Consider the following 144,179-nt stretch of genomic DNA (forward strand, 5'->3'; position numbering starts at 1 on the left):
TTATCTACATTGAGCGATTTTCATAAGTCACTATACCTGGCAGTCGCTGACTTTCTCATTGCGAGGACATTACCCACGCCAGCAATCTTATGTATTTCTCTCACTAATCAACAGGCACTTTTAAGTGGATTCTATAACTTCGGTACTACCTCTGGACTACCTGTTCTTTTCATGGCATAACAACATTGGTGAACAGTAGAGATGAGCCACCCCCCTAGAGTTCGAGTTCGGTTCGGTTCATCGAACGGTGCCCCGTTAGATGAGCCGTTCGACGAACCTCTTGAACCCCATTGAAAATAATGGGAGGCAATCACAAACACCTAAAAACACCTGGGAAACACCCTCAACGTTGTCCAAAAGGTGCCAAACAACTCCCAAGACAACACAAACACATGGGAAAGTGACAAGGACAAATACCCATGCAAAAACTAAACAGCTGGACGAGGAAAAGAGGAGGAGACACAGATATATGAGTATATGCAAGGGAACATCGATGCCATTACTGTGCAACTTGAGCCTTGCTCATTTTAGGCTTCCAATCTGGATAAATTGCCTGAGCTCGCCACGTACGCCTTGGGGATCTTGTCATGTCCCGCAGCCAGCATTCTCTCGAAACGTGTTTTCAGTGCTGCTGGGGGTCTGCTGACAGATAAGCACACGTGTCTTTCCACTGACAATGTGGACATGGATCACAGAGGACTTTTCTTCCCCTGGGTCATCCAGGGGAGGTGAAAGGCACGTGTATTTTTGAGAGTGCTTCATCACAGCATCTTTTTCATTTTGAAAATGAGGGTCAACTGATGCCAGTCAAGTGGGGTGTGTGTGGCCCAATTAATGGAAACGAGGGAGACTGTGCTTGGAGTCCCCTCGCTTTTGAAAAAAGAACCAAGATGAACAAGTCATGGATCACAGAGGACTTTTCTTCCCCTGGGTCATCCAGGGGACGCGAAAGGCACAAGTATTTTTGAGAGTGCTTCATGCAAAGCATCTTATTCAACTTGAAAATGGGGGTCAACTGATGCCAGTCAAGTGAGGGGTGTGTGTGGCCCAATTAGTGGAAACGAGGGAGACTGTGGTTGGAGTCCTTTCATGTTTGAAAAAAGAACCAAGATGAACAAGTCATGGCTCACAGAGGACTTTTCTTCCCCTGGGTCATCCAGGGGAGGCAAAAGGCACAAGTATTTTTAAGAGTGCTTCATGCAAAGCATCTTTTTCATTTTGAAAATGGGGGTCAACTGATGCCAGTCAAGTGGGGTTTGTGTGGTTTAATTAGTGGAAACGAGGGAGACTGTGGTTGGAGTCTCATCGCTGTGTTTTACATGATTTTCGAAGGGCATGACATGCCTAAGAGTTTGAGTTTCAGCATCTGCAACTTGTTGTCTTCAGAAAGGCTGCCTTTACACCCTTTTGAGACCGAGGATTTTTTAGACCTTATGCCCATCGCAGTGCCCCAAGAGCTGATGCCCAGTCACCACTCCTTCTCCAAGAAAGGCGTGCACGCGCTACCACAGCAGGTCACACACAACATCACCACTTCCTTGAGAAACTCTGTGTGTGACAGGGTTCATTTCACCACAGATACTTGGACCAGTAAGCATGGACAAGGGAGTTACATGTCGCTGACTGGGCACTGGGTATCTATGGTGAGAGATGGAGAAGGGTTTGCTGTACAAGTCTTGCCGTCCCCACGAGTTGTGTGTCAATCCTCCCTCTGTATGTAGAAGTTCCTCCACTGCTTCTGCCTCCTCAACTTCATGTGGGTCCTCCACCTCGGCCAAAACCCTGTGTAATCAGGCCACCCACGTTGTAACTGCGCACAAGATATCCAACACACCTCCTTACTATGCTGGCAGCAGAGCTCAACAGCATGAGGCGGTCGACTCTTTTCTTTGAAATGTCTATGAATTGTGAGTTACACCGCTGAGGAGTTGTGGACGGTAAGCTCTGGAGAGTGAGACCGAGTTTCATCAATGGTTGTCTCCACTCAACCAGCAGCCAGGGAAGGCCGGGTGCGACAATGATGCAAACCTGGGTGCGGCCCTTCGCCGTGACAATGTGACACACGTGCCTTGTGTGGCTCACGTGTTGAACCTGGTTGTCCAGCAATTTTTAAAGCACTATTCTGGCCTACATGGCCTTCTACAGAGAGCACGGTGTAATGCTTTCGTTGATCCACACACTCAGACTGGCTGTAAAGGATAGGCTAGAGGGAAGCCACTCACCAAGCAGGACCTCCAGAACCCTGAAACCCTTTAACCCCTATACAGGGATTTGGAATTACACAGGGCCCAAGGTGATCAATACCTGTGGAAGGCTGCAGTTCCAGAGAATAGGAAAAAACAAAAAAAGAAAAGGCGATCAAACAGTCCAATAATTGTGCAAAATTTTATTGATCAAGTGAAAGTAAAAACACCATAAAACATCATAAGTATCCGGACACATTACTGACTATAGTAGATCATACTTGTGGTATATAAATTAGAGGAAGAACTGCCATATACAGCGACCATATTGACAAAATAACATATATCAAGTATTTGCCATGTGATATGATAGGTCAAGGGTGGAGTCACAGATCACCAATCAAAATTATATATATATATATATATGTAGTCAGCAGGGTTTATGGAGATATTCAGAAATTCAAGTGATAATATGCCATTTATTACATCCGATATCTCCACAAACCCAAACAATTGACCATTAAGATCAATAGTGATAATAGGGCTCCAAACCCATGATTGTCACAACCTGCCAGTATTAATTGATGACAATAGAATCACCGCCGAGGAAACCAATCAACGTCCAATCAAAATTGGGCTGCAAGACCCAATAGGGTCATATATAGATAGATTATATTATTTGCCATTATTATGTGCAGTCACCATTTGATTGGACAACCAGCCGATAACGCAGCGGTATATGATGTTATCATTAAGGCAATCAATAAAAAGGCGGTCTACTATACCTATTGCATAAACAGGCCAGACAATATGAGATTTAATACAGCATAAGGATATGCATTATATAAGAATGGTAATTGCCATTAGATCGACCAGATCACCAGCAATTGGTGTACTAATCATACTACAAATGTGACAATATAATGCCTAAAATATAGCTTATCACAAGAACATAGAGCAAGCTAGTGGGTCGCCATACAGAGGCAGGATACCAACATTACCTGAGTAGGCTTTGCAGATAAACAAAACTCAGAGTGTGTCCGGATACACAGGACGCCCTACACGTGTTTCGGCACACGCCTTCGTCCAAGTTCCAGAGAATAGTATTCAGGCAGGGTCAAAACATTAATTGGGGAAGAGGAACAGATTGGGACGGCCAGAACTTAATCAGAAAACAAGCAGAGGTGAAATGCGGATCGGCCAAAGAGGTACATAACAGCAAGCAGGAAAAGTAGTCAGGAAACAAGCACACAAAATCACAAAACAGAACTGGGGGTAACAGTAATCAGAGGTTCATAGCTATGTCTGGCAGTGGTCAGCAGACAGGAGGGGCCTAAAAAAGGGTATGGTGTCTTTTCATTGGTTGTAGCTGAATGATGGTACTTCATCTGTGAGACACCCACCACCTACATTCAGCCAGAGATTCTGCATCTGTCAAGGTAATGCAGCCCATTGGGTGAGCATAACCTGCGTCCACCTGCACCGCTGGCATCGACTCCTCTCCCATCATCAGCACTATGCACGAAAGGAACACGTTGTCACTTGGCGAACGGAGTACAAATTGATGGAGCGGACTCCGGTGGTGACTTCACAGCCGTGTGCGGCAATGATGCTGTCGCGGGCGGCGGGGCACTGCGCTCGCTAACGCTCGGGTCCGGCGCTGCTGCTCTGTGGCTCGAGCGGTGAGCCGGATCTGGGGACTCGAGTGGCGCTCCTCGCCCGTGAGTGAAAAGGGAGTGGTTTGTTTGGGGATTTAGTCCGTGACGCCACCCACGAGTTGTGGTGAAGATGGGCACCACCGCTGCTGGTGATGGGGATCCCGGGAGCGATGGTAGGGAGCAGCTGGGAGGTTGTTCTCCCCCTCCGTGGGTAGGGGTTGGTGGTCCCGGGGCACGTTGGTGTGACGGGGAGGCAGGGTTGGTGAGTTGCAGGGTTGCAGGGACAGTGCGGCGCTGAATGGCACTGGGGTACTCACTCAGCAACAAACGCACAAAGTCTCTGGTAAACCAAACAGCTGGATGGATGGGTCCCGCATCCGGCTGCAGTGTCTCTCCCCGGACAGGTGATGGTGGCTGTCTTTCCCAGTACCTTTGTGTACTGTGTTGACTCCGATGGCTTCCCAACGGTAGTCCGCTCCTCGGCGTATAGGTGCCGGAGGAGCCCATTTTGCCCGCAGGCGCTGGCCCTTGGATCTCTAGCCTGTCGCGGTGGCTGTATATCCTCATGGTGCAGACGGTTGCCTTCTGACGGGACTTGGGTTGTTAGGAAACACCTGGGGTTCCTGTCACACTTGGATTTGACTATTGTCGGCGGCTCCAAGCCTGGTCGGGGTCCGATGGCATTGCCTGTGTGCTTAGTTTCACTCCGTTCCCCATCCCCGGTCCGGTACCGGCGGGCTGATGCCCAACCCCGGTCCTTACGGCTCTGCGGAGTTCCACCAACCCCTGCAGATGGACACCACCGTCTGCCAACTTTGCTGTCAGTGCCTGGGCTCCAACCCAGACACTTGCAGTTCGTGACCTCCCACTTTCACCTCCTAAACTGAACTCCTGCTTTTCCCGCCTCCAGGCCTGTGAACTTCTCGGTGGGTGGGGCCAACCGCATGACTCCGCCCCACCTGGTGTGGACATCAGACCCTGGAGGGAGGCAACAAGGGTTTTTGTCTGACTAATGTAACTGTCTGGGGTGTGTGTGTGTGTGTGTGTGTGTTTTGTCTGTGGCTACCTGGCTAGTCCAGGGCGCCACAATGAATACCTGGCTGTGGGCCTTCGTCAGGGCAATGTGACACACGTGGCTTGTATGGCTCACATGTTGAATCTGATTCTCCAGCAATTTTTAAACCACTATCCCGGCCTACATGGCCTTGTACAGCGGGCACGCTCGCTATGTGCTCACTTCCCTCATTCGAACCCAGCAGCTCAACAACTTTCATCGCTACAGAAGTCTTTAGGTCTGGTGGTTAAACGCATGAAATGCGATGTGCCGACATGCAGGAATTTGAATCTGCACATGTTGCAGCGTCTGTGACCGAGCCCTGCTGAAATACGTTATAACGTATACCCTGGGCTAACTTGATCCAGAGGTGGTGCAGATCACGCTGCTGGAGTGGTGTCAGATCAAGAACCTATGCACCCTTCTACACAGTTTACAAATGTCGACGAAGATGTTTAACACTGGCGATGCCATTCTCAGCGTGACAATTTTGGTCATCTACATGATGTAGCACACTGTAAGCATTATTCAGAGTCAGGTGTTGGGACAAGAGGAAGGGAGGAAGTACAGGAGGAGTCATATGCGGAAGGGATAACAAGATCTCCAAGGTCCAGATGGTCAGTGGCACCTAGGCGGCAGTCATGGGAAGGTGGGGGAGAGGGATTATCAAGGGCACATAGTATCAGCAAAACTGTTGAGGAAGGTGCAGGAGCCCAGGAAGAAATTGAGGACGAACTGGCGATGGGCATGGAAGACTCGGCAGATGAGTGAGAGCTTGCTCACATTTTGGTTATGCGAGGTTGTGGGGAGAGGGCAGAGGAAGGAGGCACGATTCTCACCTCTCCGCCACCAACACACCAAGGACTTGGTCCTCCTGGATGCACAAGACACATGAGCGCCTTCTTGCTGCACTACCTACAACATGTCCTTCGTATTGTACGAATTAGAAGTAATGCTGACTACTGGGTTGCCACACTGTTAGATCCCCGGTACAAGACAAAATTTGGCAAAATAATTCCTGCCATAGAAAGGGACGCACGTATGCAGGAGTATCAGCAGGAGGTGGTACGCAATCTTATATCTGCTTTTCCAATAAACACCAGTGGTGCACAGAGTGAATCTCAATGCTTTGTCATGGATAGGAGGAAATGGTCTTTTACTTGTCCACATCTGAGGGACCGAGGGCTGGCTGCTGTGCTGAGACGGCGTTGAGTACGGTGTCCCTGCAGAGTTGTGTGACGCCCTGGGCAAGCCAGGGGTCACAGGTAACAACATCACAACACACCGCACATTCCCTGCAGGCACACCAAGGTCAGAACACAAACCCTTGTTGCCCTCCTCCAGGGGCTGATGTTCACACCAGGGGGTGGAGCCAGGTGGTTGGTCTCCACCCACCGAGGAGTTCACAGTCCTGGAGGCGGGAAAACCAGCAGATAGAGTTTGGAAGGGAAAGAGAGGAGTTGAGGAGTGGAAGTGAGAGTAGTGAAGTGGCAGTAGAGCAAACAAAACTGACTGAGAGCGTCCGGGTGTGTGCCCCGGACGAGACGGCAAGGTTGACAGACGGCGGTGACCGTCTGTAGGAGTTGCTAATTGGAGTTGCCGAAAGGACCGTGGACAGGTGGTGGCCCAGCGGTACCGGACCGGTATGCAAAGAGAGGCCAGTACCATTGGCAGGGGCCTTTCGGATCCCGGCAAGGCTTGGAGTCGCCATACAATTTGCCAAATCCGTCAGTGAAAGGGACCTCCTGGGTTTCCAAACAGCTAAGTCCCGATTGAAGGCAAAGGTCCAACAGTGAGAGAGGGACACCGCCACCGCCAAGGCACCAGTTCCTCAGGGCCAGCGCCTGCGGGCAAGAGGGGCTCCTCCGGCCCATATCCAAGCCGGGGAGCGGGTTACCGGTGGGAACCCATCGCTACCAACAACCGTATCTAGGTGCAGGGAAGAGACAGTCACCGCTAACTTGCAGGGAACATCAGCACCGCAGCCGTCCGAGGGACCCGTCCAACCAGCCGCTTGTTTACCGTGAACTGTGTCATCATCCTTGGGCTGAGTGAGTACCTCTGTGCCGTGCGGCACAGCGCTGCCCCTGCACCTCAACAGGCCCCATAACCCGCCTGACACCCTCACCTACTACCTCACCGGGCCCCGGGACCACCAACCCCCTACCCATGGAGGGGAGGACTAACAACTTAGCTGCTCCTGTCACCGCTCCCGGGATCCCCGTCTAGAGCAGCAGTGGTGTCAACCCTATCACCACAACCGTGGGTGGCGTCACGGACAATCACCAAATCCCCCACCAACAACAAACACCCCTTTTCACTCACGGGCGAGGAGTGCCGCTTGAGTCCCCGGGATCCGGCCCATCGCTCGAGGCACCGAGCAGCAGCAGCCGCAGAGCAGCGGTGGCCGGACCCGAGCAGTGGGAGAGCGCAGCGTTGCCACCCTCCTCCCCGCCCGCGACAACTTGGCGTCACGAACAGGACCCTACCACTCTGCGGTCTGGTAGAGGTGCGCCTTGTTACCGCCGGAGGTGTCCGGCCGGAAAATTTGGAAAGCCGCCATTTTGGGCACGAAAAAGTGCCGCTCGAGCGTCTTCTCCAGTAGTAGAGGCGCGAAGGCCAAAACCCCGCCCCGATAGAGGAGGAGCCGGAAAGAGGCTAAGGGGGACGGAAACAAGATGTCTGTGCCCGACGGAGCCGCTGGAGGAGCGGCGGTCGCAGCCGCCGGGGCACCCGTGGATGGGAACGGGCCTTCACAGGTCCCTGCCGCGCTGGCGGGGGGCACCGCGGCCCCAGCTCTCGCTCAGGTGATTCCGTTCTCCTTGCCCTATGTGCCCAGAGCTACCTGGCTGCCGAAGTACAATGGGAAACCTGATGCATTACAGGTCTTCCGGAAGAAGCTTAGCCCGCTCTTAGAATTATACCCCCTGACGGATAAGCAACGTGCAGCGGTAGTGCTGGGGCAGCTAACCGGCACGGCTGAGCAGGAGGCGGAGACCTGGGCTGAGGGGGACTGGTCCTCTGTAGCCACCATCTTTGAAAAACTACACACTGCCTTTGAGACCCGTACTGAGGCCGAGCTGAGGATGCAGTTTTACCAATGCCGGCAACGACCTGCGGACAGTGTTCGGGACTACGCTTTACGTCTGCAAACCGCCCTCCGCACACTAAAGCGGGTAGACACCATCAATGAGGCGGACAGCAACAACATGTTGGTAGAGCAGTTTGTGCAGGGGATGAGATCCCGCGAGGATCGCAAACAGCTTCGGCTGTGGGCCCTAGAGCACCCTGATGTGGACTTTGCTGTATTAAAGGAAAGGGCCATTAGAGCTCTGCAACCCCCAGCTTCAGAAGTCTTGGAATCCGCCCCCTGGCCAGTTGAGACAGCCCCCGTTGTGGTGGCCCCTGCCCTACCAGCATCTCCAGTACCCGCAGCTCCAAGCAGCACAGTAGAAGAACTGGCTGCCCAGGTCCGCCGCATGGATGGAGACCTTGCCAAGATCCTCGCCGCACTCCAGCCTCTGACCAGATCCCAGCCTCCGGCAAAGATCCAGCTCGCCGACAGCCCTGAGGATGTTCCCTGGATGCAGCGGAGAAGGGCTAATGATCTACGGAGCAGACCCCCAATCTGTTACAAGTGCAGCAAACCTGGCCATTACTTCCGACAGTGCCCGTTAAACGAGCAACCCCTGGGGCCACGGGCCAATCCTCAGGAGTAGAACCCCATGGCCCCCCGGACTGGCGGAACCGGTATATCGGAGCCTGACCCATCATCCCCGTGGCTGTGGACGGCATACCGGTGATGGCTCTCCTGGACACTGGATCACAGGTAACCACCATACCATACACATTGTATCAACGGTATTGGGGGACAGACGAGCTCGCTCCCCCAGATACTAGTATCACGCTGAATGCTGCTGATGGACTCCCATTGACCAAGGTGGGATACAAACAAGTGGCCATGACCGTGGGACAAGCTGAACTGCAACACCAGGGTATGATTGTGATAATGAATGAACCCAGCGATCATAACCCTAAGATAGTACTAGGGACCAATGTGATGGAGCACTGTATGAGTGATGTGTTGGCCCTACTGCAGCCGCTGGCCGCCATGGCGGCAGGGAGCCGACAGAGAGATATGCAGCATGAGATCCGAGCATTAATGTACCGCCAACATGTGAACTCAACAGGAGGAGAGATTGGTGGGGTAAGAGTGATGGATGTTGCCCCGTTGATTGTGCCTCCCAGGAGTGAGATGATGATTTGGTGTAGGGCAGCAGTAGGACCCCAGGGGCGTGACTACCCCGCTATGATAGAACCCATGCCCTCCGAGCACTGGCCCACAGTAATGGCCGCCCAAGGGGTGGTAGATGTAAAGAAGGGGAGAGTGCCTGTGAGGGTGCTGAACTGCGGGGAGGAAGAAGTCAGGCTTCCCCGATATGCTACACTTGCCAAGTTGCTCACTCTGGATCCCCACACCATCCACGAGACAGTTCCCCCCACCTCACCACCGACTGCCAGCACTCACCCGCCCCAAAGCGAGCTAGACGAGTGGTGTCAACAACTACATGTAGGCACTGACGATACCCCTACACATCACAAAGAAGGGGTATACCGGGTGGTACGGGAGTATGAGCAAGTTTTTAGCAAACATCCCCTTGACTTTGGGCAGATTAAAGGGGTCCAACACCATATCCTCACCGGTGAACACCCCCCTATCAAAGAGAGGTACAGGCCTATTCCCCCTGCACACTACCAATGTGCCAAGGACATGTTGAGGAACATGAAAGAGGCAGGGGTTATCAGGGACAGCTGTAGTCCCTGGGCCGCCCCGTTGGTGCTGGTTAAGAAGAAGGATGGCACCATGCGGATGTGTGTGGATTACCGGAAGATTAACCAAATAACGCATAAAGATGCTTACCCACTGCCCCGTATTGAAGAGTCCTTGGCCGCACTGAGAACCGCAAACTACTTCTCTACCCTCGACCTCACCAGCGGGTACTGGCAAGTAGCCGTAGCACCCGAAGACCGGGAGAAAACTGCCTTCACCACTCCAATGGGACAATGTGAGTTCAATAGTATGCCGTTTGGGCTGTGCAACGCCCCTGGAACCTTCCAACGGCTGATGGAATGCTGTCTAGGGCATCTGAATTTCGAGACCGTCCTGTTATACCTAGATGATGTGATTGTGTACTCCCAGACGTATGAGGCCCACCTGAGGCACCTGGCTGAGGTGTTTGCGTCTCTTGCCAAGTACGGGATGAAGTTGAAGCCTTCCAAGTGTCATCTGCTGAAACCCAGAGTGCAGTACCTGGGCCATGTGGTAGTTGCAGATGGTGTCGGCTCTGACCCCGAGAAGATCACTGCCATCCAAGACTGGCCGAGGCCAACCACAGTGAGGGAGGTAAGGCAGTTTCTGGGTCTGGTGGGGTACTACCGTCGCTTCATCAAAGGGTACACGAAGATGGCTGCCCCCATGCAAGACCTCCTCGTGGGACAGACCAAAGGTGGTAAACCTCTTGGAGCCCCGCTGGTGTGGGAAGAGAGGCATGAGGAATCCTTCCACCAGCTGAAGGCGGCCTTGACCGGGGAGGAGATCCTAGCGTATCCTGATTACAGTCGCCCGTTCATCCTCTACACCGATGCCAGCAATGTGGGCTTGGGGGCCCTGAGAATTACAGCTCTTTCAAGCTCGAGCTCCTGGCGCTGGTGTGGGCTATCACCGAGCGGTTCCGCCATTATCTGGCCGCAGCAAAATTCACCGCTTTCACGGATGACAACCCGCTGACCCACCTGGACACGGCCAAACTGGGTGCGTTAGAACAGCGGTGGGTGGCCAGACTAGCCAACTACAACTTCACCATCAAATACAGGGCCGGTCGTGCCAACGTTAATGCTGATGCACTCTCTCGGATGCCTCACTTGTCAGAAGAAGGGTGCGAGGATGACGACCTCGAAGAGATCGAGTTGCCTGCATTTCATCAGCCACCAACTGAGAAGGTGCATGCTCACCAACAACGAGTGAATCTGGACCCGCTGCCCGGACAGGAGTGGCAGGAAGCTCAAAACCAGGCGCCTGCTGTCCGCCTAGTCAAGATCCTGGTGGAGCAAGGCGCTGTTGGAATAGACCCTGCCGCCCCAGCTGAAGCCCAACGCCTGTAAAAAGAGCGGACTCGGCTGTATCTACACCAAGGGAAGTTGTACCGTGAGCTAATTAACCCAAAGACTCATGAGAAAATCCGCCAGTTGGTGATTCCCCAAGTTAGTGTGCCCACCGTTCTACAGGCATACCATGACGGTGCTGGACACTTCGGATGGAAGAAACTGGAGATGCTGTTGAGACAGCGGTTCTATTGGAGTGGGACGCGGGAGTCTGTAGAGGCCTGGTGCCGAGAGTGCGGCCCGTGCACCTTGAGGAGGAAAGACGAGGCCAGCCAGAAGGCGCCCCTACACCTGATCATCACACATCAACCGCTGGAGCTGGTCGCCCTGGACCATGTGAAGCTAACCCCCAGCCGAAGTGGCTACACCTACGCTCTCACCATAGTGGATCACTATTCAAGGTTCATGGTGGTTGTTCCAGTCAAAGACCTGACAGGCCGTACCACCGCTAGAGCATTCCAAGCTTATTTCTGTCGGCCACATGGATACCCTGAGAAGGTGCTCACTGACCAAGGCCCAGCCTTTGAAGCGGAGGTGTTCCAGGAGTTTTGCAAGAAGATCCAGACCACACCTTACCATGCCCAAACCAACGGCATGTGTGAAAAGATGAACCATTTGGTCCTTGGCCTCCTCAAGATTTTGCCGCTAGAAGAGCGGAACATGTGGCCAGAAAAGCTACCTGATTTGGTCGACATGTACAACAACATCCCTTCCAGCTCAACAAAGTGCACCCCAGCATACCTGATGAGGGCTCGCCCCGGCCGACTGCCGGTGGACCTGGAGATGGGATTGGAAGCCCCAGAAGCACTCCCTTCGACAGCTGAATGGGACACCCGGCGGAGGGCACAGTACCGACAGATTCAAAACTTTGTTGAGAAAAACTTGAGTTGGAGTCGGGAGCAGCAGGAGCGACGCTTCAACCAGAGGGCGGCTGCTGGCCCTTTCCAGCCCGGAGATGTAGTATTGAAGCGGAAGAGGAGAACCCACAAGCTGTATGATCAATGGGAGCAAACCCCATATGTCATACAGCCCACAGAATGGGGAGATGGGAAGGCCTACCAAATCAGTCGAAACCAAGAGGGCACGTCGACCACGGTTTCCCGGGACCATCTGAAGAAGTGCCCACCAGCATTAAGGGCAGTGGCTGAAGTTCCAGTTCCTAGACCGGCGGAGAAGGCAAAAGAGGTAATCCACACTGTGATGAGTGACTTCCCAGCCGACTGGCCTACGCAGAACGGCGCGGTTATTCTTCCAGTGATACTGTTCCCACAACTCGTGGATGAAGAAGTGATGGAAGCGGTCAACCGTGAGCCAGTGCCAGTGCCCAGGGATGAACCTGTGCCCAAATCCCCTATGCCTCTGTCTACCCCACACAATGACAGGGAAGAGGAACTGATTGTTCCTTCTTCCCCGCTGCCTGTCACCACTGACACCGGACCCCGGAGGTCCACTCGTCCCAACCTAGGTAGACCCCCACTTAGGTACAGGGAAACTGTCCTTTAGAAGAGGGGGAGTGAAAAAGTGTGTGTTGAAAAGTTTAAAAAGTTTAAAAGTTTGAAAAATGAATGACGACAAATGAAACCGTGAAAGTCACCTGATTTGCTACTGATTTGCAACCAGCCGTTGCCGGCACCGTTGTCCCCGTGGGGACCGTTTAAAGTTTTTGCATAGGAACTCCTATGGACAAGCCTGAGAACTTGCAGGACAACCACAAACTTAGTGGAATGTAAATAAGTTCACGTTACCGCTTCTGCAGTTGCCGCCTCCGGAGAGGCAGATTGGAGGAAGGGCCCGCAGTAGAGCAGGCTGGGGCCCAGCCACCACAGGAACCGGTGGCATTCCTCTAGGGGTTCCAGGGGCTCCCCATGGACGTGGGTCCCCTGGAAAGGACAGATCCCGCTCGGGTGACTTGGTGTATGACTAGGGTCAAGGGGTGCTGCCTGTTTCTTAGGGGCAGCATCAGGGCCAGGTTACTTGGGTGGGAGAGAGTGGAAGCCATAACCGTTTTGAAACCGTTAGTAACGTTTAAGAAAAGTGCCTCCCGATGCGGGATAAAGTTAATATAATTGTAAGTGTTACCGTTTTTTATCTTTTTCAGAAAAATAAAACCGGTGTTGGACGGGCAGCCCGAGGACGGTCTGCGTTTTGCTAAGGGGGAATGTGACGCCCTGGGCAAGCCAGGGGTCACAGGTAACAACATCACAACACACCCCACATTCCCTGCAGGCACACCAAGGTCAGAACACAAACCCTTGTTGCCCTCCTCCAGGGGCTGATGTTCACACCAGGGGGTTGAGCCAGGCGGTTGGTCTCCACCCACCGAGGAGTTCACAGTCCTGGAGGCGGGAAAACCAGCAGATAGAGTTTGGAAGGGAAAGAGAGGAGTTGAGGAGTGGAAGTGAGAGTAGTGAAGTGGCAGTAGAGCAAACAAAACTGACTGAGAGTGTCCGGGTGTGTGCCCCGAACGAAACGGCAAGGTTGACAGACGGCAGTGACCGTCTGTAGGAGTTGCTAATTGGAGTTGCCGAAAGGACCGTGGATGGGTGGTGGCCCGGCGGTACCGGACCGGTATGCAAAGAGAGGCCAGCACCATTGGCAGGGGCCTTTCGGATCCCGGCAAGGCTTGGAGTCGCCATACAATTTGCCAAATCCGTCAGTGAAAGGGACCTCCTGGGTTTCCAAACAGCTAAGTCCCGATTGAAGGCAAAGGTCCAACAGTGATAGAGGGACACCGCCACCGCCAAGGCACCAGTTCCTCAGGGCCAGCGTCTGCGGGCAAGAGGGGCTCCTCCGGCCCATATCCAAGCCGGGGAGCGGGTTACCGGTGGGAACCCATCGCTACCAACAACCGTATCTAGGTGCAGGGAAGAGACAGTCATCGCTAACTTGCAGGGAACATCAGCACCGCAGCCGTCCGAGGGACCCGTCCAACCAGCCGCTTGTTTACCGTGAACTGTGTCATCATCCTTGGGCTGAGTGAGTACCTCTGTGCCGTGCGGCACAGCGCTGCCCCTGCGCCCCTGCACCTCAACAGGCCCCAAAACCCGCCTGACACCCTCACCTACTACCTCACTGGGCCCCGGGACCACCAACCCCCTACCCACGGAGGGGAGGACTAACAACTTTGCTGCTCCTGTCACCGCTCCCGGGATCCCCGTCTAGAGCAGCGGTGGTGTCAACCCTATCACCACAACCGTGGGTGGCGTCACGGACAATCACCAAATCCCCCACCAACAACAAACACCCCTTTTCACTCACGGGCGAGGAGTGCCGCTTGAGTCCCCGGGATCCAGTCCATCGCTCGAGCCACCAAGCAGCAGCAGCCGCAGAGCAGCGGCGGCCGGACCCGAGCAGTGGGAGAGCGCAGCGTTGCCACCCTCCTCCCCGCCCGCGACAGTTGCACTTTTGGTCATATACAAAATGAGTTGAAAAAGGACTGATGCTGGTGAAAAGGGGAACAGGTGTGTGGGAAAGGGGAAACAAGTTTGTGTCCGTGGGTTTGGTGGTTAAGCAACAGTAACATTTGCTGAAGAAACAACATCTTTTATGGTGGGACTGGCAGATTTGGATAAGGTGGTATATGCTATGTTACTGCTATATAAAAAAAATTAAGAAGAAAAGAAAGAGAAAGGTATATATCCCAATCGCCAGTCGGTGTCCACCGTGCTCTCAAATGGAAAAGGAGAGGTGTTCAACTGGAAGGTTAGGTGGAGGATACAGAGCTGGGTGACTCTGAAACTAATAGTAGCCTGAACCGAGTTAGACGCCACTCAGATCTTGAGACTGGGAGCCCTGTTAGCATCACAGGGTCCACACGCCCACCCAGCCCAGGAACTCCCTGTTAACAACACAGGGGCCATTGGGTACGCTGACCGTGTGCATTGGGGCCACACCTGTGGACAGCAGGCGCATCAGCAGCAGCAGGCCTGTTAATGCCACTGGGCTGCAATAGCAGGACTGGTAGGACAGGAGCTGGTCTTAACTGTTCTGCGTTACCAATTGTGGTGATGGCCTGCATCGACGCCCTATCCCTGCCTACCTCTGGCCTAAAGCCGCAATGGGTTCAACACATGGAGGTGTGCTCTTTCGGAGCATAATAGAAGACTGCGCACCTCCTTGTTGTCTCCAGCCCCTTTTATAACCTGGGTCCGCCCCAAACCAGGGTGAACCACAATGCACCTCCTGGAGACAAAAGCAGAGTGACACATCATGAGTGAAAAACGAAGAAACAGGTTTGGGCTAAGAAATGCACTCCACTCACTAATATACTTAAATTTTCATACAAGTTTATTTAGACAAAAAGATAAAAACATATTAAAAACAAAGTGCCATCCATCATAAATACAGCATAAATAGAATAAGGTTGTCATGAGCAAAGTCTGTATGCAGCAATAAATAAACAGTGGATACAATATCTACACCAGGCATAAACAGTCATGAAGATTATCCACATATAAAAGCCCTCAAAAAAGACATCAAGGCTGGAAATAATCTATGTCACTGGGATCCGATAGGTAATTATAATTCATAGCAAATATCACCCAAAAGTATTCAGTATGCAACCTGTATCAGATACCCATGCTGCCACAACCAGACGGACAAAGACATCTCATCATAATGCAAAGAAAAGTGCTGACATGATGTGGAAGTAAGTAAATCCCCACCCAACGCGTGTCGCTTGTAAAGACAAGCTTCATCAGGGAAATAAGGAGAACACTGAGGTGTGACACACAAACATATACTTCTATACATTTAAAACAATGTCTAAATAGGATACCGGTGTGCTGTAGTCAGAATGGAGCCTTCAGGCGTCCAGAAGTTGTAATTGCGCAGGTGCTAGAACTTTAATCTTAGTATTGAAACTGAAAACCCAGTGCAGGTGCGTTAATTAGCATATCAGTGCTTAACACAGCAGGCGCCGTGATTACAATGCCCGTTCACATGGCTAAAGGCCCAGTCACACTAAACAACTTACCAGCGATCCCAACAATGATCCAACCTGATAGGGATTGCTGGTAAGTTGCTAGGAGGTTGCTGGTGAGATGTCACACTGCGACGCTCCAGCGATCCCATCAGCAACCTGACCTGGCAGGGATCGCTGGAGCGTGGCTACACGAGTTGCTGGTGAGCTCACCAGCAACCAGTGACCAGCCCCCAGCGCCGCGCGGAAGCGATGCTGCGCTTGGTAACTAAAGGGGGCTTTACACGCTGCGACATCGCTAATGCGGAGTCGTTGGGGTCACGGAATTTGTGACGCACATCCGGCCGCATTAGCGATGTTGCTGCATGTGACACTGATGAGCGATTTTGCATCATTGCAAAAACGTGCAAAATCGCTCATCGGTGACATGGGGGTCCATTCTCGATTATCGTTTTTGCAGCAGTAACGATGTAGTTCGTCGCTCCTGCGGCAGCAGACATCGCTATGTGTGACGCCGCAGGAACGAGGAACCTCTCCTTACCTGCCTCCCGGCCGCTATGAGGAAGGAAGGAGGTGGGTGGGATGTCACGTCCCGCTCATCTCCGCCCCTCCGCTTCTATTGGGCGGCCGCTCAGTGATGTCGCTGTGACGCCGCACGGACCGCCCCCCTTAGAAAGGAGGCGGTTCGCCGGTCACAGCGACGTCGCCGGGCAGGTAAGTATGTGTGACGGGTCTGCGCGATGTTGTGCGGCACGGGCAGCGATTTGCCCGTGTCGCACAACAGATGGGGGCGGGTACCCACGCTAGAGATATCGGGACAGATATCGCAGCGTGTAAAGTAGCCTTAAGGTAAATATCGGGTAACCAACCCGATATTTACCTTGGTTACCAGTGCACACTGCTTAGCGCTGGCTCCCTGCTCTCCTAGCTGCAGCACATATGGGGTTAATTACCCAATGTGTACTGCAGCTACATGTGCACAGAGCAGGAGCCGGCACTGACAGCTGAGAGCGGCGGAGGCTGGTAACGAAGGTAAATATCGGGTAACCAAGGTAAGGGCTCCTTGGTTACCCAATGTTTACTGTGGTTACCAGAGTCCGCAGAAGCCGGCTCCCTGCACATTTAGTTGTTGCTCTGTCGCTGTCACACACAGCGATGTGTACTTCACAGTGGGAGAGCAACAACTAGAAAATGGCCCAGGACATTCAGCAACAACCAACGACCTCACAGCAGGGGCCAGGTTGTTGCTGGATGTCACACACAGCAACATCACTAGCAACGTCACAAAAGTTGTTCATTAGCAGCGATGTTGCTAGCGATGTTGCTAGCGATGTTGTTTAGTGTGACTTTGCCTTAATGCGCTTGTTTTAGTGCTTTGTTTGTATACAGTCACATATGCGCTGTGAACACATCGCTAATGCGCATATTTAAGTGTTTCCCTGTACATCAATCACAAGCATTGCTGATGCGCTTTTATTCCAATTCTATCTTATTAAAAGGGGAAAATAAGCACTGAATGCAAAGCGTCCATTCACAAAACTGATGTAGGTGTCTGCTGAATGTAACTTTGTTATTTAAAAAAAATATAATAAACTGTACAATGCTCAGCATTATCAATAAGCATGCAGTATATCCATAGTTTTAGGATAGGGAGAAGTATACATATATAGATCCTTTTTTTTTTACTCCAATCAATTTTTATTGTAGGACGTTACATTACAAAAAGGAGAAATTCAGGTATCATTGGCAATAATACACAAAGAGGACAACGCTATAACATGTGGTAGTATCACCTTTGATTATGATTCACCTTTCCTGTCACACCACCAACAATCATGTCTGATGCAAGTTGCAACTTTTTTAGGTTAATCAATACCCAATACGTATAGAGTCAACCTACCAATTTACTCTTTAATCCTCAAAACGAGGGTTCCAAACAACCAGAACCAGAGAGTAAGAAAGGAAGATAAGAAAGGGGAGGGGAGAGAGAGGTGGGGGAGAGGGGGAGAACCATGGATGGCTGCAAGGAGGCAACCAGGGAGGGGGAGGGGGGAGGGAGGGAATTGGATGGCGTTTCGGGGTAGCCCGAGCAGTAACAACAACAGAGATTTAAACACCTTGACTATTGACATGTGGTATGGGTGAACTCCCTGCGTAACACTCTCTTTGACCCTATTTGACCCATTTTTAATTATCAACAGTTTGCCCTGGAAACAGATGCCTAACAGGGGATGCATATACAGAGTTTAACCACGTGTCCCAAATCTGAAGTATTTTGTTTTTGGCGCGGATGGAGTGAGCCAGACAGAACTCGTATTGGCATTGGAGATTAATTCGGTTATATAGTTCAACTAATGTAGGCATCTTTGGGGATTTCCAGTGCAAACTTATGCAGTATCTGGCAGCTACTAGAATGTGAACTAATAAGCCCCTGGATTCCCAGGAGAACTCCTCTATACCCACGTTTAGCACTGCCAGACCTGGATTCGGATTAATAGGATTGCCTGTCAGCTCACCCATCAGGCCAAACACCTCCAACCAGAACGAGAAAACCTTGGGACAAGCCCACCAGCAGTGACCAAGAGTACCCCTTTGGAGGCAGCCCTTCCAACAATGTGGCGAATAATTTGGGAGGAACTGTGCTAAGTTGGCTGGGGACCGATACCATTGCAGGTGTACTTTTTTCAGTTGCTCCAGATGATTTATACACTTGGAATATTTTTGGATATTTGCTGATGCCGAGTGCCAGTTTGAAGGAGAGGTAGAGACACTCAACTCCACGTCCCATTTATTCATATAAGGAGATTTTTGCTCTTCGGGGGGGTTATTGAGCCATTTGTATGTCAAGGATATACCTTTGGATTTAATTATCTTTTTAAATACCAAAGCCTTTGTTGTAGGTAACAGAGGATTCGACTTTGGAGGAAATTTAGAGGCCAGAAAATGACTAATTTGGATGTGTTGATAGAAACAGCCCTTTAAAGAGGGGTGTTCCCGTACTATTTCATTAAAGGGGTTGACACCCAAATCAGAGTATAGATCCGCCAGAACTGTAATGCCCGATCCCTCCCACCTGGCCAGATTCAAAAAGGGGATTTGAGATTCCAACGACTTGAGGAAAATCTCTGAAAGAGGAATCTGAATCTTATGAATTAAGTCATTTCGCCAGACCTCTAGGGAGGCTGACATGGTGGGAACACACGGGGAGAACCGTGAATGGCTCAAATATTCTGCTTCCATCATTCTTCTGACCGAGCCCTGGCGGGACAGGAAATTTCCAATCTGAGCCCATCTATGTGAATTACCTGGACGCCACCATTCCTTTAGTGATTCCATTATGAAGGCTTTATAATATGCCGATATGTTTGGGATGCCCAATCCCCTTAAGTCATATGGGGGGTATAACACTTTACCTGCGACCCTATCCCTTTTATTACCCCAGACAAATTTGTTAGTCAACGATTGAAGTTTCATCAGGGTTTTGTGAGAAATTTTGATGGGAAGGCATCTGAGCACATACAATATTTTGGGTAAGAAAACCATTTTAAAGGACTGTATCCTGGCCATCCAGGACAATGATATTTTTTCATACCTTCCCAATTCCTTTTCTAAATTTTGGATCAGAGGTTCCAAATTTTCTTTAATTAACATCTGCGATGGTGTCAGCTTAATACCCAAATAAGGTATCCCCCTATCGCACCATTTGAATTGAAAGGCCCCCTCCAGTGCACTCCTGGCCTCCGCCGGTACATTAAACGGCAGTATCAAAGACTTTGCCGCATTAAGCTTATAATACGACACTTTAGAAAAGTTCGATAATGTGTTCACTACTGCTGGAATCGACACTACAAGGTTAGAACAGGAAATTATCACATCGTCTGCGTATAAACCAAGTTTATGTTCAAATTCCCCAACTCTTATACCAGAAATGGCTATGTTTTTTCGTATAGCTTCCGCCGGAGGTTCTACCACTAAAGCAAAAATAGCGGGAGACAATGGACACCCCTGGCGGGTGCCATTACTTATTTGAAATTTAGATGACAGAAACCCCGATGCCAACACTGATGCATTTGGGTAAGAGTAGAGGGCTAGAATGGATGACTTGATTTTCCCCAAGAACCCGAATTTTTGTTAGAACTCTCTCCAGGTATCCCCAGTGCACCCTGTCAAAGGCTTTTTCAGCATCAAGAGACAGGAATGCACTGGGTTCACCCGAAATCTCCACCAGTCCAATCAAGTCAAGCATCCGTCTGGTGCCATCCTTAGATTGCCTGCCTGTCACAAACCCAACTTGGTCTGGAGCCACTAAGGTCGGGATCACTTTATGAAGTCTATCTGCCACTAGTTTGGCATAAATTTTAACATCACAATTTAGGAGTGAAATGGGCCTAAAATTACCCGGGGTGTCTGCAGGTTTCCCTGGATTGGGTAGCGTAATAATAATCGCTTCTAAGTTATCTGGGGAAATTGACCCTTTATTTTGCCAAAAATGGAAGGTTTTTGACATAAAGGGGGACAGAGTGGATGTAAATTGTTTGTAATATTCGTATGGCAGCCCATCGGGGCCCGGGGCGGAGTTAGACTTAGACATTTTGATGGCACCTAGGATTTCATGTGTAGTAAAGGGAAGATTAAGTTCCTCTAATTGCTCATCTGAGACCCGGGGAAGATCCAGGGTGTCTAGGAAACACTGTATATCCACTTGAGTCGGCTGTGACGTATTGGAATCATATTTTAGATTATACAGGGCCTCATAGTATTTCGCAAATGCTTCTGCTATTTCAATGGGATGTCTAGTGATTTTTCCATTTGGGTCCCTCAGGAATTCTATTTTAGATTGAATCTCACGTTTTTTCGTCCTTCTTGCCAATAAGGACCCCGCTCTATCCCCCATAGCATAAAATGTCGATCTATTTTTTTTAAGATTATGTTCGTATTTTTGCAAGAGTAGGGATCTTAGTTGGAATCTATGGGTTACAATTTCTTTAGTCAAGTTAGGGGTTGCTTTGGCTTTATTCAGGGATTCAAGGTGATGAATACGGGTTAATATATATTTAATATCTGCGTCTTTTTGCCTTTTTTGGATGGAGGCTATTTTTATGAGCAGCACTCTGACTACGGCTTTATGAGCAGCCCACAGGGTCTCGTCAGAAATTTCCCCATTATTATTAAGTTTAAAATATTCTGTTAACACTGACTCTACTTCATCATGTACCTTCTGCCTACCAAGCAAGCTGGTATTCAGTCTCCACCTAGGGAAATTTTGAACATTAAAGCTACCCTGAACAGACAAAGAGATCGGCGCATGATCTGTCCAAGTAATTAAACCAATATCAGCTGCCACACAATTACTTATAGATTTGCTGTCAACCAAAAAAAAATCAATTCTACTGTATGAGCGATGCCTGGAAGAGAAGAATGTATAGTCTCTTTCTGATGCGTGCAAATATCTCCAGATGTCATGAAAATGGAATTCATTGATGAGATGCTTAAGTTCCTTAGCATGTGGGAGGCTGATGTTGGAGCAATCCATGGAGCATATTACAGGTATATTAAAGTCTGCACAGATGATTTCCGCCCCTGTGGCAGTATCTTTGAATGCTTGGAAAAATTTCCTAGCAAAGGTCAATTGTGATGAATTTGGGGAGTAGACCGTTGCCAAGGTATAAGGGACGCTGTTGATATAACAAGACAAAATAATATATCTTCCATCCGCTCCATAACTGACATTTAGCAATTTAAAGGCCACTGAGTTCTTTATTAAAATGGCCACTCCTCCTCTTTTTTTTGAGTCATTAGCAAAAAAGGTGTGTTGGAACCTTGGATGAAGTAGCCGTTTATTTTCTGTGGAAAGAAGGTGGGTCTCCTGAATGCACGCTATATCACAGTTAGATGCCTTCACCTCTATCCACATCATTGACCTTTTTGCTGGGGAGTTGAGTCCGTTCACATTAATAGGCAATATCTTAATTCTCATATTGAATCCGCAGGGGGGTTTGAATTCCTAGGAACGCCATCAGGGATGAGAGGGGCTAGACCAGCAAGGAATTGAGAGAAATTTCCAAAAAAAATTAAGGAACATTTGTGAGAAGAGGAACAAAAACAAAAAAATTCCAACAACACCGGTTTGCCCCGAGTAGGGTGCCCGGTGTATAACCCCTCGCCATAGGCAGGAAGGAGTCCCAGCTAAGCTACTGACCATTCAGGGTTAATCCTGTCTGGAGGGCCTCTTTGATTCTCCCGCTCACCAGGGTTTGGTGGGTGGGCTATTCCCCAGTCATCCAGCAATTTGCCCAGCTGAGAAGGAGTATGACATATGTGAGTGCCTCCATCTTTGAAAATTATCATCTTCACCGGAAAACCCCACTTGTACTTGATGTCTTGATCTCTAAGGAGTTTAGAAAGGTGGGCAAATTCTCTTCTTTTATTAAGAGTTGCAGCAGAAAGATCTGGGAAGATTTTTAGTCCCATGAAAGTGTCTGGCAGGGCTGGACTTCCCCTCAGTGTGTGCAGCACAGCTTCTTTTGTTTTATAGAAATGAAGTCTAGCCAGGACATCTTTAGGCAGAGCTGGATCTATGCCTTTGGATTTAGGGACTCTATGAATCCTGTCCACTATCAGGTCTCTGGTGTCCCATCCAGGGAGTATAAGCTGCAGAAACTTATGGAAGTATTCCTGGAGGTCTTTATCTGCTACTGATGAGGGAATCCCTCTGATTTTTAGGTTATTTCTTCGGGATCTGTCCTCTATATCACTGATTTTAAGTTTTAGTGCCTCCACCTCCTTTTCCAAAGCTGTGTTAGCATCTATCAGATTGTTATGTGATGTTGCAAATTCAGCCATTTTAGTTTCTACATGCTCTGTGCGATCACCTAGAGACCTGATCTCTTCCTTCAGCTCTCTTACTATTTCTCTGAGATCAGCCTGCAGGGAAGCCCTCAGCGTTTTCAGCAGAGATTGCATTGTTTCCTCTGTCAGAGGAATGCCTGTGCAGCCTCTCAAGCAGCCTGCATCTCCTTGTGAGGAGTGGGAAGAAGCTGAGTGGGAAGCCAGAGACATCTTGCTTGATGAGGAAAGATCCCTATCCCGGGGGTAGAAGTCTGTCAGTTTGGCTGGAGTGCCAGTTTTTTTAGGTCTCCCCTTAGGCATCCCTGGGGGCTGGGGTTACTCACACCTCCTGTAGCTGGTAATCCTGTTATCTGTGAGCTGATAAGAGCCGGTTTATCCTGCTTCAGCACAGAGCTCTCCTTTCAAGCAGCCATCGCCATCAGCGTGCAGGCCACGCCCCACATATATAGATCCTGATAATAGAAACACCATAAACATACATCATATGCCATATATATATTAATTACATAGTGATACAGAAAAAAAAATCATTAGAAAGACACGTCCACACATATCTCCACATAAATTAAATATATAACCTGATTAAGATGTAAATATATAACCTGAATAAGGATATCAGCAAATATCCAAAGATCCCTGAAACAAATATAAGCATAGTTTTTTCATTCATATCAAATAATATATATTTTATTTATTTTGCTATACTTTAGGATCCCAGTGATATCAATTAGATTATTATCATCCATATATAATGTATACAGTAATATTTTTCAATATTTTTCAATAACAATTAGTATACATAAAAAATGTGTATTTTATATAAGATGGAATGCATTAAACACATTAATATAAATATATAGCCTGAATAAGGATATTAGCAAACATCCCAGGATCCCAGAAATATAATTTTTCCATTCAAAAAACACATATATATCCAACTGTGACCTTCCAAACAAAATTCATTCTACTGGACACGGCCTTGGAGATGTGCATAATTACCAAAAAGAAAAGAGAATTTCTTTGGATACCAAAACCAACAGTAGCGACGTTTTATCTTCTGCCGAAGATACATAAAGATCAACAAAGACCACCAGGACGCCCGATCGTCTCAGGTATGGGAAGCCTTTGCGAAAAGGCGGGTCCATATATCGACTACTTTCTACAATCATTCGTACAGAGACTCCCATCACACATCAGGGATACTACCCATTTCATTCAAAACACCAGGAATTTACATCTTCCAGAGGGTACCCTGATTGTCACCTGCGATGTGGAGTCTCTGTATTCTAACATCTCGCACCAGGATGCCATCAAGGCGGTTGGTTACTTTTTGGAACAACAAAGTAATTCGGACAGATTACATGATTCTTTTCTACTTGTTTTTTTACAATTTGTACTCCATCATAACTATTTTGTTTTTGATGGAGTCTTTTACCGGCAGTCATCAGGCGTGGCTATGGGGGCACGTTGTGCACCTTCCGTGGCAAATTTTGTTTCTCGGCTGGTGGGAGGCCACGGACGTCTATACTTCTGTCCAATACTCCAACAATATCTTGGGGTGGTACAGATTTATAGACGACGTGGCCTTCCTCTGGCGTGGGTCAGAACTAGATTGTAGGAATTTCTTGACCACATTAAATCATAATTCATGCAACATTTTCTTGACCTCCACAATCTCGCCAACAGGAGGGACCTTTCTGGATCTGACACTGGGGATCCAGGATGGACGGTTGCACACTAATCTCTTCCGGAAACCAACGGCGACTAATGGGCTACTCCATTTCAACAGCTTTCATCCACATCATCTGAGGACCGGGATCCCTGTTGGTCAGTTCCTGAGAGTCAGGCGGAACTGTACAACAGAGGAAGACTTTCGGATACAAGCCCGTGGACTCACTAATCGTTTCATTCAGCGTGGGTATCCCAAGAAGACTCTTTCTAATGCATTCACAAGGGCTAAAACAGAATCACAAAGCTCTCTTCTTTCTTCCAGAATGCGTATTGAGGATCCACGACCTAGACTAACCACTAATTATCATAATCAATGGAAGAGATTATTTCGGACCATTGGAGAATTTTAAGAACAGATCCAAGAACACAGGATATTGTGAGTGAACGTCCCCTGATTTCTGCTAAAAGAGCTCCTAACCTTAGTGATCGCCTGGTCAAAAGTCACTTTACTAGGCCTACACAGAGATTGGGACGTGGCAGTAATATCATAGGCAGCTTCCCCTGTGGCGATTGTAACGTGTGTCCCTATGTGCTACCCGTCCAGGATGTTTTTTATCATCCGATTGAGGGGAGTGGCCATCGTTTAAAATCTTACATTAATTGCAAGACTGCTTGCGTTATCTATGCAATAATCTGTCCCTGTCCTAAGATCTATGTGGGGGAAACTACTCAAGAGCTGAGAAAACGAGTGCAGAAGCACATATCCACCATCAACCTGGCCTCGGGTGATCTAACGAAAGGAAAGAAGCTTACTTCTATCGCTTCACATTTTTTATCCCATCACCGGGGTAGACCCAATGGGTTGAGGGTGGTGGGGTTGGAGCAGCTTAAGACCAATATCAGAGGCGGGGATATCACCAAACGTCTGCTTCAATTAGAATCACGCTGGATATGGTGTTTGGATAGTGTTGCGCCGAGTGGTCTGAATGAAGAACTCCAGTTTACTGGTTTCTTGGGCTAGACCACTCGGTGCCTCTGCTCTTTTTGTCCTAAAATATTTTGCTTTTGCTTATTTGCAGGATTAAAATTCGAGCTCTGATACAGCATCTTGTGAATTATTGTTGGATTAATGAAGTTCCCTCTACTTTTTGAAGATCTATTTGATATATGAAAAGTTCCTACTCGCTTGCTATAACTACTTTTGGGCTCTTGATCATGCACAGAATGATATTGCTATCCATCATTAATGAATTATTGTAATTGCTTACCTATATACAAAGTACTCAACATACAACACACTTTGGGTACACACAAGAAAGTATCTGGATGGGGTATTGATTGCCATCTGATATAAAATACATATTTCCTGTATATGCAAATTATCATTGAAAGACATTACTGTATATATTTTCATATATGGATAATATTTGGTGCCATTGGCATCCTAATGTATAGCAAGATGAAACTTGATATATATGTGTTTTTTGAATGGAAAAATTATATTTCTGGGATCCTGGGATATTTGCTAATATCCTTATTCAGGCTATATATTTATATTAATATGTTTAATGCATTCCATCTTATATAAAAAACACATTTTTTATGTATACTAATTGTTATTGAAAAATATTGAAAAATATTACTGTATACATTATATATGGATGATAATAATCTAATTGATATCACTGAGATCCTAAAGTATAGTAAAAAAAATAAAATATATATTCTTTGATATGAATGAAAAAACTATGCTTATATTTGTTTCAGGGATCTTTGGATATTTGCTGATATCCTTATTCAGATTATATATTTACATCTATGGGTCTAATTTATGTGGAGATATGTGTGGATGTGTCTTTCTAATGATTTTTTTCTGTGTCACTATGTCATTAATATATATATGGCATATGATGTATGGTTATGGTGTTTCTATTATCAGGATCTATATATGTATACTTCTCCCTATCCTAAAACTATGGATATACTGCATGCTTATTGATAATGCTGAGCATTGTACAGTTTATTATATTTTTGTAAAATAACAAAGTTACATTCAGCAGACACCTACATCAGTTTTGTGAATGGACGCTTTGCATTCAGCGCTTATTTTCCCCTTTTAATAAGATAGAATTGGAATAAAAGCGCATCAGCAATGCTTGTGATTGATGTACAGGGAAACACTTAAATATGCGCATTAGCGATGTGTTCACAGTGCATATGTGACTATATACAAACAAAGCACTAAGGGTACCTTCACATTTTAGCGATGCAGCAGCGATCCGACCAGCGATCTGACCTGGTCAGGATCGCTGCTGCATCGCTACATGGTCGCTGGTGAGCTGTCAAACAGGCAGATCTCACCAGCGACCAGTGACCAGCCCCCAGCCAGCAGCGACGTGCAAGCGACGCTGCGCTTGCACGGAGCTGGCGCCTGGAAGCTGCGGACACTGGTAACTAAGGTAAACATCGGGTATGGTTACCCGATGTTTACATTAGTTAACAGCGCACACCGCTTAGCTTAGCGCTGGCTCCTTGCTCTCCTAGCTACAGTACACATCGGGTTAATTAACCCGATGTGTAATGCAGCTACATGTGCAGAGAGCAGGGAGCCGCGCACACTGCTTAGCGCTGGCTCCTTGCTCTCCTAGCTACAGTACACATCGGGTTAATTAACCCGATGTGTACAGCAGCTACATGTGCAGAGAGCCGGAGCCGGCAGCACAGGCAGCGTGAGAGCTGCGGAGGCTGGTAACTAAGGTAAATATTGGGTAACCACCTTGGTTACCCGATGTTTATCTTGGTTACAGCTTACCGCAGCTGCCAGATGCCGGCTCCTGCTCCCTGCTCGCTTCATTTCGTCGCTCTCTCGCTGTCACACACAGCGATCTGTGTGTCACAGTGGGAGAGCGCCTTTGAAGAAAACGAACCAGGGCTGTGTGTAACGAGCAGCGATCTCGCAGCAGGGGTCAGATCGCTGCTCAGTGTCGCACACCGCGAGATCGCTAATGAGGTCACTGCTGCGTCACAAAAAGCGTGACTCAGCAGCGATCTCGGCAGTGAGCTCGCTGTGTGTGAAGCACCCCTAAAAAAAGCGCTTTAGCGATGTGAACGGGCATTGTAATCACGGTGCCTGCTGTGTTAAGCACTGATATGCTAATTAACGCACTGGGTTTTCAGTTTCAATACTAAGATTAAAGTTCTAGCACCTGCGCAATTACAACTTCTGGACGCCTGAAGGCTCCATGCTGACTACAGCACACCGGTATCCTATTTAGACATTGTTTTAAATGTATAGAAGTATATGTTTGTGTGTCACACCTCAGTGTTCTCCTTATTTCCCTGATGAAGCTTGTCTTTACAAGCGACACGCGTTGGGTGGGGATTTACTTACTTCCACATCATGTCAGCACTTTTCTTTGCATTATGATGAGATGTCTTTGTCCGTCTGGTTGTGGCAGCATGGGTATCTGATACAGGTTGTATACTGAATACTTTTGGGTGATATTTGCTATGAATTATAATTACCTATCGGATCCCAGTGACATAGATTATTTCCAGCCTTGATGTCTTTTTTGAGGGCTTTTATATGTGGATAATCTTCATGACTGTTTATGCCTGGTGTAGATATTGTATCCACTGTTTATTTATTGCTGCATACAGACTTTGCTCATGACAACCTTATTCTATTTATGCTGAATTTATGATGGATGGCACTTTGTTTTTAATCTGTTTTTATCTTTTTGTCGAAATAAACTTGTATGAAAATTTAAGTATATTAGTGAGTGGAGTGCATTTCTTAGCCCAAACCTGTTTCTTCGTTTTTCATTAATCCCCTTTTGGGCTCATGCACCCTCACATTATTAATCAAACATTATTTATTGCTGTGCATCCCCAACCTTGTTATTTGACATGTCATGAGTGGCATAACTAGCGTCCTATTTGGAACCGCCCCTTCAATGATCACCTCATGGCAGCCACGACCCAAACACCTCAACAGTCATCGTCTGACCAACAATAATGAGGTGACAAGTTATAGGGACGGGCCTCTGCAAGCCAGTTGAGAGTTGCCTGGCCACATCGTCAGGACACCTGATGCCCTGTGGTCTATATGTGCCCCCCACATCAGGGGCACGGCCAAAGAGTTCATTACCGGACCTAGCCTTTGATGCAGTAAGTTCCTGAGCATGCTCATTAGCATGAAATACAGTCTCCGAAAAAAGACTATCAGCTTCAGCATGCTGTCTAGGCACAACACAGGACTTAGACCCGGCCAGAAGTCCAAGTACCTGTGCAAAGAGGCTTTTCGCACTAAGTGTGGGAGCATACGCTGTAGCCCGATATGAAGACTTAGCCTCAGGAATGACACAGTCAGGCAGAGCATACTCACTAGGCGAAACACTGGAGTTAGGCTGTGGCTGGGGAAAATCGGCACACGCATGCGCACAAGCCGCCTCTCCACACTTAGACGTGGAGGAGAAAGCATCCAGCTGGACAACCCGAGGCACAGCCCTAAATGACAGCTAACGCCTGGGCACAACTGGAATCACAGAAGGTTGCTTGCGTTTACGGCGGCACCAATTCATAACAACAAATAACAGACAAACTAACAGGTGTACTTCTTCCCGAGGATAATCTGATATGATCCTTTTTCATGGACACAACCATCGTTAACAAATGTAGATGAGGCACCAAAACAGCAGCTGCTGCAATGGATCTCAAGTGCTCCATAAAGTGGCCTCTCCTCCACCCCACGTTTAATATCACAAATACGCCATTCCACTGTGGTGTCAACCCAATCGCACTTGCTTCCTAACAGCTCTCAAGTTTCCACCAGCCCTGCTGAGTATGGGGTAACAGAGATGATTGAGTCTGCAGAGCTGTTCAGTCACACTATTGCCTGGGAATCAGAGGCCTGCTCCAAAGCTGTAGTGAGTACAGACAAAGAAGTTATTATTATTATTATTTATTTATAGAGCACCATTGATTCCATGGTGCTGTACATGAGAAGGGGGTTACATACAGAATACATATACAAGTAACAATAGACAGACTGATACAGAGGGAAGATGGCCCAGCCCTTGCGGGATTACATTGTAAAGTATTTTGGGGAGGAGACAGTAGGTGTGGTGTAGGTTGGGCGGCAGCTACGCATCGTGGTGTGGTGTCATTGAAGGTTATAGTCATTTCTGAACAGATGATTTTTCAGGTTCCATTTGAAGCTTGCGGGTGTAGCAGACAATCTGATGTGTTGAGGCAGCGAGTTCCAGGAGACAGGGGAAATGATCTGCACAGATGGCCAGAAGCTTTGTGAGTCAGATCCAAGCCCCGATGAAGAAGGTGCTGAGCATAATGTACACCCTTATTTCCAAACCGTACATCATCCTGATGGAGACAATGGGGAACATGATGAGGAGACTCAGATACCTGATTGTAACGACACCTTTGCTATTCGGTCAGGGCAGAAAAAGGTTGTCACGGATGACTTATGACGAGGGGAATGAAAACACACAGGGTGATGATGAGGTTGGAGACCCCACTTACAGTCAAACCAAAGTCAGCCAGTCGATGATGTCAGCAGAGGAGGTGGAGGAGGATGCTACTGACGATGAGTTTGCATTGTGTCTTCCTGGCCAGAGATAAAGTACTGGAAGCACGTCAACAACTAAATCCTCGGCCACAACTCTGCCTCTGAGCATAAGTCATGTTGGCTATGCAGGTCGCATGGGCTTTAAGCTTTGCCTAGCCTGGGACTTTTTGGACATCAGAAAGGATCACCCAAGGCATGTAATCTGTAAGATTTGTCAACAATCTCTAAGTAGAAGACAAAAACTCACAACTTTGAGTACTTCCTCCATGCAGTGTCACATGGATATGAATTGATAGCGTGAGGGTGTATTGCTCAGCTTTAGCCACTGTCAATGCAACATGCTTATTTGCCGTTCATTGCATGCATTGTTGCAGACTACACACAAGGGGCTGCTGTTTTTTTGCATCTTCCTTTGTCTGTTTGGTCACTATAGCAATAGCAAATTGGTCTTTGGCTGTGGACTTGGAGATGCTGTCTATAGAAGTAAAAGCTAAAGGTGTGTGTTACAGCAAGGAGCCATGGCAGAAACACTTTGTTCAATTGTGAGTGGAGTCGTGTTGGAGTTTGGTGAAAAGCACCATAATGACAGTGAGCAGCATCCTGTGCCAAAGACCAACATTCTTCCTGTGCTGTCTATGCTGTTTACCATGAGAGGAGCGTAAAGTCTGTATTTCTGGCAACTGGACATCACAGTACCCGGGTACGGTAGGCTGTGCCCAGACAGTAATGCGTGCATGCAACACTTTGTTTTATTAGCAAAACACATATCTGTTCTGGGTAGGCCGACTATATAGACAATAAGACTTGCTGCTTCTGCACTGTCAAATTGTCACGTACAGTTTAAATCATAGAGGGACAGCGACACATGTTTGCATTGACTGTTGCTTTTCAAGATTTCCATGACTGTGTTGCAGAGCTGTGTGGTTTGCATTCACACTGTTATCATCTGCCTTATCTGTGAGGCTTCAGCTAACACGGGTATTAAGGGGGGTAATGTGTTTTGTCTATGTTTAGGAAGATAACTTGGAAGCTCTTGTAATGCACCACTGGTAAGTCGTGTTCGCGCACACACACACACACATGCACAAACACACAATTACTGCTGCTACACAGAGGGATTAGCAGGTAGTAAGCAACTGAATAGATTGTTCTATTATTTCAATTTAATGCATGGTTCTTATTGTTTGTTTTGGGAAAGGTAAACAATCATTTATCAACCCAAGTGCCTAGAGTGCTTTTCCTGTTGCGTGGTTTTGCTGCATACTGGGGAGCCCACCCTGTACACGCCTTAAAATGAAGCATAAGTCGCAATGGGAATTTCTCTGTGCTACAATGCGGCCTAGCCGGGCTGTGCAACCAGTATTTGCCCCATCAAGTACATCTGCATGCTCTTCATCCTCTGTGACTGTGGGGACAGCAGTCACACATGCTTTTTCATACTGAACTTCCACTCCTTTACCTGTAAGCGGGAGTGTGATTGGCAGGCAGGTTGTCACTTGTTTTGGAAGTGGAAACAGATGGTATTGTTGAGCTGTCAGACATCGAGAGAACCACCATTGGATGAAGGCAACATTATATCTACGCCTGCACCTTCGTCACAGATTGGCTGGACTACCTGCAGTTAATAATTGCGTTCCAGAAATGGAAAGGAGTGTAGAATGAACATGTGTTGTACCTTGCTTGGCAGCAAAGGAACACTAACTTAGTATTCCAGACAATTTCAGGATGGCAGAAAAAATGTCAGCTCTTTGGGCAAATTAAATAGCGTGGCAAAAGTGGACAGGTGGGTACAGTGGCCGTGTTCTGTGGGTACCAGGACAGTAAAGGAAGCCTCACTTTCTATCCCTCCGAATGATAAAATGCAGCAAGGAATTCCCAGAGTTTGCTATAAAAATAGCATAGCAAAATGTGCAGGAGGGTAGAATGCAGAGGTAGTGGGACTTGCTTGACACAAGTGGGACACTAAATTAGTATAGCAGACACTTTGTGGATGCCACTAATTTTCAGCACTGTTTGCTATAAAAATAGCGTAGCAAAATGTGCATGAGGGTTGAATACAGAGGTGCTGGAAATTGCTTGGCACCAGTGGGACAACAATGGAGTATAACAGCCACTTTTTGGATGCCACTAAGTTTCAGCACTGTTTGCTATAATAATAGCGTGGCAAAAGTGGGCAGGTGGGTACAGTGGCCGGGTTCTATTGGTCAGTGGACATGAAAGGAAGCCTCACTTTCTATCCCTCCTAATGGTGAAATGCAGCAAGGAATTCCCTGAGCTGAGGTACACAGACTCTCTTATCTGAAGCTGTATACAGCGTTTCCACAGACCTGACTGTCACCTATGGCTTTGAGCCCGAGGAAATGAGCACTGAAAAGGTCTGAAATAAACTTCTGTCCCTAATCTGTAGAGCGTTGTGTATATAGCGTACACAGCCGGAGCGGCAACAGGAGCTGCGTGAGTGGTGACTGTCACCTACACGCAGAAAGCAGATAATGGGGCCGTGAGGGAAACTGGCCGTATTTATAATGCAAGGACATGTGACATGGACAGCCTATGACACATGCCCTTGCTTGTCTGGCAAAAAAGGCCACTTAGCTGTGTGTGTGTCTGGGATTGGCTGACATGCTGGCCCGCCCCACTGCACGCGCGCTTAGGGAAAAAAAAAAAAAAATGGCGATCGCCATTATTCCAGCAGCACTGATCTAAACGCGCTGCCCCCGCACACTATACGCTGAAATTAGATAATAATAATAATTAGATAATAATGTGAATCACAGACTCACACTATTACAGTGAAAAGCCAGCTAGTAACTAGCTAGGTTTTTTGCTGATCAAAACGTTCTCGAACGTAACTCAAGCTATCGAGCTTTTAGCAAAAAGCTCGCGTTCGACTTCGATCTCGAGCAACCCCCAAAATCACTCGAACATGAAATTGGCGAACCTCGAACATCGCTCAACTCTAGAGAACAGCAAAGGCAATCATTATCCTTCTCTTTGGATTTCCCATACATGTGAATACATATTTATTCCTTTCACGACCATATAGAGTATCTCTGACGAAGGCCTGTATGTTAAGGACAAAAGTTTAGAACTGTTCTTTTTGACCTTTGCACCAATAAAAACAAGCAAACTGAATTTCAAGCATTATCTTGACTCCGACCCTTATTTTTTTCTGTATGCTTGAGTTAACCTTTTTCTATGTTTCCTTCAGAGACTGATCTTAGGGGTGCTTCACACACAGCGAGCTCGCTGCCGAGATCGCTGCTGAGTCACGCTTTTTGTGACGCAGCAGTGACCTCATTAGCGATCTCGCTGTGTGTGACACTGAGCAGCGATCTGGCCCCTGCTGCGAGATCGCTGCTCGTTACACACAGCCCTGGTTCGTTTTCTTCAAAGGCGCTCTCCCACTGTGACACACAGATCGCTGTGTGTGACAGCGAGAGAGCGACAAATGAAGCGAGCAGGGAGCAGGAGCCGGCGTCTGACAGCTGAGGTAAGCTGTATCCAAGATAAACATCGGGTAACCAAGGTGGTTACCCGATATTTACCTTAGTTACCAGCCTCCGCAGCTCTCAGGCTGCCTGTGCTGCCGGCTCCGGCTCTCTGCACATGTAGCTGCTGTACACATCGGGTTAATTAACCCGATGTGTACAGCAGCTAGGAGAGCAAGGAGCCAGCGCTAAGCAGTGTGCGCGGCTCCTTGCTCTCTGCACATGTAGCTGCATTACACATCGGGTTAATTAACCCGATGTGTACTGTAGCTAGGAGAGCAAGGGGCCAGCGCTCAGTGTGCGCGGCTCCCTGCTCCCTGCACACACAGCTAAGCGGTGTGCGCTGGTAACTAATGTAAACATCGGGTAACCATACCCGATGTTTACCTTAGTTACCAGTCTCCGCAGCTTCCAGTCGGCGGCTCCGTGCAAGCGCAGCGTCGCTTGCACGTCGCTGCTGGCTGGGGGCTGTTCAGTGGTCGCTGGTGAGTTCTGCCTGTTTGACAGCTCACCAGCGACCATGTAGCGATGCAGCAGCGATCCTGACCAGGTCAGATCGCTGGTCGGATCGCTGCTGCATCGCTAAGTGTGAAGGTACCCTTAGACCCGGTGGTTTTGCATATACAATGAATAAAGATAAGTAAGTCCTAATCACGTTTGTAAAAACGAGGACATTCTGAACCATTGTGGGGTTTTTACATATCATCTACGGATGGAAAAGTTCTTTAAATGTTTTTTAAATAAAATTACCTTTTCATGGAGCTTGGATGCCGGATTATTCACTCCCTTTGCTAAAATTCTTAATTGCATGCACAATTTTAATGAATTTGTTGCTAAAAACGGCAACTAGCTGGTGGCCTATGCTGTCTAGGACATTTTTTTCTTCCCACATGCGTCTCTAAAATATGTGAAACACTCGAAGAAAGACATTTACAAAAAGAAATTATATATAAATATATATATATATATATATTATATATATATATATATATATACAGTATCTCTGTCACTTTAACCTCTTCCCCTGAGTGATTTTTAATTTTTAATTTCATTGTTTTTTGCTCCCCTTCTTTCGAAAGCCCTAATTTTTTTTTATTTTTTTCATAAATTTTGCCATATGAGGGCTCGATTTTTTGCAGGACAAGTTATACTTTTGAAATAAATTATTAGTTTTACAATTTAGTGTACTGGAAAACGGGAAAAAAAATTTCAAGTGCGGTGAAATTGTGAAAATGAAATTGTACAATTCTTTTTGGGTTATTTTATTCACCGTGTTCAATATGTGGTAAAACTGATGTGTCCTTATGATGCCTTATGTCGATACGAGTTCGTGAATACCAAACATGTATACTTTTATCTAAGGGGTTAAAAAACAATATAGAAGTTAATCCAAAATAAGTCCCACTTTTGGCGCCATTTACTGAAACCTGGAGCGTTCTCATTTTTCAGGATCTAGGGCTCAGTGATGGCTTTTTTTTACATCTTCAGCTGGCGTTTTTAATTAAACTACTTTTGAGCAGATGCTACATTTTCATATCCCTCGGCTCACTATACTTTCCTTACAATGGGGGTGGTATGTGAATCCCCAATATTGTGGCATACCACAAAGCAGCTATCTTGGAAGCTGCCCGGGGCTGATGGAGGAACAACTCAGATCACAGATGGTTACAAATCGAGGCTACCCTTCCCAACTGTAGCACCCCAAAAAGTTTAATTGACTTCCTAATCCTAGCCCCCACCACCCCTACAGGCCTCTCCCCATGTTGGCGGCTATAAAAGGCCTATGGCCAACCTGGGGTGAGTTAATCTCCGCCGCCCTTCTCCCCACTATATCTCTTAGGGCTGTTGAATCACATATCCAGGATTAAACTTAGCTTCTTGGGTAGACAAAAACCCTGTCACAATCGCAGATCTATATAACAAGGGTGCGCTGCTATCTTACTCAGATATGTGTGAGAAGTTTGGGCTCTCTCGTCAGTTTCTTTCAATTTCTCCAAATCCACCACTTTCTAAACTATTGTCAAACCCCGAATCTGCCCTCTCCAAATTCCCCTCATTTGTCACCGACTATTTTCAAAAACAAATTAGCAATTTCTACATTGCACAAAACTGTGATATAAAATGTGATGTCCTGATAAATGTATGAATTACTGGAGATAATGTAACATGAATCCTACATTTACATGTTTGTTTCTTATAATGACTATTATAGACTATTTTATTTTAATGTAACATGAGGTGTAATGTAAAGGATCAGGGATTATTGTCAGAGCTGGCCAGTATCTTACTATCAGTCCTTTCTTTTTCCGAGCAGCTCAGTTTTTCTATTCATTTCAGATCGAAACAAAATAATAAAACATTTTGGGAAAAATACACAACCTAAGAGTCCAGCACTTGAAGCCATCACTGCGAATATCTCCACAGCCACCATGTTCTTCCCTCTAGTGCTGAGATAAGCTGGAATCATGGAGATCCAGACACTGATGAACACCAGCATGCTGAAGGTGATGTACTTGGCCTCATTGAAGCTGTCCGGTAATGTCCTCACCATGAAAGCCAGAACAAAGCTCACAGCTGCCAGGAGCCCCAGATAACCCAACATGGAGTAGAAACAGATATCTGAGCCTTCATTACATTGAATAATGATCTTCCCAGGGTAAGACTCAGTGTCCCGATCTTGGAATGGGGAAGAAATAGACAACCAGATCACACAGAGTACAACCTGAAGGGATGAACACAACAATACTATGGTATAGGGCAGTTTCACACTCAGCCATTTTCTCCAGGGACTTCCAGGTTTAGTGGACTTAAAAGCAACACAAACCATGACAGTCTTGGCAAGAAGTGAAGAGATGGCTAATGAGAAGAAAATTCCAAAACTGGTTTCACGTAGACTACAAGTTACATCAGTAGGACGGCCAAGAAACAAGAAGACAGAGAGGAAGCTGAGGAAGATGGAGACCAGGAGAAGGTAACTCAGGTTCCGGTTATTGGCTCTAACAATAGGAGTGTCCCGATACGAAATAAAGTTTCCAAATATGAAGCCGGTCACGAGACATCCGGAGACAGAGACACCGGAAAATACAGAAGCAATGGTGTCATTCTGATAAGAGATGAATTCCATTACTTTGGGCAAACACCGATCTTTCTTCTCATTTGGCCATTCGTCACTTTGGCATTTCATGCAGTTCTCATTGTCTGTAGGAATATTTAATAACATATTACATTTATTATTGTCAAAATTCTATCTACAGTATCTGTCTGTATCTCAAATTCATTCATCTTTATTTGAATGACTTAATCCACATTGCATGTCCATTATAATTAACCTAATGGTTTGTGCATTAACTTAAATTTAAAAAAAAAAAATTCTGGGCTTCAGTGATAAACATGCCCAGTCTAGGAATCTGGCAAAATGGGTACATACTTGCCAGACCAGCTGCACCAAACTGCAGTATAGGCCTTTGGCCCTTTAAAACTCCTGCTTAGAGCCCTATGTGAGTGCACTGCGTCTGACAAAGGCCACTGCAGTGTACTCTTTCTATCTGATGCTGGTCAGTACCAGGCAGCGCCAGAACGTGTTTTTATGGGTAGAGTTCGCCTTCTGCTCAACAGTCGAGGGGATCCTCCTCTGTGCGCCCCATGCTGCAGAAGATCCTATGTTCTTACTGCTCTCTGCTCTCAACCTCTAGTGATTGCTGTTCCACCAATCAGAGAGTTCAAAGCATTTATTAGAGGTTGCAATATCTACTTCCTGCTCTCTGATTGGTGGAGCAGCCATCCTTAGAGGTTGCAGTGTGATGCCTCACCAATCAGAGAGCAGGAAGCATTGATGCTGCTCCGCTGAGAAGGCAGCTGGCTGCTCCACACCATGTGTAATAAGCTTCATACCGAACTGTGTGGAGCAGTCATGGAGGCTTATAAAAATGATCTCAACTGCATTTTAGTTGTTTTGGGGAAGGGAGTAGAAAGGGAGTGAAACCCAGCTAGAGGGGTGAAGTTGGGGCACATATCTGTGGGTCAGGCAGAAATAAGAGAGGAATTATCAATGTGTATCATTCTGGGTGATTTTATGCAGCCTCAGGTCCTCAACTGCAGTGTATTACTCTGTATGTGTGCCTCTGTGTACACAGTGATGTGTGTATGTGGTGACGTGTCTGTGCATCCAATGTATGTGGTGAGACAAGTGTGCAACCGTTTATGTGGTGAGTTGTGTGTGCATCCCTTTACATAGTGAAGTGTTTATGCATTTGTGTACGTTGTGATGTGTGTGTTTGTGCACCTCCGTATGCGTAGCAATGTGTGTACCACTGTACGTAGTGAGGTGTGCGTGCCTTCGTGCACGTGGTGACGTGTTTGTGCGCCTCCCTGTACATGGTGATGTTGGTGCATCCATATACATGGTGACGTGTATGTGCCTCCATATGCGTGTTGAAGTATATGTACGTCTATGTACATGGTAACATGTATGCGTCCATGATCATGGTGACCCTGGATAATGCCAAGGCCGGTGAGTGAACTAAATGTCACCACTGCAATAGTCAAACAAAGGGGAAGGGAGAAAGACAGGGAAACATAGACACAGGGATATACACCAATACCAAAGAAGTAGATAAACACCAGGGCTTAAAACGACTGGGGTCCAGCAGCATCCAAACACTTCCTTACTAGAGATGAGAGAACCTCCAATTCAGTTTGTGTTTCTCCTGTATTCGATGAACAGTTCATCAAACATATCTAAAGCCCACTGAATTCAATGGGACACAAAAGCAATGGCATAGACAACACTTTTAGGGTGCTCAAAAGCTGCCAAAAAAGCACAAACCATTTTACAGTGGAGCCACACTGTTGAGCGACACAGCCAATAGCTTCCTAGATAAGTAACGTAAGAATATTGAGGTGGATTAGTGACATGTGTAGGCCTGGTTCTCTGAGATCACTGTCACTACAGACAACACACAACTTGGAGACCCAACTTGGAGTCTCAACATTTACAAAACATAGGGGCAGACATTAGGACAGTGACATTACCTGCCCCAGAGTACCCATAGTGTCGTGGTGCAGCAGTCAGGCATGGGACATGCACGAGACAGGGTCTGGAGCAGCATTTCCATGTTTCAAATTATTTTAAAATGAAGAGGTGGATGAGTGACAGGTAGAGTTGAGCGCGGTTCGAGGTTCGAGGTTCTCCAGTTCGCGGCTCGAGTGATTTTGGGGGCTGTTCTAGATAGAACTAGAACTCGAGCTTTTTGCTAAAGCTCGATAGTTCTAGATACGTTCGAGAACGGTTCTAGCAGCAAAAAGACCAGCTAATTCCTAGCTGGCTTTCCGCTGTAATAGTGTAAGTCACTCTGTGACTCACACTATTATGAAATTTCAGTGTATAGTGTGCGGGAACAGCGCATTCAGATCACTGCTGTATGGATAATGGCGATCGCCATTTTTTTTTCCTTGTCTTCATTCCCTAAGCGTGCGCGTGTACTGCATTATAAAAACGAGTATCTGCCCGTCCGGACGCCATTATCTCTTCTGCGTCCTTGGTGTCAGTCACCGCCGGCGCAGCGCCTATCTCCGATACTGCTGTGTACGCTCTATACACAGCGCTGTACAGAATAGGGATAGCACTTTCTATCAGTCCTTTTAAGGGCTAATACCGGCAGGGTCAGAGCCATAGGTGACAGGTCCGTGAAAACAGAGTTTAACAGCTACACAAGATGACAGCGTCTGTGTAGCTAAGGTCAGGGATTTCCTCGCTGCATTTCCAAATTAGGAGGGATAGAAAGGCAGGCTTCCTTTCCTCTACCCAGAGACCCACAACCCTGCCACTGTACCCTCCTGCCCTTTGCACACTCAAACTCAATGTTACTAAGCCATTATACTAGCAAACACTGAGTGTACCTAGTGGCATCCTAAACGTGGCTGTTGGACTTCTGTATTGTCTCACTAGTGCAAAGATATTTGCAGCACGTCTGTCTGCATTGCACACTCAAACTCATTGCTACTAAGCCATTATACTAGCAAACACTGAGTGAACTTAGTGGCATCATAAAAGTGGCTGTTGGACTTCTGTATTGTCCCACTAGTGCAAAGATATTTGCAGCATGTCTGCCTGCATTACACACTCAAACTCATTGTTACTAAGCCATTATACTAGCAAACACTGCTGCCAGTTTAAGGGCCGTAGTTGCATTGTCAGGGATAATAATTGTTGTTTATTCTCCTGTTAATAAAGCTAGACCATCGCTGAAATCTACACCACCTCTCAATTTTTACTACCACATTTTAAGTGCACAATCTTGTCGCAATCAAAATGAGTGGCAAAATGACAGATGCTGGTGGAAAGGGGAAGAGGTGTGTTGGAAAAGGAAAAAAAGGGTTTGTCCGTGGGGAAGATGGCAAAGCTCCATTAACATCTGCTGAAGATAGACCATCTTCCAGCAAAAGTAAGATGTCTACTACTTACCGTGGACAATCCGATGTGCTCCCTTTTTTACGGACACGAACAATTGGAACAAAGGTAGATGATGGCCAAAAAAGGAAAATGCTTGAATGGATCTCAAGTGGTCCAACAAGTGCCCTCTCCGCCACCTCAACTACCGCAACCAAAAAACACCAGTCTTCTGAGTTGTCATCCCAATAAAACTTGCCTTCTCCCGTCTCTGAAGTCTCCATCCGCCCTGCACAGTATGGTGGAACTGAGATGGCTGAGTCTGCAGAGCTGTTCAGTCACACTATAGCCTGGGAATCAGAGGTCTGCTCCCAAGCTACAGTCAGTACAGACCAGGAAATGGTCTGCAGTGATGCCCAGAACCTTTGTGACTCTGAATCAGGCTGTGAGGACCAAGGTTTTGAGCATAATGTTGACCCTTTTTCACAAACTGTAACACCTGTTGTTATAGACAATGAGGAACATACTGATGACGATGAGACGCAGATACCAGATTGGGATGACAACTTAAATATTCGGTCAGGGCAAGAAGAGGCTCAGTCTGAGGGTGAGGGGAGTGCAAACACAACAATTGATGAGGAAGTTCTAGATCCCACCTACTGTCAACCCACAGTCAGGCCCTCGAGGAGGTCAACAGAGACGGTGGAGCAGGATGCAACTGACGACGAAGTTACCTTGCGCCTTCCTGGACAGAGTAGGAGTACTGGTAGCACGTCTACAACTGCATCCTCAGCCACCACTGTGCCTCTAAGCACTAGTCGTGGTGGATCAGCAGGTCGCATGCCCTCTAAGCCTTGCCTAGCCTGGTCCTTTTTTGACATAGCAAATGATCGCCCAAATTATGTGATCTGTAAAATTTGTCATGATTCTGTTAGTAGAGGGCAAAACCTCAGCAGTTTGACAACTTCTTCCATGAATCGTCACATGAATAAATATCATATGTCCCGGTGGGAAGCTCACCGTGCTGCAATGCGGCCTAGCGGAGCGAACCATCCACCGCCTGCCCCTTCTAGTGCATCCGCGCACTCTTCATCTTCTAGGACTGTGGGGACAGCTGTCACACCTGGTTTTCCACGCACAACTTCCACCACTGTAACCGCAACAGGCAGTTTGCTTGGTAGGTCATCAGTTGGTTTGGAAGGGGAAACAAGTACGTGTGTACAGCTCTCTCAGACATCGATACCACCAACGTTTGATGAAGGCGACATCATGTCTACGCCTGCACTTTCTTCACAAAGCTGCATTTTTCCAGGGACACCCTACTCAACACTGTCTACACACAGCAGCCAGATCTCTGTCCCTCAGATGTGGACAAATAAAAGGTCATTTCCTGCGACCCATGACAAAGCTAAGAGGTTGACTTTATCCCTCTGTAAGCTCTTGGCTACTGAAATGCTGCCTTTCCGCCTGGTGGACACACAGGATTTTAGAGACCTTATGTCTGTCGCTGTGCCCCAGTACCAGATGCCCAGTCGCCACTACTTCTCTAAGAAAGGTGTGCCCGCGCTACACCAGCATGTCGCACACAACATCACCGATTCCTTGAGAAACTCTGTGTGTGAACGGGTGCATTTCACCACCGATACTTGGACCAGTAATCATGGACAGGGACGGTACATGTCGCTGACTGGGCACTGGGTAACTATGGTGATAGATGGTGAAGGGTCTGCTGCACAAGTCTTGCTGTCCCCATGACTTGTGTGTCAATCCTCTGTCTGTCCAAGTTCCGCCACTGCTTCTGCCTCCTCCACCTCATCTGGGTCCTCCACCTCCGCACCAAGCCTACCTGGTCAGGCCACCAGAGTTCGCACTGCGCAGAAGGAATCACACACCCCTCATTACTATGCTGGCAGCAAAGCGCAACGACATCAGGCATTCTTTAGCTTGACATGTCTTGGAAATAGGAGTCACACAGCGGCTGAGTTGTGGGCAGCTCTGGAGACTGAGTTTAATAAATGGTTGTCTCCACTCAACCTGCAGCCTGGAAAGGCCGTGTGCGACAATGCTGCAAACCTGGGTGCGGCCCTTCGCCTGGGCAAGGTGACACACGTGCCTTGTATGGCTCACGTGTTGAACCTTGTTGTCCAGCAATTTTTAACACACTATCCCAGCCTAGATGGCCTTCTGACCAGGGCACTAAACCTGTCTGCTCACTTCCACCGCTCAACCGCCGCAGCTGAGCGACTTGCATCGCTCCAGAAGTCTTTCGGCCTGCCGGTTCATCGCCTGAAATGCGATGTGCCGACACGCTGGAATTCTACTCTCCACATGTTACAGCGACTGTGGCAGCACCGCCGAGCCCTGGTGCAATACGTCATGACGTATAGCCTGGGCCAACAAGATGCAGAGGTGGGGCAGATCACCCTGATGAAGTGGTCTCAGATCAAGGACCTATGCACCCTTCTGCACAGTTTCGACATGGCGACGAATATGTTTAGCGCTGACAATGCCATTATCAGCATGACAGTTCCAGTCATTTACATGCTGGAGCACACGCTAAACACTATTCGGAGTCAGGGGGTGGGACAACAGGAAGGGGAGGAACTAAAGGAGGATTCATATGCGCAAGACACAACAACATCACCAAGGTCCAGACGTTCATCATCACCAACGCGGCAGGCATGGGACCATGGGGGACAGGATCAACAAGGGCGCATGGTAGCCGGCGAAATGTTGAGGAAGGTGCAGGAGAACATGAAGAAATGGAGGACGAACTGTCTATGGACATGGAAGACTCAGCGGATGAGGGAGACCTTGGTCAAATTTCAGTTGAAAGAGGTTGGGGGGAGATGTCAGAGGAAGAAAGAACGGTTAGCACCTCTATGCCACAAACACAGCGTGGACTTGGTCCGCATGGCTGCGCAAGACACATGAGCGCCTTCTTGCTGCATTACCTCCAACATGACCCTCTTATTGTCAAAATTAGAAGTGATGATGACTACTGGCTTGCCACACTATTAGATCCCCGGTACAAGTTCAAATTTTGCGACATAATTCCAGCCATAGAAAGGGACGCACATATGCAGGAGTATCAGCAGAAGCTGTTACTCGATCTTAGCTCAGCTTTTCCACCAAACAACCGTGCAGGGAGTGAATCTCCCAGTTGTAACTTGACAAACATGGGACGGTCTCGTCATCTTCAACATTCTACCCGTACCAGTAGCACCGTATCTGGTGCTGGTAACAGCAATTTTATGGAATCTTTTCATAATTTTTTTAGACCGTCCTTTGCAAGGCCACCAGAGACAACAAGTCTGACACATAGTCAACGGCTGGAGAGGATGATACAGGAGTATCTCCAAATGAACATTGATGCCATGACTTTGCAAATGGAGCCTTGCCCATTTTGGGCTTCAAATCTTGAAAAATGGCCAGAGCTCTCAACTTACGCCTTGGAGATTTTGTCGTGTCCAGCTGCCAGCGTTGTCTCTGAACGTGTCTTCAGTGCTGCTGGGTGTGTGCTGACAGATAAGCGCACGCGTCTGTCCAGTGACAATGTGGACAGACTAACGTTCATCAAAATAAACAAGTCATGGATCCACAAGGAATTTACTACCCCTGTGTCATCCTGGGGAGAGTAAATGCTTGTGGATTTGGAATGTGCTTGATGCAAATCAAAACATCCTGTTTGCAACTAGGGCACAAGTGCTGCCACTGATGGGGTGTCTGTGTGGCCCAATTTTTTGAAAAAAAGGGATACTCCACTTGGAGTAACCCTTGCTTACATTGTTTTTAAAAATGATCCAAGATGCACAGTGCTGGGATCAGGAAAGACTTTGCTACCTACCCCGGGGTCTTCCTGGAAACGGTTAAGTATGGCGTATTTTTGATTGTGCTTGATGCAAATCTAGCTGTGAAGTGTACAACTGGGGCACAACTGCTTTCACTGAATGGGTGGGTGTGTGTGGGGCCCAATTTTTGGAAAAAAGGGAGACTCTGCTTGGAGTAACCCTTGCTTACAGTGTTTTTTAAAAGGAGCCAAGATGAACAAGTCATGGTTCAGCAAAGACTTAGCTACCTACCCCGGTGTCCTCCTGGGGACGGTTAAGTATGGCGTATTTTTGAATGTGCTTGATGCAAATCTAGCTGTGAAGTGTACAACTGGGGCACAACTGCTGCCACTGAATGGGTGGGTGTGTGTGGGTCCCAATTTTTGGAAAAAAGGGAGACTCCGCTTGGAGTAACCCTTGCTTGCTGTGTTTTTTAAAAGGAGCCAAGATGAACAAGTCATGGTTCAGCAAAGACTTAGCTACCTACCCCGGTGTACTCCTGGGGACGGTTAAGTATGGCGTATTTTTGAATGTGCTTGATTCAAATCTAGCGGTGAAGTGTACAACTGGGGCACAACTGCTGCCACTGAATGGGTGGGTGTGTGTGGGTCCCAATTTTTGGAAAAAAGGGAGACTCCGCTTGGAGTAACCCTTGCTTGCTGTGTTTTTTAAAAGGAGCAAAGATGAACAAGTCATGGTTCAGCAAAGACTTAGCTACCTACCCCCGTGTACTCCTGGGGACGGTTAAGTATGGCGTATTTTTGAATGTGCTTGATTCAAATCTAGCGGTGAAGTGTACAACTGGGGCACAACTGCTGCCACTGAATGGGTGGGTGTGTGTGGGTCCCAATTTTTGGAAAAAAGGGAGACTCCGCTTGGAGTAACCCTTGCTTGCCTAGTTTTTAAAAAGGAGCCAAGATGAACAGATCTGGGATCAGGAAAGACTTAGCTACCTACCTCGGTGTCATCCTGGGGACGGTGAAGGATGGCGTATTTTTCAAAGTGCTTGATGCAAATTCAGCTGTGAAGTGTACAACTGGGGCACAAGTGCTGCCACTGATGGGGTGTCTGTGTGGCCCAATTTTTGGAAAAAAAGGGAGACTCCGCTTGGAGTAACCCTTGCTTGCTGTGTTTTTTAAAAGGAGCCAAGATGAACAAGTCATGGTTCAGCAAAGACTTAGCTACCTACCCCGGTGTCCTCCTAGGGACGGTTAAGTATGGCGTATTTTTGAATGTGCTTGATGCAAATCTAGCTGTGAAGTGTACAACTGGGGCACAACTGCTGCCACTGAATGGGTGGGTGTGTGTGGGGCTCAATTTTTGGAAAAAAGGGAGACTCCGCTTGGAGTAACCCTTGCTTGCCGTCTTTTTAAAAATGATCCAAGATGAACAGATCTGGGATTAGGAAAGACTTTGCTACCTACCCCGGGGTCATCCTGGAAACGGTTAAGTATGGCGTATTTTTGATTGTGCTTGATGCAAATCTAGCTGTGAAGTGTACAACTGGGGCACAACTGCTGCCACTGAATGGATGGGTGTGTGGCCCAATTTTTGGTAAAAAGGGAGACTCCGCTTGGAGTAACCCTTGCTTGCTGTGTTTTTTAAAAGGAGCCAAGATGAACAAGTCATGGTTCAGCAAAGACTTAGCTACCTACCCCGGTGTCCTCCTGGGGATGGTTAAGTATGGCGTATTTTTGAATGTGCTTGATGCAAATCTAGCTGTGAAGTGTACAACTGGGGCACAACTGCTGCCACTGAATGGGTGGGTGTGTGTGGCCCAATTTTTGGAAAAAAGGGAGAACTCCACTTGGAGTCACCTTGTGGTGTTTTACATGATTTTAGAAGGGCGTGCCATGCCTATATCTGTGTCTTCTCCTCTTTTTCCTTGTCCAGCTCTTTTGTTTTCGCATGAGTATATGTCCTTGTCACTTTCCCATGTGTTTGTGTTGTGAGTTGTTTGTCACCTTTTGGACACCTTTGAGGGTGTTTTCTAGGTGTTTTTATGTGTTTGTGATTGCCTGCCATTGTTTCCTATGCGGTTCGAGTTCGGTTCGTCGAACGTTTGACGAACCGAACTCGAATGGGACCTCCGTTCGACGAACCGAACTCGAGCCGAACCACGGCCGGTTCGCTCATCTCTAGTGACAGGTATAGGCCTTGAGCTCTGAGACCCCTACCACTACAGACAACACACAACTTGGAGACTCAACTTGGAGTCTCCACCAGAGATAAGAGATCTTGATCGGAAAAGGATCGCCAAATTGAAAATCATATGATCTTTGGCAGTTTCGGTTCGGAATCAGAAATCCAAGCATTTGCCCTAAGTGTTGGCAATGTTTCTTTTTGATCACTACATGTTTGCGGCTTTTCTAAATTTTTAATATTACTTTCGCCACTTTAGTGGTGTTGTTTGATGACTGGGGGGATGTGTTTGATGAGGGGAGGGGGTAGAGAGAGGTCAGAGGAGTGTTATGTTTTTTTTCTTAACCTAATGTGTTGATGTTCCCTGCAGCCAATCACGGCACTGAAAACATCCACAAGGTTCAGACACAAGGGCTTGTGTCATTGGCTGCCTAAGTCACATGACCCTCTGTATATAAAAAGCGGACATGTGGCGTCTGTGCCATTTCATGATTGCTCAAGGTTAGGGAAGGTGTGGCTGCTAGACATTTTAACTAGAGGTTTAATGATAGGTAGTTGAGAATAGATAGGAGAGCAAAAGTGTACAATAGAGAAGTGCAGGGTAGGGAACGTGTCCCACAAATCTGCATTTCATCATCTAGTGATAGGCTAGCTGACTGTGTGCTCCAGCTCAAACTTTCCATTTACATAAATAAGGACACATCTGTGTTCCGGCTGTTAGTCAGGTACAAGAAAGGGTCTGGCTCAACATTTACAGCTTTCAATCTATTTTAAAATGAAGAGGTGTATGAGTGGCAGGTGTAGACCTTGTGCGCCAAGACCCCTGCCACTAAAGACAGGACATAACTTTTAGACCCAACTTGGAGTCTCTCTATTTACAAAAAAAATAGCTCATCGTGACTCTGGAGGAAGACAAATGAGGAGGAATAGGAGGAATATTAGGTGTTTCATACATAAAAAAGCCAAATTTATAAGTAACAGCATGGACATGCCCTTTGATTTTGGCCCCACCAAGACTTGTTAGTACCATCAGCAGCAGTACCAGTAGCAGCCACAGAAGCCGTGACAAAGGTGTCACAGACTGCAATAATGCAAGATCAATGCAGCAAACTGAAAACCACACCATCACCTAGTGTTCATAGTCTGCAACTGGCGTGGAAAACTCATTGGAGATCAATTAATTGTTCATCGTGTTGATAGTTAAGTGGTCCACACTTACAGAGGACTGCTGGATGCGCTTATCCATCAGGACACCATCAACAGTGCTGAAGACACATTCTGAGACAATGATGGCTGCCGGGCATGCCAAAACTACCAAGGCATGACTGGCGAGCTCAGGCCACTCTTCCATTTTTGAAGACCAAAATGCAAAAGTGTCCATACCACCAATACCAACATAATAGACTAGATATTCTAGCACCATCCTCTCCAATCATTCACTATGTGTGAGACTTGTACTCTGCTTTGCAGATGCACAGGATGATCTACAAAACGTGCCACAACTCACAGAAATTGCTTCTGTCACTTAAACTGTTGCTGATAATTTTTCTACGATGACAACTTATTGTTTCCATGGTTGGAAGTCTAGAACTGTGATGCACACTGTGTACCTTACTGTTGCATTGGAGAAAACCACTCTTAAGATTGTGTGAAGTTGGGGTTTCACGAAAGGAGTCCTGCGTACCACAGTAAAGGAGGAGATAGAAGCAGTAAAAACAGTGGATGGGGTGGCCGGTGGTTGGAGAGGTCCTCTAGGCTACGTTTTAACGCAGTAAAATTCCCAGAATAACGCATGTTCGTTGTGCATGTGACGGTTCATGGATATAGTTTTCAAATTCATGGAATTTCTGCTTCTAATAAGTCATTTTTTACAACGTTGGCAGATAACGTAAGTTGAGTAATCCTTTGCGGTCTCAAGAAAAGCTCAGGCTAGACAACCTTTGCCGACCATGCAAACTACAGACCCGTGACTGCTGCTCGTCATGTGAAGTTGTAGGACTTGTCATGTCTGCTTCAATAAGTATTCATATTGCGGATCGGATAGACAGATTGCTGGGTGGGGCTGGGGAAAACCCAGCGGTCATGGTGCACATTGGTACTAATGACAAAGTTAGAAGCAGGTGGAAGGTCCTTAAAAATGATTACAGGGAACTAGGAGAGAAGCTGAAGTCCAGGAGCTCCAAGGTGGTGTTTTCAGAAATACTACCGGTGCCACGAGCATCACTAGAAAGACAGCGGGAGCTTAGGGAGATAAATATGAGGCTTAGAAATTGGTGCAGGAAGGAAGGGTTCGGGTTCATGGAGAACTGGGCCGACTTCTCAGTCGGCTACAGGCTCTACGGTAGGGACGGGCTGCACCTCAATGGGGAAGGTGCAGCTGTGCTGGGGGAGAAAATGGTCAGACGGATGGAGGAGCTTTTAAACTAGGATCGGGGGGGAGGGAGGGTAGTGGAGCAAATAAGGGGAGAGATAGAGCAGATAGAGACAGTGAGACGGTAGGGGTCAATGAAGGATTAGGGGGGATGGGACATGCAAGGAACGTAGGGAGGCTAGGAGTAATAAAGGTGTTAATAGGATTAAATGTCTACTGGCAAATGCAAGAAGTCTTGCAAACAAAATGAATGAATTGGAGACTCTTATGTCAACCATGGATTATGATGTGGTGGGCATTACGGAAACCTGGCTGGATGAAAGCCATGACTGGGTGACAAACATACAGGGTTATAGTACATTTAGGAAGGACAGGAAAGGCCAAAAAGGTGGTAGGGTGTGTATATTTATTAAATCTAACCTAAAACCTGTGTTGTATGATGACATTGAGGGGAACAGCAACAATGTAGAGTCAGTATGGGTAAATGTACATGGGGAGGGGAATAATGGAAAAATGCTAATTGGAGTTTGCTATAAGCCTCCTAACATACCTCAACAAATAGAGGGTGAAATGCTGGAACAAATTGAAAAGGCAGCTAATAATAATAATCGGGTTCTTATTATGGGGGATTTCAACTATCCAGACATTCACTGGGACATAGAATCTTCTTGTTCTGCTAAAAGCTGTAAGTTCTTATCTACTGTTCAAGACCATTTCCTCTCTCAGATGGTAGGTGAACCGACCAGGGGAGATAATTTGCTAGATCTGGTCCTGTCAAATAGACTGGATACAATTTCAGATCTACAGGTCCAGGAGCACTTGGGCACCAGCGATCATAATATGGTAAGCTTCAACATAATATTCAATGGAACATTTCAAAGGGGGAATGCTAAAACCTGGAATTTTAGGAAAGCTGATTTCAACAAATTAAGGGAAGAGCTTAAATGTGTAGATTGGGACAAAGTCATAATAACTGGGGATATCGAACATAAATGGGGTAAGTTTAAGGATATACTACTAGAGTCCTGTAAAAAACGTATACCCTCTGGTAATAAAATGTCCAGGAATAAAAAGAAACCACTATGGATAAATAAGACTGTACAAAGTATAATAAAACAAAAACAAAGGGCATTTAAAATCTTAAAGGCTGAGAATACAGAAATAGCATTTCAGAAGTATAAAGATATCAATAGGAAATGTAAAAAAGAAATCAAACAAGCAAAATTAGCTACTGAAACAAAAATCGCCAATGACATTAAAATAAATCCCAAAATCTTTTATAAATACATTAATGCCAAAAGGAAAACAAAGGATAGTATCGGCCCCTTAAAATATAATAACAAGTTAGTTATAGAGGACAAACAAAAGACTGAGATATTAAATAGGCATTTCTCATCTGTATTCACCAAGGAACTGTCTGTACCAGGGATCATTCAACAAGTGAAAAATCAAAGTTCACCACCCGATATAATTAATTTAACACAAGATGAAGTACGCCTATGTGACGCCCAGAGACCGGGGTACCCAGCACCGGATCGGGGGTCTATTTCTTGAGGGGATGTCACGGGTGGCTCGACCCGGGCTGTGGTCTCAGGCGATGCACAGTGCAATGGGGGGGTATTTACAGGGGATAAATAAAAGTTTATAAGAGTTTTTCGTGACGCCACCCGGAATAAATGTGGCTATTTATGGCCACTGCTGCCAGTAGCTGGCCGGGGATGATGATGTGGGGCAGCTGAGGTGGAAAGCCCTTTCCGGGTAGGGCTGTGGGTCCCAGGCAGGTGAGGTAAAAGTCAATGGTGGTTTTAGATAATGGTATTGTGAGGAGACTTTAGGGGCGCAGACACTTACTTGATCAGCAACAGGTTTTCTCAGCTTCGATGGTCCCAATCCTGGATAGGTGGCAACTGTCCAAATGAGAGACTGAGGCGCAGGCAACGTTTAACCGGTTTACTTCAACAAAAAACTGCATAACAACAAGTCCCGTCACCGGAGTCTGTATAAGGAGGACTAAGTTACTCTGCCCTGCCAGGTCCTTGGCCTCCTTCTTTGCGCTGTCTGTGTGTGGCCCTGCTGCTGTTTGTGAACTGGCTGCCGGCCCAAACTGTCCCTCCTGGGTCCTAATTCAACAGGCAACTCAAGTCCTTTTCCCCTGCTTACCCCCTCTGGGAGTACCGCTGAACTCACTGGATGTTGCTGTGTCTGACCCTGGTGAAGCTTGAATCGCCTTCACTTCTCCTGGTTGCTGTATTGTGTGAAACTAATGCAGCCACGGATCCGGTGTCCGTATTTGAGCCTTTTCAGGGGTAGAGATTAATGGCTACCCGGTTCCTAAAATGTTCCTCTTCTCTGTCTCCTCTTCCTCAGACCAATGGCTTGGGCCTGGAAATTGTCAGTCTCTCCTTAGTACCTCAGAGCAATTTCTCTTTGACTGCTCCTTTGAGCGTCCCGGCTCCAACTGAACAAACTAAACTGTCAATTTTACCTCAGATCAGAATATCTCTAGGGGAGTCTCTTGAGCTCCCCCTTCTGGCCAGAGGTGGTAGTGCGGTGTCTGCTCTAGTGCTTGTATTGAGTAACTAATGATGGTTTTATTGTGGCTAATACCCCTAGGGGTGCCACACCTACGTCTGAGTAAATTAAACATTGACAAATCCCCAGGGCCAGATGGCATTCATCCACGAATATTGAGGGAATTGAGCTCCGTAATCGACAGACCGCTGTATCTCATCTTTTTAGACTCACTTGTAACAGGGTTGGTGCCTCAGGATTGGAGGATTGCTGATGTGGTACCGATATTTAAGAAAGGTAAGAGGGTAGATCCAGGCAACTACCATCCAGTAAGCCTGACATCAGTAGTATGCAAAGTTTTTGAGGGCATTTTAAGGGATGACATGCAAAAATATATTGCAGAAAATAATATGATAACTGACAAACAGCATGGATTCATGAAAGATAAGTCGTGTCTAACCAACCTGTTGGGGTTCTATGAGGGGGTAAGTTCAAATCTGGATATTGGTAATGCAGCTGATGTGATTTATTTGGACTTTGCAACGGCATTTGATACTGTACCACATAATAGCCTTATACTAAAGCTCCAGAAGCAAGGACTAGGGGACACAATATGCAACTGGGTAAGGAATTGGCCAAAAGATAGGAAACAAAGAGTAGTCATAAATGGAACATTCTCTAAATGGGCTATAGTCAGCAGTGGGGGCCGCAGGGATCTGTGCTTGGACCAATTCTTTTTAATCTCTTTATTAATGACCTTGTGGATGGGATTGATAGTACAGTGTCAGTCTTTGCCGATGACACCAAACTATGTAGGATATTAAAAACTGACCTGGATAGTACAATATTACAAAAAGATCTGGATAAGATGTCAGAATGGGCAGATACTTGGCAAATGAGATTTAATGTTGATAAATGTAAAGTAATGCACCTAGGACAGAGTAATCTTTCAGCTGCGTATACATTAAATGGAAGTAAACTCGGGACTACAGAACAGGAGAAGGACTTGGGTATTCTCATTACAAATAAGCTGAGCAGCAGCACTCAATGTCAGGCAGCAGCTGCTAAAGCAAACAAGATTCTAGGATGTATAAAAAGAGAGATTAGATCCCGTGATCCCAACGTATTGTTACCCCTCTATAAATCACTTGCAAGGCCACATCTGGAATACGGGATCCAGTTTTGGGCTCCACATTTTAAAAAGGACATTCAGAAGTTAGAGTCAGTTCAAAGGCAGCAACTAGACTATTACAAGGAATGGAGGCCGCCCGTATGATGACAGGTTGAAAAAGTTAGATATGTTTAGCTTAGAAAAAAGACGTCTCAGAGGAGATCTCATTTATATGTATAAATACATGTGTGGTCAATATAAAGGACTGGCACATGACTTATGACAAAGACAGTACTAAGGACCAGGGGGCACTCACTGCGAGTGGAAGAAAAGCGATTCCGGCAGCTAAATAGGAAAGAATTCTTTACAGTTAGAGCAGTCAGACTGTGGAATGCCGACCACAAGAGGTAGTAATGGCAGATACTATAACAGCTTTTAAAAAAGGGCTGGATGATTTCCTCAGTACACAAAACATTGTTGGTTATAAATGACTTAGTGACTAAATGTAGAACTGGTGGAGGAAGGTTGAACTAGATGGACCTAGGTCTTTTTTCAACCTAAGTAACTATGTAAGTGTTTGTGCGGGAAGCTGCAACGATACTTCCTCGTCTTTCTCCTCCACTTCTTCTGCTAAGCTACTCAGCTGCGTGCTTCTACGTTTACACCATTTTTGATGTACAGTCTCATGGTCGACCTCTATGTTGTCCCTCTTCTCTCCCTGAAAATCAACCTCCTCCTCTTCCTGACCTGACAGCACTGTACAGTACATGTGCACCTCACGCATCTCTGTCTCATCATCATCATCATCACTTCCACCCCAAGGGCTTAATGTCTGGTGACAAGGGTCTGGATTCTTCTTTGACTGCCCCAGATCCAACTGACAAAGATTTTGAGCATTGGTGAATATGCTTTCCTCCTCTTCAGTATGGTAATCTTCGTAGCAGACCTCTGATGCACATGTAATGGAATGTGTGTACCATTCTCCAGACTCGCCCATCTATGGCTCCCCACAGTCAATTGGGTAGTTAGAGTTGTGACACGGGGGAAGTAAGGGAAATTGGGGTGCCACCCCTGAGGACTGTACTGTGTGTAATGTTGAGGTGGAGGAAGAGTAGGACAAGAGGCCATTTGATGCAATGTTTGCCATACACAGTAGAACATGCTCTTACTGGGCCAAATATACAAGTTGTACACCTGTGCAGCTGTCAAATAAAGGGAGAGGATAAGTCCGTCCAGTAACAGAATTTAATAATGGAGAAGGGGTTTTATGCCGCGCTATTCACCAGGCACATGGACGAGAAGATATTCAATGTTCCTTCATTGTAGCTTGAGTCTACGCGTTTCAGGAGCTCTGCTCCCTTCATCAGGACATAAGGCACAAAAATAACATATCCTTGTGCCTGGTGAATAGCGCGGCATAAAACCCCTTCTCCATTATTACTATCTGTTATCTACCACGGGGGCTGCAGCAGAATTCACCTTAACACCACATGCTTATACAGGAGTTGTGACTGGCACAACTCTTTGAGGTGAGTGCAAATCTTCCACTTCTCTCGGTATATACCGGGTAAGACCCTATTGTGCTTTCTAGTTCCACAGTTTTTCTAACCAGTAGCAGAATTTCTCATTTGTCTTTGGATTCAAGCTAGTGTTTGTTTAGTAGAGCTTTCAGTAATATTAGACCCTACCCCACGTAAACCTCGAACACCATGCCTGGTCCCTCTTCTACCATGACCTTGGGATTTCCCACTCATGTTTGATGTACCCATCCCCTATTTTTCTTAGCAGCTTCAAAACTCTAGATCCACAGCAGTCAGTCACTTGTCACTAATTTAGCATTGACTACTTTCATGATGAAATAGCAATTTTGGCTGGAAGACAGAAGTTGCAACATCTATTTAGATGGGAAATTGCAAGTTGTTGCATGACCATAGAATTTGCAATCTCTATTTAGATGATGAAATGGTAATTTTTGGCTGGACAACAGAAGTAGCAAACTTTATTTACATGATAAAATGGCAATCTTTGGCTGGACCGCATAATTTAAAATCTCTATTTAGATTATGAAATGGCAATTTGTCGTTGGAACACAAAGCAGCAATCTCTTTTTAGCTGAAATGGCAATTTGTGGTTGGACCACAGAATTTGCAATCACTATTTAGATGATGAAATGGCATTTTTTTCCATGAAACAAAGAATTTTGCAATCACTATTTAAATGCTGAAATTGCAATTTGTGGGTGGACCATGAAGTAACATTCTCTATATAGATGATGAAATTGCAATTGTAGAATGGAGCACAGAAATAGCAATTTCCATTTAGATGAAATTGCAAGTTGTGGCTAACCACAGAGTTTTGCAATCACTATTTAAAGGTTGTAATGGCAATTTGTGGCTGGACCGCAGAATTTCCATTCACTATTTAGATGATGAAATGGCAATTTGTGGTTGGACCACAGAATTTCTAATAACTTTTTAGATTATAAAAGTATAATTTGTCGCTGGATCACAGAATTAGCTTTGACTACTTAGATCATGAAATGGCACTTTTTTTGCTGGCTTCCCCTGCAGCAAGTGTACTGTCGTAATGAATGTGTGTTTTGCATGGCAGTGGATGTGATCACAAACAGGTTCATCTGCCTATCCACAAAAATAGGACTTGTCCGTATCTTTGGCTGACCAGTAGAGATGAGCGAACCGGTCGCGGTTCGGCTCGAGGTCGGTTCGCCGAACGGAGGTCCCGATCAAGTTCGGTTCGTCGAACGTTCGACGAACCGGACTCGAACCGCATAGGAAACAATGGCAGGCATTCACAAACACATGAAAACACCTAGAAAACACCCTCAAAGGTGTCCAAAAGGTGACAAACAACTCACAACACAACACAAACACATGGGAAAGTGACAAGAACAAATTCTCATGCGAAAACAAAACAGCGTTATGAGGAAAAAGAGGACGAGACACAGATATATGAGTATATGCAAGGAAACATCGATGCTATTACTGTGCAACTTGAGCCCTGCTCATTTTAGGCTTCCAATCTGGATAAATTGCCTGAGCTTGCCACGTACGCCTTGGGGATCTTGTCGTGTCCTGCAGCCATCGTTCTCTCGGAACCTGTCTTCAGTGCTGCTGGGGGTCTGCTGGCAGATAAGCACACGTGTCTGTCCACTGACAATGTGGACATGGCTCTCAGAGAACTTTTCTTCCCCTGGGTCAGCCAGGGGAGGCGAAAGGCACGCGTATTTTTGAGAGTGCTTCATGCAAAGCATCTCTTTCATTTTGAAAAGGGGGATCAACTGATGCCAGTCAAGTGGGGTGTGTGTGGCCCAATTAGTGGCAACGAGGGAGACTGTGGTTGGAGTCCCCTCGCTGTGTTTCTAAAAGAACCAAGATGAACAAGTCATGGCTCTCAGAGGACTTTTCTTCCCCTGGGTCATCCAGGGGACGGGAAAGGCACGCGTATTTTTGAGAGTGCTTCATGCAAAGCATCTTTTTCTTTTTCAAAAGGGGGGTCAAGTGATGCCAGTCAAGTGGGGTGTGTGTGGCCCAATTAGTGGCAACGAGGGAGACTGTGGTTGGAGTCCCCTCGCTGGGTTTCTAAAAGAACCAAGATGAACAAGTCATGGCTCTCAGAGGACTTTTCTTCCCCTGGGTCATCCAGGGGACGGGAAAGGCATGCATATTTTTGAGAGTGCTTCATGCAAAGCATCTTTTTCTTTTTCAAAAGGGGGGTCAAGTGATGCCAGTCAAGTGGGGTGTGTGTGGCCCAATTAGTGGCAACGAGGGAGACTGTGGTTGGAGTCCCCTCACTGTGTTTCTAAAAGAACCAAGATGAACAAGTCATGGCTCTTAGAGGACTTTTCTTCCCCTGGGTCATCCAGGGGACGGGAAAGGCACGCGTATTTTTGAGAGTGCTTCATGCAAAGCATCTTTTTCTTTTTCAAAAGGGGGGTCAAGTGATGCCAGTCAAGTGGGGTGTGTGTGGCCCAATTAGTAGCAACGAGGGAGACTGTGGTTGGAGTCCCCTCGCTGTGTTTCTAAAAGAACCAAGATGAACAAGTCATGGCTCTCAGAGGACTTTTCTTCCCCTAGGTCATCCAGGGGACGGGAAAGGCACGCGTATTTTTGAGAGTGCTTCATGCAAAGCATCTTTTTCTTTTTCAAAAGGGGGGTCAAGTGATGCCAGTCAAGTGGGGTGTGTGTGGCCCAATTAGTAGCAACGAGGGAGACTGTGGTTGGAGTCCCCTCGCTGTGTTTCTAAAAGAACCAAGATGAACAAGTCATGGCTCTCAGAGGACTTTTCTTCCCCTGGGTCATCCAGGGGACGGGAAAGGCACGCGTATTTTTGAGAGTGCTTCATGCAAAGCATCTTTTTCTTTTTCAAAAGGGGGGTCAAGTGATGCCAGTCAAGTGGGGTGTGTGTGGCCCAATTAGTGGCAACGAGGGAGACTGTGGTTGGAGTCCCCTCGCTGTGTTTTACATGATTTTCGAAGGCCATGACATGCCTAATAGGTTGAGTTTCATCATCTGCAACTTGTTGGCAACAGAAAGGCTGCCTTTACACCCTTTTGAGACCGAGGATTTTCGAGACCTTATGCCCATTGCAGTGCCCCAAGAGCCGATGGCCAGTCGTCACTCCTTCTCCAAGAAAGGCGTGCCCGTGCTACCACAGCAGGTCGCACACAACCTCACCGATTCCTTGAGAAACTCTGTGCGTGACAGGGTGCATTTCACCACAGATACTTGGACCAGTAAGCATGGACAGGAGAGTTACATGTTGCTGACTGGGCACTGGGTAACTATGGTGAGAGATGGAGAAGGGTTTGCTGTACAAGTCTTGCCGTCCCCACGAGTTGTGTGTCAATCCTTCCTCTGTATGTACAAGTTCCTCCACTGCTTCTGCCTCCTTAACCTCGTGTGGGTCCTCCACCTCGGCCCAAACCCTGTGTGGTCAGGCCACCCTTCCTTGTAACTGCGCCCAAGGAATCCCACATACCTCCTTACTATGCTGGCAGCAGAGCTCAAGGCCATCAGGCGGTCAAATGTTTACTTTGAAATGTAGGGGAAATGGGAGACACTGCTGAGGAGTTGTGGACGGTTAGCTCTGGAGAGTGAGACCGAGTTTCATCAATGGTTGTCTACACTCAACCAGCAGTCAGGGAAGGTTGGGTGCGACAATTATGCAAACCAGTCTGCGACCCTTCTTCAGGGCAATGTGACACACGTGCCTTGTATGGCTCACGTGTTGAACCTGGTTGTCCAGCAATTTTTAAAACACTATCCCGGCCTACATGGCCTTCTGCAGAGGGCACGGTGTAACGCCTGCCTGGATCTACACACTCAGATGGGCTGTAAAGGATAGGCTAGAGGCAAGCCACTCACCAAGCTGGACACCCAGAACCCTGAAACCCTTTAACCCCTATACAGTGAATTTTAATTACACAGGGCCCAAGTTGATCAATACCTGTGGAAGGCTGCAGGTCCAGAGAATAGTAGTCATGCAGGGTCAAAAACATTAATTGAGGAAGAGGAACAGAATGGGATGGCCAGGACTTAATCAGAAAACAAGCAGAGGTGAAATGCGGATCGGACAACGAGGTACATAAACAGCAAGCAGGAAAAGTAGTCAGGTAACAAGCACACAAACTCATAAAACTGAACTGGGGGTAACAGTAACAAGAGGTTCATAGCTTTGTCTGGCAGTGGTCTGCAGACAGGAGGGGCCTAAAGAAGGGTGTGGTGTCTTCCCATTGGTTGTAGCTGAATGATGGTACTTCATCTGTGAGATACCCACCACCTACATTCAGCCTGTGGTTCTGTATCTGTCAAGGTAACGCAACCCAGTGGGTGACCATAACCTGCGTCCACCTGCGCCGCAGGTATCGACTCCTTTCCCATCATCAGCACTATGCACGAAAGGAACACGTTGTTACCTGGCGACCGGAGTACAAATTGATTGAGTGGACTATGTTGGTGACTTATAAGACTATATGGTGTGCACTCAGCTACAAGTGAATTTGGAGGTGCTAGTGAGTGGACCAAGGTCCAGACTATCATATATACTGTAGACACTGCACTCTCTACTCAAAAGGAGTATAAAAAGACCAACAAATTTGTTTGTTCAAAAAATTTTTTTGTATTTTTATTTTTTGTCAATACTATAAGTAGAAGAAAAAAATATAATACATATGGTGGGACGTTTCGGCCTTAACATCGGCCTTCTTCACGCCGTATTACACTGCAGAAAAGGCAAAATAAGGTAGAATCAACACATGAAAACACGCTATTTACATATATTTACATTTATACATTAGAAAAAAAGAGTAGAATTTCTATCTCAGAGAAGAGAATTTCTTGAAGGAATTTTTCCATGTCAACATTAAATCACTGGACATATGAGGTGCAACATTACATAATAGGTTACCATAAAAGTAACATGTAAAAACCAGGCAAAAAGCGACAGTAGTAAAGTAAAAAATGAAGATGAGAGATAAATATATATGCCACCTACCTCCATAGGGAAGAGGGAACTAGTTTCCAACAGGTGAAAGGAGTAAATGCAAGAAGGAATAGGATAGAGGGAACACTCTGGATATTGTTTTTTTCTATTGGTCACAGAAAGCAATTCCTGTAAATAAAGGTAAAGGATTGAGTAGGTAGCAGACCAACATATAGGGTAATAAGGACCCCTGATGGGGATGTGTACATCTGGATTGGATTACCTGATAGGAAAAGTATCTCAGGGTGCGTCTGCTTTGGCGAGATCTAATAAGTATGCCCGTGGAATATTTGGGATTGTGGTCCCTATAGTATAGAATGAAGAATCATAATGGGTATTTTTTCAGAAACGGTTTAAAAGAGTGTCTATGGGGCATGTTGTGGATAAATTAACTACCTCGTAGTACTGTATATCCTTATTTCAATAATATTGAGAATAATGCAGAACCTTGTTCCGGATATGCTATTCTTAAATACAACACCACGCTGTTTGTCCTATAGAGAAAGGGACGTATATAATCAACCAGTCACTGCAGCCATGATACGGGTTATCTAGCAGCACAAATACCTTTTTGGATTCCACAAATAAGTTGTAGTTACTTGTTTGCCCTGTGTTGATCCTTACAGAATGTGGCTCCTTGAAAGAGATATGAGTTGAGCATACTTAGGAATATTGTACATATGTGCGGTTATCAGTGTACAATGTAAAGCAATGGTACCTCGGAGCAGTCTAGATTATTGGTCACCACTTGTTGCAGGGAGTAGTTAACCAGCAGAAGCTTGCTGTAATCTAGGAGAGGTAATATGTGTCAGGGTTGAGAGCAAGTGTCAGGTCATGTAATGAAGCTGCTCAGCATAGTAAGCGTTACCTGTGTTATCCTTATACAGAAGGTATGTAAGGGGGAGTGTTGAGTGTCCCTCTATGAGATAAAAAAACGAGGTTAAATCATTATATACAGGGTGCTCCCGGGTGGAGGGGTGTGGGATCGCATCATACCTTATGGACGCCGTCTTCCCAGACTGTGGCTGCTGCAATGAGGGACTACGCTCCCCGGCTATTTACTTCCGAAATCCGGAAGTGACGTCAGACGCCGGCGCATGCGCAGTAGCGCTATGCGTTCGTATTAGTGTGAATAAGGTACCGTTAGGTATGTAATAGAGACACAGGCGCCTGCGCAGTTGTTGATTTTTGATACTTAGGGGAATGACTGTACTGGGAAGACGTTTTCATAGTATGTAGATGTTTGTAACAGTAGACAGAGAGGATGAAAGATAGGTAGAGGATGAGAATGGAGAAATAATTGACCTTGTGCAAAACGGTGTGTGGGAATCCCACTGTAGATGGTACATATACACAATAAATAGTAAGTGGACATGAGTATATATATGTATAAACATTATGAACAGAGGCACAGTATAACCCTATTATAGCATAAGTAGTATATCACAGAGGTTAAAAGCCATATAATGTTAGTCGTTTGACCTAAAGGAGAAAAAATGTTAATGCATATAGTATAAGGGTCCCAATATACTACTTGGTGCGTAACAGTATAGCGTACATAATACTATGTGGTGGTGCCAATATATACTTTACCATCTAACAGTGGGTGCGTAGTGGAAGCAGAAATGGTGGTAGAGGTTTTTCTTAATTTTTCTGTAAAGAATTACAAGAAGATTAGTCCTCAGATATCCTACAGTTAAAAGAGTAGATAAACATATGAAAAGTTATTTTGTAGGCCAATCAATTTCTCTATTAAGTCCTTTAGGTGTAAGGGTTTGGAGTTTATATATCCAAAAGCTTTCACGTTTTTTCAAGAGTTCTATGTGGTTACCACCACGTCGAGGCCTGTGTACTTTGTCTATAACTTGAAACCGCAATTGTGCCACACTATGTCTGGCTTCATGAAAATGGTGAGGGATGGGAAGCCATAATTTACCACATCTAATGGTCGATTTGTGACTAGCAATTCTGTCACCCACATGTTGGATCGTTTCCCCTACATACAGTAAACCACAAGGACACTTGATTATATAAACTACGAAATTGCTTTCGCAGGTAAAATGTTCCTTGATCTGAAAGCTCTTCCCAGATCTGGGGTGCACAAAATGGTCACCCTTTATCACGTTTGAGCAGGAGGCGCAGCTGAGGCAAGGAAAGGTGCCAGTTCGTTTAGGCGCTAAGAACGTTTGAGTGTTGGATTTTTCACTTCCCACATCGGCTTTGACCAAAGAATCTTTTATATTTTGTGGTCTCCTTTTACACATTAGTGGGGGAAGAGTAAATGAACCTACTTCAGGATAAGCCTTTTGGAGAAGCGGCCAGTGGCGATAAATGATGTTATATATTTTGGGCATAGAGGGGTGGTGTGTATGCACAAACGGAATTCTGTCATATTTGATAGTCTCTTTTTCCGTAGGGATAGCAAGGAGAGCCCTTTCCTTTTCTGTTTTTAATAAAGTCTCAGGGTAGTTCCGTACGAGGAACCTCTCAGTCATCTCCTCTAATCTCTGTTTCCTGATGGTGTCGTCTGAGACTATACGAGAAATCCTTTTAAACTGTGACCTTGGTAGACTGTTCTTGGTGGATTTTGGGTGACAGCTGTTGTATAAAAGCATACAATTGCGGTCGGTAGGTTTGCGATAGAGATCAGATGATAAAAGGCCCGTTGCATCTTTTTTAATACGCGTATCTAGAAAATTGATTTCACTTGGGTGATGGTTGAGTGTAAATTTTAACTCCGGCCATATACCATTAATGTAGTTATCGAAGGAAGAGAGGCTTGTAGTATCACCCTGCCATATGCAAAAAATATCATCGATGTAACGGACCCAAACCAGGGCCAGTTCATCGAACGATGGGTAGGAGTAGATGTACCGATTCTCAAAAAAATCCATAAAAAGGTTTGCATACGCGGGGGCTACATTTGATCCCATTGCGGTCCCGTGGCACTGGATATAAAAGTCATCTTTGAATAGGAAGTAATTCTCATTGAGAACTATTTCTAGAAGAGCCATGATAAAGTCGATTGAGTCTTGCTCTAGATTGGTGTCGTCCAGTGCTAATTTGGTAGCCTTGATACCCTTTGAGTGTGAGATGGAGGTATACAAGCTGGATACGTCCCATGTGCAGAGGAGGTTATTAGGGGATACTGAACCTATACTTTTAATTTTCTGGAGAAAACTATTGGTGTCTAATATAAATGACCTGGTCTTTTTGGTAAGGGGGGTAAGAATCTTCTCGAGGTAGATGGAAAGGGGTGAGAGGATGGACTCGGTAGAAGCTACAATAGGCCGTCCGGGAGGGTTTGTGAGTGATTTATGTATTTTAGGTAGGATATAGAAAACAGGAGTTATGGGATGTGTTTTTGTTAGAAAAGAGCGAGTAGAAGAATCTATAGTGCCTTTATCCTGATAAATGGTCAGTAGATTCTGAATTTTTTGTTGGATTTTGAACACTGGATCAAATGGTATTTTTTGATAAGTGGTAGTGTCGTCAAGTTGGCGTCTTATTTCTTTTATATAATCATGTGTGTTCAGAATCACAATTGCCCCTCCTTTATCTGCCGGCTTGAGGGTTATCATTTTGTTGTTCCTTAAAGCGGTTATGGCTAGTTTTTCTGATCTACTAATATTGCTATGTGTCGGGTAAAATCCTAATTGATGTTCGTGTATATTGTCCTCGATATCACGGTCAACTAGTGATATGAAAGCTTCCACTGGATATCACTTTTCAAAGTGAAAGACACCAGATGAGTTAACCGTATTGAACAAAGGGCTCACCTTTTGCCCTACACCTAGGTGGGATTCTTTCACTTTGGAAAGTGATATCCAGAGGTTTTATAGATCTGTTAGGCTAAAAACCCACTTTGGCACTAATCCCCCACAGGCCAGGGACCCACCGACACCCCCCAACGAGACGAATATCAGGACACTTGGCCTATACAATCCCAGCTCTTTTATGCCGCCAAAAACCTACCATGCAGTGGAAGCTTTCATATCACTAGTTGACCGTGATATCAAGGACAATATACACGAACATCAATTAGGATTTTACCCGACACATAGCAATATTAGTAGATCAGAAAAACTAGCCATAACCGCTTTAAGGAACAACAAAATGATAACCCTCAAGCCGGCAGATAAAGGAGGGGCAATTGTGATTCTGAACACACATGATTATATAAAAGAAATAAGACGCCAACTTGACGACACTACCACTTATCAAAAAATACCATTTGATCCAGTGTTCAAAATCCAACAAAAAATTCAGAATCTACTGACCATTTATCAGGATAAAGGCACTATAGATTCTTCTACTCGCTCTTTTCTAACAAAAACACATCCCATAACTCCTGTTTTCTATATCCTACCTAAAATACATAAATCACTCACAAACCCTCCCGGACGGCCTATTGTAGCTTCTACCGAGTCCATCCTCTCACCCCTTTCCATCTACCTCGAGAAGATTCTTACCCCCCTTACCAAAAAGACCAGGTCATTTATATTAGACACCAATAGTTTTCTCCAGAAAATTAAAAGTATAGGTTCAGTATCCCCTAATAACCTCCTCTGCACATGGGACGTATCCAGCTTGTATACCTCCATCTCACACTCAAAGGGTATCAAGGCTACCAAATTAGCACTGGACGACACCAATCTAGAGCAAGACTCAATCGACTTTATCATGGCTCTTCTAGAAATAGTTCTCAATGAGAATTACTTCCTATTCAAAGATGACTTTTATATCCAGTGCCACGGGACCGCAATGGGATCAAATGTAGCCCCCGCGTATGCAAACCTTTTTATGGATTTTTTTGAGAATCGGTACATCTACTCCTACCCATCGTTCGATGAACTGGCCCTGGTTTGGGTCCGTTACATCGATGATATTTTTTGCATATGGCAGGGTGATACTACAAGCCTCTCTTCCTTCGATAACTACATTAATGGTATATGGCCGGAGTTAAAATTTACACTCAACCATCACCCAAGTGAAATCAATTTTCTAGATACGCGTATTAAAAAAGATGCAACGGGCCTTTTATCATCTGATCTCTATCGCAAACCTACCGACCGCAATTGTATGCTTTTATACAACAGCTGTCACCCAAAATCCACCAAGAACAGTATACCAAGGTCACAGTTTAAAAGGATTTCTCGTATAGTCTCAGACGACACCATCAGGAAACAGAGATTAGAGGAGATGACTGAGAGGTTCCTCGTACGGAACTACCCTGAGACTTTATTAAAAACAGAAAAGGAAAGGGCTCTCCTTGCTATCCCTACGGAAAAAGAGACTATCAAATATGACAGAATTCCGTTTGTGCATACACACCACCCCTCTATGCCCAAAATATATAACATCATTTATCGCCACTGGCCGCTTCTCCAAAAGGCTTATCCTGAAGTAGGTTCATTTACTCTTCCCCCACTAATGTGTAAAAGGAGACCACAAAATATAAAAGATTCTTTGGTCAAAGCCGATGTGGGAAGTGAAAAATCCAACACTCAAACGTTCTTAGCGCCTAAACGAACTGGCACCTTTCCTTGCCTCAGCTGCGCCTCCTGCTCAAACGTGATAAAGGGTGACCATTTTGTGCACCCCAGATCTGGGAAGAGCTTTCAGATCAAGGAACATTTTACCTGCGAAAGCAATTTCGTAGTTTATATAATCAAGTGTCCTTGTGGTTTACTGTATGTAGGGGAAACGATCCAACATGTGGGTGACAGAATTGCTAGTCACAAATCGACCATTAGATGTGGTAAATTATGGCTTCCCATCCCTCACCATTTTCATGAAGCCAGACATAGTGTGGCACAATTGCGGTTTCAAGTTATAGACAAAGTACACAGGCCTCGACGTGGTGGTAACCACATAGAACTCTTGAAAAAACGTGAAAGCTTTTGGATATATAAACTCCAAACCCTTACACCTAAAGGACTTAATAGAGAAATTGATTGGCCTACAAAATAACTTTTCATATGTTTATCTACTCTTTTAACTGTAGGATATCTGAGGACTAATCTTCTTGTAATTCTTTACAGAAAAATTAAGAAAAACCTCTACCACCATTTCTGCTTCCACTACGCACCCACTGTTAGATGGTAAAGTATATATTGGCACCACCACATAGTATTATGTACGCTATACTGTTACGCACCAAGTAGTATATTGGGACCCTTATACTATATGCATTAACATTTTTTCTCCTTTAGGTCAAACGACTAACATTATATGGCTTTTAACCTCTGTGATATACTACTTATGCTATAATAGGGTTATACTGTGCCTCTGTTCATAATGTTTATACATATATATACTCATGTCCACTTACTATTTATTGTGTATATGTACCATCTACAGTGGGATTCCCACACACCGTTTTGCACAAGGTCAATTATTTCTCCATTCTCATCCTCTACCTATCTTTCATCCTCTCTGTCTACTGTTACAAACATCTACATACTATGAAAACGTCTTCCCAGTACAGTCATTCCCCTAAGTATCAAAACTCAACAACTGCGCAGGCGCCTGTGTCTCTATTACATACCTAACGGTACCTTATTCACACTAATACGAACGCATAGCGCTACTGCGCATGCGCCGGCGTCTGACGTCACTTCCGGATTTCGGAAGTAAATAGCCGGGGAGCGCAGTCCCTCATTGCAGCAGCCACAGTCTGGGAAGACGGCGTCCATAAGGTATGATGCGATCCCACACCCCTCCACCCGGGAGCACCCTGTATATAATGATTTAACCTCGTTTTTTTATCTCATAGAGGGACACTCAACACTCCCCCTTACATACCTTCTGTATAAGGATAACACAGGTAACGCTTACTATGCTGAGCAGCTTCATTACATGACCTGACACTTGCTCTCAACCCTGACACATATTACCTCTCCTAGATTACAGCAAGCTTCTGCTGGTTAACTACTCCCTGCAACAAGTGGTGACCAATAATCTAGACTGCTCCGAGGTACCATGGCTTTACATTGTACACTGATAACCGCACATATGTACAATATTCCTAAGTATGCTCAACTCATATCTCTTTCAAGGAGCCACATTCTGTAAGGATCAACACAGGGCAAACAAGTAACTACAACTTATTTGTGGAATCCAAAAAGGTATTTGTGCTGCTAGATAACCCGTATCATGGCTAGAGATGAGCGAACCGGTCCCGGTTCGGCTCGAGGCCGGTTCGCCGAACGGGGGTCCCGTTCGAGTTCGGTTCGTCGAACGTTCGACGAACCGAACTAGAACCAATAGGCTATAATGGGAGGCAATCACAAACACATAAAAATGCATTATAAATGTACACAAACAGTTAATAAACATTGCCATAACACTTACCGGTCCTCGCGATCCCTTCTGCACTCTGTCTCCTGCCGCTATTCCATCCGATGATCGCTGAATCCTCCCGGTGACCTGCACTGCCAGCAGAGAAGCAGGACCTATCGTGACGTCAAAATAGCCATGTGACCAGTCACGTGGCTATTATCTCATTGGCTACAGACTGGTCACATGACTATGACACGTCATGTAGGACCTGCGAGTGCATCTCTCCGGTACACGGTGCACATATGTGTATCGCCGTGTACCGGCGACATGCTCTAGCACACGGTCGACTCCCCGTTCCGTTAGGGACCGGCTGACACAGCCGGTCATTAACGGAGATCACCGTTGCCATAGCAACGCAGTTAGCGGTGACGTCACCGCTAACCGCGGCTCCGGGAGCACCGTTGCTATGGTAACGCGTCTGTCAGCGTTACCGCTGTTACCGCTAGCAGCCAGCAGTGATCACTCACGGAGTGAAGGCTGCACGCTGCTTCCCGATTGTAGTGAGCATTGTAGTTAGGATGGAGGTTCCCCAGCCCCAAGTGATGCCCCTCACTACAATCGTCACTACTACTACACTAGAAAGAAAGAAGACAGAAGAGCAGGATCGTGGAGGGCTGACAGGGGTAATAAAGATGGAGTCTCTAATGTGTCTGTGTATTTATTTCTATTAAAGTATTTTTTCTCTGTGTGGTGTCTTTTTTTAACCCTTTATTGGAGATTCTTAATGGCCGGGTCAAACGTGCCTGACATTAAGAATCTCTGGCTTAATACTGGCTGGTAAAACAAAGCCAGTATTAACTCATGATTACCCAACAAGCCACCCGGCTCCAGGGCTGTTGGAAGAGTTGGATACAGCGCCAGATGATGGCGCTTCTATGAGAGCGCCATTTTCTGGGACGGCTGCGGACTGAAATCCGCAGCAGAGGCGCCCACAAACCTCGGGCTAACCTGTGCTGCGGATTCCAATCCCCAGCTGCCTAGTTGTACCCGGCTGGACACAAAAATAGGGCGAAGCCCACGTCATTTGTTTTTTAATTATTTCATGAAATAAGTGAAATAATTAAAAAAAACGGGCTTCCCTATATTTTTGGTTCCCAGCCGGGTACAAATAGGCAACTGGGGGTTGGAGGCAGCCCGTGGCTGCCAGCTGTACCTGGCTAGCATACAAAAATATGGCGAAGCACACGTCATTTTTTTGGTGGGCAAAAAACTTCTGCATGCAGTCCTGGATGGAGTATGCTGAGCCTTGTAGTTCTGCAGCTGCTGTCTGCTCTTCTCCATACAGACAGACAGCAGCTGCAGAACTACAAGGCTCAGCATACTCCATCCAGGACTGTATGCAGAAGTTTTTTGCCCCCTGAAAAAATTATGTGGCTTCGCCATATTTTTGTATGCTAGCCAGGTACAGCAGGCAGGTACGGCTGCCCCCAACCCCCAGTTGCCTATTTGTACCCGGCTGGGAACCAAAAATAAAGGGAAGCCCTTTTTTTATTATTTCATGAATTTCATGAAATAATTAGAAAACAAATGACGTAGGCTTTGCCCCATTTTTGTGTCCAGCCAGGTACAACTAGGCAGCTGGGGATTGGAATCCGCAGCACAGGTTGGCCTGAGCTTTCTGGGCCCCACTGCTGCGATTTGCAGTCTGCAGCCGCCTCAGAAAATGGCATTTTCATAGAAGCGCCATCTTCTGGCGCTGTATCCAACTCTTCCAGCACCTGCCTGCTATACCTGGCTAGCATACAAAAATATGGCGAAGCTCACGTCCTTTTTTTGTAGCTTTTTGGCAAAAAAAAAAAAAAATGCTTCCCTGGATTTTCCATTGCCAGTGAAGGTAACACCAAGCAGTGGGGGTTAGCAGCCAGTAGCTGCTTGGATTACCCTTAGCTAGCAATACAAAAAATGCAGTGGGAGCTAACATATATTTTTTTTAATTATTTATTTAAATAACTAAAAATAAAATGGGCTTCCCTGTATTTTGATTGCTGGACATCACAGTGCTGTAAAAATAAATCTTTAAAAAAATGACGTAGCGCTCCGCGGTATTTTTGATTCTCAGCGCAGATAAAGCAGACAGCTATGGGTTGCCACCCCCATCTGCCTGCCGTTACCTTGGTTGGCAATCAAAATACAGGGAAGCCCATTAATTTTTTCTATTTAAAAAATAGTTAAAAAAAAAAAATTACGTTGGGTCCCCCCATTTTTGATAGCCAGCTAGGGTAAAGCAGACGGCTGTAGCCTGAAAACCACAGCTGGCAGCTTTACCGTGGTTGGGGATCCAATGTGGAGGTCCCCTCAGGCTCTTTTTTATAATTATTTTATAAATATTAATAATTACACAATAAAAGTAGGGGACCCCCCAAATTGGATCACCAGCCAAGGTAAAGCGGACAGCTGTGGTCTGGTATTCTCAGGGTGGGAAGGTCCATAGTTATTGGGCCTTCACAGCCTAAAAATAGCAGGCCGCAGGCACCCCAGACGTGGCGCATCCACTAGATGCGCCAATCCTGGCGCTTCACCCCAGCTCATCCCGTGCCCTGGTGCAGTGGCAAACGGGGTAATAAATCGGGTTGATACTAGCTGTAAAGTCACCTGAGATCAAGCCCAGCAGTTTGTGATGTCATGGCGTCTATTAGATACCCAACATCATAAACTGTCAGTACTAACAAAAACAAAAAATCGACAAAAGAAATTTATTTGAAAAAACAGTCCCCAAAACATTTCCTCTTTCACCAATTTATTGTAAGAAAAAAAATAAAGGGGTCCCACGACGACTCTGGACCGTCTAGAATATGGGGGGGGAGACACTCAGGGAACGTATCCCCCATTTTCTAGGAGTGCGGACCCTTCATGTGAGGAGTGTGGGTGCAATGAATCTGCACTCACTCTCCCCGGGTCCACAGCAGCAGAGTCCATGTCGTAATGGTTGCTACCAAAGCTGCAATGCCCTGCTCATGAGGTAAGGGCATGCCTAATCAGGAGAACTACTGTAGAGGAAGCTCTGCTCACTGGTATATAGGTGCTCAGAGGTAATAATAGATAAAATTAGTGAGTAACCTCGGCACTCTATATCTCCCAGACTAAGTCAGTAAGTCACAACGGATAGTAATGCAAAATCACTCTTTATTGGTCCGTATTAAGAAAATTTTTTTTTCATAAGCATATATGTTTTTGTCCAAAACAAGTTACAAATGACGTTTCGGCCTGAGCCTTCGTCAGATTGGACTTATCTGCATGTAATCATGAAAAATGACAATAATCAGTATCACATAAGAGTGAGAGAACAATAACATAAACTCGAACAATGTAGAGGTACAATTGGGATGCAGCAAAAAAATTGCAACACAGCAAGAAATGAAACACATGATACAAATGTCATAATACAGTACAAGGACAATATAGTAATGACAAATATGGGGTCAGAGTAGACTTAGACAGCTCTGGTACGAAAGAGATGTCAATCATAAAGTAACATGTGCAGTAGGTGTAGAGCTACACTATGCATGGCAGAGCTAATGGGTAGACCGACCATAGAAAAAGTAGAGAAAAAGTGGAGAAAAAGTGGAGAATAAGTGGAACATAAGAGGAGAAAAAGTGGAGAAAAAGTGGAGAAAAAAGTGGAGAAAAAGTGGAGAAAAAGTGGAGAAAAAGTGGAGAAAAAGTGGAGATTAAGAGGAGAAAAAGTGGAGAAAAAAGTGGAGAAAAAGTGGAGAAAAAGTGGAGCATAAGTGGAGAAAAAGTGGAGAAAAAGTGGAGCATAAGAGGAGAAAAAGTGGAGAAAAAAGTGGAGAAAAAGTGGAGAAAAAGTGGAGCATAAGAGGAGAAAAAGTGGAGAAAAAGTGGAGAAAAAGTGGAGCATAAGAGGAGAAAAAGTGGAGAAAAAGTGGAGCATAAGAGGAGAAAAAGTGGAGATTAAGAGGAGAAAAAGTGGAGAAAAAGTGGAGCATAAGAGGAGAAAAAGTGGAGAAAAAGTGGAGAAAAAGTGGAGCATAAGAGGAGAAAAAGTGGAGATTAAGAGGAGAAAAAGTGGAGAAAAAGTGGAGAAAAAGTGGAGAAAAAGTGGAGCATAAGAGGAGAAAAAGTGGAGAAAAAAGTGGAGAAAAAGTGGAGAAAAAGTGGAGAAAAAGTGGAGATTAAGAGGAGAAAAAGTGGAGCATAAGAGGAGAAAAAGTGGAGAAAAAAGTGGAGAAAAAGTGGAGAAAGTGGAGAAAAAAATGGAGATAAAGTGGAGAAAAAGTGGAGAAAAAGTGGAGAATAAGAGGAGAAAAAGTGGAGAAAAAGTGGAGAAAAAGTGGAGAATAAGAGGAGAAAAAGTGGAGAATAAGTGGAGAAAAAAATGGAGAAAAAGTGGAGAAAAAGTGGAGAAAAAGTGGAGCATAAGAGGAGAAAAAGTGGAGAAAAAGTGGAGAAAAAGTGGAGCATAAGAGGAGAAAAAGTGGAGAAAAAAGTGGAGAAAAAGTGGAGAAAAAGTGGAGCATAAGAGGAGAAAAAGTGGAGAAAAAGTGGAGCATAAGAGGAGAAAAAGTGGAGAAAAAGTGGAGAAAAAGTGGAGAAAAAGTGGAGCATAAGAGGAGAAAAAGTGGAGAAAAAGTGGAGAAAAAAGTGGAGAAAAAGTGGAGAAAAAGTGGAGAAAAAGTGGAGAAAAAGTGGAGATTAAGAGGAGAAAAAGTGGAGAAAAAGTGGAGAAAAAGTGGAGCATAAGAGGAGAAAAAGTGGAGAAAAAAGTGGAGAAAACGTGGAGAAAAAGTGGAGAAAAAGTGGAGAAAAAGTGGAGCATAAGAGGAGAAAAAGTGGAGAAAAAGTGGAGAAAAAAGTGGAGAAAAAGTGGAGTAAAAGTGGAGAAAAAATGGAGAAAAAGTGGAGAAAAAGTGGAGCATAAGAGGAGAAAAAGTGGAGAAAAAAGTGGAGAAAACGTGGAGAAAACGTGGAGAAAAAGTGGAGAAAAAGTGGAGAAAAAGTGGAGAAAAAGTGGAGCATAAGAGGAGAAAAAGTGGAGAAAAAAGTGGAGAAAACGTGGAGAAAAAGTGGAGAAAAAGTGGAGAAAAAGTGGAGCATAAGAGGAGAAAAAGTGGAGATTAAGAGGAGAAAAAGTGGAGAAAAAGTGGAGAAAAAGTGGAGAAAAAGTGGAGAAAAAGTGGAGAAAAAGTGGAGAAAAAGTGGAGCATAAGAGGAGAAAAAGTGGAGAAAAAAGTGGAGAAAAAGTGGAGAAAAAGTGGAGAAAAAGTGGAGATTAAGAGGAGAAAAAGTGGAGCATAAGAGGAGAAAAAGTGGAGAAAAAAGTGGAGAAAAAGTGGAGAAAGTGGAGAAAAAAATGGAGAAAAAGTGGAGAAAAAGTGGAGAAAAAGTGGAGAATAAGAGGAGAAAAAGTGGAGAAAAAGTGGAGAAAAAGTGGAGAATAAGAGGAGAAAAAGTGGAGAATAAGTGGAGAAAAAAATGGAGAAAAAGTGGAGAAAAAGTGGAGAGAAAGTGGAGAAAAAAATGGAGAAAAAGTGGAACACCCTTTGGTACCTTTCATGTGGCACTAAGGGGTGCTTAGCTTTGTATTTAGCCAAAAAAATGAAAAAAAAAATGACATAGGGTTCCCCCTAGTTTTGTAGCCAGCTAGGGTAAAGCAGACGGCTGCAGCCTGCAGACCACAGCTGGCAACCTCACCTTGGCTGGTAATCCAAAACTGAGGGCACCCCACGCTGTTATTTTAAATTAAATAAATAATTAAAAAAAAAAACCACGTAGGGGTCCCCCAAAATTGGATCACCAGCCAAGGTAAAGCAGACAGCTGGGGCCTGATATTCTCAGACTAGGGAGGTCCATGGTTATTGGAATCTCCCCAGCCTAAAAATAGCAGGCCGCAGCCGCCCCAGAAGTGGCGCATCCATTAGATGCGCCAATCCTGGTGCTTCGCCCCAGCTCATCCCGCGCCCTGGTGCGGTGGCAAACGGGGTAATATTTGGGGTTAATACCAGATGTGTAATGTCACCTGGCATCAAGCCCTGGGGTTGGTGAGGTCAGGCGTCTATCAGATACCCGACATCACCAACCCAGTCAGTAATAAAAAAAAATACACGACAAACACATTTTTATTTGAAAAAACACTCCCCAAAACATTCCCTCTTTAACCAATTTATTAGATTGAAAAACAAATCCAGGTCTGGTGTAATCCAAGGGGTTGCCATGACGATGCACACTGTCCCAGTCAATGAAGAGCAGGATGTTCCCCATTGGCTGGGAGAGCAGTGCAGTGACCTGAGCTAACATCAATGGGTCAGCCCAGGTCACTGCAGGGCATGAGAAGTGCTGCTGTCAGCGAGGTACATTACCTGCGCTGATCTCCAGCACACTGACAGCCCCTGTCACTGAGGTCAATGACCGGCGCCTTCACATCAAGTATCGCGAGAGGTCCGTGACGTCACCGCCAGTGTCAGTCTCGGGTCGGAAGCGAGAGGTGATGTGACAAGCGGCGGCCATGGAGGACAGTGACAGCGCTGAGGTCGGGATGGCGGGACTTCATCACCGCAGGTAAGCCGAGCGAGCGAGCGAGCGAGCGAGCGGGCGGGCGGGCGGGCGGGGGGGGGGGGTGGATGTGTGTGTGTGTGTGTGTTTGTGTATGTGTATGTATGTGTACATGCCGCGGGCAGGAGGGGGTGGAGCGAGCTGAGCGGGAAAGTGTGGGCTTCCTGCACGTAACTAAGATAAACATCGGGTTACTAACCAAAGCGCTTTGCTTGGATACCCGATGTTTATCTTGGTTACCAGCTTGTGGCAGGCTGCCAGCGATGGCTCCTGCTCACTGTAGCTGTAAAAAGCCCTGCTTTTTGCTGCTAGAACCGTTCTCGAACGTATCTAGAACTATCGAGCTTTTAGCAAAAAGCTCGAGTTCTAGTTTGATCTCGAACAGCCCAAAAATCACTCGAGCCGCGAACTGGAGAACCACGAACCACGAACCGCGCTCAACTCTAATCATGGCTGCAGTGACTGGTTGATTATATACGTCCCTTTCTCTATAGGACAAACAGCGTGGTGTTGTATTTAAGAATAGCATATCCGGAACAAGGTTCTGCATTATTCTCAATATTATTGAAATAAGGATATACAGTACTACGAGGTAGTTAATTTATCCACAACATGCCCCATAGACACTCTTTTAAACCGTTTCTGAAAAAATACCCATTATGATTCTTCATTCTATACTATAGGGACCACAATCCCAAATATTCCACGGGCATACTTATTAGATCTCGCCAAAGCAGACGCACCCTGAGATACTTTTCCTATCAGGTAATCCAATCCAGATGTACACATCCCCATCAGGGGTCCTTATTACCCTATATGTTGGTCTGCTACCTACTCAATCCTTTACCTTTATTTACAGGAATTGCTTTCTGTGACCAATAGAAAAAAACAATATCCAGAGTGTTCCCTCTATCCTATTCCTTCTTGCATTTACTCCTTTCACCTGTTGGAAACTAGTTCCCTCTTCCCTATGGAGGTAGGTGGCATATATATTTATCTCTCATCTTCATTTTTTACTTTACTACTGTCGCTTTTTGCCTGGTTTTTACATGTTACTTTTATGGTAACCTATTATGTAATGTTGCACCTCATATGTCCAGTGATTTAATGTTGACATGGAAAAATTCCTTCAAGAAATTCTCTTCTCTGAGATAGAAATTCTACTCTTTTTTCTAATGTATATGTGGCGCCCCTGACCTGGTCAGGCACCACAGAGTATTGCACCCATGCGGGAGCAATGCTTCCAGGTAATCTCCAAAGGCCAGGATGAGGTGCACACACAAACATATAGTGATCAGGCCTCCCACATCACCAGAGGGGACCCTTGGGTAGCCAGAAGGAGTTAACTTTCAATTCCCAGCTAGGGGTGTGTTCAGGGGCTGGTTGCTAGGAAGCAGGGCAGAGAGAGAGAGGAAGTGAGGGAGTCGGGAGGAAGAAGTTGAAGTGTATGGAGGGGGAGCAGAGAAGCTCCCGTGCAGACAGGTCCTGAGGAGTGCTGTAGCTGAAAGCGGAGGAGAACGGAGTACTGTGGGTCGGCCTGAAGAGCATCCAGAGAAAGAGGGGTGGCTGAGTACGGAGATCCCGGTATCCGAGCACACAAGGGGAACTAGGTCCCCAGTACAGGCAGCAGATCATCCAGAGCTGCTTAACCTACAGGTGGGGGGGGGTACTTCATGCCCTCACCACGACTACACAGAGCTTGAGCCAAGCAGCAATCACCAGGCCCATAAGGGGACAGGGCCAGAAGCCATCCCACCAAGGCCACGCTGCCGGCAGACGAGCCAGAGAGAGGGGAGCAGGGTGGTAACAGCTTCCCTGGAGGGGTCCTACTACGCTTCAAGCAAAGGATCCTCCTAAAACAGAAAGAGTGCAAGGAAGGCGAGTGGACAGCTACCCTCAGAACGGCCTCCTGGAATTCCTGGTTCCACCTGGTTATCACAGTGTCGCCCGGGCATCTCACCGTGACCTCCAAACAGTGAGTAAACACGTTAAAAGACTTCTTGGACTGTGTTTGAGTCATTCTGCGACTTGTGGTACTACAAACCCACACCGGGCCCTGGGGCTTGCCTCACTCTCAGGAGGCTACTATATCCGACTGCACCCACCATCAGCCCCAGGCGTCCCCTAACCTGCAGTGGCGGTCCCCACTGACCGCAATACTGAGAGTGGCGTCACGATCAAAACTGAAGATTCCCTACCTGTGACCAGCACCAGCTACGTGGAGTCCCTGAAGGTATGCACCGATACAACACCTGTGGGGCTTCACATCTTCTGGCGTCACGAACAGGATAAGGACTAGACCTGTTCAGACAGGTGACCGTGTGCCTCAGAGGTCCGACCGCAAAAATTGAACCTTCGCCATATTGCCATCTTCAAAAGCGCGCGCTGCAGCCCGCGCGAGGGAGAAGAGCACCGCCCACGAAGAGGTGTGGCCGCCCCAGAATCCCCACAATTCAGAGAGCGTTCTGACCCAGGAAGTGGAAAGGGAGCGCGCAGATTTCTGAAGAAAAATGGACGCTGCAGGAGGTAATGCCCCTGGTCAGGGCGACGCAGCCCAAGCGATGCCAGCCCCTGTCGCGCTGGACGCCGCAGCGCCTGGTGCCGGTGCCGCGGTCGCAGCTGCGCCGGCCGAGGTCGCCCCCATAATGCCAGTGTCCTTGTTGTATGCCCCAGGGGCGCAATGGCTGCCTCAATACGCCGGTAAAATAGACACGCTGACCGGGTTTAAGAAAAAGATCAACACCCTGCTAGACATGCACGCGATGACTGGTAAACAGAGGGCCGCTGTGGTGCTGGGACAATTGACTGGAGCAGCAGAATTGGAAGCTGAGTCCTGGGCCAATGATGACCGGAGCTCTGTTGAGACCATCTTTGCCAAACTAGCAGCTGCTTTTGAACACCGCACGGAGGGAGAGCTGAGAACGGACTTCTATCACTGCCGTCAGAAGCCCCAAGATAGTATAAGAGACTATGCCCTCAGGCTGCAGGCTGCACTACGGGCTCTCAAGCTGGTGGACCCTGTCAGTGACCAGGAAGGAAACCGGATGATGAAGGAACAATTCCTGCGGGGCCTGCGCTCTCCTGAGGATGGGAAGCAGATGAAGCTGTGGTCCCTAGAACACCCCGACGTGGACTTTGCCATTCTGAAAGACCGGGCAGTGAAAGCACTCCAACCCCCTGTGGACACAGACCCTGCCAGTTCCACGGCTGCAGGAGCGGAATCCTCCACGCAGGCCCTGATGACTGCAAAAGGACTCAACGCGCCAGCAGAGACCATAAGTACGCTATCCTCCCAAGTGCAGCAGCTCACTAAGGACGTCGCACAAATCCTGAAAGCAATGCAGTTGCCCTCAGAGACCAAAGTCCCTCATCAGATCCTGCTAGCCGACAACCCAGAGGACGTCCCTTGGATGCGGAGGAGAAGGGGTCCCCCAACTCGAGGCAGGAGCAGTGATCGCTATGACTCAGCTGGACAACCCATCTGTCGTCGTTGCCAGAAGGCAGGTCACTATGCAAGGGCCTGTCCTTTAAACGAGTCAAACCTGGGGCCGAGGGCCAGTCCTCAGGATTAAGAAGATCAGGCCCAAGTCGCTGCTGTGATCAGTACGTGGGTGGACGTCCTGTCCTGTCCATCGTCTTGGACGGGATCCCTACCCCGGCATTATTGGACACCGGCTCTCAGGTCACCACGATCCCGCATGTCCTTTATCGGAGGTTTTGGTCGGACGACGATCTCCGACCACCGGACCCCTCCCTCACCATCTATGCTGCCAACGGACAACCTATAGACCAGATCGGGGTCAAAGAGGTAACCATAAAGGTGGGAAGGCAGGAAATGAAGGGACAAGGACTGATTGTTGTGGACACTGATGTTAGAGAAAGGAACCCGCAAATGATTTTAGGCACTAATGTCATAGAAAATTGCCTAGGGGAAGTGTTGTTGTTGCTTCACCAGATTGTTGAAGGTGCTGACGGCAGGTCGCAAAGAGCCTTGCAAAAGGAGATCCGAATCATTCTGAGGAAGCAACAGGTAAAACAGACTGGCGGTGAGATTGGTAGTGTACGGGTGATGGATGCTAACCCCATTGTGATACCCCCACGGAGTGAAATGATGATGTGGTGTAGAGCAGCGGTAGGTCTCAGAGGACAAGATTACCAGGCTGTACTAGAGCCCACTCATTCAGACCACTGGCCCACGATTCTGACAGCCAGGGGGGTAGTTGATGTACACAAGGGACGAGTGCCTGTACGAGTGTTGAACTGTGGGGAGGAGGAAGCCAGACTACCAAGGTACGCTACCATAGCCAAACTGTTTACATGCTCAGATGACGCCATAACACCTGTAGGTCCCCTGACACAAGCTGACTCAAAAGAGGGCGAGACCTCCCAAAAGCAGTTAGAGGACTGGTGCCAGAAACTACACGTGGGGACTGACTCTACACCCGACTACCAGAAACATGGGGTTTACAGGGTCGTGCAGGAATACGAGCAGGTCTTTAGTAAGAACCCACTAGACTTTGGTAGGATCAAAGGGGTGCAACATCACATACCCACAGGCAGTCATCCTCCCATTAAGGAAAGACATAGGCCTATTCCACCAGCCCATTACCAGCGCACAAAGGACATGCTGAAGGACATGAAGGAGGCAGGAGTCATAAGGGACAGTTGCAGCCCCTGGGCAGCTCCCCTGGTCCTGGTAAGAAAGAAGGATGGCACGATGAGGATGTGTGTGGATTACAGACGGATAAATCAGATAACACACAAGGATGCCTACCCTTTGCCAAGGATAGAGGAATCCCTCGCTGCCTTGAAAGCCTCTAACTACTTTTCTACCCTAGATCTTACTAGTGGCTACTGGCAAGTATCTGTAGCAGAAGAAGATCGGGAGAAGACGGCCTTCACCACCCCAATGGGCCTCTGTGAGTTCAACAGCATGCCATTTGGACTCTGCAATGCCCCCGGGACCTTCCAGAGGCTTATGGAATGCTGCCTAGGGCACCTCAACTTTGAAACCGTCCTGCTCTACCTGGATGATGTCATCGTGTACTCCAAGACCTATGAGGACCACCTGAAACACCTGGCTGAAGTCTTTGAAGCACTATCCCGATATGGAATGAAGCTGAAACCATCCAAGTGCCATCTACTGAAGCCAAGGGTCCAGTACCTAGGTCACGTGGTCAGTGCAGAAGGAGTAGCACCGGACCCAGAGAAGGTCACAGTCATCCAGGAATGGCCCACACCTACTACCGTCCGGGAGGTACGTCAGTTCCTTGGCTTGGTAGGCTACTACAGAAGGTTCATCAAGGGCTACACGAAAATGGCGGCGCCTTTGCAAGAGCTCCTGGTAGGCCACCCAAAGAAGAGAGGAAAGATCTCCGGCCCGCCATTTCACTGGGGAGAAGCAGAAGAACACTCCTTCAGACAAATGAAAGGGGCCTTGACGGGTGAAGAGATCCTAGCCTACCCTGACTACGGTCTGCCATTCGTACTGTACACAGATGCCAGTAATGTGGGACTGGGAGCAGTGCTTTCACAGGTGCAGGGAGGCAAAGAGCGTGTGATTGCTTACGCCAGCAGGAAGCTCAGGCCTACCGAAAGAAACCCAGAGAATTATAGCTCATTCAAGCTAGAGTTCCTGGCCATGGTATGGGCTATCACAGAGCGGTTCAAGCACTACCTGGCAGCCACCAAATTCACTGTCTTCACGGACAACAACCCCCTGACCCACTTGGATACTGCTAAATTGGGTGCCATGGAGCAGCGTTGGGTAGCCCGACTGGCGAATTATGACTTTACTGTCAAGTATCGAGCTGGCCGCAAGAACGGCAACGCAGATGCTCTGTCCAGGATGCCTCACCTAGCAGACGAGGGTGAAGATGAAGATGATCTTGAAGAGATTGAGCTGCCAGCGTTCCATCGCCATGGAGCAAAACAGTGTCGGCAGTCGCGTGCCAACCGCCAAGAGGTGACCCTGAACCCACTACCTCACTACAACTGGAAGGAGACCCAGGAAAATGATCCAGCGGTAGGCTTGGTAAAGAAACTGATCAGCCAGCCTGGCGCCAGCCTTGACAAAGGAGCCCCACCTGAGGCATAGTACCTATGGAAGGAGAGGGGTCGATTATTCATCTATCAAGACAAACTTTACAGGAGCATCATTGACCCGAGGACGCATGAGAAGGTGTGGCAAGTGATTGTACCACAGAAGGATACGAGGATGGTGCTAGAAGCCTATCACAATGGTGCAGGCCACTTTGGTTGGAAGAAACTGGAGGCCCTACTTAAAGTAAGATTCTACTGGGTGGGCATGAGATCTGCCCTAGAGAAGTGGTGTCGAAACTGCGGGCCTTGCAATCTTAGAAGAAAAGACCAGCACCGTCAGAGAGCACCACTCCAGCCCATCCAAACTAAACGGCCCCTGGAGATCGTGGCCCTGGACCATGTAAAGTTGGCACCCAGCAGACAAGGCTACAACTACGCTCTCACTATGGTTGACCACTACTCCAGATTCCTGGTGGTAGTACCAGTCAAGGACTTGACAGGTCAAACTGCAGCCAAAGCTTTCCAGACACACTTCTGTCGACCACATGGCTATCCAGATCAAGTGCTCACTGACCAAGGACCAGCCTTTGAAGCTGAAGTGTTTAAGGAGTTTTGTAACCTATACGGCTGCCAGAAGATCCGTACTACGCCTTACCATCCTCAGACCAATGGCATGTGTGAGAAGATGAACCACATCATTCTCGATCTTCTGAAGACGCTCCCACTAGAAGAACGAAGTCAGTGGCCAGAAAAACTACCCGATCTAGTGGACATGTATAACAACATCCCTGTGAGTTCCACGAACTGCACACCGGCATACCTGATGAGGGCCAGACCAGGGAGATTGCCAGTAGATCTGGAAATGGGAGTTGAGACCCCTGAAGACCATCAACAAGGTGCTGATTGGGATTCCCACCGCCAAGCCCAATACAAGAAAGTACAAGAGTGTGTGGAGCGAAGCCTGACTCAGCAGCGTGAGAAACAAGAAAAGGCCTACAATCGAAAAGCACCTGCTGTTCCTTTGATGCCAGGAGATATAGTTCTCAAGGGAAAGAGAAGGCGTCATAAACTTGACAATCACTGGGAAGAAGAACCCTATACTGTGTTACCATCAACGCTTAGCAATGAAAAGACATGCCTTATCAGCAAAGATGGAGGAAAAACAACAGCTGTCGTTTCTAGAGATCGCCTAAAGAAATGTCCTGAACAACTAAGAATCCCTGAAGAAATTCCCAACCCTTTGCCAGTTCAAGAACCAAAAGAAAGGATGATCCATACTGCGCTTGGAGATTTTCCAGCAAGTTGGCCTCAATACAATGGAGCAGTTGTTATTCCAGTCATTACATTCACTCAATCTAGAGAAGTAGGAGACCTAGAAGCACCTGTTCAGAACCTAGAAGTGCCAAATGTAGCTGAAGCAGAAAACCACGCATTGGTATCAGTACCCAGTACACCCAGAATTCACATTGAGACACATACATCGGGTGGGAGGACACAACCTCAGACAGATGACAGTATAGTACTGCGTAGATCAACCCGCAGCAACTTTGGTCAGCTCCCATTACGCTATAGACAAAGTACAGTTTAGTTGAAAGTGACGGTATGAAGTGTAATGTTTAACCTGTTATAGTTAAGCAACGTTTAAGCGAAATGTGCCCACAAGGACTATTGTGAGACTTCCTTAAAATGTTAGACCACTGGTTATGAACTGGCTTTAACCACAAACTTTGCATTGTAAAAAGTTGCCTTCTTGGTACCAACCACAGGGTCTGCCTGTTGAGGGGCATGGCTCTGCACCAACAAGGGGGCACGCCTGTTTATGGGGCCTGCCCTCCAACACTCGGAAGCGGGTACGCCTGTTTATGGGGCCTACCTTACACCACTCCCCTCAGGAGAGGAAGATTGGAGGAAAGGTCTGGGGAATGTGATGGCCCAGACCTGGTTACCAAAAGGACCGGTGACCTACCTCCTGGAGGTTTTTGGGTGGGTTTCGGACATGTGGGTGGTTGGTGGTGGAATGGTACCTGGCATGTTTAAATGTAAATAATTGCCCCTGTGTGGGAAAAGTTTGTAATTACCTTTTTTCTTTCTCTTGTCTTTGCAGCCCGAGGACGTGCTGATGATAACTAAGGGGGAATGTGGCGCCCCTGACCTGGTCAGGCACCACAGAGTATTGCACCCATGCGGGAGCAATGCTTCCAGGTAATCTCCAAAGGCCAGGATGAGGTGCACACACAAACATATAGTGATCAGGCCTCCCACATCACCAGAGGGGACCCTTGGGTAGCCAGAAGGAGTTAACTTTCAATTCCCAGCTAGGGGTGTGTTCAGGGGCTGGTTGCTAGGAAGCAGGGCAGAGAGAGAGAGGAAGTGAGGGAGTCGGGAGGAAGAAGTTGAAGTGTATGGAGGGGGAGCAGAGAAGCTCCCGTGCAGACAGGTCCTGAGGAGTGCTGTAGCTGAAAGCGGAGGAGAACGGAGTACTGTGGGTCGGCCTGAAGAGCATCCAGAGAAAGAGGGGTGGCTGAGTACGGAGATCCCGGTATCCGAGCACACAAGGGGAACTAGGTCCCCAGTACAGGCAGCAGATCATCCAGAGCTGCTTAACCTACAGGTGGGGGGGGGTACTTCATGCCCTCACCACGACTACACAGAGCTTGAGCCAAGCAGCAATCACCAGGCCCATAAGGGGACAGGGCCAGAAGCCATCCCACCAAGGCCACGCTGCCGGCAGACGAGCCAGAGAGAGGGGAGCAGGGTGGTAACAGCTTCCCTGGAGGGGTCCTACTACGCTTCAAGCAAAGGATCCTCCTAAAACAGAAAGAGTGCAAGGAAGGCGAGTGGACAGCTACCCTCAGAAGAGCCTCCTGGAATTCCTGGTTCCACCTGGTTATCACAGTGTCGCCCGGGCATCTCACCGTGACCTCCAAACAGTGAGTAAACACGTTAAAAGACTTCTTGGACTGTGTTTGAGTCATTCTGCGACTTGTGGTACTACAAACCCACACCGGGCCCTGGGGCTTGCCTCACTCTCAGGAGGCTACTATATCCGACTGCACCCACCATCAGCCCCAGGCGTCCCCTAACCTGCAGTGGCGGTCCCCACTGACCGCAATACTGAGAGTGGCGTCACGATCAAAACTGAAGATTCCCTACCTGTGACCAGCACCAGCTACGTGGAGTCCCTGAAGGTATGCACCGATACAACACCTGTGGGGCTTCACATATAAATGTAAATATATGTAAATAGCGTGTTTTCATGTGTTGATTCTACCTTATTTTGCCTTTTCTGCAGTGTAATACGGCGTGAAGAAGGCCGATGTTAAGGCCGAAACGTCCCACCATATGTATTATATTTTTTTCTTCTACTTATAGTATTGACAAAAAATAAAAATACAAAAAAATTTTTTGAACAAACAAATTTGTTGGTCTTTTTATACTCCTTTTGAGTAGAGAGTGCAGTGTCTACAGTATATATGTTGGTGACTTAACAGCCGTGTGCGGCAATGATGCAAACCTGTCTGCGGCCCTTCGTCAGGGCAATGTGACACACGTGCCTTGTATGGCTCACGTGTTGAATCTGATTCTCCAGCAATTTTTAAAATACCATCCCAGCCTACATGGCCTTGTGCAGCGGGCACGCTGCTATGTGCTCACTTTCACCCTTCGCACCCAGCAGCTCAACAACTTTCATCACTCCTGAACTCTTAGTGTCTGGCGGTTAAACGCCTGAAATGCGATGTGCCAACACGCAGGAATTTGAATCTGCACATGTTTCAGCGTCTGTGGCAGCACCGCAGAGCCCTGCTGAAATACGGTATGACGTATACCCTGGGCTAACTTGATCCAGAGGTGGTGGAGATCACACTGCTGGAGTGGTGTCAGATCAAGGACCTATGCACCCTTCTACACAGTTTACAAATATCGACGAAGATCTTTAGCACTGTTGATGCCATTCTCAGCGTGACAATTCTGGTCATCTACAAGATGGAGCACACTGTATGCATTATTCGGAGTCAGGTGTTGGTCCAAGAGGAAGGGGAGGAAGTACAGGAGGAGTCATATGCAGAAGGGATAATAAGATCTACAAGGTCCAGACGGTGAGCGGCACCTAGGCGGCAGTCATGGTGGGGGAGAGGGATTAACAAGGGCGCATAGTATCAGCAAAAATTGTTGAGGAAGGTGCAGGAGCCCATGAAGAAATGGAGGACGAACTGGTGATGGGCATGGAAGACTCAGCAGATGAGTGAAAGCTTGCTCACATTTCGGTTGTGCGAGGTTGGGGGGAGAGGGCAGAGGAAGGAGGCACGATTCTCACCTCTCTGCCACCAACACACCAGGGACTTGGTCCTCCTGGATGCACAAGACACATGAGCGCCTTCTTGCTGCACTACCTACAACTTGACCCTCGGATTGTACGAATTCGAAGTAATGCTAACTACTGGATTGCCACACTGTTAGATCCCCGGTGCAAGACAAAATTTGGCGAAATAATTCCTGCCATAGAAAGGGACGCACGTATACAGGAGTATCTGCAGAATGTGGTACGCAATCTTAGATCTGCTTTTCCAGTAAACACCAGTGCTGCACAGAGTGAATCTCAACGCTTTGTCATGGATAGGAGGAAATGGTCTTACTTGTCCACATCTGAGGGACCGAGGGCTGGCTGCTGTGCTGAGATGGCATTGAGTCTGGTGTCCCTGCAGAGTTGCACTTTTGGTCATATACAAAATGAGTTGAAAAAGGACAGATGCTGGTGGAAAGGGGAACAGGTGTGTTGGAAAGGGGAAAAAAGTTTTTGTCCGTGGGTTTGTTGGTTAAGCAAAAGTAACATTTGATGAAGAAACACCATCTGTTACGGTGGGACTGGCAGATTTGGATAAGGTGGTATATACTATGTTACCGCTATATAACGAAAATTAATAAGAAAAGAAAGAGAAAGGTATATATCCCCATCAGCAGTCAGTGTCCACCGTGCTCCCAGATGGAAAAGGAGAGGTTGGCAACTGGAAGGTTAGGTGGAGGATACAGAGCTGTGTGGCTATGAAACTAATAGTTGCCTGAACCGAGTTGGACGCCACTCAGATCTGGAGACTGGGAGCCCTGTTAGCGTCACAGGGTCCACACGCCCACCCAGCCCAGGAACTCCCTGTTAACATCACAGGGGCCATTGAGTACGCTGACCGTGTGCATTGGGGCCACACCTGTGGACAGCAGGCGCATCAGCAGCAGCAGGCCTGTTAATGCCACTGGGCTGCACAAGCAGGACTGGTAAGACAGGAGCTGGTCTTAACCGTTCTGCGTTACCAACTGTGGTGGCGGCCTGCATCGATGCCCTATCCCTGCCTACCTCTGGCCTAAAGCCGCAATGGGTTCAACACATGGAGGTGTGCTCTTTCGGAGCATAATAGAAGTCAGGCTGAGCATACTCACTAGGCGAAACACTGTAGTTAGGCTGCAGCTGGGGTAAATCGGCACACGCATGCGCACTAGCTGCCTCTCCACACTTACACGTGGAGGAGAAATTGCTCTTCGGGTGTGGACTTGGAGATGCTGTCTATGAACAGAAGGAAAAGCTAAAGGAAGCCTCACTTTCTATCCCTCCGAATTATCAAATGCAGCAATGAATTCCCTGAGTTTGCTATAAAATTAGCGTAGCAAAATGTGCATGAGGGTGTCCTGCACAGGTGCTGCACATAGATTTGCACCAGTGGGACAATAATGAAATACAACAGCCAGTTCTATGATGCCACTAAATGGCAGTATTTTTTGCTATCATTATAGCTTATTAAAAACAGAGCAGGAGGGTGTCATGCAGAGGTGCTGCACATAGATTTGCACCAGTGGGGCATTAATGGAGTACAACAGCCACTTCTTGTATGCCACTAAGTTTACTCAATTTTTGGTATTATAATGTCTTAGTAAGTAACAATGAGTTTGAGTGTGCAATGCAGGCAGAAGTGCTGCAAATATCTTTGCACTAGTGGGACAATACAGAAGTCCAACAGCCACGTTTAGGATGCCACTAAGTTCACTCAGTGTTTGCTAGTATAATGGCTTAGTAACAATGAGTTTGAGTGTGCAATGCAGGTAGACGTGCTGCAAATATCTTTGCACTACTGGGACTATACAGAAGTCCAATAGCCACGTTTAGGATGCCACTTTCACTCAGTGTTTGCTAGTATAATGGTATAATGGCTTAGTTATAATGAGTTGGAGTGTGCAAAGGGCAGGAGGGTACAGTGGCAGGGTTGTGGGGCTCTGGGTAGAGGAAAGGAAGCCTGCCTTTCTATCCCTCCTAATGGGGAAATGCAGCGAGAAAATCCCTGACCTTAGCTACATAGACGCTGTCATCTTGTGTAGCTGTTAAACTCTGTTTTCAGGACCTGTCACCTATGGCTCTGACCCTGCCGGTATGAGCCCTTAAAAGGACTGATAGAAAGTGCTATCCCTAAGCTGTCCAGCGCTGTGTATGGAGCGTATACAGCAGTATCGGCGATAGGAGCTGCGCCAGTGATGTCTGACACCAAGGACACCAAGGACGCAGAAGGCAGATAATGGCGTGCTGGAGGAAAATGTCCGTTTTTATAATGCAGGGACATGTGACATGGACATCCTATCACACATGCCGTTGCTTCTCTGGCTAAAAGTCCACTTAGCTGTGTGTGTGTCTGGGATTGGCTGACATGCTGTCCCGCCCCACTACACGCGCGCACTTAGGGAAGGAAGACAAGGAAAAAAAAAAAAATGGCGATCGCCATTATACATAGAGCAGTGATCTGATTGCACTGTTCCCGCACACTATACACTGAAATGTCATAATAGTGTGAGTCACAGAGTGATTTACACTATTACAGCGGAAAGCCAGCTAGGAATTAGCTGTTTTTTTTGCTGCTAGAACCGTTCTCGAACGTATCTAGAACTATCGAGCTTTAGCAAAAAAGCTCGAGTTCTAGTTCGATCTAGAACAGCCCCCAAAATCACTCGAGCCACGAACTGGAGAACCTCGAACCGCGAACCGCGCTCAACTCTACTGACTAGACAACTATACCGACAACTACAGCAGCCGCACCCCACTCTCTATACTGTGTTTGCCATTCACAATATTTTGGAGCCTAGTAAAATAAAATAAAAAATCTACAAAAAAAGAATGTAAAAAAATGAAAACAAAACTAAATTAATAAAGTGCTGGCTACCTCCTCCTCCTCTTCCACCTACACATCCACAGCCACTTCTACCTTCTTTTGATCTCCGCCTCCTGGTTTAATTTTTTCCTGTTGTTTTAAAGGGGTTCTGGTAGCTCTCTAGGTCAACTGTGAAAACAAGCTCTGCAGGGGTCTTTTTGAGATGTGTTGCTCTGTGTGGGAACTCTAACAATCATGGCTGTGTGGGTCAAATGGAAAAAAAAATATGTAGGACCTTTTTGAGAATTGTTGCTCTGTAAGGGAGCTCTAGCAATCTTGGCTGAGTGGGTCAACTTCGAAAACTGGCTCTATAAGGGCCTTTTTGAAAATTGTTTCTCTGTGGGGGAATTCTGCCAATCTTGTGTGTCCGGGTGAATTTTGCAACAAGCTATGCAGAGGCCTTTTTAGAATTTTTGGTCTCTGGTGGAATTCTAAGAATCTTGGTTGTGTGGGTCAGCAATGAAAACTGGCTATGTAGAAGCCTTTTTGAGAATTTTGCTCTGTGGCGGAACTAGCAATCTTAGCTGCGTCGGTCAACTCTAAAAACAGGCTCTATGGGGAAACTTTAACAGCTTTGGCTGTTTGGATCAACTGGGAAAACGGGCTATATAGGGGCCTTTTTGAGAATTTTTGCTCTTTGAGGAAATCTTTCAATCAGTCTCTGTGGGTTGCAGACTGAAAATGTTTAGTTTGTTCATTCACTTCCTATTTAAGCATGATTGCCAAGGTGACAGAACCCATTGAAATCACTTCCTTATCCACATTTGGTTGCAGAGAATTTGTCCTTCTTTTTCCCCATTTTATTTTCTTTTGCAGTCCCCTAGCCCTTACTACAACCATTTATCAACCATTTTACAGCACAGAAGTTCAGATCTCCATTAACTTATATGTTCAGTGTCCGGGCTCAAGTTTGGGTCAGGTTCAAGGAACAAACTAAAATGTTAACTAAAGTAAGGCCAAACCTGGTGAAATAAAACATCACAGGTCTGCTCATCACTAACCACCAGGATATAAAATAGCAGCAACAAATGCCCCATTATTGGTGTAGCAGTCACATATGTCAAATCATACTAATAAAACACATGCAAAAAAATGGGTAGTACTTTTTGTGACATGTACGCTTTGTGAAGCAGCTCAGTGCAAGCAGTCGACTTGTATATATCTGGAGAAACTTTGTTGTTTCTGCAGTTCCACTGCCACTCTGGAGATAAGTTATTTGTCTTCTTTAGAGCTTAGTGGTGTTGACTAAGCACTCATCCCTTCCGTCCCTACCTAGGGCCTAGATCAGGGTCAGCCAAGGGTCAGGTATCCAGCTCAGTTCAAAGGTGCAGAACCTATCTAGGGTGTGAGGGGACCCTGGACCCAGCAGTTGTCTTGGTCAGGACTCAAAATCTCTCTCTTCCCTAGACACAGGGTCTCCCTTCCCTTTCACCCCTTGCAGGGTACTTCCAAATACCTAGCATGGCAGTGACATATTTCCTTTAAATGTTTTCAATTGTTTTTTACTTCTATGTTGCATGTTTCTCACAGTTCTCTGCTTCCTAAAAAGGACAAAAATACAAATAATAATGACAACAGGCCAATTTACTGGTGTTGCGTGTGGGTACAGCAAAATAATAGGTGTGCAAAAAAGTAGTACTGTTTGTGTCACGCAAACTTTGAGAGCCAGTCATAGGGAGCAATTATTTTTTGTAATATTGATTCTTATGTAAACATGAATGCAAAAAAGAGTGAAATGAAATTGCAGCAGCAGCGCTTTCCCCACATTGGTCAGGAAAGCAGCAGCAGTGGCTCTCCTGTACGTCTCCTCCTATCACTTATATCTGTTTCTTCTCTTTTCCTCACCAGTCTCCTCCTGGGCTGTCTCACACGATCTGTACAGTTTCTTTAGTGTTTATGGCTTTCTCTTCCTATTAATTGATAAGCTGGGAGCTGTGACATCTTCTGACTATTCAGATACAACACATAATGGCTCCTACATTCCCTGCCTCTGCTTTTAAACTGGATATGATAGTTTGGATTGGTTGTGCTATATCAAGTGCATGTAGTTGCAAGTTGCTGAATTTATGAGGATCAGCAAAATCCTAAAGATTCAAAAAAGTTCAGTTTGTATAAATTCAGTTTGCTCAGTTTGCTTTTCAGTTGATGGAAATTCTTGCTTGAAATTTGCTGGAGTTTGTAGCTGCACAAGTTGCATGTTATGTTTGTATAATGCGGTTGGTAGTGTCTTGATCTACGTCTTGTGCTGGACTGGACTACAACACTATTGGACCTGCTGCACGCTCATTTGTTGGGATTGTGCAGCAGACATGGGTAGATATGAACTGTGGGTGCAGTGAACTGACCAGAAAAATAGTTTTATCCTATTATGTGATACTGTGCTTCTGAGCTGTGTATCTAATGTGTGATACTGTAGGTTGATCTGTGTATCTAATCCTATTCTGTGTGGTACAGTATCGATGAACACTATTTAAAGGGAAATTGTTATGAGAAAAAAATTGTATTGAACTTGCAACATAATGAAAATCTCTAGATTCTCTCTATATGTGTCTTACAGAAGGTAGAATGTGAAGGTATCTTCCTTGTGCAATCGCTCTGCAGTGCCGGCGGCAGTCACCGCTCCACACAGTGCTAGTGCTGAAATCATGCACACCGGTCCTTGGTGATGTCCGGCTCTGCAGCTTATGGATGTGGACAAAAGAAGAGAAAAAGAGGCCTACACAGTCCAAAAGATGTAATGCAACAATGTATTTGTTATTATATATTACAATGCATAAATATTTAGAGCAAAACGTTGGTGGTACAAAATTAGCCAGTGGCGAGCAATATTTCTAAAAAACTGATAAGTATGCCAAAAAACAGACATCAATATATACAAAAAATGACATTAGTTCGATAAACAATATAGACTGGAGGAAAGGCTGTGAAACAATGTTCACAATGTGCCATCTCAGAACATGATCAGGTGCTTAATCTACATAATCCACATGAAAAACAAGATAATTACCTAAAACTCATGCAATAGCACTAGCACTAGCATATGGTGTTACAAGATGGAACGTAACAGCCAGAAATTACTGATTAGAAGCAATATAGCAAATACACTGTGAGTAGGGAATCACAGGAGCTATTACCTGAGCAGCTGAGCAGCAGGGATACAAGCAGAAAACAGCCCGATGGCCGTTTCAAAAACCTTCGTCAAGGTTCTGTTGCCATCAAAATGCATGTTGGTGCCTGTTCACATACAGCCACCGCCTCCTGTTCCATAGGCATTAATACTTAAGCACCACCTGCCTGGGGCTGTTCCGCCCTTCATCCATGTCTGCTGGTCTGACACTGTGGGGGCTAGTTCAGACATTGTGCTAGTGGCAGGCACCTGGACTGCCTCTCTACTCGCAGTTGTCAGCCCTAGCAGCATGGGAGCGGTTCTGACACTTCTCAGGTAGGTGGTGTTCCTATATGGTCCTGCACATCACACGAGACCACATGGTACGCATGTATATTATATACTGTAGTGTAGGGACCCCCCTTATATAGATTTGCCGTGACGGGGCAGGGGGGCTCAAATCATTGATCAATTATTTGCTAACAATCTCATTGAATTGATACAGTAGGAATGAATTTGTGAATGTTACACTTTTTATTTTGTCATAATTGCATCCCACTCATAAGCAGTGCTGGCTCCCCCCCATTTTTTCGTCAAGGGGCGGTACCAAGGTGAGAGAACACGGGGTTTATAACTGATCAGTAGCCAATAAGGGGGGGATTGTATTTTGACGTTCACGCTACCATGACACCATGGGACGCCGCGCGGCGGCCGCGTCAGAGACACGTGACTGAGGGATGACTCATAATCACATGACCCATATAGATGCGACAGGCCAGGCCGCAGCCCACAGTCATAGCGATACGAACGTGCAGCAATATACCACTGATATAATACCGTTATAGCATAATGGCACATATCAAATAACAAGGCTGCATTTGCATCAATAATAAGATACTTTATAAATATATTTTATAACCCCAACAACCTGCATATGGAAGTCAATAGACAATATATATAGTACAACGATACACTTTTTGGGAGTTCACAAAAAACATGCACAATACATGTAAACACATATATATCAATATTGATATCATATCAGTTAATAAGAAGTGTCTATGATAAACAAAAAATGAAAAAATTGATATCAAATTACAATCAAAATATTTAGAAAAATAGAGACACTGAAGCACAAGACATATTGCAAAACCAGAGGTACATGCAACAATATACTGTATATGTGACTGTATACAAGAATACAAGCGTACTCCAAAAAAGACCTAAGGTGATCATTATACATAATAAAGATATATTTCTGAAACATGTGCCATCTATCTAGATCTAGAACATTAAACTACAGCCATAGGTGTATAAACAATTCACTGGAGCACATGAGGATGAAAAGTTTGGCGGAGCATAAAAGTCCACACGCACATTGAAAAAACGTAGTGAAAGAAAATCTAAAAGGAGAATAAATATAAAAAAATTAGAACTCTCAAAACTAAAAACATCCTAAAAAGGAGGAAAAACTATTATTCTCATTGAGGCCTGATGGATGTGTCATATCAAGCGACCATATCCACCTGGCCTCAAATTGAGCCAAACGCACACTGACAGCACCACCCCTTGCATCAACATTCAACATGTCAATGCCCTTAACTTTAAGACCCTTAGCATCTGAGTTATGATGTAATTTAAAATGTCTCGGAAGTCTCTTTAGGGTGGATGTGTCCTCAACAGTGGCTGCTGCCATGATTCCCAACACATGCTCCCTGACTCATATTTTGAGTTGTCGGGGGGTCAACCCGACATAAATTTTCCCGCAAGGGCAGGTAGCATGATATATGACCGCACAGCTTGTGCAGGTAATACGTTGTTTAATCAAAAAAGTATTTTGATTGGACGAATCACAAAAAGAGTCAGAGCACACTATGTTGGGACAGGCGACGCACCTACCGCAGGGAACACACCCAACCGAAACCGATGGTAATTTTTGGCCAAACATAGTCCGGCCTGAAAAGACTGATACTGAGAATGTATAAGGTGATCATATAAATTTTTAGATCTCCTAATACCAATCAGTGGTCTAATAGGCAAGATTTTACATAGGGTGGGATCTGCCCTGAGGATTGACCATGATTTGGACAGACAATCTCTCATAGCAGGAAACTGAGAATGGTATTGTGTGACGAACCTAACCGACTCATCACACTGCAGCTTCCTTTTAGGGTACAGCAATTGGTGACGTTTACCATACCTCGCACAATGGTAGGCAAGCTTGATTGACCGGTTGCTATATCCACGATCTTTAAACATTGCATCAACTTTTTAGCTTGGATTTCAAAATCAGTAAACTCTGTGGATCCTTAAAAATTGTCCGACTTGAACCGCTCTAATCAGATGATCAGGATGCGATGAGGAGGCATGAAGAAATGCGTTGACAGCCGTTGGTTTGGGAATAAATCAGTTTGTATAAATCCCGAAGCATCACGCTTCAGGACCACATCGAGAAAGTCAATCCTGTCATGGTCGAACGAATAAGTTAAATGAATATTACGATCATTATTATTAATAACAGAAAAAAACTCCTGCAACAATATAGAAGACCACTGCCAGATCAAAAAAATGTCGTCAATGTACCATGCCTAAAAGGGGACACGGTCCATTGACGACAGTTGATCTGACAGGAGGAGGTCCCTCTCCCACAGCCCCAGGAACAGGTTGGCATACGAGGGCGCGAAAGCCGCACCCATCGCTGTACCCTGGAGCTGCAGGTAAAAGGACCCCTTAAAAAGAAAAAAATTATGTGTTAAAGAAAATTTAAGAAGTACCATGACAAGACTGACCATCTGCGATGATAAATTAGACATATTCATAAAATACCGCAAGGCCATCAACCCATCAGAGTGACGTATATTAGTGTACAATGATTCCACATCTGCACAGACCAGCAATGTGTCGTCCTCAAGATGCATTCCATCAACTCGTTTGAGTAAATCACACGTGTCCTTCAAAAAAGACGGGAGGGTCTGGACAAGAGGTTGGAGGATGGACTCTATCCACTTTTTAACATTTTCAAGGAAGTTGCCACAGCCGGATATAATGGGCCTACCAGGAGGAACAGAACTATTTTTATGTACCTTGGGAAGAAGATACATGGTTGCTACAGATGCCTCATGGACTTGCAGTGCTGAAGCCAGGTCACTGGTGACAACACCGGCATCTTTTAATATTTTCTTAAATAAAGCTGAGAAGCTAGACAGAGGATTGTATGTTAGTTTTTTTTATAACACTCTGTATTGGATAGTTGGCGAAACACCTCCTTCTCGTACATTTCGGATGGCCAGATGACGATGTTGCCACCTTTGTTAGCCGGCTTCAGTACTACATTAGATAATTTCTTTAGTTCATGTAATCTGGTTCATTCATCCCGGGAGAGATTATCATCCCTTGATGTCACATTAGTGGCAATCTCCTTGAAATTTTCGGAAACAATCTGAACAAAGAGTTCAATATTTGAACACGATGAAAAAGATGGAAACTTTTTGGAACATGGTCTGATGGAGGGTGGGATCTTACCTTCTCCACTAATCGAACTTTCAGCAGATAATTCCTCCAAAATTCTTAAAGCCTCCTGTTCTTGTGCTGAAGGAAACATAGAATGTAACGTATCATCAAAGAAGTATTTCTTAAAAATTAAAAAACGGGCAAAGATATGGAGATCCTTAGTGGCAAAAAAGGGGTCAAATCTCACCACAAGGGAGAATGATAGTCCCCTTTCTAATAGGGATTTATCTGCTGAAGTCAATTTATATGTGCTCAAATTTATTACTTTATTAGCACCTCCATGTTGTTTAGGGGGACAAGAAGGTGTACGGTAATACCAAGAATATCCGGCTCCACGTCCACCACCAAAAGACGCTCCAGAACGTGTCTGTGATATAGAAGATGTATCCGATTGATCACTGGTGGAATTTACTGAAGAGTATGAGGAAGATCTTGCCAAATTATTGTGTGCAGAGGATGGTCTGCGCCAAAAATACACCATATTTGTTGCAAAATCTCGCTGATCGCGATTAAACTTCTTAGACTGATTCTCCTGAATCTTCTTCACAGATGAATCCAATCTCGTATCCAAATTCCTCTCGAAGTTTTTGAATTTATGCTCTGAACATTTACTTCTAAGTACAACTTGTTCACTCTCCAATTCTTTATAGAGTTTGGAGATTTGATCAGTGTTATATTTAATCAGGAGATGCATCAAGGTAGATGAACAAGAATGACATGCCTCCTCCCATTTCTTAATGAATTCATCATCCTTCACAATGAAAGTAGGAGTAACGCGAACGCGGAGTCCGCGTAGTTTGAGTTGTTTACTAAATACCTCTCTAATAGAGCTCTGCTCCACCATAGACGTGTGCGTTTTAACAAATGAAACTTAATATTTGAGAACAGTTCCTCAATTTGTTGTTCACTGCGGACTTGTTTGCTGCGGATTGGCCTGTCGCGTCTATATGGGTCATGTGATTATGAGTCATCACTCAGTCATGTGTCTCTGACACAGCCGCCGCTCGGCGTCCCACGGTGTCATGGTAGCGTGAACGTCACAATACAATCCCCCCTGATTGGCTACTGATCAGTTATAAACCCCGTGTTCTCTCACCTTGGCACCGCCCCTTGATGAAGGTTTTCGAAACAGCCGTCGGGCTGTTTTCTGCTTGTATCCCTGCTTCTCAGCTGTTCAGGTAATAGCTCCTGTGGTTCCCTACTCACAGTGTATTTGCTATATTGCTTCTAATCAGTAATTTCTGGCTGTTATCTTGTAACACCATATGCTAGTGCTAGTGCTATTGCACGAGTTTTAGGTAATTATCTTGTTTTTCATGTGGATCATGTAGATTAAGCACCTGATCATGTTCTGAGATGGCACATTGTGAACATTGTTTCACAGCCTTTCCTCCAGTCTATATTGTTTATTAATCTAATGTCATTTTTTGTATATATTGATGACTGGTTTTTAGCATGATACTTAGCAGTTTTTTAGAAATATTGCTCGCCACTGGTTAATTTTGTACCACCAACTTTTTGCTCTAAATATTTATGCATTGTAATATATAATAACAAATAATTTTTTGCATTACATCTTTGGACTGTGTTCGCATCTTTTTCTCTTCTTTTGTCTGCTTTCTAGCGAATGTCCATAATTATATGAATAAGTGATCCATGTATTATTGTAATGGAATATAAAGCAACATGAATTTTCCACTGCATTTAATATTGAGCATATGGATGTGGATGATGTTGAGTCTGAGTCAGTTTCTTATGCGGGTGACGGATGCCACTTACAATCCTCTCACTGTACATACCGGTGATATTGGATATCTCTCCTTCTGGACATGGGATGCAGTCATAGCAGCAGGTATGGATTGTCTCTCTCGCCTTTTTCCAGCTTCCAGGTAAGCATTGATCTGAGCATCGGGATACTGGGATCTGAAAAAAGGATAATAAACTTAACTGGAATGAAAAATAAATGAAGAAATTTTGAGATCCCAATGAATTCAAACAATTTGTGATTTGTTTCATGCAATGCTCAAAAAAAAATTCTAAAGATTGCATTATCCCGAGAAAGCTGAAATTACTTCAAGTGCAACCACATTGGTTTTGCTGTAATGCCTTGAAGCTGTGATATCACATGGTGTAGCTCAGCCAATAAGGGGGGTTGTCATAGCCAGTGTAGCCAGTATAAAAGCTGAGGCCAAGAGTGCAGCAGATTTAGAGAAGGGATTAAGAATAGTGAGAGAACATCAGAGCTCAGCAATAAAGACTGAAATACAAAGTCTGAAAACATTGTATCACTAGTCAGTATAATGTTCCATAACTGCATCACTGAAGAAGATGGAAATGGTAGTCTGGAAAATACAGCAATTCTAATGTTAGGTGGCGGAGAAATAAAATGTGCAGCAGAAGCAGAGCCGCTCTCAGTAGGATTTATCAATGAGATGGTTTACTTTACATTTACAGTTTATTACTTTATTCTTAATGTACTAGAAATCAGCTGCAAACCACAGAAAGAACAAATCTGAAATCTGTCACAGAAGGTGTGTCGCTTAAAATGCCCATCCATACATGCTGGAACAGCAATACTGCACGCTGGTGTAGGGGCTGGATTATTCTAGTTTAGCAATTTTTGGACATAGGGTTAAACTTTGCTGAAAAGTTAGAAAGAAAATGTTAGAAACATGTAGACATTTAAAGGGGTTTTCCAAAAACAAAAGTCATTTTACTTAATAGATTTTGGAATTATAATAATTTCCACATTTGGATGTGTTTAATAAAATGTTCTTGTGCTGAGATAATCTCATATATGTGCCCCTGCTGTGTACTGTGTAATGGCTGTGTCTGACCGTACAGGACATGGTCTGATCACACCACAGCTCCTGGGCCGGGGAAGATGGAAAAAGCATACAGACATTATTGTACAGGATCACATATTATGAGGGACTAAGCATGAAGGCACATTGTGAACTGAAACGCGTTGTCTGTTACTGACCTGTATACGTGTAGCTGCTTGCTGACAATGTGTATTGTGGCTAACTTTTAAAGAAACTATATTAAAAGTTATATTTTATTAAAAATGAAAGAAGTCATCTTGCCTGAATAATCTCAAGTGACTAGCTGGATTCAATCCCTTGTTCACCTTTCAAATTCACCATACATTTTTGTATTATTGGCATTCAGTGCGCTCTGCTTTCTACATATATACCATCTTGGTATTATGTCCCCAATCTGGTGTATATGTTCCCCAGCATGCCTGGTATATATGTCTCTTGCTGTTCTGTCCCCACTTAAAGGCGATTGAAGGTGCGAAGTTGTGAGATTTTGTGAGAACCTTACCTTCGTTTTTCCTATAGGTGAGGCAGACAGGACGAGAGCGCACCAAGTTAAACATGCACATGCTGAGATGAAACAATGGTGTTTTTTTTTCTCCAAAGGTTAGGACATGCAGAGTACAGTAGTCCAAGTACCTGGCATTGTGGTTCTCTTGTGATGCTTGTTTCTGGAGTCACTAAGGTTAGAAGACTTTGCTTCTAGCAGCTCCAATAAGGGATGTGATCCTCACAAAAACTCTGGCTGGAACTGAATATCCCAGGAAGTGAGGTAAGAGGATCAGCAGACACTCCCATGGGCTGGATAAAAGAAACAGAGGAGCCGAAAGGTCTGACCAGTAGATGGCAGCAGAGACAATCATGAAAACATTAAATAACAATTTTAATTAAAACAATTAGGAACAGCACACTCCCCGTCTGAAATTCACTTTGGGGATTTCACTATTGAGTCCATAATACAACCTGAAAGGAAAGGCATGTTAAATGCAAAAACAAGCTCAATTGATTCCAAAACAAGAAAGATGGCTCAAAGTTCAGGTCCAGTAGCGTTCATCCCGTAGGGACGCTCTCTATGGGCAACAGCAGAACAAGTTCGTGGATTGGCCTTGTAAAGGTCTTCATCTCACCTTTCCTGAGGCTATTTGAAGCAATTTTGTGTAACCTAGGTTTTGCCTGGGACAGCATGCCTTGAGTCCTTTTGAGCAAATCAATGGCTTCTTCCTCAGTGGGTAGTGATTTGAGCCCATCATCTACATAAAAGTCTTTCTCAACAAAGTCTCTAGCATCTGTTCCATACTCAGACTCTCCCTCTAATGCAGTTCTCCAGAGGCCATAGGTTGCAACTGCGGGTGAAGGGCTGTTTCCAAACACGTGGACCCTCATACGATATTCCACCATCTCTTTATTGGTGTCATTGTCCTTGTACCACAGAAATCTGAGGACGTTCCGGTGGTCCTCTCTGACTAGGAAACAGTGGAACATCTGTTCAATATCGGCAGTGATGGCGACAAGCTCTTTTCTGAACCTCAGCAAAACTCCTACCAAGTTGTTAGGTTAGGACCAGTGAGGAGAACATCGTTAAGGGATACACCTTCATGTTTGGCGCTGGAGTCGAAGACAACCCTGATTTGATTCGGTTTTCGTGGGTGCTATACACCGAATGAAGGTAGATACCAGCACTCTTCGTTCTTCTTCAAGAATGGAGCAGGTTCTGCGTGGTTGTTGCGGAATATTTTGTCCATAAAGGCAACAATATGTTCTCTCATTTCAGGTTTGCTGTTCATAGAACGCTGAAGAGAGTTAAATCTGGTCTGAGCTTGAGCTCGGTTGTTTGGGAGTCTTACCCTGGTAGATTGGAAGGGTAATGGAGAGACCCAGTGGTTGGTTTTGTCTTTAGAAAACTCACAGTCCATTATTCCGATGAATTCTATGTCCTCTACTGACAAGGCTACTTTATCATCGTCCTTGGTTGTGAGAAAGACTGATCTTCCCAAGTTGTCGATATGCAGAGAAGAAGCGATGTCAGGTAGCTGTATTGTGTCTGGAGACTTCTCTTTCACTCCATAGTGATGAGGACATGGCTGTAGGCAGGTTGTGCGCCCATCTCCATGCACGTAAGTCTTGAAGGAATCAATTTCTGATCGATCAACGCACACATTTCCTATGACTACCCATCCCAAGTCCAGTCTCTGGGCATATGGTGCATAGTCAGGCCCATTACACTGGTGTTGCACCTTGTGTACCCTTAGATTGTCTCTGCCGAGCAGGAGTATAATCTCTGCGTTATTGTCCAGAGGTGGGATAACACTAGCGAGGTGTCTTAGGTGTGGTTGATAAAATGCAGCTTCTGGGGTAGGAATTTCATTCCTGTGGCTGGGTATTTGGTCACATTCAATGAGCGTTGGTTGTAGCTGCCGAAGTGTTGAACTCTAGAAAGTCGAGGCTGGGGTCGTTCCTCATCTGGGCCTGCTCGTCGATGAACTTGCAGAAGTGAATAAATGGGGGAAAGGTGACATCATACACTCTTTTGTACCTTGAGACTGACGTTGCCCATTTCTCCTGCAGACTGTATGGCAGCTTCACCATGATTGGGTTCACTCCATGGGCTGTATCCAGGTAGCACAGCCCAGACAGACGAGGATCTCTTTTGGCGAGCTCCAGCTCCATGAGCAGATCAGTTAGGTCTTGAAGCTTGTGGACTTCTTTAAGGTTGATCTTTGGGATGTCCTGCAGTCTCTTGAATAGGGCTTTCTCTATTGCTTCTGCGGTGCCAAAGGTGCGTTCCAGTCTTTGCCATGCAGCAGCGAGACCTGCTTCTTCTTGTCCCACATAGACGGTTCTGAGGCTCTTGATACGGTTTGTAGAGCCTGGGCTCAACCACTTGATCAGGAGGTCGAGCTCCTGTTCTGCAGTTAAGTTGAGATTGGCGATGGCTGCCTAGAAAGTTGCTTTCCAGGCCCTGTAGCTCTCTGCACGATCATCGAATTTCGTGAGACTAGTGTTGATTAGCTCTCTGCTCACCATGAACCTGGCAAACTCAGACATATCTGATTTCTCACCACTTGTTGTCACGACGATTTGTGATGCCCCTGGGGCGTATGGGCTGCCTGGCGTGAATGGATGAGATGTTCCCGGGTAGAATGACGTTGCTGCAGGGTTGAGCTGTGGTTTAGCCTCAGTAGATTCTGATGACCGCTGCTTGAGCTGTGGAAGTGGGTCAGGAAACACTTGGTTGCCATCTTGCCGTGGTGACTGTGTTTGACAGGGCACCTTTTGGTGACTGTTATTAATTTGCTCGGGTGCTTTAGATGGTACTGGCACTGGTAGAGGTAAGTTGGAGGGTTCGATGTTGTCGGCTTGGACGGTACTGCAAACCGGGGTTGCTACAGGTAACTGATTCAGTACATAGTCTCTTGTGCGATCAACTAGATTGTCTGCTTCCAGTGGTGGCGAGTGAGCTGGATCAGGAACTTGGATCAATGCTTGCTCAAGTAGTCTCACTTTAATTAGTGCATCTTCCTCTTCCATCTGTGATCGAAGCATCTTTATCCGAGCCTCAGCTTCTGCCCTTTTGGCTTCTGCTTTAGCAGCTTCTGCTTTTGCAAGGGCTTCTGCTTTAGTGGCTTCTGCTCTTGCAAGGGCTTCTGCTTCTGCCTTTTTTGCTTCTTCTTTAGCGGCTTCTGCTCTTGCAAGGGCTTCTGCTTCTTCCTGTTTGGCTTCTTCTTTAGCGGCTTCTGCTTTTGCAAGGGCTTCTGCTTTAGTCGCTTTTGCTCTTGCAAGGGCTTCTGCTTCTGCCTTTTTGGCTTCTTCTTTAGTGGCTTCTGCTTTTGCAAGGGCTTCTGCTTTAGCGGCTTCTGCTCTTGCAAGGGCTTCTGCTTCTGCCCTTTTGGCTTCTGCTTTAGCGGCTTCTGCTCTTGCAAGGGCTTCTGCTTCTGCCCTTTTGGCTTCTTCCTCTACTTCTCTTTCTGTGAAGGAACGTCTCACCTTGGATTCCTCTGCTCTTATGCGGGCCTCTAGTATTTTGTCGCTCAGTGCTGAGCTTCTTGAGGATGATGACCTGGATGATCGGGAGGAACGTCTAGATGAGGTTGATCGGTGTGATCTTGTTTCTTGCTGGTGAGAGCTATGGTGTTCGGCCTTGTCTATAGCATCTTGCACATTGACATCTCTTTCCTTGTCCACCTCTTCTGCCTTGCTCAGGTCTGAAAGAGCTTCATCAATTTTAGAGTCTTTTAGAAAGGTAATGTACCTTGTTGACAGTCTTTTGTATCTTTCATAAGCTGTGTTCAGCCGTTCCAGAGCGGCTTGTAAGCATGCGGCATCGCTTGATGAGGATTCAAGTCTTGACATGTAATAGGTGACTCGTTCCCACTGTTCTTCCAGGTGTTCACATAGCTAATCTTTCATAGTGTGATAGTTTTCAGTGGCCTTTATCGTGGGTCTGGAAGAACGCTTCAGTCGGACAACTTGGTCTGCTGAAAGCGCGGGATCTGCCTTCTGGGCTTCATAATGGACAGTATCAGATTGTATTTGCTCTGTTTCAGCAGTGGGGAACTTTTTCGGCCATTTTGATTTAAGGTGCACTGTCTCTTTAAGAAACTTGACTTTTGAATACGGGTCCGAAAATTGTTGTGCAGCTCTGCAAGGACTCCCTGATGAGATTCCCAAGGTGTCTTTAGCAAAACGTGGGGTTCGCAGTCCAGCAATGTGCAGTGATGAGGTATAATGTACTGCAAGTCTATAGAAGGGGTATAGCAAGAGAGAAACAGCAGGTGCATAAACTGTCCCTTTACAATGCAAGCAGAGGTGATACAGGATGTGGCAGATAGGAGAGCTTCCCCTTAGGCTTGTCCAGGCATGCACTGTTGCAGGCAGACTAGTGCACAAGGCTTGTTGCTAGGCAGATTACAAGGGAAATTACAGGGTTCTTAGGGATCTGTAGCCGGGCTACTGAGCTGTTAAGCAGTCTTCTGACTGATTTGGGCTCTCAGGGAAGTTTTGACTTTGGGCTGTTAAGCAGTCTTCTGACTTTGGGCTGTTAAGCAGTCTTCTGACTGTTCGTTCCCCACTTAAAGGCGATTGATGCTGCGTAGTTGTGAGATGTTGTGAGAACCTTACCTTCGTTTTTTCTATAGGTGAGGCAGACAGGACCAGAGCGCTGCAAGTTAAACATGCACATGCTGAGATGAAACAATGGTGGTTTATTTTCTCCAAAGGTTAGGACATGCAGAGTACAGTAGTCCAAGTACCTGGCATTGTGATTCTCTTGTGATGCTTGTTTCTGGAGTCACTAAGGTCAGAAGTAGAGTTGAGCACGGTTCGAGGTTCGTGGTTCTCCAGTTCGCGGTTCGAGTGATTTTGGGGGCTGTTCTAGATCGAACTAGAACTCGAGCTTTTTGCTAAAGCTCGATAGTTCTAGCTACGTTCGAGAATGGTTCTAGCAGCAAAAAGCCAAGCTAATTATTAGCTGGCTTTCCGCTGTAATAGTGTAAGTCACTCTGTGACTCACACTATTATGAAATTTCAGCGTATAGTGTGCAGGAACAGCGCATTCAGATCACTGCTGCTGGGATAATGACGATCGCCATTTTTTTTTTTCCTTGCCTTCCTTCCCTAAGCACGCGCGTGTAGTGGGGCGGGCTAGCATGTCAGCCAATCCCAGACACACACACAGCTAAGTGGACTTTTAGCCAGAGAAGCAACGGCATGTGTGATAGGATGTCCATGTCACATGTCCCTGCATTATAAAAACGGGTATCTGCCCGTCCGGACGCCATTATCTCCTGCGTCTGGGTCAGTCACCGCTGGCGTAGCTTCTGTCTCCGATACTACTGTGTACGCTCTACACACAGCGCTATACAGAATAGGGATAGAAGTTTCTATTAGCCCTTGTAAGAAGATGTTACTCGATCTTAGCTCGGCTTTTCCACCAAACAACCGTGGTGCAGGGAGTGAATCTCCCAGTTTTAACTTGACAAACATGGGACGGTCTCGTCATCTTCAACAGTCTACCCGTACCAGTAGCACCGTATCTGGTGCTGGGAACAGCAATTTTATTAAATCTTTTCATAATTTTTTTAGACCATATTTTGCAAGGCCACCAGAGACAACAAGTCTGACACATAGTCAACGGCTGGAGAGGATGATACAGGAGTATCTCCAAATGAACATCGATGCCATGACTTTGCAAATGGAGCCTTCCTCATTTTGGGCTTCAAATTTTGAAAAATGGCCAGAGCTCTCCACTTACGCCTTGAAGATTTTGTCGTGTCCAGCTGCCAGTGTTGTCTCTGAATGTGTCTTCAGTGCTGCTGGGTGTGTGCTGACAGATAAGCGCACACGTCTGTCCAGTGACAATGTGGACAGACTAACGTTCATCAAAATAAACAAGTCATGGATCCACAAGGAATTTACTACCCCTGTGTCATCTTGGGGAGAGTAAATGCTTGTGGATTTTGAATGTGCTTAATGCAAATCTAGCTGTGAAGTGTACAACTGGGGCACAAGTGCTGCCACTGATGTGGTGTCTGTGTGGCCCAATATTTGGAAAAAAGGGAGACTCCACTTGGACTAACCCTTGCTTACATTGTTTTTAAAAATGATCCAAGATGAACAGAGCTGGGATCAGGAAAGACTTAGCTACCTACCCCGGTGTCATCCTGGGGATGGTTAAGGATGGCGTATTTTTGAATGTGCTTGATGCAAATCTAGCTGTGAAGTGTACAACTGGGGCACAAGTGCTGCCACTGAAGGGGTGGGTGTGTGTGAGGCTCAATTTTTGGAAAAAAGGGAGACTCCGCTTGGAGTAACCCTTGCTTACATTGTTTTTAAAAATGATCCAAGATGAACAGAGCTGGGATCAGGAAAGACTTAGCTACCTACCCCGGTGTCATCTTGGGGACGATTAAGTATGGCGTATTTTTGAATGTGCTTGATGCAAATCTACCTGTGAAGTGTTCAACTGGGGCACAGGTGCTGCCACTGAAGGGGTGGGTGTGTGTGTGGCCCAATTTTTGGAAAAAAGGGAGACTCCGCTTGGAGTAACCCTTGCTTGCTGTGTTTTTTAAAAGGAGCAAAGATGAACAAGTCATGGTTCAGCAAAGACTTTGCTACCTACCCCGGGGTCATCCTGGGGATGGTTAAGTATGGCGTATTTTTGAATGTGCTTGATGCAAATCTAGCTGTGAAGTGTACAACTGGGGCACAAGTGCTGACACTGAAGGGGTGGGTGTGTATGGGGCCCAATTTTTGGAAAAAAGGGTAACTCCGCTTGGAGTCACCTTGCGGTGTTTTACATGATTTTAGAAGGGCATGCCATGCCTATATCTGTGTCTCCTCCTCTTTTTCCTTGTCCAGCTCTTTTGTTTTCGCATGAGTATATGTCCTTGTCACTTTCCCATGTGTTTGTGTTGTGTTGTGAGTTGTTTATCACCTTTTGGACAACTTTGAGGGTGTTTTCTAGGTTTTTTTATGTGTTTGTGATTGCCTCCCATTGTTTCCTATGCGATTCGAGTGATTCGCCCAACCGGTTCGCCGAACTGAACTTGAACGAGATCACCGTTCGGCGAACCGAACTCGAGCCGAACCACGACCGGTTCGCTCATCTCTAGTCAGAAGACTTTGCTTCTAGCAGCTTCAATAAGGGATGTGATTCTCACAAAAACTCTGGCTGGAACTGAATATGCCAGGAAGTGAGGTAAGAGGATCAGCAGACACTCCCATGGGCTGGACAAAAGAAATAGAGGAGCCAAAAGGTCTGACCAGTAGATGGCAGCAGAGACAAGCATGAAAACATTAAATAACAGTTTTAATTAAAACAATTAGGAACAGCACACTTGCCCTAGTATAGCTGTTATCCATCCTGGTATATATGTCCCTCATCCTAGGCCCATCTTGGTTTTATGATCTCCATCCTAGGCCCATGCTGGTATATATTTTCACTATCCTGGTATATATGTTTCCTATGCTTGACCCCCATCCTGGTACATAGGTCTCCATCATGGGCCGATTCTTCTTTATGTTTTCCATCCTGGTATATCTGCCCCCATTCTGGTACAGCTGTCATCCATCCTGGTATATGACCCCCATCCCACTATATATGTCCGTTTCCTGGGCTTATCCATCACCCGACTTCATTGCCATCGCGCGGCTCTGTCTGTGTGCCGCGGCCTGATTTGCAATCACAAGTGAAGGACTCACCAGTGACCGCAAATCCCCTGAGTGACTGAAGTAAGCTGCGCGATAAGCGGTGCTGTCACTCAGGTGACCCGTGGCCAGCTGGAGTCGTCCACCTGTGAGCTGTAGCAGCGGGTCCCCTGAGTGACGGCACCGCTGATCACGCGACTCACTTCAGTTGCTCCGTGGAGCTCAGAGGAGCGGTGGTGTTCTACGGCCACTTCTGTCAGCTTCATGTAGCAGAGCTGGATGCATCCCGGGACCTTGTGAGTATTACGCCGGACCTGGAGGGGTATTTGGGGATTTTAATAAAGTGGTGAAAGAGGGTGTTTTTATTCGCCTTTTATTCCAAATAAAGGATTTTTTCCGGTGCATGTGTTTATTTACTTTCACTTACAGGTCAATCATGTGGGGTGTCGCATAGATGCTTGCCATGATTAACCTAGGACTTAGTGGCAGCAATGGGCTGCCATTAACTCCTTATTACCCCAATTGTCACCTCACCAGGGCAATTCGGGATGAGCCAGGTAGAGTCCCAGGACTGTCACATCTAATAAATGGGGCAATTCCAGGCACTGCTGGCTGATATTTTTAGGATAGGGGCTCCCCATAATGTGGGGCTCCCCATCCTGAGGATACCAGCCTTCAGCCGTGTTGCTTTATCTTGGCTGGTATTAAAATTTGGGGTGTACCGCATGCCGTTTTTTTTAAATTATTTATTTATTTTACTGCACTACATAGACCCACCCATCGGCGGCTGTGATTGGTTGCAGTTGGTTGCTGTCACTCAGCGTGGGGGCATGTCTGACTGCAACCAATCATAGGCACCGGTGGGCGGGGGAAGCAGGGAATACGAGATGGAATAATGAGTGGCCGGCATTTTCAAAATCTGTAGAAGCCACCAGAGCAGTGTGACAGCCGTGCAGTGCCGCGCCGGTGATCGGTCAGTGATCGGTGAGTATGAGAGAGGGGGGGAGATGGAGAGACAGACAGACAGAGAGAGAGACCAAAAGCCCTGCATTCTGTTTTTCAAAAATGCGATTTATAGAGCTGCTAGCAGCTACTGGACACTGTGTTCAGCCCTTACAAGGACAATTTATTAGTTGGATCTAAGAATGCTGTCACACACACAATACAGTCTATCTACACTGCCAGCTCCCTATCACTGCGTGCTCACAAAATGGTCGCTGACTTATATAACCCCTATGACGCTGTGCAGCCAAGCCAATCACAGTAACACCACAACAAAGATGGATGCGGTGTTACTGTGAGGGCAAGCAACATCAGATGTGTTCATTGGCTGGAAAACAGGCGCCAGGAAGTCAGAAATGAAAATGAAAGTATAGGAGCGACTAAAATATTAGCCGTCGGATAGCGAATACCTCAATTACCCCATTTTCCGTCGGATACCGAATAGTGGCGAATACATTCGCTCATCCCTATTGATAACCTTTTTGAATTTGGTTTTCAGTAGCCTGAGGGGTGCCATTTTTGGAATGGTGTCACTTTGGGGTGTTTTGTGTCATGTAGACTCCTCAAAATCACATCAAATTTGATGTAGTCCCTAAAAAAGTGGCTTTGTAAGTTTTATTTTAAAAATGAGAAATTGCTCATAAACTTTGAACCCCTATAATTTCCTTATAATTTTTTTTTCCAAAATTGTGCCGATGTAAAGTAGACATGTGGGAAATGTTATTTATTAATTATTTTGTGTCATATCTCTTGCTGGTTTAAGAGCATAAAAATTCAAACTCTGAAAATTGCATAATTTTCAAAATTCTTGCCAAATTTCTGATTTTTTCACCAATAAATGCAAAATAATATTGTCCTAAATTTACCACTAACATGAAGCCCAATTTGTCACAAAAAAAACCACAATTTTAAAATCACCTGGATCCATTGAAGCATTCCATAGTTATAACCTCATAAAGTGCCACTGGTCAGAATAGCAAAAAATGGCCGTGTCATCAAGGTGAAAACAGGCTGGGGGCTGAAGTGGTTAACACTACCTTGGAGGGGGGAGGAAATATGGGGTGGAAAAATTAAGGAAAAGCTATTTTATTTTGGGAAACAAGGGGACAAGGAAGGAGAAGTGGTAAGGAGAATGTTTTTACTTATCCTATCACCTACTAATTACAGAGCACAGGTTTCTCAAAGAAGTGAGTATCTAATTAATATTGCTAATTTAACCTTACTGTAAATAACAGGAATTAATTGTAAACTAATCTAGGTATAGTATTGAAAAAAAAAGAGGGAAAGAAATAGAATGAGAAATAATGAGAAAAAAAAGTAACAACACCGGGGGGGGGGGTTTGTATGTAAGTGGAGCTGGTCCATGATCAATAATTTCTAGGGATTATTGCTTTTTATAAACAGATTCCAGCTATTCCACCTTCTATACCTTCTATGATATGAGGGGAACAAGTTATTGATTATCGCATGCCATTTTTCATAATCATGATGGATTTGTTTTCCATTTTTACAAAATGAGTTGCTTAGTTGTTAAAAAGATGTGAGTCACAACTGAGATATGAGAGGAATTTATATCTTTTAGGTCTAGTGATAACAAAGCCATCTGAGGTAAGAGTTTTATTTTAGGGTGTGTGATCTGATTTATTAGTTTTGAAACTTCTTCCCAGAGAGCTTTGACCTTTGGGCATTCCCATAGAACATGGAGTAAGGTGCCTTTTTTATTACAATTCCGCCAACACAAAGCTGACTGTCCTGCATTTATTCTGTTTAGTTTAGAGGAAGTAAAGTACCATTTTGTTAGTACTTTATAATAGGATTCATGCAAGACAGTAGAGAAGGTTGAGGAGTATGTAATTTTGAGGCTTGACTGCCAGTTTTCTACTGTGAAGCTATTTTGAAGGTCTTTTCCCCATGACAACATAAGCTGTGGGTAACTGGTTCCATATCATCATTTTTGGCATCATAAATGATTTTAGTTTTCCAGATGGTATTCATGTCGGGATTGGAGATAAGAAGGCATACGGTCTCAGGGATAGAGATATTAATGGTTAAAATTTTGTAAAGGGAAGTTCTTAAGGAAATGAGTAGAGTAAAATTCGAGTCATTAATTTTATGTCTTGTTTTTAAATCTAAGAAAGGGATGTAATCGTGGCCAGTATGTATATCACCTATACATCTGAATCTTAAGCTGTGCCAATTGGAGGGAATGTTTTCTTTAGAAATATTTGCGAGTAACTTTAGTGGATAACTTTTAATTTATTGGAATGTCGGGGTTTTTGTTTTACTTCTGCACAAATCTTTTCATGCCGTTATGGTAGAAGCCGAAGTGGAGGACTTAGGATTGAAAATATAAAGTAAAATGAGTGATTTGAGAGAATAATTTGATGCAAGTTCAAGATCTACCCAAGGTAAATAATGGTTATTCTGTATTCCATTAAGGCTCTGTTTAATGATAGCTATCTTGTAATAGCATTCTAAATTTGGCAGACTATACCCTCCTCTCATTTTTCTCTTCATTAGGATGGATTTGGAGACTCTAGGCCTCTTGTGATCCCAGACAAAGCCATTTAGAATGTTTTCGAGTTTGTTTAGATATAGCGGGGGTATAGTGAGCAGAATAGCTCTAAAAAAATAGAGTATTTTAGGTAGAATGTTCATTTTAAAAGTTAGTAATCTGCCAAGCCATGTAATATCCTTTTTGAACAGTGAGGCTGTTTCTTTACTTGTAGTTTCTAGGAGGTTTTCCATATTTAATTTCACTAAAGTATGTAGGTTGTTTGTTATTTGAATTCTCACAGAAATTATTGAGTTCTCTGCACAGGAAAAAGATGACCATTTTTCTATGGTTTGGACGGTTGAGTGATCAAGGAAGAATGGGAGAATTTTTGATTTATCTATGTTTAGTTTGTAATAGAAAATAATGGAGAATTCATGGAGTATAGATTGAGCGCTTCGGATGGAGTTTACAGGATAATACAATGAGAGAATGACATCATCCGCAAAATGGCCTATCTTGCAGTGATAATTCTTTGTTTTAATGCCCTGAATGTCCGAATCTTCTCTGATTAACACTGCCATGGATTTGATGGCCAATACAAAAAGAAACGGTGACAAGGGGCAACCCTGCCTCATACCATTCGTAATTACAAATGGTTGTGATAAGTGTCGAATACCTTGGCTGAGGGACATATATAGAGGGCCATGATAGATTTTATAATTTGGTTTGTGAAGCCGAATATAGATAGGGTGGATTCAAAGTATTGCCAGCTTACCCTATCAAAGGCCTTTTCCGCATCGAGTGCAATCAGTAAAGATGGGTTTTTCTTAGTATTAATATATGAAATGAGGTTTAACACTCTCATGACCACATCTGAGGTTTGACGTCCTTCGACGAAGCCAATCTGATCAAAATTGATACGTTTAGGAAGGATTGCTCTAAGCCTAGTGGCAGTCACTTTAGCATAAATGTTTATGTCGGTATTTGAGTGATATCGGTCTATAGTTCTTGATCAGATTAGTATCTCCTTTTGTTTTAGGGATCACTATGATGACTGCTTCAAGCATCTCTTTTGGGAAGGAACCCATCAGAGATGCGTTATTGAAGACTTCAACCAGATGAGGTGTCAATATTGCGGAAAAGGCCTTATAATATTCCACACTGAAGCCATCTGGGCCTGGGGCTTTTCCGTTTTTTAGACCAGAAATTATTTTCAATATCTCTTGTTCTGAAAAGGGTTCGCTTAGTGTTTCCAATTGGGAATGGGACAATTGCGGGAGGTTGACTTTGTTTAAAAACCCTTTAATTATGTCTTCAGTGGGTGGAGGGGTCAGGGGATCATCTTTAAGATTATAAGTTTTTTGTGTAAAACTTGGCAAATGAGTCAACTATGCCTCTCGGGTGTATGGCTAGGGAACCATCTGTCTTTTTTATTTGGTGAATATGTTTTTTGATTCTCATTTGTTTGATTCTTTTGGCCATGAGGGATGTAGGTTTATTTATTAGGGAATAGAAATTAACATTCATATTGTTGGTGAATTGTTCATACTCTAAGGATGTGGGCTTTTATATCTTATCTAAGTGATAGGATTTCCTTATGGAGTTCAGGGGATGGAGTTGGTAATTGTTGTATTATTTCTTTTCCGATAATGTCTGATTGTATCTTTTGAAGTTTTTTCTTTTGCAGCTTTTTATGGGTTGCTGGATTAAGTTACCTCTTAAAACGGCTTTATGCGCATTCTAGTGAGTAAACTGGGAGATGTCTTCAGCGATATTTTTCTTAAAATAGAGTTCAACTGTTTTTTTGGATTTTTTTTTATAATATTTAGGGGAGTAGATATGAATTATCTTTCCATAGAGGTCTGTTTTGAGTTGGAAAGCCTAATGCTAGTTAGTAGAGATGAGTGAACTGGCCGTGGTTCGGCTCGAGCTCGGTTCGCCGAACGGAGGTCTCGTTCGTGTTCGGTTCGTCGAACGTTCGACGAACCGAACTCGAACCAATAGGCTATAATGGGAGGCAATCACAAACACAGAAAAACACATTATAAATGTACACATACAGTTAATAAACATTGCCATAACACTTACCGGTCCCCGCGATCCCTCCTGCACTCTGTCTCCTGCCGCTATTCCATCCGATGATCGCTGAATCCTCCCGGTGACCGGCACTGCAGCAGTGATGCAGGACCTATTGTGACATCAAAATAGCCATGTGACCAGTCACGTGGCTATTATCTCATTGGCTACAGACTGGTCACATGACTATGACGCGTCATGTAGGACCTGCGAGTGCATCTCTCCGGTACACGGTGCACATTTGTGTATCGCCGTGTACCGGCGACATGCTGTAGCACACGGTCGACTCCCCGTTCCGTTAGGGACCGGCTGACACAGCCGGTCATTAACGGAGATCACCGTTGCCATAGCAACACAGTTAGCGGTGACGTCACCGCTAACCGCGGCTCCGGGAGCACCGTTGCTATGGTAACGCGTCTGTCAGCGTTACCGTTGTTACCGCTGACAGCCAGCAGCACTGATCACTCACGGAGTGAAGGCTGCTTACCGTGCAGCCTTCAACAAGTGAAGGCTGCACGGGAAGCAGCGTCTTCCCCCATTCAGCAGTGATGGAGCAGAGCTGAATTTGTTGAACGAGAAAGACAGAAGACCATGGATCATGGAGGGCTGACAGGGGGTAATAAAGATGGAGTCTCTAATGTGTCTGTGTATTTATTTCTATTAAAGTATTTTTTCTCTGTGTGGTGTCTTATTTTTAACCCTTTATTGGAGATTCTTAATGGCCGGGTCAAACGTGCCTGACAATAAGAATCTCTGGCTTAATACTAGCTAGTAAAACAAAGCTAGTATTAACTCATTATTACGCAACAAGCCACCCGGCTTCAGGGCTGTTGGAAGAGCTGGATACAGCGCCAGATGATGGCGCTTCTATAAAAGCGCCATTTTCTGGGGCGGCTGAGGACTGCAATTCGCAGCAGAGGCGCCCAGAAACCTCGGGCTAACCTGTGCTGCGGATTCCAATCCCCAGCTGCCTAGTTGTACCCGGCTGGACACAAAAATGGGGCGAAGCTCACATCATTTGTTTTTTAATTATTTCATGAAATAAGTGAAATAATTAAAAAAAACGGGCTTCCCTATATTTTTGGTTCCCAGCCGGGTACAAATAGGCAACTGGGGGTTGGAGGCAGCCCGTGGCTGCCTGCTGTACCTGGCTAGCATACAAAAATATGGCGAAGCCCACGTCATTTTTTTGGTGGGCAAAAAACTTCTGCATACAGTCCTGGATGGAGCATGCTGAGCCTTGTAGTTCTGCAGCTGCTGTCTGCTCTTCTCCATACAGACAGACAGCAGCTGCAGAACTACAAGGCTCAGCATACTCCATCCAGGACTGTATGCAGAAGTTTTTTGCCCCCTGAAAAAATGATGTGGGCTTCGCCATATTTTTGTATGCTAGCCAGGTACAGCAGGCAGGTACGGCTGCCCCCAACCCCCAGCTGCCTATTTGTACCCGGCTGGGAACCAGAAATAAAGGGAAGCCCTTTTTTTATTATTTCATGAATTTCATGAAATAATTAGAAAACAAATGACGTAGGCTTCGCCCCATTTTTGTGTCCAGCAGGTACAACTAGGCAGCTGGGGATTGGAATCCGCAGCACAGGTAGGCCTGAGCTTTCTGGGCTCCACTGCTGCGAATTGCAGTCTGCAGCCGCCTCAGAAAATGGCACTTTCATGGAAGCGCCATCTTCTGGCGCTGTATCCAACTCTTCCAGCACCTACCTGCTATACCTGGCTAGCATACAAAAATATGGCGAAGCTCACGTCCTTTTTTTGTAGTTTTTTGGCAAAAAAAATAAAAAATGCTTCCCTGGATTTTCCATTGCCAGTGAAGGTAACACCAAGCAGTGGGGGTTAGCAGCCAGTAGCTGCTTGGATTACCCTTAGCTAGACCTCACTGCCCCACCACCGTGCGGAGCTGCCGCCCCACCACCGTGCGGAGCTGCCGCCCCACCACCGTGCGGAGCTGCCGCCCCACCACCGTGCGGAGCTGCCGCCCCACCTACACCCCACCTACTGTCTCCTCCCCATAATCCTATAGAATGTAAGCCCACAAGGGCAGGGCCCTCTTCCCTCTGTACTAGTCTGTCTACTGTAACTTGTACATGTATTTTGTATGTAACCCCCTTCTCATGTACAGCACCATGGAATCAATGGTGCTCTATAAATAAATAATAATAAATAAATAATAAATAAATAGCTAGCAATACAAAAAATGCAGCGGGAGACTATATATATTTTTTTTAATTATTTATTTAAATAACTAAAAACAAAATGGGCTTCCCTGTATTTTGATTGCTAGACATCACAGTGCTGTAAAAATAAATCTTTAAAAAAATGACGTAGCGCTCCGCGGTATTTTTGATTCTCAGCGCAGATAAAGCAGACAGCTATGGGTTGCCACCCCCATCTGCCTGCCGTTACCTTGGTTGGCAATCAAAATACAGGGAAGCCCATTAATTTTTTCTATTTAAAAAAAAATGATGTAGAAAAAATAGCAAGCTAGGGTAAATCAGACGGCTGTAGCCTGAAAACCACAGCTTGCAGCTTTACCGTGGTTGGGGATCCAATGTGGAGGTCCCCCCAGGCTCTTTTTTTATAATTATTTTATAAATATTAATAATTACACAAAAAAAGTAGGGTCCCCCCCAAATTGGATCACCAGCCAAGGTAAAGCGGACAGCTGTGGTCTGGTATTCTCAGGGTGGGAAGGTCCATAGTTATTGAGCCTTTTCAGCCTAAAAATAGCAGGCTGCAGGCACCCTAGACGTGGCGCATTCACTAGATGCGCCAATCCTGGCGCTTCACCCCAGCTCATCCTGTGCCCTGGAGCAGTGGCAAACGGGGTAATAAATCGAGTTGATACTAGCTGTAAAGTCACCTGACATCAAGCTCAGCAGTTTGTGATATCATGGCGTCTATTAGATACCCAACATCATAAACTGTCAGTACTAACAAAAAAAAATTGACAAAAGAAATTTATTTGAAAAAAAGTCCCCAAAACATTCCCTCTTTCACCAATTTATTGTAAGAAAAAAAATAAAGGGGTCCCACGACGACTCTGGACCGTCTAGAATATAGGGGGGAGACACTCAGGGAACGTATCCCCCATTTTCTAGGAGTGCAGACCCTTCATGTGAGGAGTGTGGGTGCAATGAATCTGCACTCACTCTCCCCGGGTCCACAGCAGCAGAGTCCATGTCGTAATGGTTGCTATCAAAGCTGCAATGCCCTGCTCATGAGGTAAGGGCATGCCTAATCAGGAGAACAATTCTACATTTCCAAATATTGGTATTTGCTGATATTATTGCTATTCCACCTACTATATATTGGGGATAGGATCTTGGAGATGGAATACCCCTTTAAGTCCAGTTATCCAGCTGAATGAATACTTAACAACAGAGCTCGCTATTTAGACATGTTTTCTTGTGGCGTATAATGGACTGTCATGTTTGGTAGTCGTTCAGCAGGGCAACTATAAAAGCAAATTTCTCTATTTGGAAATGTAGTATAGCTCTCCTGATCGATTATGTTCCTTATCCTTACCTCATAAGCACGGCATTGCAGTAAAAATAATAATTTATTCATTTATATAGCGTTATTAATTCCATAGCGCTGTATGTCTTTGGAGTGTGGGAGGAAACCGGAGTACCTGGAGGAAACCCACGCAAACACGGGGAGAACATACAAACTCCTTGCAGATGGTGTCCTTGGTGAGAATTGAACCCAGGACCTCAGCGCTGCAAGACTGCAGTGCTAACCACTGAGCCACCGTGCCGCCCATTTAGCTTACAGGTGCATAACCACCACTCACTGTGTCTGAACACAGGAAGCTGAGCTGACAGCCGCTCTGTGCATGCGGCAGCGTCTATTGTGAAGGAGAGGGCCGCGGGGGATCAACGCTGCACAGGTACCGTGGGACACCGGGGAACACCGGTGGGGTTATAGGGGGTGACCTGGCAGGGCCTGGGGAGGAGTTTTCTGTCGCATGTGTCATGGCACATGCGACAGAAATCAGAGGAGTAGGGTGAATGCGGCCGGCGCGCTGCTGTGCGTGCGGCCATCTTGGATTTCTGGGAGGGCATCAGGGGGGGCACTTTGGCGACACCGGGGGACCGGAGGGGACCGGGGAAGAGATTTATCATGTTTGTTCGTGCCAGATGGGAGATAAATAATTTTTTTCCGGCGCTGTCATTTACTGTAACGTGATCATCGGTGTACGGTGTATACCTGTGATCACGTGAGCGGGGACCGGAAAAAACGTCCTGAATCAGGATCTCCAGGGTCTCAGCTAGCCCTGAAACCCCGGAGATTTTCTGATGCTCGGGGGCGCTATTCACTTATTTCTGCCTGCTGTTTATAAACGGCAGATCAGAATAAGGCAACATTAACACGACCGATCAATTTTTGCGGTCTGCAAAAAACTCCGTTTTTTTTCACGGGTGCATCCGTGTGGCATCCGTTTCCATTCCGTAGACGGTCCGTATGTCATCTGTTTGTCATCCGTGTGCCTTCCGTTTTTTTTGTGTACTGCAAAAAAACTGAAGGAGGGAAAATACATAAATTTACCAAGGATCCATAGCTTCATCCTACATGAGGCGGTCACATGTTCACTCCAGTGCCATTTTCTACTGCTTTTCACAGCGTAGAGCGCTCTGGTAATTTTCTTGTGCTTGTGCACTTCATATCAGTCTTTTCTGTCATTATAATGGCAGAAAGACACATAATGTCCCACTCTCCTGGATTTTGTAATTTTGCACCCTTTGGTGCCTTTCATGTGGCACTAAGGGGTGCTTAGTAGTGATGAGCGAGTACTAAAAAGCTCGGGTGCTCGAAGCTCGGGCCGAGCCTCCCAAGATACTCGTGTACTCGGCCCGAGCAACGAGCCCAATGTTATCCTATGGGAGACCCGAGTATTTTTGTGAAATGACCCCCCCGGTAGCATGGAGAAACCCTAAAAATGTCACAAAAGTCTCAGAAGAGTGCTCAAATGACATGGCAACAGCATGGGGAAGACCCCTTGAAGCATTTATCACTGAAAAGTCACAGCTGTGAACAATTTTGTCCGCGTTTTACGCCATTTTTACGGACTCACCAGAAAACCTTCCAAAATGACCCCAAAATGATTTTTCATGGCGGAAATGTTAAGGGCACATACCCAATAGTGAGATAGAGCTGGTGTATGTTACTTTTTGAGATTAATACATGAAAGATTTTACGTGAAAACATTGTGTGGCACTCCGATGTCCCTGAGAAGAGACGTACATGAAGGCCTCTTGAGTCTAATGTGCCCATTTTGAGGAAGTGAGTCTTTGTAGTATTTTCCTTTGCCAGGGCAGTCCAAAATTGTGAGGTTCACCAATGCCCCTGCATACAGACGTGCATGAGGGCCTGTAAACCTGAAGTGCCCATTGTAAGGAAGTGGGTCTATTGTAGTATAGCCCTTAGGCAGGGCAGCCAAAAATTGGGAGGCTCCACGTTGTCCCTGGATAGAGACGTGCATGAGGGCCTGTAAACCTGAAGTGCCCATTGGAAGGAAGTGGGTCTATTGTAGTATAGCCCTTAGGCAGGGCAGCCAAAAATTGGGAGGCTCCACGTTGTCCCTGGATAGAGACGTGCATGATGGCCTGTAAACCTGAAGTGCCCATTGGAAGGAAGTGGGTCTATTGTAGTATAGCCCTTAGGCAGGGCAGCCAAAAATTGGGAGGCTCCACGTTGTCCCTGGATAGAGACGTGCATGATGGCCTGTAAACCTGAAGTGCCCATTGGAAGGAAGTGGGTCTATTGTAGTATAGCCCTTAGGCAGGGCAGCCAAAAATTGGGAGGCTCCACGTTGTCCCTGGATAGAGACGTGCATGAGGGCCTGTAAACCTGAAGTGCCCATTGGAAGGAAGTGGGTCTATTGTAGTATAGCCCTTAGGCAGGGCAGCCAAAAATTGGGAGGCTCCACGTTGTCCCTGGATAGAGACGTGCATGATGGCCTGTAAACCTGAAGTGCCCATTGGAAGGAAGTGGGTCTATTGTAGTATAGCCCTTAGGCAGGGCAGCCAAAAATTGGGAGGCTCCACGTTGTCCCTGGATAGAGACGTGCATGATGGCCTGTAAACCTGAAGTGCCCATTGGAAGGAAGTGGGTCTATTGTAGTATAGCCCTTAGGCAGGGCAGCCAAAAATTGGGAGGCTCCACGTTGTCCCTGGATAGAGACGTGCATGATGGCCTGTAAACCTGAAGTGCCCATTGGAAGGAAGTGGGTCTATTGTAGTATAGCCCTTAGGCAGGGCAGCCAAAAATTGGGAGGCTCCACGTTGTCCCTGGATAGAGACGTGCATGATGGCCTGTAAACCTGAAGTGCCCATTGGAAGGAAGTGGGTCTATTGTAGTATAGCCCTTAGGCAGGGCAGCCAAAAATTGGGAGGCTCCACGTTGTCCCTGGATAGAGACCTGTTAGGTTCTTAGTGCCTCCGTGCTTGCATTTAAAAACCGCACGTGTGTGCCTGTTGGTGGCAGCTTTCCGCTGCATTTGTGTGAGTTTTGCAAAAACTTGGATATAACGCACAAGTCTAGTGAATACACATCAGCACAGCATTCCAAAATGCGCAAGGGCGATGTCAACGAACAAGGAAGTGGACGTGATGGTGGTGCAGGCAGAGACCGAGGTTGTGTGCAAGCTCTAATTTCGCCACAACAAAGGGCCACATCTAGTCGCTCGCACGTCCTGTCCCAAATTCTTGGGGACCGCAGCAGTACACCGCTCTTGAACCAAGACCAGTGTCAACAGGTTGTTAGTTGGATAGCGGATAATGCTTCCAGTCAGATTGGCACCACCACAAACACTCTGTCTTCCACACGGTCAAGTGTCAGTAGCCGTGATACTGCACCGCACATTTCAGAACCTGATCCTCCTTCCTACCACCAGGCCGAGTACACGTCCACGGACATTACTGATCCCACACTTGGACACTCGGAAGAGCTGTTCGTTCACGTTTCCATTCACAAATTCTGGCCTCTCGCCAGCTCCTGTTGAAGTGGGCCATGCCGAGATTGTATGTACAGATGCCCAAATATTTGAGCAGCCACGTTCTCACGAAGTTGGCAACGTGTCTCAACAAGGGGTGGACGATGATGAGACACAATTGTCAGGAAGTCAGGAGGAGGAGCAGGGTGCGGAAGAGGAAGACGACGTGGTGGATGATCCAGTAACTGACCCAACCTGGCAGGAGGATATGCAGAGCGAGGACAGCAGTGCACAGGGGGAGGGAGGCGTAGCATCACAACAGGCAGTAAGAAGCAGGGTGGTGGCCCCAGGCAGACGTCAGGCAACTGTTCCCCGGAACAACACGACACAAGGTGCCTGTACAAATGTTAGGTCTTCCTGAGTCTGGCTGTAATACTATTGTATGTATTGAGGATTTCGATTGCGTTAGGGCAATGACAACCAGAGACGAGTTCTTGGTGCAAGACGTTTATAATATGCAACCAGCAAATATGTACATAAACGGAACAAAAACACAGTAGAACATAAATACAGGAAATACCTTCTAGGGACGGAGCGAAAGGGAATTCCCGGGACCGCGCACCGGTCTCCCCCAGGGAGACCACCAAGAGCGAACCCCTATACAGGGACTGTCTGGCAATCACCCCAGAAGCCCTAAATGCGCAGCAGCCGGGACACAAAAGGGCAATAGGTAAGTCCAAAAATGTCCGTACGTGATGTGAGTCCAGAGTGGTATTAAACGGAAGGAACCGGGCAGAAGTGCCGACCAAAGACGGCAAACGGAGTCCGGGCACAGCTAGATGATACCAGATGAAGTCCAGAGTCGGTGTCGGTTGTTTTCCAAGAGGATCCAAATAACAATCAGGAACCAAAAGCAGCAGGGCAGGAGCACACAGGAAGCAGTATACTCAGGCACTGGACTAAGCTTTAGGGGCGGCTTTTAAACAGATGGACAGGAAGTAGGGCAACAGAACAGAAAACTCCATGTTAACAAAGGGCAAGCTCTTTCAAAAGAAAACTGGAAAACCCGGAACTCTGACACTGGCAGTTTTTTAAGTTGGCTCCAGATGATTCTAAAAAGGCCATTTGCAACACCTGCCATGCCAGCATCAGCAGGGGTACCAAAACTAGCAGCCTGACCACCACCAGCATGATCAGGCACATGTCAGCCAAGCACCCGACTTTGTGGGAAGTACAACAGAGTCGAGGAGCAGTGCTTGCTGATGTCACTGCTACGTCTTCGCTGGTTGTGCATGCGAGCCAATCCCCTGTCCATGCTGCCTGCGAACAAGCCTCCTCCACTCCTGCACCTGCAGTTGCCTACGCAGAAAGAACACCATCATCAAGCACGTCCTTGTCCCAGCGCAGCGTTCAGTTATCCATTCAGCAAACCTTTGAACGCAGGCGCAAATACACTGCCAACACCCCACATGCCACAGTTCTAAATGCTAACATTTCGCGACTGCTTGCGCTGGAAATGTTGCCTTTCAGGCTGGTTGAGACAGAAGCATTCCGCGACATGATGGTGGCAGCTGTCCCACGTTACTCGGTCCACAGCCGCCACTATTTCTCCCGGTGTGCCGTCCCCGCATTGCATAACCACGTGTCACAAAACATCACACGTGCCCTGAACAACGCTGTTTCAGCCAAATTCCACCTAACCACAGACACGTGGACAAGTGCATGTGGGCAAGGCCGCTACATCTCGTTGACGTCACACTGGGTTAATATTGTGCAAGCTGGGACCCAGTCTGAGCGAGGGACGGAACACGTCCTTCACACACCAAGTTTTGCAGGCCCTACCTCAGTCAGGGTTTCACACACACTCTACAGCTCCGGAATGTCATGCTCCTCAGCCTCCTCCTCCTCCTGCGCATCCTGATCCACTTTACCCTCCACACCAGTCCCAAGCTGGAAGTGTCGCGGGCGGAGGAGGGGACGGTGCGCTCTCCCACTGCTCGGGTCCGGCTGACGCTGCTCTACGGCTGCTGCTGCTCGTTGGCTCGAGCGATGGCCGGATCCCGGGGACTCGAGCGGCGCTACTCGCCCGTGAGTGAAAAGGGGTGGTTTGGGTTTTGGGGATATTGTCCGTGACGCCACCCACAGTTGTGGTGATTGTGTGGACACCACCGCTGCTCTGGACGGGGATCCCGGGAGCCTGTGACAGGGAGCAGCTTTGTTGTTATTTCTCCCCTCCGTGGGTAGGGGGGTTGGTTGTCCCGGGGCCTGGTGATGGGGTAGAGATGGATGACAGGCGGGTTGCGGGGCCTGATGAGGTGCAGGGTCGCAGGGGCAGCGCTGTGCCGCACGGCACGGAGGTACTCACTCAGCCCAATGATGATGACACAGTTCACGGTAAAACAAGTGGCTGGATGGACGGGTCACTCGAACGGCTGCGGTTGTTCCTCCCTGCAGGTTAGTGATGACTGTCTCTCCCTGCACCTAAGTTAAGTGTTGGTAGTGATGGTTTCCCAACGGTAACCCGCTCCCCGACCTGGATATGGGCCGGAGGAGCCCCTTTTGCCCACAGGCGCTGGCCCTGGGAGACGGTTTCCCTTAGCGGTGGCGGTGTCTCCCCTTCACGGTTGTACGGTTGCCTTCTATCTGGACTTGGCTGTTTGGAAACCCTGAGGTTCCCTTCACTAACGGATTTGGCAAATTCACGGCGACACCAAGCCTTGCCGGGATCCGAAAGTCCTCTGCCAATGGTGCTGGCTTCTCTTTGTATACCGGTCCGGTACGGCCGGGTCACCACCCGTCCACGGTCCTTACGGCAGACTCCAATCGGCCTCCACTGCAGACGGTCACCACATCCTGCCAACCTTGCTGTCCTGTCCGGGCCACACACCCGGACCAACTTCAGGCTCTTTGCTGTCACTTTTCTCCTCTCTACTACTTTCCTCCTTCCACTTCCTTAGCTTAACTCTCACTGCCTGTGTTTTTCCTCCTCCTCGGTGGGTGGAGACCAACCGCCTGGCTCCACACCCTGGTGTGGACAACAGCCCCTGGGGAAGGCAACAAGGATTTTGTGTTTTGACTATGATATGCCTGCAGGGAGTGTGGGGTGTTTAAGTGTTGTGCTCTGTGGCCCCTGGCTTGTCCAGGGCGACACAGAAGCACTGCAGCACTGCCTCGGCGAAGCGGCAACAGGGTGCTGAAGCTAATCTGCATAGGTGACAAACCCCACAATGCAGAAGAGGTGTGGACAGCTCTGAAACAGCAGGCAGATCACTGGCTCACAACTCTGAACCTAAAGCCAGGAAAGGTCGTGTGTGACAATGGCCGGAACCTGGTGGCGGCTTTGAGGCGAGGCCAGCTGACACATGTTCCATGCGTGGCCCATGTGCTCAACCTCGTGGTTCAGCGGTTTCTAAAGTCATACTCAGAGCTGTCTGATCTGCTGGTAAAAGTTCGCCGCCTGTCTGCACATTTTCGAAAGTCACCTACTGCTTCAGCCGGCCTTGCCGGCTTAAGACGCCGTTTGCATCTTCCGGCACACAGACTGGTGTGTGATGTCCCCACGCGTTGGAATTCAACTCTGCACAAGTTGGTCAGGATATGTGAGCAGAAGAGGGCAGTTGTTGAGTACCTGCATCACCTAAGCCGTCGGGAAATGGGTCAAACTCCACACATAACACCTGAGGAGTGGAGATGGATGTCCGACCTATGCACCATCCGCCAAAACTTTGAGGACTCCACCAAGATGGTGAGCGGCGATGACGACATTATTAGCGTCACCATACCGCTTCTCTGCCTTCTAAAATGGTCTCTGCTCAAAAAACAACCATGATGCATTGCAGGCGGAGCGCGATGAGTTTGAGCAAGAAACAGTAGTGGGTGTGGGTGATGATAACACACAGCCCAGCCTCGTCTCATCACAACGTGCAGTGGAGGACTATGACGAGGAGGAGGATGAAGACATGGAGCAACTCTCTGGCCAAATTGAGGATATGACATGCAGTCATATCCTCGGTTCAGCGTGGCTGGCCAGAGGACAGGGTAGATGATGAGGAGGAGGAGGAGGAGGACAGCATGTTCAGTCATCGTGTTGGTCAGGATACTGAAGTGATGGCTGTTAAGAGTCTGGCACACATGGCTGACTTTATGGTAAGCTGCCTGTCTCGTGACCCTCGCGTTAAGAACATCTTGGCCGACAATCATTACTGGTTGGTAACACTGTTAGACCCACGCTAAAAGGAGAACTTTATGTCTCTTATTCCCGAGGCGGAGAGGTCAGGCAAAATGCAGCAGTTCCAGAAGGCCATAGTCACGGAAGTAGGCAAAGCATTCCCCTCACAAAACGCTAGCGGCATAGGTCAGGAATCACTGGACAACCAAGGCGTACAGCCGAGAGGGGCACAAGTCCAATCCGCCAGAGGTAGGGGAACAGTCTTTAAGATGTGGGACAGTTTTCTCAGCCCCTCACATACCACAGCCCCTGAGGTGAGGGGTAGTGACACAAGAAATCCTAAGTTTGGCCAGATGCTCAAGGAGTACCTTGCAGATCAAACAACTGTACTCCGACATTCCTCTGTGCCTTACAATTAATGTGTATCCAAGCTGGACACGTGGCATGAATTGGCTCTCTACGACTTGGAAGTCCTGGCCTGCCCTGCCGCTAGCGTTTTGTCAGAGCGTGTTTTTAGTGCCGCAGGTGGAATCATTACAGATAAACGCACCCGCCTGTCAACTGTAAATGCTGACAGGCTGACTCTGATCAAGATGAACAAGGGTTGGATTTGGCCAGACTTCACCACACACACCAACAGCAAATTACAGCGGAATTTAAAGTTTGTAACGGGAATGTGCCATGTACCTCCACTCACCCATGGTAACACACTTCTGGACTTTGGCTAATCGCTGGACTGCTCCTCCTTCTCCTCATGCGCCATCATGGTGACCGTTACAATTTTTGGCTGCCCTGCCTAAGGGCTATACTACAATAGACCCACTTCCTTACAATGGGCACTTCATGTTTACAGGCCATCATGCACGTCTCTATCCAGGGACAATATGGAGCCTGACGCTGCCACCGACTGCCACACACATGCTGTTTTTAAATGCAAGCACGGACGCAATAAGAACCTAACTGGTTTTTAGGAGCGACAATTACTGAGAAGTCTGACACTATCAGACACTGCTGACTGACGTGTATTATACACTAGACTTGTGCGTTATATAATTGTTTGTGCAAAACGCGCACCTGTACGCTGCCACCGACAGACACACACGTGCTGTTTTTAAATGCAAGCACGGACGCAATAAGAACCTAACTGGTTTTTAGGAATGACAATTACTGAGAAGTCTGACACTATCTGGACTGTTTTACACTGTGTACACCAGCCCCAGATATGATGAAGGCTGGTATACGGTCACCACTAGGAATGGCTATATACCCTGCCTGCCTGCCTGCCTGCCTGTATACTGCTACAATAGTCCTGACAAGGACTCTTCTGGTCACTAGCCTGTATTCCGACCTGGCTATACCCTGCCTGTATATAGCAACAATAGTCCTGAGAAGGACTCTGCTACTGTACTCCGACCTGGCTATACCCTGCCTGCCTGTATACAACTATAATAGTCCTAAGAAGGACTTCTGGTCACACTGTTTGCAGCCCTGCTCCAGAACTAACTATATAGGGCCGCAAACCTTTCCCTGAAGCAGCAACACTCTCCCTGCACTGACTGTCTGGATAGCTGTGAGCAGAGCACAGCGCGCCGGCCGGTATAAAGGCTCGGTCACGCTGTGCAGGCCGGCCAATCACTGCAATTCCACAACTAACAGGGCTGTGGCATTGCAGTGGTCTGCCAGCCAATCCCTGCATGAGGGCTGGCTCTCAAAAGAGCGCCAACATGCAGAAATGAAGACCACGAGTACAGCACGAGTATCGCGAGATTACTCGGTCCCCGCCGAGCAGCCCGAGTACAGCGATACTCGTGCGAGTACCGAGTAGTTACAAGCATGCTCGCTCATCACTAGTGCTTAGCTTTGTATTTAGCCAAAAAAATGAAAAAAAAAAAATAAAAAAAATGACGTAGGGTTCCGCCTATATTTGTAGCCAGCTAGTGTAAAGCAAACGGCTGCAGCCTGCAGACCACAGCTGGCAACCTCACCTTGGCTGGTAATCCAAAACTGAGGGCACCCCACGCTGTTATTTTAAATTAAATAAATAATTAAAAAAAACAACACGTAGGGGTCCCCCCAAAATTGGATCACAAGCCAAGGTAAAGCAGACAGCTGGGGTCTGATATTCTCAGACTAGGGAGGTCCATGGTTATTGGACTCTCCCCAGCCTAAAAATAGCAGGCCGCAGCCGCCCCAGAAGTGGCGCATCCATTAGATGTGCCAATCCTGGTGCTTCGCCCCAGCTCATCCCGCGCCCTGGTGCGGTGGCAAACGGGGTAATATATGGGGTTAATACCAGATGTGTAATGTCACCTGGCATTAAGCCCTGGGGTCAGGCGTCTATCAGATACCCGACATCACCAACCCAGTCAGTAATAAAAAAAAATAGACGACAAACACATTTTTATTTGAAAAACCACTCCCCAATACATTCCCTCTTTAACCAATTTATTAGAAAGAAAAACAAATCCAGGTCTGTTGTAATCCAAGGGGTTGCCATGACGATCCACACTGTCCCAGTCAATGAAGAGCAGGATGTTCCCCATTGACTGGGAGAGCAGTGCAGTGACCTGAGCTAACATCAATGGGTCAGCCTAGGTCACTGCAGGGGATGACAAGTGCTGCTGTCAGCGAGGTACATTACCTGCGCTTATCTCCAGCACACTGACAGCACCTGTCACTGAGTTCAATGACCGCCGCCTTCACAGCCAAGTATCGCAAGAGGCCCGTGACGTCACCGCTAGTCAGTCTCGGGTCGGAAGCGAGAAAAGGTGATGTGACAAGCGGCGGCCATGGAGGACAGTGACAGTGCTGAGGTCGGGATGGCGGGAATTCATCACCGCAGGTAAGCCGAGTGGGACCATGTGTGTGTGTGTGTGAGTGAGTGTGTGTGTGTGTGTGTGTGTGTGTGTGTGTACACTTACATGCCCCGTGCAAGAGGGGTCGGAGTGAGCTGAGCGGGGAAGTGTGGGCTTCCTGCACGTAACTAGGATAAACATCGGGTTACTAACCAAAGCGCTTTGCTAGGATACCCGATGTTTATCTTGGTTACCAGCTTCTGGCAGGCTGCCAGCGATGGCTCCTGCACACTGTAGCTGTAAAAAGCCCTGCTTTTTGCTGCTAGAACCGTTCTCGAACGTATCTAGAACTATCGAGCTTTAGCAAAAAGCTCGAGTTCTAGTTCGATCTAGAACAGCCCCCAAAATCACTCGAACCGCGAAATGGAGAACCTCGAACCGCGAACCGCGCTCAACTCTACTAGTTAGCAGTGGAAAGGGGAATGGTCTGAAAATGTTCGTTGGTGTTTTTTGATCTTCTTAAATTTAGATATTGATAGTGAATTGGTTAGTGCCAGATCGATACATGGAATAGCTGTGGTAGATGTATGAATAGTAATAATATTCCCGTGAGGAGGTATTTAGACATCTAAATATGTCAAGATATTCCTGATTAATAAGCCATTTTTTTAGGGTATGTGTTACGGGGGGCTGTCTGATAATAACCGAAAGGAGTATCAGACAGTCAGGGTCCACCGTGCAAAGACTTTGCTGCAGACTATGGCAGAGTGCAATACCTCTGTTAACTCACAGAAGGATATAATAAGAAAGTAAAGCAATTCCTCCCTTACTTGGAGGGTGTGTGGAATGATGTCTGTTAATAATCACAGAGACAAAGGCAATGTGTGCGAAATGGCACCTACCTAGGTCCGCTCTTCTAGTGGTGCAAAAGAGACGAACAGCAGCGTAAGCCGCACAAAGCTCCTACCTGCGTTCGCTCCACTAGTGTGCGAGGACACGAACCACTAGATATGGCACCTGCCTAGGTCCGCTCTTCTAGTGGTGCAAAAGAGACGAACAGCAGCGTAAGCCGCACAAAGCTCCTACCTCTGTTCGCTCCCCTAGTGTGCGAGGATACGAACAACTGCCAGACGCAGTATAAGGAACGTTACCCTAGCGGCAACGTCCACCTACGAGTACAATCACAAGGCCTAGCCAGACCATGTGCCTCAGGCACCTGCCTATGTCCGCTCCCCTAAGAGGTAAGGATACGGACAGCAGCCGAAGCTGTAAGGTATAAGAACGCTACCCTGCCGGTAGCGCTCACCTAGCATAGACAGAGGAATGCCTAGAGGAACGCGCACAGAGCGTCTACTCATATGCATGAACCAAGAGGACTGAGCACCATGCTGCGTGTGTCAGGGTCTTATATAGACTCTGTGCCTCATCCAAGATGGAGGACACCAGAGCCAATCCGCTTCCAGAACGACAGGAGTGACGTCATGCTGGCCTATCACCGAGCAAGACATCACAAGCACATGACCAGCGACCAATCGGCAAAGAAGGTGTCAGAGACATGTGACCTCGTGTCAGCGATGATGTCACCCGCACATGTGCAATGGCTCCAAGATTGGACTTAGTCTCCGGCGCTCGCACATGTGCAGTAGCAAGAAATCTGGACTTAGTCTCCAGCGCTCGCACATGTGCAGTAGCAAGAAATCTGGACTTAGTCTCCAGCGCTCGCACATGTGCAGTAGCAAGAAATCTGGACTTAGTCTCCAGCGCTCGCACATGTGCAGTAGCAAGAAATCTGGACATAGTCTCCAGTGCTCGCAGCAACCGTAACAGTATGTCTATATGTTCTAATAGGAGCCATCGTGTCCAGGAATTTGTCAGGAATAAAATTGAAATCCCCCAGGAAGATCAGGTCTCCACTTTTATTTTCATGGATATCTCGACATACCATGTTTAGAAATCTAATTGGGCCCCAATTGGGGGCATGTAGGTTAACGATTTTACAAGGACATCTGTTTACAAGGCATGATATGATGATATAGTGCCCTTTGTTGTCCTTTGTTTCTGATACTAGTTCAAAGGAAATCGAATTTCTAAACATTATGATCACACCAGCTCTTTTCCCTTCATTGAGAGAGCTAAAAATATGGGGAAAGTTTTTGTTTTCAAATTTGGGATGATTTTTACTAACCAATTTGGTTTCTTGTAGGCAAACAACATCTGCATTGAAGTTTCTTACCTCTCTCCAGAGTTGGAACCTCCTTCCAGGTGAGTTCAGACCTGTCACATTGTATGATAAAAATTGGACGGCCATTGTGGTTGATTTATATAAAAGAGTCACGATTGAGTAGTCAAAGGTTTAGGAGAAGAAGGAAAATTATGAACACAAAATAAAGTAGAGGGAGAGAGTGGGGGGTTAGGGTAGGGGAAATAAAGAAAAAAAAAGAAAAGAGAAAAAGAAAAGAAAAAAAACCCCAAAACTACTTAAGCAATTTCCTTATTATTAATTGTAACAAATTCCCAATTAATTAACCAACAAACTAATTAGCTAACTAATAAACTAACTAAATTACTAAATTATAGGTTAAACTTTAAAGCAATGTATGCTAGTGAATGCAAGTTATTAAACACTATATTACTAGTATTCTAATGTATAACAGAAAGACTAAAGAGATAATCTGAAACCAAATTTAACAAAATATAAATGTTACACTAAACATTTAGTTCTCCCGGAGGAATTATAGTCCCAGGTTACCAACTTGGGAAACGATTTATTCCTCCTCTTGGGAAAAAAGTTCATGAATAATAATAGAGGATAACCTCGGCACTCTAAACCTCCCAAACTGAGTCAGAAAGTCACAACGGATAGTAATGCAAAATCACTCTTTATTGGTCCGTTTTTTGAAAAAATCTTATAAGCATATATGTTTTTGTCCAAAACGTTTCGGCCTGAGCCTTCGTCAGATTGACTTATCTGTATATAATGAAAAATAACAATAATCAATATCACACAAGAGTGAGAGGACAATAGTATAGAATTAAACAATGTAGAGGTACAATCAGGGTGCAACAATGGCACAAAAATGAAACACATAATACTGATGCCATAATACAGAATAAAGACAATACAGTAATATCATGTATTGGGGGTCAGAGTGAATTAGACAACTCTGGTGCGATAGAAATGTCACCCATATAAGATATGTGCAGTAGGTGAAAAACTACACTATGCATGGCAGAGCTGATGGGTGGACCGACCATAGAAAAAGAGAAAGAGCAAGGAAAGGAGGAGAAAAAGTGGAGAAAAAGTGGAGAAAAAAGTGGAGAAAAAGTGGAGAAAAAGTGAAGAAAAAGAAGAGAAAAAGAGGAGAAAAAGTGGAAAAAAAGTGGAAAAAAAGTGGAGAAAAAGTGGAGAAAAAAAGGCAAAAAAAGACAAAAATGGAGAGAAGAGAGAAAGAGGGAGTGGAAAAGAAAGGAGCGGAAGAAGGAAAAGCGGCTATGAATAATGCGTAGGTAGTATATATGACCTACTAAGAACATATAATTATGATGGGTACGTCAATCAAGAGAGCCAGATAATGCAAAGCAGTTTATACTGTTGTGTGCATCACTATAAAGAGAAACATATACGTTAAAGAAAGGACCACCTGGAACTAATGTACAGGTAATAATGATGGTGAGTATATGTCTGTGTCGAACAATGTAAAATACCTGTTGCTTAGAGACCGTTATAAGGTAATATGAATCGAGAGGCACCTGCCAGGTGCTATAGTAACTCAGCCTAGGAGTGCTGGGGAGGACAGAATAGTAGCGTCTAATGTGAATAACGCTATAATGAGAAAAACATATGATAGACAAACAATTATCACTCAAACGTCTTTAAGTAAATCTCTGTTAATTGGCAAGGTGTAATATCGTCATTGTGTACCTGTATGTTAATCTTGCTGGTATAGCACTGTCACAAGAGCTGTATAAGATTGCTGGGACGTTTTCCACAGAATATGCCTTATGAGAAGCATGCTGTGGGATATAGGTACCTCTAGGAAAGTGTACAAAGTCATTAAGGGTCCATGATCATGTAAACGTGGTACACTAAAATTGTTGGGAGCAACCTGTTACCTAAGTAGGATGGCCAAGGGTTAATGCAGCCGGTAGCACCAGAAGGGTATCAGGCCAAGGTCCTAGTATGGTGAGAGAGAAGAAGTATAGATAACAAAATGGAAGATAAAGGTTAAAGCCATGTGGCAAAGAGAGGGACAGAAGGTCGGTTGCCATTACTCACCTCGCCGCTGGTGGACGCGCGTTTAGTACTAGCGCGCTCCTGTGCAGCAAGCTACCCCCGGCGTGCGAGGGTTCTTGAAGGAAATGTGGGTGGGACTATGCAGATCACTTCCTGCCCACTCGTCCCCCCCAGTAGACCCATAGTAGCATCCACAGATTCCATACTCTCCCCTCTGGCCAAAACGATCGATAAAATACTCTCACCCTTTATACCTCTTATACCATCGTACGTGAAGGACACTTGTCACTTCCTCGATATTGTTAGAGACCTCCACCATATTCCAGACAATGCATACCCGGTGACACTTGATGTGAACAGCTTGTATACAAGCATTTCACATGATGAAGGTATCAAAGCGGTGCACTTGTTCCTTAATGAGTTCACTACTCTGCCGGTTGATAATCAAGAATTTTGCCTTGATCTTCTTAAAATTGTACTCGAGAAAAATCATTTCCTGTTCAAGGATCAGTTCTACATGCAGCGTAAGGGGACCGCCATGGGTTCGAACCTGGTGTCCCCTTACGCTAACATCTTCATGGCCTCTTTTGAGGACCGTTTCATCCATCCCAACCCACTCATCAATAGACATGCCTTACTCTGGCGAAGATATATTGACGATGTCTTCTTGGTATGGGATGGTGAACTTAATCTTCTCCTTGAATTTTTTGCCGACCTTAATGGGTTTATGCCTGGACTCACCTTCACTCTCCATCACGATCAACACCGAATTAACTACCTTGATTGTCTGGTCATACAGGAGGACAACGGCCTCCTGTCAACCGACATATTCGTCAATCCTACAGATAGGAACAGCCTCCTTTTTTATACCAGCAATCATCCGAGACATGTAAAAAGAGCCCTACCCATATCACAGCATACCCGTGTGGACAGGCTTGTCAGTAAATCTGAAACTAGGTCCTTGCGTCATGAGGAGATGAGTCGGAAATTTGTACAGAGGGGTTATCCCCAACATTTGGCTGACATGAAATCCTCCACACCTCAGCGTAACACCATATCTCAGAGCCAGGTAACATGTGTCACGACATATCACCCCTTCCAACCTATGGTGAGGAAGATTATTTGTCAACATTGGCCTCTCCTCAAGTCAGCATACCCGAAAATTGAGGCTTTTCATAATTTACCTCTTTTTTTGCCATAAGAGATCCCCTAATTTAAGGAACAAACTGGTACAGGCTGACATAGGTTCCACGAAAACTGTTCCACGTCAGATATTCTTGGATACTCAGCAGAGGGGCACCTTCCCTTGTCTGGGTTGTGCGCAATGTGCTAACATGACCAAGGGGAACACCTTCACGCATGGTATGACGGGCAAAAAATTTCAGATCCAGGGTTTTTATACATGCGAGAGTACCTTTGTGGTGTATTACATTAAGTGCCCATGCGGTCTCGGATATGTAGGGGAGTCCACTCAGCATATCCGAGACCGCATAAGTCGGCACAAATCTGACATCAGATGTGGCAATACCTTGTTGCCCATACTCCATCATTTCCGCATGGCAGGACATCAAATTTCCCAACTTAAATTTCAGGTTATTGACAAGGTTGATGTCATGCGAAGAGGTGGTAATAGGGTCAAAAGGTTACTTGACAGGGAGGCTTGGTGGATCCACACCTTAGGCACATTAGAACCCCACGGTCTTAACTGTAAATACGAGACATCATTATAGGTCATTTCCATTTTTTCCTAATCCTAGTTTTTTATTGGTTTTGATATGCAGGATTGTTATTTTTGCACCCGTATGCGGTCTGATCCCCATTTCTCCCATAGGATGTTATCCTGATGTATATTGTTTATATGCTTACATACTTACTAGTTCCTATTTATATCAATGTATGTCTTAATTTTTTCCACTGGTGACTGTGATTACATATGCCGTATCCTATGACATCATTATCATGAGGTTTCTCTGATGTATTCCTGTATACTAATGTGATTCTTTCTTTTTACAGAAACGTTAATCAAAACAGAATTAGTGCACTTACCAGCACCTCTAAGAATTACTGCACTACCACCTCATAATGTATATGGCACTTGAAAACATGGCAGTGGCTTCCTCCGACTTTCCAGGCTTAATCATATCACGTGGACGCAACCTTAGTTACACCCAGATTTGTCTCTGGAGGTGTAGCGCGCACTGCGCATGCGCGGCGTGCTTTCCACCTCCTTACTTCCTGCGTTCCACATGCAGGAAGTGATCTGCATAGTCCCACCCACATCATCATGTACACTTTCCTAAAGGTACCTAAATCCCACAGCACGCTTCCCATAAGGCATATTCTATGGAAAACGTCCCAGCAATCTTATACAGCTCTTGTGACAGTGCTATACCAGCAAGACTAACATACAGGTACACAATGACGATATTACACCTTGCCAATTAACAGAGATTTACTTAAAGTTGTTAGAGTGATAATTGTTTGTCTATCATATGTTTTTCTCATTATAGTGTTATTCACATTAGACGCTACTATTCTGTCCTCCCCAGCACTCCTAGGCTGAGTTACTATAGCACCTGGCAGGTGCCTCTCGATTCATATTAACTTATAATGGTCTCTAAGCAACAGGTATTTTACGTTGTTCGACACAGACATATACTCACCATCATTATTACCTGTACATTAGTTCCAGGTGGTCCTTTCTTTAACGTATATGTTTCTCTTTATAGTGATGCACACAACAGTATAAACTGCTTTGCATTATCCGGCTCTCTTGATTGACGTACCCATCATAATTATATGTTCTTAGTGAGTCATATATACTACCTACGCATTATTCATAGCCGCTTTTCCTTCTTCCTCTCTTTTCTTTTCCACTCCCTCTTTCTTTCTTCTCTCCACTTTTTCTCCACTTTTTCTCCACTTTTTTTCCACTTTTTTTCCACTTTTTCTCCTCTTTTTCTTCACTTTTTCTTCACTTTTTCTCCACTTTTTTCTCCACTTTTTCTCCACTTTTTCTCCTCCTTTCCTTGCTCTTTCTCTTTTTCTATGGTCGGTCCACCCATCAGCTCTGCCATGCATAGTGTAGTTTTTCACCTACTGCACATATCTTATATGGATGACATTTCTATTGCACCAGAGTTGTCTAATTCACTTTGACCCCCAATACATGATATTACTGTATTGTCTTTATTCTGTATTATGGCATCAGTATTATGTGTTTCATTTTTGTGCCATTGTTGCACCCTGATTGTACCTCTACATTGTTTAATTCTATACTATTGTCCTCTCACTCTTGTGTGATATTGATTATTGTTATTTTTCATTATATACAGATAAGTCCAATCTGACGAAGGCTCAGGCCGAAACATCAATTGTAACTTGTTTTGGACAAAAACATATATGCTTATAAGATTTTTTCAAAAAACGGACCAATAAAGAGTGATTTTGCATTACTATCCGTTGTGACTTTCTGACTCAGTTTGGGAGGTTTAGAGTGCCGAGGTTATCCTCTATTATTGTCTATTATTTTACCTCTGAGCACCTATACACCAGTGTAGCAGAGCTTCCTCTACAGTAACAATTCGTGAATAGACACGGAAAGTTCCAGACGTTGTCCTCTTTATCTACCTGAAGATTCCGAAGAGTACACCAGAAGTCAATTGTTGATCCAACTCTCATCCTGAATAAGTAACATAAGGCAATGAAAAAGTTTTAAAGTCTGTAAGTAATTTCTCCTGAAACGGCAAAAATCTTTTTGTTGGTATTTCTAATCCAATTTAGACGTTGTTGTGCCATTATTTTGGGTAAAGTCTGATGACATAAATTAATGTTTTACTTTGTGAGTCCCATCCCAGATCAATATTTCTTAACAGTAATTGATCCCCCAGCCTTGTAGATGTTTTGTCGTTTGTGAAAAAGCCATCCTTGCAGAAACAGTCTCTTTAGCAAGTCAGACAAAAAGAGAAGAAAAATCAGCTCACCAATCCTGCTATCCACCGCTGCCTTTTCGGATCCAGCGCACGGAAGGCTTGGCTGCCAGATATCGGGAAATAGAAGAAAAAAGGAAAATCCAGCGCAGTCCTCAGGGTATAGTTAAAAGTGCAAAAATGTATTTAGAAGTTCCATTAAAATATAGCGATTTAGCAGATTAGTAAAGTTGGTATAGTACCCCATTGAATTACACGTTTCGACACATAGTCCTGTGGACTAAGACTATGTGTCGAAATGTGTAATTCAATGGGGTACTATACCAACTTCACTAATCTGCTAAACCGCTATATTGTAATGGAATTTCTAAATAAATTTTTGCACTTTTAACTATACCCTGAGGAATGCGCTGGATTTTCCTTTTTTCTTCAGTCTCTTTAGAAAGGTCTATGAAGACCTTCATGTTTTTATATACGTCCGGTAATGTTCTAATATTTCTCATGAATTTCAAGAGAAGTGGCATTTTAGAATGGTATCTCTCGGTAAATCTGTTGTCAGGTTTCTGGGATGTGGTAGTCGATGTATCCGATTAATGGTAATGTCATAATCTGTTAGAGATAGCAATGCCTCGGTGAGAATATTTTTGACATATGTTTCCCAGTCTCTAGCAGGTACAGTTTCTGGGATGCCTCTTAGCTTCACATTGTACCTGCGATTTCTGTCCTTAAGATCCGCTAATTTTCTCTTTAAAGCAGTTAGTTGGTCTTGTTGATCATTATGTTCTCTAACAAGGGTGGTGGTTGTTTCTTCAATTTTAATAATCTTTTTCTCATTGGTCTCCATTTTTGTTCAAGGAGTCAAAATTTTCCTGGATTTTTGTCATTTGCTTTTCAAAGGCCTCGTTGATAATAAGATTTATGCTTTTGACGAGATTATTTAGAAACAGTTCCAAATCAAATTTGCTGGATCTTTACCAGTTTTCATTAACCATGAGGACCTTCGGTTCGATGGATGGCATATCAGCAACAGTATTATCATATCTAGGTCTGTGTCTGTCTGCACTTGAGAGATCTGAATCCTTACTGACTCCGTCAATAGGGCTTGAAGGGGTGGATTGAAACATATCTCAGTTTTCCTGTTTGTTTAGACTTTTACGTTTATTGGTGCCTTGACTTGTGTCCATATCAGAAAATTCCAACAGGCCACCTTGTCCGTAGTTAAATGGGTTTAATATTGCCGGTTTGATATATGGCGTTTCCGTATTCTCTTTAAGGTATGAATTGTCGTGGAAGCCTGACAGCTTTGGTGGTGAGAGTCTAAGCATTCTTTTGCAAATTATTTGCTTGAATTGTGCTTAGCAAAAGCGACATCTTTTGCCACAACAGTTTTGTCTGTTTTGAGGGCTAGTTTGTTGATTTCAGTTTTTCCCACTTTATTTCCTTTTAATTTGTCTTTATTTTGGTTTGTCCGGCTGCATGAGTTGGAATTTGACGTATTATAGTTCTTGGGTCTGGCACCTTTCTCCATTCTGTGGGTATATATGATTTATAACAGGGCACTGTCTACTTGAGAATAAGCTAGCAATGTGCTCCGTAACAGCATCGCCATGGTAACGGTGGCTTGCAACGTCTCTTCTTAATAAGTCGGGTGTACTGTTAAGTAGTTAATAAAGTAGCAAACAGGCAAGGAATGATCTGGGGTCTTAGGGTCCCGTCACACGTAGCGATGTACCAACATTCCCACCAGTGAGCCGACCTGGTAGGGATCGTTGGTGCGTTGCTACATGGTCGCTGGTGAGCTGTCAATCAAGCAGATCTCACCAGTGACCAGCCACCAGCGACTCGTGTAACGATGCTGCGCTTGGTAACCAGGCTAAATATCGGGTAACCAAGAAAAGCACTTTGCTTAGTTACCCGATATTTACCCTATTTACCAGCGTACACTGCTTACAGGCTGCCAGTGCTGGCTCCCTGTATACGTAGCTAGGGTATACATCGGGTTACTAAGCAAAGCGCTTTGCTTAGTTACCCGATATTTACCCTGGCAACATGTGCAGGGAACCAGTGCTGGCAGCCTGTAAGCGGTGTACACTGGTAAACAGGGTAAATATTGGGTAACCAAGCAAAGTGCTTTGCTTAGTTACCCGATATATACCCTGGTTACCAGCATAAGCCGCCTACACATAGTCGGTGCTCGTTGGTTTCCCACAGTAAAACACACCGATGCGTTCTGCCCTGCGGGAGCCTGACGACCAAAAAATGAACCAGAATAGTGTGTAATGATCAGTGATTTCACAGCAGGGGCCAGATCGCTGCTTAGTGTCACACACAGCGAGATCGCTGATGAGGTCACTGGTTCGTCACAAAACCTGTGACTCAGCAGCGATCTCACTAGCGATCTCACTATATGAGAAGTACCCCTTAGGACAGGCTTTCTAGGAGGTTCAGTGGCATATATAATATATTTGTAGACTAACACAGTGCACTTAAAAGTCTTTGTTTTGTTTCCTTTTCTCTCTTGGTAGAGGAGACAATGGTTAACTGTTAATTCATAAATCAGGTTAGTGGACACTTTCTTTGTTCAGTAGATTAGTAGGGTGACCAGTGTGCTTGGTTGCTATGATGATCCAACAGCTGGTCACCAGTTTCCCTGAAGTTTAGACAAGATGCACGCCGCAAGAAGTCTGTAGCTCGAGCAGAAGCTCGTGCCTTCCACCGTCAATGGCGTACTTGATAATAGTAATGTTATTAGGCTGACTAAGAAACTCAGTGTCTCTTGTGTTTTACTAGATCAGATAAGAGGAACTCCCACATTGGGGGGAAAAACCTTGAATATTTTTATTTCATATTCAGTAAAGTGTGTCAGATGTTTCAGCCAAAAATATGGCCTTTATCAATGACTGAAATAAATATAACAAACAGTACATGAGTACATAAAGTAAAATAAAAAAAACATCGTATTGTCTTAACCCTAGAACGCATGACGTTAAAAATATACATATTAACGTATTGGGGGCCTTTTAGGCCCCCATGCACATAATGTAGAAAAACACACTTAAATACCTTTCACAAGTTTATTTCAAAATTGCTCAATAAAATATGAATAGTGGACAAAATTTTAATTATAATTTTTCACAGAAAACACCAAAAAATCTTTTTTTTCCCAAATTTCACGCAAAGACATGAAAACACACAAAAACGCTTAGAAATCTATAGCAAACTAGCTGCAGCTACATTTTTATTCTAACTTTCTTTTCTATTATATTAGTCTTCCAAACAATTCTGACATGTTATTTTTTCAGAAGAGTGTTCTTTGCAAACAGTTTCCTTACAAGTGGAACAATATCGCTCAGTTTTCCTCTCTATGTTTGTTGGACACATGAAACAACGCTTTTGTTTTCTTTCTCCTGGCTCTGGAATAATCTGAAACTGTACGCCACACCGTTTCATTGCTTCTTTAGTTTGCTTTGGCAAGCATTTCAAGTCGCTTCGCTCTATCATGTGAGGCATTACAAGTTCATGACAAAGGTCCTTCAAGAATATGTGTCTCCTGTCCTTCCTCTGTGCATGAAATTCCAGATGAGTTTCTGTATAAATAATGAATGAATTTAGGGCTGCTACATCAAGCATATTTGAAAATTGTACTACAGGCCATCGTTTTGTTTGCCTCTTACACGAATATTCTCCCACCATCTCATCCATTTTATCTACACCTCCTTTTGTTGTATGTAATGCAGGATGATTTCTGGTTTCAATTTTTGGTTATTGCTGTCAACACTGCAATCGTGATGCATGGTACTGAGTAAAATTACAGATTTCTCCTTCTTTGCCTTGTAAGATACCAAAGTCACTTTGTTATTGAATCCAAAGACACTGTTATAAAGTGCTCGCTGACGATTGTGTTTGAGTGCTGCTGGAATTTCTCGTCTGTTTTGCTTTATAGTACCAACAAGTGTAATAGCTTTTGCAAGCAGAAAATTGCCTAGTTCAACATTGGTGAAATAATTGTCCATTTTGATGTTTCTACCTGAATTGAATATTGGAACAGCAAGAGTTTTGACTATTTCAGACCTCAGATCCTTCTGTACTGGTGCACCAACCTCTTTGCCACAGTAGATTACGCCATTTATGCCATAATAATTTGCAGAATCACACATCCAGAAGATTTTTATTCCGTACTTGGCTGGCTTGCTGGGCATGTATTGTATGAATTTGCAGCATCCTCTGAACGGTACAAGTTGCTCATCTACAGTAAGATTAGTACTAGGATTGTAACGTTTTGTGCAATTTTTGATAAATATGTTCCAGATATAACTGATAGGGGCTAATTTGTCTGTTTCAAACCTCGCTGCACGAGTTCGCTTATCATCAAAGCGAATAATTCTTCTAATTTCCTCATATCTGCCCACTGACATTGTCGCCTTATAGTGTGGATCAGAAAGTGGGTCCAGAAATAATTCTCGTATTGGGACATCATACGATTTTTGACTCCCTGCCAGCAGTAAAAGTCCAATATATGCATAAAGTTCCTCTTTTGAGATATTTTTCCAGGACTTATTTTTTGCAGAAGCGATACGTCTTCCTTCTAGGTTTGAACATAAAAGAACCTCTTCTGCAATATTGGCAGAAAAATAAGTACAGAATACATCTTTAGGGGTAAAGTAACTGGGACTTCTCACAGTTCCTTGAGCCTGTCTCACAAAATTGTGTATTGGAGTACGTCCGACTCATGTAGGATTACTGTACCAAAAAACATTCGTTTTGGATGTTCTACTTATCACTTCTTGAGGATCCACTAGATTCACTTCTTCATCATCAGAAGAATCACTGGATGAGGATGTTTGATTAGCTGGTGGCATATATTCTTCATCAGACAAAGATAGTTCACTTTCCTCATCGCTTTGAAACATAATCGCTTCAATGTCTTGGTCAGTCAGACGCTTGGAGGAAGAGTGTGCCATTGCTGACTAGATGTTAGCAAACTAAAAGAAAAAACAATGAACACAATCAGAGTTGTCCACTCTTTGCTTGTGTGTGACACACTGTAAGTATAATGTCCCCCCTTCTTCCTCTCACCCTCAGCAGCTCTTACCTTTTATACTTCTAGGTGGTGTACAATTCTCTGGATTTTTGTGGCTCACAAGCTCTAGCCTTTGCAAGCTTCTTAGAAACAGAAACTGAAAATGAATTAGATTTCCTCTCAACAGCTTATCTTATCACTAGAGTTGAGCGCGGTTCTAGGTTCGTGGTTCTCCAGTTCTAGGCTCGAGTGATTTTGGGGGCTGTTCTAGATCGAACTAGAACTCGAGCTTTTTGCAAAAGCTCGATAGTTCTAGCTACGTTCGAAAACGGTTCTAGCAGCAAAAAACACAGCTAATTCCTAGCTGGCTTTCCGCTGTAATAGTGTAAGTCACTCTGTGACTCACACTATTATGACATTTCAGTGTATAGTGTGCGGGAACAGCACATTCAGATCACTGCTGCTGGGATAATGGCGATCGCCATTTTTTTTTTTTTCCTTGTCTTCCTTCCCTAAGCGCGCGTGTGTAGTGGGGAGGGCCAGCATGTCAGTCAATCCCAGACACACACAGCTAAGTGGACTTTTAGCCAGAGAAGCAACGGCATGTGTGATAGGATGTCCATGTCACATGTCCCTGCATTATAAAAACGGACATTTTCCTCCAGCACGCCATTATCTGCGTCCTTGGTGTCAGACATCACTGGCGCAACTCCGTCCTGATTCCTATCGCCGATACTGCTGTATACGCTCCATACACAGCGCTGGACAGCTTAGGAATAGCACTTTCTATCAGTCCTTTTAAGGGCTCATACCGGCAGGGTCAGAGCCATAGGTGACAGGTCCTGAAAACAGAGTTTAACAGCTACACAAGATGACAGCGTCTGTGTAGCTAAGGTCAGGGATTTCTTCTCTGCATTTCCCCATTAGGAGGGATAGAAAGGCAGGCTTCCTTTCCTCTACCCAGAGCCCCACAACCCTGCCACTGTACCCTCCTGTCCTGTGCACACTCCAACTCATTGTTACTAAGCCATTATACTAGCAAACACTGAGTGTACCTAGTGGCATCCTAAACGTGGCTGTTGGACTTCTGTATAGTCCCAGTAGTGCAAACATATTTGCAGCACGTCTGCCTGCATTGCACACTCAAACTCATTATAACTAAGCCATTATACTAGCAATCACTGAGTGAACCTAGTGGCATCCTAAAAGTGGCTATTGGACTTTTGTATAGTCCCAGTAGTGCACAGATATTTGCAGCACGTCTGCCTGCATAGCACACTCAAAGTCATTATAACTAAGCCATTATACTAGCAAACACTGAGTGAACTTAGTGGCATCCTAAACGTTGCTATGGGACTTCTGTATAGTCCCTGTAGTGCAGAGCTATTTGCAGCACCTCTGCCTGCACTGCACACTCAAACTAATTGTAACTAAGCCCTTATACTAGCAAACACTGAGTGAACTTAGTGGCATCCTAAACGTGGCTATTGGACTTCTGTATAGTCCCAGTAGTGCACAGATATTTGCAGCACGTCTGCCTGCATTGCACACTCCAACTCATTATAACTAAGCCATTATACTAGCAATCACTGAGTGAACCTAGTGGCATCCTAAACGTGGCTATTGGACTTTTGTATAGTCCCAGTAGTGCACAGATATTTGCAGCACGTCTGCCTGCATTGCACACTCAAAGTCATTATAACTAAGCCATTATACTAGCAAACACTGAGTGAACTTAGTGGCATCCTAAACGTTGCTATGGGACTTCTGTATAGTCCCTGTAGTGCAGAGCTATTTGCAGCACGTCTGCCTGCACTGCACACTCAAACTAATTGTAACTAAGCCCTTATACTAGCAAACACTGAGTGAACTTAGTGGCATCCTAAACGTGGCTATTGGACTTCTGTATAGTCCCAGTAGAGCACCGATATTTGCAGCACGTCTGCCTGCATTGCACACTCAAAGTCATTATAACTAAGCCATTATACTAGCAATTTATGATGCCAGTTTAAGGGCCACAGTTGCATTGTCAGGGATATTTATTCTTTATTATTCTGCTGTTAATAAAGCTAGACCACCGCTGCAATCTACACCACCTCTCAATTTTTACTACCACATTTTCAGTGCACAATCTTGTCGCAATCAACATCAGTGGCAAAATGACAGATGCTGGTGGAGAGGGGAAGAGGCGTGGTGGAAAAGGAAAAAAAGGGTTTGTCCGTGGGGAAGGTGGCAAAGCTCCATTATCATCTGCTGAAGATAGACCATCTACCAGCCAAAGTAAGATGTCTACTACTTACCGTGGACAATCCAATGTGCTCCCTTTTTTATGGACACGAACAACAGGAAGAAAGCTAGATGATGGCCAATAAAGGAAAATGCTTGAATGGATCTCAAGTGGTCCAACAAGTACCCTCTCAGCCACTTCAAGTACCGCATCCAAAAAACACCAGTCCTCTGAGTTGTCATCCCAATCAAACTTGCTTTCTCCCAGCTCTGAAGTCTCCATCAGCCCTGCACAGTATGGTGGAACTGAGATGGCTGAGTCTGCAGAGCTGTTCAGTCACACTATAGCCTGGGAATCAGAGGTCTGCTCCCAAGCTACAGTGAGTACAGACCAGGAAATGGTCTGCGGTGATGCCCAGAACCTTTGTGTTTCTGATTCAGGCCGTGAGGACCAAGTTTCTGAGCATAATGTTGACCCTTTGTCACAAACTGTAACACCTGTGGTTATAGACAATGAGGAACATACTGATGACGATGAGACCCAGATACCAGATTGGGATGACAACTTAAATATTCGGTCAGGGCAAGAAGAGGCTCGGTCTGAGGGGGAGGGGAGTGCAAACACAACAATTGATGATGAAGTTCTAGATCCCACCTACTGTCAACCCACAGTCAGGCACTCGAGAAGGTCAACAGAGGCGGTGGAGGAGGATGCAACCGACGACGAAGTTACCTTGCGCCTTCCTGGACAGAGTCAGAGCACTGGTAGCACGTCTACAACTGCATAATCAGCCACCACTCTGCCTCTGAGCACTAGTCGGGGGGGGCTCAGCAGGTTGCATGCTCTCTAAGCCTTGCCTAGCCTGGTCCTTTTTTGACATAGAAAAAGATCGCCCAAATTATGTGATGTGTAAAATTTGTCGTGATTCTGTTAGTAGAGGTCAAAACCTCAGCAGTTTGACAACTTCTTCCATGAATCGTCACATGAATAAATATCATAGTTCCCGGTGGGAAGCTCACCGTGCTGCAATGCGGCCTAGCGGAGCGAACCATCCACGGCCTGCCCCTTCCAGTGCATCCGCGCGCTCTTCATCTTCTAGGACTGTGGGGACAGCTGTCACACCTGGTTTTCCAAGCACAACTTCCACCACTGTAACCGCAACAGGCAGTTTGCTTGGTAGGTCGTCAGTTGGTTTGGAAGGGGAAACAAGTGAGTGTGTACAGCTCTCTCAGACATCGATAGCACCAATGTTGGATGAAGGCAACATCATGTCTCCGCCTGCACTTTCCTCACAAACCTGCATTTTTCCAGGGACACCCTACTCAACACCGTCTACACACAGCAGCCAGATCTCTGTCCCTCAGATGTGGTCAAATAAAAGGCCATTTCCTGCGACCCATGACAAAGCTAAGAGGTTGACTCTGTAAGCTCTTGGCTACAGAAATGCTGCCTTTCCGCCTAGTGGACACACAGGATTTTAGAGACCTTATGTCTGTCGCTGTGCCCCAGTACCAGATGCCTAGTCGCCACTACTTCTCTAAGAAAGGTGTGCCCGCGCTACACCAGCATGTTGCACACAACATCACCGCTTCCTTGAGAAACTCTGTGTGTCAACGGGTGCATTTCACCACCGATACTTGGACCAGTAAGCATGGACAGGGACGTTACATGTCGCTGACTGGGCACTGGGTAACTATGGTGATAGATGGTGAAGGGTCTGCTGCACAAGTCTTGCCGTCCCCACGACTTGTGTGTCAATCCTCTGTCTGTCCAAGTTCCGCCACTGCTTCTGCCTCCTCCACCTCATCTGGGTCCTCCACCTCCGCCCCAAGCCTGCCTGGTCAGGCCACCAGCGTTCTCACTGCGCAGAAGGAATCACGCACACCTCATTACTATGCTGCCAGCAGAGCGCAACGGCATCAGGCGGTCTTTAGCTTGACATGTCTTGGGAATAGGAGTCACACAGCTGAGGAGTTGTGGTCAGCTCTGCGGTCTGAGTTTAATAAATGGTTGTCTCCACTCAACCTGCAGCCTGGTAAGGCCGTGTGCGACAATGCTGCAAACCTGAGTGCGGCCCTTCGCCTGGGCAAGGTGACACACATGCCTTGTATGGCTCACGTGTTGAACCTTGTTGTCCAGCAATTCTTAACACACTATCCCGGCCTAGATGGCCTTCTGACCAGGGCACGAAAACTGTCTGCTCACTTCCGCCATTCAACCGCCGCAGCTGAGCGACTTGCATCGCTCCAGAAGTCTTTCGGCCTGCCGGTTCATCGCCTGAAATGCGATGTGCCGACACGCTGGAATTCGACTCTCCACATGTTACAGCGACTGTGGCAGCACCGCCGAGCCCTGGTGCAATACGTCATGACGTATAGCCTGGGCCAACGAGATGCAGAGGTGGGACAGATCACCCTGATAAAGTGGTCTCAGATCAATGACCTATTGCACCCTTCTGCACAGTTTCGACACGGCGACGAATATGTTTAGCGCTGACAATGCCATTATTAGCATGACAATTCCAGTCATTTACATGCTGGAGCACACGCTAAACACTATTCGGAGTCAGGGGGTGGGACAACAGGAAGGGGAGGAACTACAGGAGGATTCATATGCGCAAGGGACAACAACATCACCAAGGTCCAGACTTTCATCATCACCAACGCAGCAGGCATGGGACCATGGGGGACAGGGATCAACAAGGGCACATAGTAGCAGGCGAAATGTTGAGGAAGGTGCAGGAGAACATGAAGAAATGGAGGACGAACTGTCCATGGACATGGAAGACTCAGCGGATGAGGGAGATCTTGGTCAAATTTCAGTTGAAAGAGGTTGGGGGGAGATGTCAGAGGAAGAAAGAACGGTTAGCACCTCTATGCCACAAACACAGCGTGGACTTGGTCCACATGGCTGCGCAAGACACATGAGCGCGTTCTTGCTGCACTACCTCCAACATGACCCTCGTATTGTCAAAATTAGAAGTGATGATGACTACTGGCTTGCCACACTATTAGATCCCCGGTACAAGTCCAAATTTTGTGACATAATTCCAGCCATAGAAAGGGAAACACGTATGCTGGAGTATCAGGAGAAGCTGTTACTCGATCTTAGCTCGGCTTTTCCACCAAACAACCGTGCAGGTGCAGGGAGTGATTCTCCCAGTTGTAACTTGACAAACATGGGACGGTCTCGTCATCTTCAACAGTCTACCCGTACCAGTAGGACTGTATCTGGTGCTGGTAACAGCAATTTTATGGAATCTTTTCATAATTTTTTTAGACCCTCCTTTGCAAGGCCACCAGAGACAACAAGTCTGACACATAGTCAACGGCTGGAGAGGATGATACAGGAGTATCTCCAAATGAACATCGATGCTATGACTTTGCAAATGGAGCCTTGCTCATTTTGGGCTTCAAATCTAGAAAAATGGCCAGAGCTCTCCAGTTACGCCTTGGAGATTTTGTCGTGTCCAGCTGCCAGCGTTGTCTCTGAACGTGTCTTCAGTGCTGCTGGATGTGTGCTGACAGATAAGCGCACACGTCTGTCCAGTGACAATGTGGACAGACTAACGTTCATCAAAATGAACAAGTCATGGATCCACAAGGAATTTACTACCCCTGTGTCATCCTGGGGAGAGTAAATGCTTGTGGATTTGGAATGTGCTTAATGCAAATCAAAACATCCTGTTTGCAACTAGGGCACAAGTGCTGCCACTGAAGGGGTTAGTGTCTGTGTGGCCCAATTTTTGGAAAAAAGGGAGACTCCGCTTGGAGTAACCCTTGCTTACATTGTTTTTAAAAGAAGCCAAGATGAACAGAGCTGGGATCAGCAAAGACTTTGCTACCTACCCCGGTGTCATCCTGGGGACGGTTAAGTATGGCGTATTTTTGAATGTGCTTGATGCAAATCTAGCTGTGAAGTACAACTGGGGCACAACTGCTGCCACTGAAGGGGTGGGTGTGTGTGGGGCCCAATTTTTGGAAAAAAGGGAGACTCCGCTTGGAGTAACCCTTGCTTACATTGTGTTTAAAAGAAGCCAAGATGATCAAGTCATGGTTCAGCAAAGACTTTGCTGCCTACCCCGGTGTCATCCTGGGGACGGTTAAGTATGGCGTATTTTTGAATGTGCTTCATGCAAATCTAGCTGTGAAGTGTACAACTGGGGCACAACTGCTTCCACTGAAGGGGTGGGTGTGTGTGGGGCCCAATTTTTGGAAAAAAGGGAGACTCCGCTTGGAGTAACCCTTGCTTACATTGTTTTTAAAAGAAGCCAAGATGAACAGAGCTGGGATCCGGGAAAACTTAGCTACCTACCCCGGTGTCATCCTGGGGACAGTTAAGAATAGCGTATTTTTGAATGTGCTTGATGCAAATCTAGCTGTGAAGTGTACAACTGGGGCACAACTGCTGCCACTGAATGGGTGGGTGTGTGTGGGGCACAATTTTTAGAAAAAGGGAGACTCCGCTTGGAGTAACCCTTGCTTACATTGTTTTTAAAAGAAGCCAAGATGAACAGAGCTGGGATCAGCAAAGACTTTGCTACCTACCCCGGTGTCATCCTGGGGACGGTTAAGAATAGCGTATTTTTGAATGTGCTTGATGCAAATCTAGCTGGGAAGTGTACAACTGGGGTACAAGTGCTGCCACTGAAGGGGTGGGTGTGTGTGGGGCCCAATTTTTGGAAAAAAGGGAGACTCCGCTTGGAGTCATCTTGCGGTGTTTTACATGATTTTAGAAGGGCATGCCATGCCTATATTTGTGTCTCGTCCTCTTTTTCCTTGTCCAGCTCTTTTGTTTTCGCATGAGTATATGTCCTTGTCACTTTCCCATGTGTTTGTGTTGTGTTGTGAGTTGTTTGTCACCTTTTGGACACCTTTGAGGGTGTTTTCTAGGTGTTTTTATGTGTTTGTGATTGCCTGCCATTGCTTCCTATGCAGTTCGAGTTCGGTTTGTCGAACGTTCGACGAACCGAACTCGAACGGGACCTCCGTTCGGCGAACCGAGCTTGAGCCGAACCACGACCGGTTCGCTCATCTCTACTTATCACAGGTCCTTCAGCAATTAGCTCAGTGTATACTGTCCTCAGTACTCTATACACAGCTCATTACTGTGTTTAGAGGACCTGAGGTGATGTCATGGCCTTATCACTCCCTCCAAAAATCACATGACAATATGACGTTTTTTTCATTTTACTTTATGTACTCATGTACTGTTTATTATATTTTTATTAGTCATTGATAAAGGCCAAATTTTTGGCCGAAACGTGTGACACACTTTACTGAATATGAAATAAAAATATTCCAGTTTTTTCACCCAATCTGGGAGCGCCTCTTATCTATTCTTGTATTTTATGGTGTGGAAGCCTACGAGAGCACCTCAGCTAAAAAATTGTTTGGTGGAAGTGCCTTATTCTATAGATTTTGTGTTTTACTGTGAACGGGGCAGTAAGGAGGTAGACGTTTAGTTAATGAGTGTGACAGTGATAACAACAGCTCCAGGAACTCAATCACAGACCCGGGAGCTTACTGCGGACATGCAGACAAATCGCTGTACAGATCCCTGTATGAAGGAGATCATGGTGATAGCTGAATTGGGTGGAAGAGGCTCTCCTATGTTAATTTAAAAGTTACTGGAGACCGGGTCGGGTAATGGACATAGCAGGGAGACGCTTGGATGAGCAGATGGGTGATATGACTCGGGACACTTTAGTGGGAACGCAGGCGATTCACCCACATCTACGGGAATGGTCTCAAAATGTTCCTTAGGTCTTCTAATTTCTTGTCATCAGGTTGGCAAATATATCCATCGCAACTATATTTATTAAAATCTGTAGCTTGTAGGAGGACAGTTGGACCTCAGTTAAGCTGCGTCTCATGTCATCAGCAACGCCATGGTAACCCTCAGATGTTTTGTTTACATTGAAATTAGGAAACTATCCTCATTACTTGGGTTCCTACATTCTCCTTTGTGTTTTATTTTTATTTTATGTTTTTTTGTTGATGACTTTTATTCTGTATTTCAGTTTCTATTCTGTCAGAGAATAAAACAGATGTCCAGGTAATGAATTACAGAGGCACTCACGAGCTTCTACATGTAGATGGGAACTCTATTAGTTTACCTTTAGAATTCATTATGATGTGTAAGGGCAGACAGAGACTTTATATACCGTACTCACATATATAATATATAATGTTT

The 144,179-nt window shown here is 45.8% G+C and overlaps 1 protein-coding gene across 1 annotated transcript; it reads right to left on the minus strand.

The window, feature by feature from the left end:
* Positions 1 to 35,866: 35,866 nt before the first annotated feature.
* LOC142304354 (vomeronasal type-2 receptor 26-like) lies at positions 35,867 to 107,451 on the minus strand. The gene is made up of 3 exons (XM_075346811.1): positions 107,362 to 107,451; positions 93,923 to 94,046; positions 35,867 to 36,774 (listed from the first exon to the last, which is right to left on the minus strand). Exons 1-3 carry the CDS (start codon positions 107,449 to 107,451, stop codon positions 35,867 to 35,869), a joined length of 1,122 nt encoding a protein of 373 aa, XP_075202926.1.
* Positions 107,452 to 144,179: the final 36,728 nt, after the last annotated feature.

Source organism: Anomaloglossus baeobatrachus, chromosome 1 (assembly GCF_048569485.1).
Source record: "Anomaloglossus baeobatrachus isolate aAnoBae1 chromosome 1, aAnoBae1.hap1, whole genome shotgun sequence".
Taxonomy (NCBI): domain Eukaryota; kingdom Metazoa; phylum Chordata; class Amphibia; order Anura; family Aromobatidae; genus Anomaloglossus; species Anomaloglossus baeobatrachus.

Coding starts and splice junctions, on each gene's coding strand:
- LOC142304354 (XM_075346811.1), bottom strand. CDS start 107,451: ATGAGAGTGTTAAACCTCATTTCATATATTAATACTAAGAAAAACCCA. Junction 94,047..107,361: donor CGGAAAAGGCCTTTGATAGG/GTAAGCTGGCAA, acceptor TCCTTTTTTCAG/ATCCCAGTATCCCGATGCTC. Junction 36,775..93,922: donor AGAGATATCCAATATCACCG/GTATGTACAGTG, acceptor ATATTCCTACAG/ACAATGAGAACTGCATGAAA.